We start from the raw sequence: 115,453 nt of genomic DNA on the forward strand, positions 1-115,453 counted from the left end.
GTATGCAAACATATTTAATACCTTATAAATCATACACAAAATGGAAATGCAAGCTGAGATCAATGATAAAACAGAGGTTCTAGCAGATCTTCCCATACCCCTTAAAGATCAACTTACCCAACATACAGGTGGATTCACCATAGGGAAACCAGTTGTCTGGAGAACTCAAGACTTCCTTCTCCCCAACTCCTTTCTAAACAGGGACCCCTTTCCAGCAAAATACTCATTTCCTTTGAGAGTTGAGCTCGGTGGCTTTCTAAAAACAACTACTTAAATCCATGGGGAACAGTATCCTCCTTTTATTGAGCATGCCCTGTCATGTTACATGTCAGCCTCTGTGCTAAAGGTGTATGTATGTCTTTCCCCCTTCGTAAGTCTCATCTATTATTTGTACAAACACCGTGAAGTGGGGATAATCATTCCACTTACAGATGAAGAGACTGAGGTCCAGCTGCATTATGTAACCTGCTCCGGTTTACTTTGCAGGGAAGTAAGTGGCACTAAACCTTGTTGGCAGGACAAGAACTTCGTACTACCACAGACTAAAGGCATTTCTAAGGATACTTGCTCTTACAGAGTAGTTCTGTAGCAAAATGGAATCGTATTCATTTCCAATTGTATATTTCCAGAGAGATTTTTGGTGAGGAGCTCTTCCCTGGCGCCACTGAATGTATAAACCTGAACTGTTTCTATTCTACAGAGAAATAAGGCTGAAGCTGAAGTTAGGGATGTGGTTTTCCAAGGGGGCTCTGGCCTGCCCCCAGGATGCCGCCCTGGATTGTCACTGTATGGAAAGAGCAGAGGATTTTCAGTGAGAAAGTCAGACCCAGTTTTTTAGAGCCGACGCAGTTAACGCAAACCACTGTGGGAGCTGGGAAGAGATACATCTGGGAATGGCCTCAAATGGCTATGTCACTTTGCGAACTGTCACTAGTGTCCCACTAGTGAGCTGAAAAGCAGGCTGGCTTTTTTTATACCAACTGATCGTCTCCATGACTTTCTCCATAGCTACTGTGTGCCCACGTTTGCATGGACTTTTTGTCAGACACACATTCGGCTGACTTCGGATATGGAAAATCGCTCCCTCGCGTTTGTTTGTTTGATGCATCAACTGACAGAATGTGGTCACTTTTGTAGTCTCTGAAAAAAAAAATCTCAGAAATCTGACTTTATGAAGTTAGGTTTTCCGCCACTGAGAAAATCTCTTCATGTTAAAGGTTTGTTTACAAGGAATTGCTGTTTCCACTTGCTGGAGCGGCTCTTAAACATTGAAGAAAAAAAAAAGGTTGTTTTTTTCCAACCACTAAGTGGATCTAAACATTAAGTGTTTCTGAAGTTGGTTTTCCAGCTCCTGGGCTGCTATTAACATTTGCTGGGATGAAACAGGTCTCTCCCTCCGCTTAGCCACCCGGAACGCAAGAGCGTAATATTCTGGAGAATTTTTTTTTAAATGGCTCGTTGTGCAATCTTTAGATTTTATTCACATCAGCACAGGACAGTGTTGACACAAAGTTCCATTGTTGTTGTTGGCTGCTCCCCTCCTGCTTCCATCCCACAAAGCCCGGCCCCCCGCTCCGACTGATGGAAGCTCTCCGTCTGCTCCAAGGAGAGGGCCAACCGACCTGATCAACCGACTGTCTTGGACGGAGCCAAGCGCACAAGAGCCCTTCTTCTTGCCAGGACATGTGAAGACGGAGGAGACATGGAGGGATGCTTTTCTAGGTGTGTTTGAAGGGAGAAAAAGAGAGAAAACTTCTCTGCAGCCTTAAATCGGGGAACTCAGAGAAGTGGTTGGGCCTCCCACGCTCTCCCCGTGAAGGAAGGAAGGAGGAAGTGTGCTGTGTGTGTATTTCACACTTCCTTACGATGGCCGTTAGCAGGTATTCCCGAAGAAGTCCTCACACGGGTGTTCTCCGAAACCTCCTCCTTTGGGAATTAGGAAGCACACTGGACGGGAAGGGAAGTGTGCAGAACAGGACGGCCCGAGGCTACACATCTGAGGATAGATCCCCAGTGGACAAGAATAGCTTTCATGTCACGTGGTCCCTGCACCCCACCCCCCCACGCACACACTCCTCCCCATGCATAAACGCCCTACTCTTGTCAGCCTTTCAGCCACACTCTTTCCCCAGTTCACAGCCAGCTCCTCTTGGCAAAGGTTGTGATGTTGTTCACGCCATGAGAAATATTCCCATATCATCATCAACGAAAAACAAATTTCCTCAAAATCCCATTGCCTTTGTATTTCGATCTTTAAATTCTGCATAGCTTTGGGCATTCAGGAGAGAGAGAGAGAAAGAGAGAGAGAGAGAGAGAGAGAGGATAAATGAATGAAAGACTTTATGAATACTTTTTGTAGCATGCTCTGAAACCCAGGTCAGTTCTTCCAGTAGCTAAGGCAGAATAAAGGAAGCTGTGTGTGGCTGCCATGAGCCTACCCGGGATTTTCATGACTTCTTTGTGCCCTGATCTTTTTTTTTTTCTTTTAACTGGCAACAAAGCAACATAAATAACCCATGTTGAGGGCTGATATCAGGTTGTTTTGATTGTAGGAATGTAACTTTGCCAGTGAGATACCATTCCATGCAGGCATGCTGTTTTCTGGCTCACATTTAGAATTGAAGAAATGGAGGGCCGTGGATCTCTGAGTCACTGGGTAATCCACCTTCCTCCCCAACACTCTTGCTATAGCCAGCATATTCCTTGTTCAGCCTTTGTCCCAGGAGGGATATAAATTTAGAAGAGAAACCTGTAGGTAATTAACAGTCCAGCATGTCTGTCATTCCTTTGATAAAATGTGTTGGGTGTGGTTTCTCAACATGCAGTTGATAAAATGCATTGGTGGTGTTCCATTTCATTTGACTTTCCATTAGGTTTTTTTTTTTTTTTTTTCCCAATGAGAATGTCTTAATGGCCAGCTTCTGTTTTCAATCATAGGGGACATTTCTATGGATTTATTTATTTTTTTACATTTTCCAATAAGAAACATATTCTGATCCTTCAAAGGTTACAAGGAAAGTATGGAAGGGTTAGTGATTCTCAGAAGAAAAGCTTCCCTGCTGGCTTAAATTAGCAAAATTGTATGTGCATGCGTGCGTGTGTGTCCGTGCGTGTGTGTGCGTGCGAGTGTGTACATGTCTGTGCGTGTGCGTATGTGCATGTGCGTGAGCGTGTGCTCCTGTGCGTGTGTGAGCATCTGTTTGAGGTCTTCTTTGGCTCCCTGACTCAGGGACAGAGAGCCTGCCATATTCCTTACTTCTTTAGTTACTGTACAGCCTAATTACGAAGGACTGCGGAAGGAGGCACTTGGCTTGGTTCATTTGCTTTGCACTGATTCCATACTAGTTAAGGGTGAAGAAACCTCCCGGGGCTTTGAACATTGAATTTCAACTTGCATAACAAAATAAGTTAGTGTTGCTTAGGTTTTATATATGACTGAACTGACAAAGGGTGCTAATGAAAAGAGGAGTGGAGTCATTTCCAGCTCATGGCTTTGAAAAAAGTTGAGTCATCTGGATAAATCACCCAGCTTTTTAAGCCACGGAAGCCTCAGCAAGTAAGTATGTGTAATGACCATTGAATATGGACTGTGAAGATCTGATAAGGAGAAGACTTTTCTCAGAGTCCTGCGGTGTCCTGGAAGGGAGCCCAGGCTGGCTAGCCTGCATGAACACTGGCAGTCTCGGGCAGTAGGCACACATCTCCTTCTCTACATTCTCACGTCGATGGACCGGTGTTTGAGCCTGAGATGCGGTCCCTGCCCTGAGTTGTCTTCTCCCTCCTTCTATCCAATACGGATCCAAAATCTTGCCCTGAATTAAAACATGGACTTTCCCTCCCGCTCTCAGCCACGTGTAGGTTTTTGACGATCCTTGAGCTGTCTACATCGATTCTGACTCTTGGATGTGTCTTTAGTTAGCCTCCCGGACCCCTTGGGATGTGTGGCCCATATAGTGGGTTTGGCGCTCCATTTGTGCTACTTGTACTGTGTGTTTTGGGGGGCCTGTCTGCGTACTGGTGTTATTCACCCTGTGGCCTGCCTTTCCCCAGGCTCTGTCCATGCTCTGAGAGCCCCACTCGTCCACTCGGGGACCTTTCGCTGTGCAGAACGGAACTGGCTTATACTGAAAGGCAAGTCCCACCTTCAGGAAGCCCGAGACCGGAACCAGAACTCGGACACGCTGCTCTTGAACTGGAGAAACTCCGTTACTCGGAATACAGACTCTTGTTCACGGTTGACACTACTGTCCACTGCGGCCATCACCGTGGTCCAGGTTGCAAAGAACCCCTTCCTGCACGCGACGAGCACGTGATGCTGGCGTGGCAGACACCTTTGGTTGGTGACTCAACAACCATTATTGCCACCGCCACTTCCCGTTTGCAATCGGAACCCTAAATTTTATTGGGCGTGGCAGTCCGCTAAGTCCCAGGGGAGGAGTCATCATTTTGTGAGCCAATCGTAGTAATGCTAACACTTTTTGCCCCGTGTTTATTTTCTAAGCCCTCCCTGCAGCCTTGTAGCCATAGGACATTGCTATCCTATAAGCGAAAACTCGCTGGGGAGTATTTGAAATGCGCTTTGCTGGCGCTAAGGGATTTGTGAAGAAACCTTACTTGCTGGAACCGACGTGGGAGGAGAACCCAAGTGTCAAAATATGGAAATGAATGCTAGAGCCCAACAGCCTGGTCTGAATTCTAGCCCCCTTGCTCCTGGCTAAGGTAATTCATTGCTTCATGCCTCAGTTTCCCCAGCTGTGAATAGGGAACGATTATAATGGCACCTATCTTATAGGGTTGTTAAGAGAATGAAATTAATTGTTATTAAATACTTATAATGGTGACATGCAGTAAAGGCTATGAAATAATTTGTTGAACATATGACCACAGACATCTTTCAAGGTGAATTTGATTTCACAAACACTAAACATAACATTTTTCTTCTCTGAAACTGACAATGAAAAAGGAACAGTAGGGTCCAACACTGGCTGGGTTCTGAGGAAATGACCATTAACCCACAGTGCTTTGGAGAGGGTAAATTGCATACCTTCTGACCCAGAAATATTTTTTTTTTGAGAAATACAAAGAATATTCGAGGATGAAGTCACCATCAACGATATGTATCTAGATATATAGATATATATGTTTTTATTAATTTGTTTGAGAGAGAGAGAGATAAAGAGAGAGAGCATGAGCAGGGAGGACAGGGAGAAGCAGGCTCACCGCGAGCAGGGAGCCGGACATGGGGCTTGATCCCAGGACCTTGGGACCCTGGGACCATGACCTGTGCCGAAAGCAGACACTTAACTGACGGAGCCACCCAGGTGCCCCAGTACTGATGCGTATTTTTGACAGGAAAAATGTTCAGGGCTAATGAGGAAATCAGGTAACAGAATATCTCCTATGCAATCATGACATGTATAAAAATTTGTATTACAGTGTATAAAAGTGCAATGAAAATATCAGGGGAGAGAGATACCAAGTACAGAGTAACTGGGTAACTAGATGATAAATTCTTTCTTATTGTTAATTTGAATTTTCTATGTTTTCTGCAATGGTCTTGGGCAGCTTGTGTAAGAAAAAGAGTATATATGTTATGATTCCATCTTTGTAAAGTAACTATAGTGACCCATGGCAGTAAACAACAAAGTCTGGGTATTTATGCACACAAAAGTGTGTAGAAGGATAGACACCAAATGTTAATAGTTATCTCTAGTTATCTCTAGGTTAATGGAGTTACAGGTTATTTTATTTTGTTTTCTTTTTTGAATATTCATATTTCCTGATTTTACTGTGATCATTATGTAACATTTTGATTTTTACAAAGTAAAAAAAAAAAAAAAGAGCTAAGCAGCATGTCCTTTTGGTACTATTGGTTCCACTAATTTTGTTCCTCTGTAGACGGCCAAGTTGGAAAATTCTATGTGTGCCAGATATTTGAGCTAATAAAGATTCCAAGAGAATCTTCTTCCCTCCCCCCTCCCTACACGTTAGTCTGGAGATACTTCTATTTCTGCCAAATATCTTACCCAAGTCATCCTGTATTGCTGATATTTTGTCAGATTAATAGATCCCGAGTGATGTGAATATGTTGATTTTTTATGGCAGACCTCCAGAAAAGGCTTTTTGCAGATAAAAATGGATATGATGAATTATGTTTCTTGAGATCCTGATGTTTCTATTTAAAGGTGTCTGTAGGTGCTCAGCCCTTCATGAAAGGCGCCTTAAGATTACTCTTTAAAAGCCGTGTACTATATCATTCCTTTCATATCTCGAGGATAAGGTCAGGGTTGTCCTGGGGTAGGTATTTTTTTTGCCCCTGTCTGTGGTTTGTGAATTCCTTGGCCCACCTGTGAATGTAAAGCATTCTCTTCTAATTCAAGTTCATCTGTCAGTCGAGGAAAATGCTTTTCCTTTTCAGAGGTCCTGGATTGATTGGTTGGAAATATAATTTGGTCCCTGTGTTTGTACTGGATCAGAGATCAGAAAGCAGTTTCAGACTAGACTGGCTCTGGGACTTTATTTTAGTGGTGAAGTTCAGAAGTGCAGGAAGAGACAGGAAAATCAGAGCTGTTTATACAGTCTCTTTTCTTTTTTCCTTGAGTGTTTTAAAGGGGAAGAACGGTCCTCCAAACTTCTAGAGTTGGCAGCAATACTATTGTGTGCTGTCAATTCTTATTTCTTTCTCGACGCTTGTCAGCTAGAAGGGAAGAGACAGCCAGCAAGAGCGAGCATAAGTGGAAAGGAGAGTTCTGTGGGCATCTCCTTTGCGTCAAAGGTCTACATCTTGTACATTTATTATCCAGCTCCGTGCTCTTAGTTTGCAGGGAAAAAAACGATGTAGTGAGGGAGTAGGGAATGGAGTCGCCGATGCACAGATAAGTGGCAGCTGTGGGTGCCAATGCCAAATCTGCCTTCTCTAACCCGGGGGTGTTTGAAAGTTGCCATGCAGTGGGATGAGCCTGTGGCTTGTGGGATCCGGGGGAACCATTCAGCACCTAGACCTGTTCCCATCTGAGCTGTAGGTCCAGGATGGCAATGACGGTCACGAGCAGGAGAGTGAGGATGGTGATGATGCCCCCTCCCCGGGGTCACTACATTGGTTATGGGGTTTCCTGTGGGGAAGCCTTATACACGTAGGATGGATTTCTAGTGTGCTCCCTTTCTTCTCCCCGCTACTGGCCAAAGCTGCCTGAGGGAGGAGCAGTGTTTCGGCTCCAGAGGCTTATTTCTTAAATGTGTCAATCAGCATGAAAAGAAACTCTTCTCATCTCATCCCAATGCATGTTGTGATTCGTGCCTCCCAGAGTGCAAAACCCACATAAAACTCCAAATTTATCCCTTCTTTCAGAAGCCTTTTCATGGGGGCACCTGGGTGGCTCAGTCGTTAAGCATCTGCCTTCGGCTCAGGGCGTGATCCTGGAGTTCTGGGATCGAGCCCCACGTCAGGCTCCTCCACTGGGAGCCTGCTTCTTCCTCTCCCACTCTCCCTGCCTGTGTTCCCTCTCTTGCTGGCTGTCTCTCTCTGTGTCAAATAAATAAATAAAATCTTTTTAAAAAAAGAAAGAAAGAAAAGAAAGAGAGGATCTTCTAAAAAATAAAAAAGGCTTTTCATGACTCTGGCCACTGTGAGACACATTCTGATGACAGTGGCATTAAGAACGCTTGCCAGATTCTGGAAGTTTCTGTTTGAAAAGTTTGCTGAGGAATCTCTGGGTCTGTTGATTGGCTGAGGGTTCACGTTGTAACCGGACTCTTAGGCCAGTATCCCGGGGAAAGCTACAGTTCCTGTCGCAGCCCCAGGGGCCCAGGCAGCAAATGAACTAATTCCTTTCCTAAAGTGGCTTAGTTTCCATCTTCATATATTTTTAAAAGATTTTATTTATTTATTTATTTTATTTATTTATTTTAGAAGGAGAGAGAACACATGAGTGGGAGAGGCAGAGGGAGAGAGAGAATTACAAGCCAACTTCACGCTGAGCATAGATCCTGACATGGGGCTTGATCTCACAATCCTGAGATCTGGGCCTGAGCCAAAATCAAGAGTTGGATGCTTATCTGACTGAGCCACCCAGGTGCCCCTTTGCTGTTATTTTCTTAGTTACTGTATTTCACTCTTAGAGCCTCTGATATGCTCTTTGTCTAAAAGCTCTGAGACCCTCTGAATTTTCAGTCTTTCCTGGAGGGTGGGTTTGGGGTGGGCATGGGTTCTGAGAGGAAGGAGGCACAACTGACCAAAAAATCAGATGGAAATGGTCATTTGCACTCACAGATCACTTTAAACCACCTTTACCTGCCCCTGGGTGCCTAGAGTGAGCAGAGGTGTGCAAGGAAGGAATGGAGAGAAGTAAATGCATTTCTTCTGTGGTCGCTGTTTGCCCGGCACGACACAGATGTGCCCACTGTTATTAGGCCCTCTTCTTTTTCACTGTTACGTGTAAGTTGGATATTTTATCTCTTTTTGCTGGAAATTGGTTCGGAGACAAAGTAATTTGTCTAAATTCCAACTGTATCAAAGCACAGCCCAGATTGGAATCTTTGTCTCTCAGCCCATAGCTCAGGCTAAAACCAATGAAAACAAAACAAAACAAAAAATCAGTCCTAAAAGGTATAGCTCCTTTAAGGCCTTCAAACACATTGATCCCGAAAGTCTTCACAAAACATCACTTAAAAAACAGTATATAAAACAAGCGAATTTGTAAAATTCTCACTGATTGAAAATAATTGAAGAAAAGGACAGCTTGTATTATTGGAGGTGGGCTCTTTAATTTTTATTTTTATAAGTTCTTGCAACTATCTAGGGTAACCTGAAGTAATATTTGAGTGCTACCAAGTTTTTTGGACTGTCTGTGATCACTTCATAAGAGATATTTGAAAACGAATCATTTATATGCAAATCATAGCTGCTAGGTTCTTGAGAATTGCCATATTTTCTTAGGTAGATTAAACTCCAGGAAATTACTTTAATAGTATTCACTTTTCTTTCTTTGCAGATAATAGAAAAGTTGACGTGAGCCTATCCAGTCTCATCCAATTATCACAAATTCCAAATAAGCTGGGTCTGAATTAATTAGATTTCATTGCCATGCAGAATGGGTATATTTGCACAAAGGGAGACAGAATAAGGGAGCAATCAAAATCAGATGCAATTAAGGTGGGAAATTCCGTAAGTTAAAAAATCCTTTGATTTTTCATGGATAAAATGGAAATTCTATCTTCTGACATTTGATACTTTGTTCTAATCTAAACAGGCTGTTAGTCTCTAAAAAGACGAAGGATGTATCAAGGTGATTTGAGTTTCTGCATTAAATTTCAGTGTCAGCCTAGGCTTTGAAATCAGACAGACTGAGGGGCCAGGCCAAGCTTTGCTGCTTTTTTACCCAGTTGGATCAGTTGCTTAATCTCTCGAGCACTGTTTAGTGCTCTTTAACTTGGGGTAGCACTGGAGAAATAGAGCAAATATATGCACAGTTGGTCCAGTTTCTGGAGTAAAGTAGGAAGAAAAAAGTGGCTATTGGGATTATATTATTATTTTAATGTTATCTACGTCGTATTTTATTTTATTTCATTTTATCTTTTTATTTTATTTTATTTTATTGTGGTAAGAACAGTTAACGTGAGATCTACCCACTTGTCAAAATTGCATGTGTAGGATACAGTATTATTAACTCCAGGCACCGTATTATACAGAAGATTGCTAGAACTTATGCATTTTACGTAACTAAAATTCTGTGCCCCTTAATTATCACCATCTCATTTCCCTCTCCTCCACCCCAGTGTTATCCAAATAATTTAAAAGTGAACTATGGTGAAGAGTCAGGTCAGTGGTGCAATTTTGAATAACTGATATATTGTCTTTCATTTTTTGATGAAGGAGAACCGAATTCTATTATTTTCTTCTTAAAAAGCTGAGGTAAGGGGAGATGTGAGAAGAAGGGAGCAGGTAATTTGGGTGGGTCCCTGGAGGGGCAGACACAGGCTGTGGTTATAAGGGAGTACTATCTCTCCACTCTTACTCTCACCGAAACCACTATGTGACTTGACAAAGAGAAATCCTTGAAAGAGCTTCATGCCTCAGTGAAATCCGCTCAAATACTAGAAAGAAGTTCCTTACCAACAACAAAAAGAGGCACATCTGCAGTACATTTTGGTTGCAGTAACAAAAACTGGACAAGTCCCTGGCCCATTCAATCACTGAAATTTACTTTCCCCTCGTGGAAGTTGAACATTTTCCATGGGTTCGTGTTTGGTGTGCTTGAATGGGACAGTAAGTAAGTTAAGCTTTCTGGCATGCAAAATCCTCAGCAGTGTGGGGTGCAATTTCTAGTTCCCCACAAGCACTGTAGACATTTCTTCCAATGATCATTTAATGTAGTAATACCACGTTAATAGAATATCCTTTTCTTTCATCTCCTCCTGCTCTGTTTGGAAAGAGTAATTTTGTACCAAAACAAAACAGAAAAACCACCCAACCCAATGTAATTTTCCAGGTTCAACCAAAAATCAAAATACAGTAGGAAATATACAAAACATATTTCGCTCTGGTACATTCGGAAATAATGTGAAACATTTTGTTAGTCGTACCCTACTATAGCTTTCTAACGAAATTGGGCAGAATGGCAAGGGAAGGAAATGCACAAAACATATGAAGAGAGAGCATGCAGAAGGGGACAGGCTACCTGTAGTTTATAATACTTAGTCCCGGTTGAATTTCATGCCTCTGGCTGCCCTGTCTATCACAAAGTGTTCCATTTCTGAAAGTAGAAAGCAAAGGAGGAAATATCTGAGCTATAAAATGTCAAATTGCTTTCCAAACTTGTTCCAATTTCCAACCACATCAAGAATGGTGTCTGAAAAGACAATCAGCTTTTGCACTAACAAAATACATATACAATTATTTATTTTTAAAACTTTTTTTCTTTGGGAATGCATCATCAAAGGAATGTTCAGGGTTATTCTGAGGCTATTTGCCTCCGATCCTTCAAAAACTAGTTTTGTAGCTACCGTATATTTGTCTTTTTTTTTCTTTAAATTTTTTGTAAATCAAATAAGCCACAATTCAATTTATTCAGAAAAAAATACCGAGAGCTGGGTGTATTTTATCCATTTTCTGGGAATAAGATGCTGGTGCCCTCCCAAAGAGCAACTTAAGGAGAAATAATCAAAACCTTACTTTTCCTCCCTGATATTAAATAGGAGGAGGGTAAAACCTTGATGAGCTCTGTTTCACTGACATATGTCACGAACAGGTCTTTTGAAGGAGTTGCTCATCCACATCATCAGTTCTGTGTCCTAAGACAGAGTATAAAGTCAGAGTTCTGCTTGCATCTTTCGGAAGTTGGGTTTCATAGAGAGATATTAACACATTATATTTTGTACCTCAGAAAACTCAGAAGATTTTAAAGACCTTCATGGCTAATGATTGCCAAGTCACAGATAGTTTTGATGAGTTGCATATAAATTTCAGTTATATGAAATGTTTCTAACTCTCGAATAGTTAGAAATGAGTGAGCTAGTTTCCAATATTTGGATTAATCATGTGTTCCTGATCTTCCATTTTAGCGCCTTTATTGGGTTGTTGGCCTGCACTTTCTTTGCTTTAAAATTTAGTGGTACCTTTACCCTTTCTCCTCTCCCCTCCCCTCCCCTGCCTGCCTCTTTCTTTTCCTTCCTTCCTTCCTGCCTTCCTTCCTCCCTCCTCCCCTCTCCCCTTCCCTCTCCTTTCTTCTATGCTTGACAACAAAATGACCATATGCATAATTAATTAATCTTGACCTCTTGTGAGTTATTACCACTTCACTGTATATTGCCATTGACCTCTCTCTTGTCCCTTGTACTACTGTTGTCATCATTTCAGGTAATTTACTTATTTGCCTAATGATCTTACTTAACTGACTCTGCTGGGCTATGAATCCCGCAGTTGCGTGGCTGCTCTTTTTGCTTTGTAACAATGATCTTTTAAAGAAATTGAGAAAGGATAAAACAATTTTTCAAATAATTATCTACATATTTACTATTCCCAGTACTTGATGTTCCACAAACATCCTCTCCCTTGAGCCTAAGGAAACTTCTTTATAGTATCATTGGTAGTGCAGGTCGACCCCGTGTGACAAGTTTGCCCAGGTCTCCTTTATGTGAGATGTCTTCCTTTTGCCTCCCTTTTGGAAGGTTTCTTTGCTGGATATAGAATTCCAGGAAGACCGGTTTTATTTTGTTTTTCTTTTCTTTTTTTTCCTTCGGCACTTGAAAATTGCTGTTTCGTTATATCTTCTGCATAGCTTAGCTTTGTTCCTGGTGAGGAAATGTCATCATTCTGTCACCACTACTCTCATGTTTTGTATAGATTTTCTACCAGACGGTGCCTTGTTTCATTTTTTTTCCCTTAATAATGTTTTACGAAAAGCAGACTTTAAAATATTTTAATAAAGTCTAAGTTACCCTTTCTTTTTCCTTTATTATCATGCTTTTGGTGTTGTATCTAAGAAATCTTCTGTGTTAGAAAAACCCAGTATTTCCTCCAGTGTGTCTCTTCTAGGACTCCTACAGAACATTTCACTTCTGATACCAGATGTGTGGGGGGGTATTCCTTCCACCAAGCAATTCTCTGGGGCACCAGCTAGACCAACTAGACTAAGCCCGATGTCAGACGTCTACATTTCAGATAGTAGATCCCCAGGTTATTCACAACTTGTGTCTGTCTTTGCTACAAATCAGAGGTTCCCATGACCTTCTCCCCCTTTGGATTCCATTGATTTGCTAGAGTGACTCACAGAACTCAGTGAAACCTTTACTGAAATGTTTTCCAGTTTACTAAATGATATGAAGAAGGATACAGGTGAAGGGTCAGATGAAGAGAGAGATAGGGTCAGGTCTGAGAGGGTCCTGACCACAGGAGCTTTTGTCCTCCTGAAGTTGGGGTGTATCACTTTCCCCGTGTGTGGATGTGCTCACAAACCTGGAAGCTCCCCGAAACCTATACTGTTGGGATTTTTATGGAGGCTTCTCCATGTAGGCAGGATCTATCATTAACTCATTCTTCGACTCTTCTCCCTTCTCAAGACACTGGGAGACAGGGCTGAAGATTCTAAGCTTCTAATCATGGCTTGATATTTCTGGTGATTGGTCCCCATCCAGGAACCATCCAGACTCACCTCATTAGAACAGAAGATACCCCTATCATCCAGGAAATTACACACGTTTCAGAAGTGTCAAAGACCAAATATTAGAACAAAAGGTGTTCCTAATGCTCTTATCACTTGGGAAATCCCAAGGGTTTTAGGAGCTCTGTGCCAGAAATGGGGACATAGACTAAATACATATATTTCTTATTATAAATCATAATAGGGCAATAACCCAAGATCTCAAAGATTTTTCTCTCATGTTTTCTTCTAGAAGTTCTATAGTTTTATGTTCTACATGTAGGTCCAATAAAATTTGCATTAATTTCCTTGGTGTTTTAAATCTGAGGGTGTAGGATTGCTGAGTCACGCTGATGTTTTCCTCACTACCTTGAGCTGTCTCAGTGCATAATATGAAACCTCTGCAAGTAATATCATTTTCTACCTCGAACTTATGATGTTCTTGGAAAATTTCTTCTATAGGAGTTGCTGTTAGAGCCAATACGTGTGTCTGCCTAGATGGATGTATTCTCTCACATTGTCTCATGTAGGTCAGTGGTTACAGACATCTAAGTGAGCTGGATAATAGCGTGATTTCCATCATTTCATTGCAGGAATAATCTCAGTTGCTTGGTGAAGTTAGAATCTGCATATTCAACAAAATTTAACAGGCAAGGTCCTGATAACTTTGTGGGTGGCTCGATTTCCCATAAGAATTCAGGGACCTTGCTCCATCTCATTGCTTTCAAAGATAGTAAGAGAAACCTTAAAATTGCATATTGTCAGATAATTAAAGTTTTAACATGCATCCAAAACCCTTAAAAGAAAAAAAAATTGGCGTGTCCTTATAACTTCATAATTTACATGGCTTTAAGCTGAACACAGCTGGTTTCAGAAGATGTGCCTGAACATCTTGAAAGTCAAAATAACTTAATCAAAGAGACCAAGCTGAATTTATGACTTCATTTTACCAAATGTGAAATCTGCTATCTCTTATGTAGAAATATGGAAATGCTATACAGACCTCTGTGATGGTAATATAGAGGCTGGAAGCAGCAAGGGTGAGTAAGCTTACACAGTTGCAGCCGTTAACAGACTGCATGCTTTCCCAGACTTGCTGGGACTCAAGAGACATATGCAACTCAGATGACGGAGGGAGGCAAGGAGCAGGGTGATATGTTACTAAAATAACTGCTTAGTAAGAAACACATTATTTCAATTCATGTTTTCGCTCACACATCTATTCATTTCATTCAATATTCATTGAGGACTTAGGTTCATGGTACCAGGCTTTACCTCAGAAGAGATAATCATAGGCTCTCCCTGTTCTCAAGGAGCTAACAGACGAGTTTGAAGATTGACACTATATCAAGAAACAAAAGAAAATGAAAGGAGAAGGCAAATGGAATTCAAAGGGTAGAAATACAATATGTGGCCTTTCAAGGGAGTCAGAGATGTTTTGAGGGAGGGAGTTTGAGTATAGCTTAATGGAGAAGTGAGTATTTGAGGCAGGAATCTGAATGAGCAAATAAATGAACAATTTATCCAGGGATGTTCTAAGCCATGAGAAGAGAGCGAATAAGAATATATAGGTAAGAGAGCCCAAAGAATATATGGGAAACATTGAGTTATTTTAGTTTCACCTAAGATTAAGGAGAAAAAAGACAAGGTAGTAAGGAGGGCACGTATTGCATGGTGCACTGGGTGTTATATGCAACTAATGAAGCATCGAACTTTACATCAAAAACCAGGTATGTGCTAGGGTAGCTCAATTTTTAACTTTTTAAGGGACCTCCACACTGTTTTCCAGAGTGGCTGTACCAACTTGCATTCCCACCAACAATGTAGGAGGGATCCCCTTTCTCCACATCCTCTCCAACAATTGTTGTTTCTTGCCTTGTCTATCTTTGCCATTCTAACTGGCGTAAGGTGGTATCTCAGTGTGGTTTTGATTTGAATTTCCCTGATGGCTAATGATTTTGAACATTTTTTCATGTGTCTGTTAGCCATTTGTATGTCTTCATTGGAAAAGTGTCTGTTCATATCTTCTGCCCATTTTATGATTTGTTTATTTGTTTCTCGTGTATTGACTAAGAAGTTCTTTGTAGATCTTGGATACCAGTCCTTTATCTGTGGTGTCCTTTGCAAATATATTCTCCCATTCCGTGGGCTGTCTCTTAGTTTTTTTGACTGTTTCCTTGGCTGTGCAGAAGCTCTTTATCCTGATAAAGTCCCATAAGTTCATTTTATCTTTTATTTTAAAAAAAACCAGGTATGTGCTGTATGGTGACTAACATAATATAATAAAAATATTATAATAAAAAAAAGATGAAAAAAATCCATATATTCTATTTATATATTCTGTGTTGCCTAATGAAAGATAAGTGGGCTAACTTGTTTTCAAGTATTTTCTAAATACCCAGCTTTTTAAATTTTGTTTTTAATGGTTTGAGTGGCTTCATAAATACGGATTGTCTACAAATCAAAGTTTTAGCCTTGATCAACCAACTTGCATTAAATAACATTGCATTGAGCCCAGAATATTTATTTGGCAGCTCAATTGGAATTAACTCTGTGATGGTTAATTTTATGTGTCAGCTTGACAGGGCCACAAGATGGCCAGATATTTAGTCAAGCATTATTCTGGGTGTTTCTGTGGGGATTTTTTTTTTTTTTTGGATGGGATTAGCATTTAAATTGGTGGTCTATGAGGAAAGCAGATTACCCTCTGTATGTGGGTGAGCCTTACCCAATCAGTTGAAAGCCTGAATAGAACAAAAGGCTGAATGTTCTCCATGTAAGAGGAAATTCTGTGCCTGAAGACCTTCAAACACCAGCTCTTCCTGCTTGCGGGCCATAGAGCTGGTACACTGGCTTTTCCTGGATCTATAGTGGCTGAACTAGGACATGCGCTCTGCAGATTTTGGACTTGCCAGCTTCTGTAATTGTGTGAACCAATTCCTTATAACTCCTTATAATAAGTTTCTTTATATACACATACACATAGAATATATATTTCCTATGTATATAGGAATATTTATCATTAATTGGGCTTAGGGCACTTAGAGCTTGTGTATAGAGTATGTATTGGTATGTATAAAACACAGTCTTATACAGATATAAGCGATTATATTCTACATACAATCCTACATGTAGGGTATTCTGTCTTTCTGGAAAGCTCTGACTAATACAAGCTCTGTAGGATTCCTGATTAACCTATGTAAGCAAAAAATAGAACCTCCATGAGTCTCTTGGCATGCAAAATCGTAGTTAAGCATCCTTGCTATTCCTGCCATCCAGGTAAGGACACAATGCCCTCCTCCCGCCAGCAAATGACCATTTCTTAGAATCTGACACTACAGCCTGGAAAAAGGAAATGATGGCTTTTGCAGGGCTGAGGCAAGAGCCTTGTTCCACTTGTTCATCCTGACCATTTCCATCCTGAGGCCTTATGGTTGGCTGTGAAAATCTGCACTGCACTTGCATTGGCAAAAATTGTGTTTCCCTTAATCGGATCTAGAGTCATAAATACCTGTAGGTAGCTCAGCTCTTAAAAATAGCTAAGGAGCATCCCGCAAACAGTACTTACTTCCTGTTGCACCAGACGGAGAAATCTGCAGTGCGGCAAGCCAACACGGAGAGAGCAACAGCAGACCCTGGAACCCAGCCACTTATGCCAGAGGACCTGGCAAACAAAGGAGCATAAAATGTAGTCTAGACCTGGTCAAGCCTTTAGCTCCTCCAGGAAACCAAGCTCCAAGGGAAGAATTTGGGCTTTTATTTTCCCTAGTGGGAAAATACTTAGAGATCATTCATGTGATGCTGGATGATTATGTGTAAAAATAATGTTTTTATTTTCCTTCTTCGAACTCCTAACATTGCTTTTCTCTTTAGAACACCACCACCCCCCAACCCCGCCAACTTTGTTTTTCTAAGTGCATTCATTCAATAAGCATTGAGAATCCCTGGCTATCTATACCATATAAGGCCCTCTTTCATAATCTGTGAGTTCATAATGATCTATATATTCTTGACCATTTCCTCCCTCTGGCCCTCCAAACTACATCCTTCTGGTCGCTTGACCATATCTTACTCATCTCATTTTCTTTTCTCTGGCTTGGTGATTAGTCCCTTTTTCTCTCTCTGGTCCAAAGGAGCTTGACCTAATGTGGCAACTATTTCCTTTACATAATGATGGGTTGGGAAGAAAGAGGTGGGTTAACTTTCCTAATAGTCAGCAATTGGAAGGAGTTACCTCCATCAATGTCAATTGGCTTTTCCCTCAATCTTGATATTTTTTTAAGTATATGGCAACAGGAAAGGTCTGCGCCTTTACTAACTTTTTTTTTTTCAAGTAAATAAGTTAAGAGGATTCTTAATGGATTCCTCAGATTTGTCTGTATTTGTTTTACAAATTTGGTGGGGAACACCTGCTTTTCTTGGTCATCTGTTAGAGAAAATTCTGATTCTTTTGCCTCTGACTTTGTGGCCTATCAGAAGGTAGGAAAAGGAGATAATGTGATTTATTTACACACTTGTAGCATGTCCCAGGACGGAATTAATCATATGGGGTTTTTCTATGAATAAAATGCATTTTTCATTCACTTACTGAATCCCAGAAACTGAGCAATTCAGATGATGTCAGATACAGAAAAGTATTTCCAAATTAATCAAGGGTCCACATTTTGGCCGAAACCTAGCAGTGGAGTCATTTGAGGACAGGTGTTGGCAAACTTTTTCTGTCAAGGGCCAGGTAGTAAATATTTTCTGCTTTGGTTGGCCATACAGCATCTGTCACAACGATTCTGCTGTCATGAAGCCGACATGGAGGATGCATGAACACGTAGGGGTGACAGTGTTCTAATGAAACTTTATTTGCAAAAACAGGTGGCTGGCAGGTTTTGGCCCAAGGCTGCCTATTTTAGGACAAAAAGTTTAAGCCGGTTAAATAAAAGCCACAGACAAATTTCTTAAAGGAAATAAAATAGAAAAGATGGAGAGTAGAGAAACTTGTAATGAACGCTAAAAATGCAGATTCAGAGCCCCCATCTCAGACCTACAGTTTCAGAATCACTAGAAGATCAGACCTAGAAATCAGCATCTCAAAAGATTGTTTCATGTAAACTTGAGAACTGATAGGGTCAGACCACCCTGAATCTCGTCTGATCTCGGAAGCTAAGCAGGGTCCGGCCTGGTTAGTACTTGGATGAGAGAATGGGTTCCCCTCTAGAGCCACAGATGTGTAGGTTAGCTGCCCCATGGGGTAGCAAACCTAGGAGGGAAGAGTTGTCTTGGGGGGGGGCCCTTTCATCCTTTCTGTGTTGTGTTTTCTTTTCATCTCGTAAGAGGGATTGGCTAAGAGAATGGGGTTTTGAATCCACTCAACATGGCTTCACATGCAGGAAATGCCACTCGCCAGATGGGAGACCTTTGACACGCTATTTAATTTCAGTTTCTTTGTTGGTTAAGTTGAGATCGTGCCTCTAATGGATGGCCACTGCGAGGAATAAATTAAGTCATGTATAGTGCTTAGCATCCTTTCTAGAGGTTCGTCAGCACTTACTTTAAAGTAGATGTTTTGATGCAGGCATGAGCCACTTTTGATCCTGTGGTTAGTGGACGCCTGGTCTGTTCAAGATCCAGGCGAAAATCGGCATATGCGCTGCGGAGGGAACACTCAGCCGTTCCAGCCTCTGGCCCAGACGGGACCTCGGTGCAATCAGAGCTGGCATTTCTCGTCTTTATGCTTCACTAGCAAGCCACTTGACTTGAGCTCAGGTGAAAGCAAGGCAGATTTCCTGATTGCTCCCCCACTTAGGGAAAGAAAGCAAAGATAAATGAGCAGGCTCGTGGGTCAGGCTTCTGAAGAATGGTCTGTTTGCACATGGCAGAATTCAAACTCTTTCCTTTGACAAGAATAGGGACAGAAGGTCCAGATCTTAGAGTAGTAATAATATTGGCCCCGTATTATGTGACACACCTTGCTTTAATCCTTGCACTGCTGTGAAGTGGTAAGGACCGCGGACACTGCATCATTGGTGAGGGAGATGAAGGTCAGGGAACCTCTGGATTTGCAGTCTGTGCAGTGGGTGATGTCAGAGCTGAGACTCGCACACAAACTGCCTCTCAGACCTGCTCGTGTGCCGTTGTCTTTAGCACTTTCTCTCTGTTGTAATCCCCCCTGGAAGTTTAAAAACAATAACAGCTTGCTCCCTGCAACCGCTCCCCCGACCCCCCAGAGATTCTGACTCAGTTGGTCTGGAATGGGAGTCAGGCATTCGCATTTTTAAAAAGCACCGCTCCCCACTTGACACCCTAAGAGCTTTCTATCGTGTGTCAGGGTCGAGGGCTCCTGCTTTTCAGACTAGCTTGTCATTTAAAACTGCCTGTTTTCTTCTTGCAAGTGACCCCCTTTCCTCATATGTGTCAATATTATTAACTACAATATCTATAAACATCTCAAATGCTAAATTGAGAACCAGCCAAATACGAGGATATTTTAAAACCTTGTCTTGACGTCAAGCATCGAAGATCAAATACACTAGCTCTGTGGTTGCTAGTAAGCGTTCCCAGTGTTTGTCTGGCTCCCAAAAAAAATCATTGTATTTGTTTTTTTGGCATCCAGACCCAGTCCGTTCCACAAACCACGTTTGCTTCTGATCAAAGGCAATTCCAGGTCACTGGCTGAGTGGGATGGGTCCAGCTAGCTGTGTCTAATCTGATGGTGTCATCTATTCCGAAGAAGGCACACATAAAATTAAGCCGTGTTAGGTGAGTTAAGATGACCAAACTGAATTTGGGACCTGGCCCTGGTACACTGTCTTTTTTGCTGTTCTTCTGTTTTGCTCTTAGCCCACAGACTTTAGGGGGCATGGGATATATAAAGTGACCTGAGGAATTGAGGAAAGGTGGACAGACTGGGACACAGCTGTGAAGGACTGATGGCGGTGGGTGAGACTGCCCGCAGAGAAGGGGCTGTAGAGGAAATGGCAAGGGACGTGGAACAAGATCTCACCGGCTTTGGTTTTCATTTGATATGACCCTGGGGCACATTAGTCAATCTATTCAAGCTTTTCTTTTAAAACGTCATTAATCTGGAGAAAATAATACTTGCCTCTCAGTGTTTTGAGTCTTCGTTTTGAAGACCACAAAGCAGAATCCAATGGGAATTCAATAAGAGTGGTTATTTATGTTTGTGCCTGTCAGGCTTTTAATTGTGTGAGCTGTGTGTGTGTCAAGTACTTCCTGTCAGGTGCCGGGGTGGCTCAGTCAGCGAGGCGTCTGCCTTCGGCTCAGGTCATGATCTCAGGGTCCTGGGATCGAGCCCCACAGCGGGCTCCCTGTTCAGTGGGGAGTCTGCTTCTCTCTCTCCCTCTCCCCCTGCCTTGCACATGCTCTCTCTTTCTCTCACTTGCTCACTCTCTCAAATAAATAAATAAAATCTCTAAAAAAAAAAAGTACTTACTGTCTTAGCAATTGCGTTAAAAAGAACTGATTTGATTCCATTACCATGACATCACCAATTCCGTTAATGTTGGTGTCAAGGAGGGAATAAAGGTTTTTCGTGGTAAAAAAAGCTGAGCTGATGATACATAGAGCAAATGTCTTAGTCTGTCACATCTTCTTGGATTGATTTACTTCAGAATTTGGGTGGATAATATTCTGTGTGAAAAACGAGATGACTGTATTTTTTCAGAGGCAATTCATGATTTTGTCACTTATGGAATTTTCCAAGTTCGTGGGAAAAGAATTTTTGTTGTGTTTTGATAGGAATTTTAACCCATAATTTATTTATAAGTATAACAGAAAATGTAGCTAATACGAATAGTTGCTTCACATGTAATTAAAGACTACCAAGAACATTATTGATCATCCCTGCACCCCATATTAATCGTTGGGGTTCTTTCTTTCTTTCTTTCTTTCTTTCTTTCTTTCTTTCTCTCTCTCTTTCTTTCTTTCATTCTTTAATTTATTTCAGAGAGAGAGACAGAGAGTGTGAGCGCACGAGTCGGGGGAGGGGTCGAGGGAGAGGGAGAGAGAGAATCTCAAGCAGGTTGCATGCTTAGTGTGGAGCCGACTTGGGGCTCGATCTCACCGCCCTGAGATCATGACATGAGCTGAAATCAAGAGACAAGAGTCATGGGGCACCTGGGTGGCACAGCGGTTAAGCATCTGCCTTCGGCTCAGGGCGTGATCCCGGTGTTATGGGATCGAGCCCCACATCAGGCTCCTCCACTATGAGCCTGCTTCTTCCTCTCCCACTCCCCCTGCTTGTGTTCCCTCTCTCACTGGCTGTCTCTATCTCTGTCAAATAAATAAATAAAATCTTTAAAAAAAAAAAAAGAGACAAGAGTCAGATGCTTAATGGACTGAGCCACCCACGTGCCCGGGGTTCTTTATTTTATATGAGCATATATGTGAGTGGACTAGCATACTGTAGTTCTTCATTAGGGATGAATCTTGAGCTATTGGGGTGGTTTGGGATCCTCTGAAGAGTTTGCATTTTATCCTCCTTACAGCAGTTACACCACCAATTTATTCTGAGTGGATCTGAGGCGGCTGTGGTGCTTCGTGGGTTATCGGTTGCTTTTATACAGAGTCCTGGTGCTCTAGTGTGGAGTTTCTCGACCTGGACACGACAGGCACTTTGGGCTGCATAGTTTTTGTGGCGAGGATGGGGCTGTGCTGTGCATCATGGGATAGTTGGCAGCATCCCTGGTCTCTCCCCACTAGATGCCAGTAGCATCCCTTCCCAGTTGTGACAACCCACAATGTCTCCAGACATTGCTAAATATCTCCTGGGAAGCCAAAGTGCTCCCACTGGGAGCCACTGTCTAAATGGAGCTGCATCTTCATCCCTGGAAAAAATGTCCTTATCTGCTTTGCATGATTGTTTGCCTTGGGGTTAGGTAGTTCTTCTCTTAATGCATTCACACGCAGATGTGAGAGTTCAGGGAATGTTGACTGGCTTTACATGCTTGTCAGAAACTACACTGAAAGGGAGGTTGGAGTCAAGGTTAGACTCAGGAGTGATAGAGGAAGTGTTATGCATCAGAGGGAGAAGTTTCACGGAGTGGGGCCAATGTGTGTCAATAAGAGGCGACATTTCTGGGAGGGGATCCTTTCCTGTGCTGTAAGTAGTCCTAAGACTTTGTCCACCTCATTGTGCACCTCTTCATTTCCACTGTGATTGAGCGGAGAAATAAACATTGTGGGTTGAGCTGAATTAACTAGGATGCACCTGCCAGGAAGGGCATGGATTACATCTGTCTTGCTCTTTATTTCATACCAGTGGCTGGAAGAGTCTCCTTCATGAAGTAGAGCTTGAACAAATATTTGTTTAAAAAATGAATGGACACACAAATAAATTACGGGGGATATAAGTAGGTCAGGAAATCTGGGGAAAATTCTTGTTCTGCCACCGATTTGTTGAGCGTGTCACTTCACCTTCCTGATAACCCTGATCTGAGACATGGGTGGTTGTGTTAGGTGATCTCAGAGGTTTCTTCCAGCTGTGAAATCTCGTGGCTTCTGGCAAAGTCACAGGCAGTGTTGTGTAATTGTTGCTATTGAAATATTCTGCTAACTAGAGCTATGGGTGCTTATGGGTAGAGCGCGATGGCCTCACTAGTCAGGGTCTGTTGCATCAAAGGCTGTCAGAGAACTCGGGGCCACCATCACCCAAAGAACCACATGCTACAGGTGGGGATGGAATGCGGAGCAGATAAAGGCCAGCTGCTAGAGCACATGATCTTTTCATTATTTATATTAGATATTTCTTTCTCAAAAAAGGATGAAATATTGAACGTCTAGTACGAAGAGACTATTTAACCAGATTGTGTGGAATCAGGAGAGAATATTCACATACCAACTAAAGAAAATTCCTACTCACATGCAGCTTAAACATGAGAGTTATTTCTTTGCAGGTAGTTGGGAAATAAGTAAGAAATACATTTTTCAGTGCATCTTTTAAGATAGATCTCATGGTAGAAATAGAGCAGTCCTAAAAGGTGTTATTTGGCTAACCCATGAGCTATTTGTTAACATTTTTAGAGAGTCCTACCATAACAAGAATGTCAGCATGAATAATTAATATTGGAAATTCATCTCCCAGTCTGGAAGCTGGAGAGCCTACTTCCACAGGAAGCCTAATTACCACCCACATGAAACTAGTCAGTAAAAGTGACCACAGTTTTACACCACCGAAACTTGGAAAAGTAGAATGCAAGTAGATTGGGAAAAAAAAAAAAAAAGCTGCCCATAATCCCACAGCAAATCCGGATATGAAACCAACATGTTTCAAGTTGCCTACCCATACTGATTTCGCCAAGGTTATGTAGATAATGCTAACTGTAATTTATGGCTGAGGCAGATTTCTTTGGTAATGCTAAGGGTTTTCTGTGGAAAGTTAGAAAAGGCAGAGGCTCTTGAAAGTTATCACAAAGTTTAAGAAAAGTTTGGTTGATGACAGACACAGAAGATGTGGCTACTCACATTGGCTGCTTAGAGTGCCTGAATAGGCCTTATGGCCAGGATTGGCTTCTGTGTAGTAGTGGTGCCAGCCATGTGGCCCTCTGGGAGGAGCAGAGAACCAAGTCATGTGCAATAGGGAGCTGGTGAGCAGGAAAGTTGCTGGGGTAGCAGAAAAATGGCTGCCCAGTTTTGATGGTGTTGGGAATGGGGGAGCAACAGAGGGCAAGGCTTAGCAGGGATTGGGAAATCTAGTACGAGTGTGGATATTGAGAATAAGGAGGCATCTAACCCAATGTATGGCTCTAGGGTGACCTATTAACCAAGGACACGATGGAGTTTCTGTCAAAAACAAAGCACAGAGATTGAGAAACTTTGAGATTCCAGACACTGGAAAATGGAGAAGAAAGAAGATCCTAGAATGAGGTATAGGCAAAGACCCCTTTACCAAGCTGTATCAGTATCAGGCTGGCCAGGGGACTTAAGAGACCAGGTTGTGTGGAATTGGGTCTGGTAAACACAGCAGCTGTACCAGAAATAGTCACAGAGGTGTGGAGGTTGTTTCATTCAAAATTTATATGTTCACAAGAAAATCAGCTGTGTTTCTACTGTAAGTACCATGGTAAGCTATGAGAATATAAGATTAAATTAGAAACATCCATTCTTGGGAAGTATGTTTAACCTAGAATGGGAGATATAGCCATGCTATGTAACTCTGAGAAGGGCTACTTAGCTTAACTTGAGATAATCCACAAGGCCTTCCTAGAGGAAATGGCACCGAGTCTGGAAAGAGGGTGAATAATAGTGAATAAGTGGGAAAAGTGCTGTAGTTAAAAACAACATGATAAAATGAGGCAAAACTTTGTGGACCAGTGTGTGTGTGTGTGTGTGTGTGTGTGTGTGTGTGTGGAAGGGAAGGACTGAAATTTGTTTGGTGTTTGGAATTTAAATTCAAGACACAAAGTAGCAGAGACATGAGTAGAATATAGGTAGAGGAATACTTTGAAAGCCATTGGTATATCATGTTAAGAAGTGTGGATTTATCTTATGGTGGGTGATAGGGAAGGCTTATGATCAAGGTAATCCTTTAGGTATGGCTTCCAAGGAACATGGAAGACAATTATGAGATTGAGAAGATTGGAGGCAGAGAGGTCATTTAGGTGGTGGTCATCCAACTCAAACATGGGCTAAAAGAACAGAAGAGGAGATGAAAATTAGTCAAATATTTAGGAGCTGGAATAACCAAGACTATGATTCACTGAATGTGGGTGTTGAGGGACAAGGCTGACTCGACAGTGTCTCTCTGATTTCCGGCTCAGGGAATGTTGGTTCAATTGACTAAAATAGAAATATAGGAGAAGGAGTGTAGAAAAGAGAATAGATGAGATTCTCATAAAATAGCCCAAATATGCATCAGACAATTGGGTATAAGAGTATAAAACCCAAAAGAAAGTTCAAATATAGCAAAAGAGATTTATGTGTTAGCAGGGAATAAGTAGTAGTTATTTGGGCAGAAAGTATTTGTGTGTGTGTGTTTTTTTCCAAACTTAATGACTTAAGGATTTTATTTATGTGGATCCCTAATTATCCTATGTTCCACTGAGATCTTCAAAGATTGTGTAGTGGTGATTTGGAAGGAAATGCACTTCTCAGTATTGAGGATGGCTAAGAGTAAGCTTTACAATTACTGGGCCATTGATATTATAATGGGAATCTCTATTGAAGAACACAGTAGGTGGCTAGATGGATTGGTAAGTAAGATTGTCATATTTTCTGGGCAAAATTTTAGGAAATATTGTTTTCTGATTCATTGGCTATAAATAAATACCCAAAGGTGTACAAATAAGCCACATATTTAAAAAATCTAATAAATGCCTTATATACATGAAAGTAGGACTGTCTTTATAGGTAAGTACTATAACTTTCAAGATTGTTTCCATCTTGGAGATTTGCTATTCTATGCTCTGTGACCAGCACAGCCTTTGGCACTTGGTTGGGCACAATAAATAAGTGTTTAATAGGTGCATGGACAATATTGACATCGTGGCATTTTACTTAGACTCAAATAATTGCCTTTTTTTCTGAAGAGGTGATAAGGAATATAAGTAAGGGATAGTAAAACAATGCTAATTATCCCATTAACAGAAGTCTTTTCATGTACACTTGGAGAACACAGCTGTAAACATATTTTGGAAACAGTTTTGAAGCATGAGTTCTAAACTCTTGTTATAGTTCTAGAAGGTTCCTAGTCTAATAATAGGGGATGTTAAATTCTTAGCTAAATGTATGTATTTTCACAATGAGGGTTTTTTTTTTTTTTTTTTAGCAATGAGGTTCTAATGGAATTTTTAAAGTAAAAAATAAATAGTGCTAATAGATTGAAAATAGTCTATTATAGATTGAAAATAGTCTATTATAGTCTTCATTTTAGGGTAAAGCTATGTCTTTACTTTGCTGTGATTTAAATATAAGCTCACCAAAGACAAGGATCTTCGATTGGTTTCATATGCTTAGTATCTCTTATACCTAGTATATTGCAGTGCCAGATACATTTTTGTTGAATTCAGTTGATAATTTTAGTCCTATTGAAATAGATGATACCCACAGACTCCATAAAGTAAGGATAATCTCTGATATGAGCTACCAGGGTCTCAGGACAAAGTTATAACACCCATATAATCCAGGATTTGCAAAACTGGTCATAAGCAGGGTCTTAATAACAATAGCAAAAACATCTTCTCTGACTTCTGGTTACTAGTTGGGAATCAAGTAGGATGAGCATAGCTCCCTACCTACCCTAAAACAACAACAAAAAGTGCTGGACAAACTGATTTCATGATTTTTTTCAAACTCATCAGAGAACTGAGGTTACCCAGCAATGAGCTAACCCCAGATCTAAGGAGAGATAGGCATTTGCAGAGAGAGAGGAGATTCACATGTTTGTTTACCTGGGGACAAACATAGCCAGAGACACAGGTAAGAAGAATTCAGCTAGAATTGTGCATCCACTGGGGAGGCCAGGATGGGCTGGAGAGAGTGTGGAGGTCCTGGGGCTGCCAATATAGGAATAGTTTATACCCACTGGCAGGCTCTTCTCCATGCATTTCAGTGAATGCTTACAAAAATGATTGGTGAAAATCCTAAGAAAATACCCCTACTTGTGCAGGTCTGAGGGGAGGAGAGCAGCAGCCACTGTGGGAAGGGCATGAAGGCCCTCATTTCATCTTTGCATCAAGAGCCCTACTGTGTGGGAAGCAAGGTAGGCCAGGAGTGCTCTAAACTTTAGGTCACTGGTTAAAATTCATTGCAGCTGGGAGAAGGGAACAAAAAAGAAATCCTCAGGATGCCTGGGTGGCTCAGTCGGTTGCATGTCTGCCTTCGGCTCAGGTCATGATCTTAGGGTTCTGGGATCAAGCCCTGAGTTGGGCTCCTTACTCGGTGGGGAGCCTGCTTCTCTCTCTCTCTCTGCCGCTCTTCCTGCTTGTGCTTGCACGCTCTCTCTGTCTGCCAAATAAATAAATAAAATCTTTAAAAAAATAGGAAGAAATCCTCTAATCCTGAGAGAAGAACAGAAATATACATTGGTAACAAAAGCTGGGGGTGGAGTAGGTGTACAGAAGGCCAGATCCCTAAGACCCAGGACATAGTGTCTACCTAAACGCCCGGCTTATCTAAAATAATAATTCCTATTCCCACCCCAAGCAGGCTAATAGGCATTAAATAACAAGTACAGTGGAATATTGCAGGATGAAAGGTGAAAAGAAGGCGAAAGACCCTTTCTGAGGCACAATACAGAGGGAAAGCTGTCCACGGGACAGGAATTGAAGAGAGCAAAAACCCTCTGGCAAACTGCCGTAAACACAAGGTAGTGCTAGAGGAAGCTGACTTGCGGTGCACTGAAGGTAAACACAGCAACAACAAACCCCAAACCCAGCTCAGCTCTTGCCCTAGACTGATTCAAACCCCACCCTAAAGACTCAGCAGAAGGAAACATGAGCCTCTTTCCAAGCATAAAAATCTACTTACCTCAGTCTTTGCTGCCCTACACAAAATGTGTGGCTTTCAAGAAAAAATTACAAGGCATACTAAGAAAACAAAACAAACAAACAGAATCCACATAGCACACTGCCAAGACACAACACAATGAACAGAACCAGACTCCGATGTGACACAGATGTTGGAATGAATCAATGCAATTTAATGTAACTATGAAAAGTAATGAAAAGGAGGACAAACACAGGATTGGATAGATGACTTCAGTAACGAGGTGGAAACTGCAATCAAACGGAAATACTAGAAAGATAAAACGTAACAGAGATTAAAAAGGGGGGGAGGGGCTCTGACAGTGTATTATCTTCCTAGAGCTATCATAACAAAATATCACAAACTGGGTGGCTTAAAACATCAGACATGTATTCTCTCCCAACTTTGGAGGCTAGATGTGAAAGTTAAGATGTCAGAAGGGTTGGTTCCTTCTTGGGGATTCACAGGGAGCCTGTGTTCCTTGCCTATCTCCTAGTTTCTGGTGTTTGCTGGCAATCTTTGGTGTTTTTTGGCTTGTGGAAGTACATTTCCAATTTCTTTCTCTGTTGTCACATAGTATTCTTTCTGTGTCTTCTGTGTCTTCAGATGGCATTCTCTTTGGGGGCCTGTCCCATTGCCTCTTCTTATAAGCAATCATATTGGATTAAGGGTCCAACTTACTCCAGTATGATCTCATTTTAACTAATTCCATGTGTGACAACAGTATTTCCAAATAAGGTCACATTCTGAGGTTCTGGAAAGGACATGAATTTGGGTGAAGAGAGCAGTATTCAACCTAGTACAGGCAGGTTTGCCAGTAGACGCTACAGACTCCAGGAAAAAAATTAGTGAATGTGAAGATTGGTTAATCAAAGTTTCCAAAGTTGAAACACAAAAAGAAAAGATAGATTAGATAAGGTTAGATAAATAGGTAAAAGCAGAATGGAGCATGGAAGAACCATGAAACAATATCAAATGATGAAATATACACATAATTGAAATCCCAGAAGGAGAAGGCAGAGACCTGGGGATAAGAAATAGGTGAGAAAGGGGTGCCAGGATGGCACAGTCAGTTAAGCATCTGACTCTTGGTTTCAGCTCAGGTCCTGATCTCAGGGTGATGAGATTGACCCCCGTGCTGGGCTCCATGCTCAGCATTGAGTCCCTTGAGATTCCCCCTCTCCCTCTGCCCCTCCCACTCATGCCCTCTCTCTCTCTAAAATAAATAAATAAATAAATAAATAAATAAATATTTTTAGAAAAAAGTTAAAAAAGAAGGAAAAAGTTGCTGAGAATTTTCCAAAATAAATGACAGGCAGCAAAACGTGGTTCCATGAAAGTTAGAGAACAAGCAAATTAAATTTAAACACACACACACACACACACACACACACACACACACACACACACACACCATACTCCAAGCCATGTCATATTTGAACTAAAGGAAAATCTTGAAGACATTCAAAAAAAATGAGACATTACAAAGAAATATAAGCAAGTAGATTTCTCATCAGAAACCATGAAAGGTAGAAAATAATGAACTGACATCTTTATAATCCTGACAGGCAAAAACAAACCTTTCAACCCAGAATTCTTCACCCAGATAAAATATCTTTCCCAAGTTACAGTCAACACTGTTTAATGGTAAAAGCTGAACTATACACCACAAATAATGATTTTTCCCCCTTCCCCCGCCTTTAAAAAAAAAAGTTTGGGATTTTTTTTCTTTTTTTAAGCAAGCTCTATGCCCAACCTGGGGCTTAAACTACGTTCTACTGACTGAGCTAGCCAGGTGCCTCTCACAAATAATAGATTTTACTGTATGAAATCAAGACATACAGTTTTTAAAAGTTAAAGCTACTAACAAAAATGCAAACCATTTTCTTCAACAAAGTTCACGACATCAAGATCACTGGGATTTCAAATGCCCTCAATTCCTCCTTTGTCTTGCAAGGACTTTCAAGTAGGCATCGGAAACACAAACATCTTCCAAGGTGCCGCAAAGCAACTGCTCTGTCATCCTGTTCAAGGTCAGTGTCATGGGTTACTGTTGTTCCTGAGACAAGCCCTGTGCTTGATTTTACACTCTGTTGTTGACGTCTTGAATGCTTCGTAATTTTTTTAATAGGGGCTCTCATTTTAATGTGCACTAGCCTCTGAAAATTAGTTAGCCTATCCTGCTGTTGACCATCAACAAGCAGTCCCCAGTATTCACATGCATGCAACTCCTGTTAGAATCCTCGTACAGCAACTTTGATTCACCGTAATGAAATTTGGGGAAAGGACTCCTTATTTGTGTACTACTCTGTTTCTAGGACCCATCATGACATCACCTTGTCTTTTCCCTCTCTTAGAACATCCTCAATGACTTGGCTCTTTCCTCAGCCCATTTAGTTCATTACAGCTGCCTTTTCCTTTGAACTCTGGTGTAGTTCCCTGGGGAAACAGAGAGATCATTTGAGGGATATCATTCTGTGTCTTATTCAAAATTACTCCTCTCTCTGACTTTATTAAAAGCCCTATAGGAAATGGTCTTAGTCCTAGCTGCACATTAGAATCACCTGGGAGCTTTAAAAAATTAATGCCAGGGGGGCGCCTGGGTGGCACGGCGGTTAAGCGTCTGCCTTCGGCTCAGGGCGTGATCCCGGCGTTATGGGATCGAGCCCCACATCAGGCTCCTCCGCTATGAGCCTGCTTCTTCCTCTCCCACTCCACCTGCTTGTGTTCCCTCTCTTGCTGGCTGTCTCTATCTCTGTCAAATAAATAAATAAAATCTTAAAAAAAATTAATGCCAGGAACAGAGCAACTGAATTAAAATTTCTGGAAATCGACTACTTTCACAAACCCAAGTTATTATTACTTCCAGGATTGAGAACCATTGTCCCACATGTAGCTTTTACATGCCAATCTGCTCTTCTTCTGGTAGACTGCTGCCCAATCCATTATTTGACTGTGTGCATGCACACACACACAAGAGAGAAAAAGAGAGAGAGAGAGAGAGAGAGAGAGAGAGAGATTTTGGTAAGATTTACACCCTTTGAGATATATCTAGTCATTTTGCAAATGCCTAAAATTCAGATTGGGTAATTCCTGTGCCCCACGAGCACCCTCACCATGAGGGGATTTGCACAATGTGTGAGGTTTCCTTTAGGATCACACTTTGTGACCCTCTCACAGTCATTAGGATGTTCCAGCAAAATTAAATACTAGAAACAATACCAGTCAACCAGCTGCCTTCTATTCTTCATTTCAAAAGTAATTTAGTCAACTTAGGGAACTTACTTTTTCCTCTTTAGCAAAATGGCAATAAAAGTAAAATTATTGGGGGGCACCTGTGTGGCTCAGTCATGTAAGCATCTGATGTTTGATTTTAGCTCAGGTCATGATCTCAGGGTTGTGAGATTGAGCCTTGTGTTGGACTCCGAACTGTACATAAAGCCTGCTTAAGATTCTCTCTCTCCCTCTCCCTCTGCCCCTCCTCTGCTTGTGAGTACTCTCTCTCTCTCAAAAAAAAAAAAAAAATTAATTAAAAAAAAAGAAAATTATTGGCTTGACTTCCAGAATTCTCATGAAAAATGACTAAAGTTGACTGAAGTGACTGGAGGCATTCTGGAGTGGACATGCAATCATTATCTATCTATATCTATCTATCTATCTATCTATCTATCTATCTATCTATCATCTATCTATCTATCATCTATAGATATCTTGTATATGGATATATATATATATTGTATATGTGTATATATGTAAATAAATACATAGATGGCTATATATCCTATATATCTACATATATTATTCATCTATATCTACATCTATATATACTTGTATATTTAGATAGCTATAAAACCATTTTAGAATTCATTATGGTGTCAATATAAACACTCATAAGCCAAAGTAGCAGAAATATTATAATAAAAAATTACAAAAGAGGTATCCTGGCAAAATGTTGACCAGAGTTCAAATAATATACTTGCTAATATACTGGCTAATATATATGGGAAAAGAAAGACCTATGTAAAGCAACAGAATACATTCGCAATCCATATGTTAGCAAATGAGTATTAGAAACATATTTCTCAAGCTTAGCGATTAGATCAGAAATACACTTATTGAGAATCGGCTACATTTTTGGCCATAAGAAGACAAAGAAGGAAAGATTCTGCAGGTCCTCCCCCTGCTAGATCTTCTTTTGCCAAGTTAAGGTTATACTCTACCTACAGGAATAGGAATGGCAGTAACTGTGTGTCTTTATTCTAAGGACATGGAAATCAGGAGTTAGCTCGGTTTGGTTTAGTTTAGGGGGAGTCTGTTTTTCAGCTCACCTGCCTTTACTTTTCTTGTGAAAAATATAGAAAAAATGAAATGGACTTTGAAATTGTAGCACCTGGATTTATAACCCAAATCCACTATTTACTATTTCAGAGCAACTACTTAAACTTCCTGGTCTTTAGTTTCTCCTTGAGAATAATAGCTTGCAGGGCTATAAAAAGTATTGAATTATATTAAATACAGTGCATATGAAACCTAGCACAGTACTGGGTCGCAGTCACTTCCTAATATACATTAATCTCATTATGCGTGTCTTAGTCCTTAAGCAGTGTCCCTAGTTTATTATTCAAAGGTGCTCATGTGTGGACAAAGAGAATATGAATTTCAAGTTGCAAGCATTCATCCTGGAATCTTGAAGGAGTTTGAACAGCAAAAGTCAAGCCCAGCCCCTGGGAATGGAGAATTATGGTAGAATTGAGAAAGCTCTAATGAGAAATGCGTGGCACCATAACGGAGATGGGAATGAATTTAAATTGGCACCTCTTAAAATAAGTATTTATTATAAGGACGATATTATGTCAAATTTAAATAAATCTATATTTATAGAGCTTTATAGTTTTCAAGTGTATTCATAACCATTAACTTATTGAATCCTCCTAATACTCTGAAGATAAGAATTAGTGTTCTCACTTTACAGATGGAAAAGCTGATCATTAAGGATGTTAATTCAGGTGCCCAAATCACACATTCTATAGATTTGTCAAGAAGAAACATAAAAGATGTTAAAATGGACATTTGATTATTGGGTGTCCTTTCAAAGAAACGTTGGATGTTTTTAGTATAGGAATCTGAGACTTTTATTGACTGAGCCATTTTATAATTCTCTAAGTTGTAGGAGACTGAGGAGAACACCAATGATTCTTATCTGCTGAGATGCAAATGAGTTTTGTCTGGTAGATTCACAATTGATTTTCACCCTGTGGAAAAGATGATTCAAATACTACTTTAAAAAAAAAAGATTTTTTAAATTTATTTGTGTGTGTGTGTGTGTGAGAGAGAGAGAGGTGAGGGTGAGCAGGGGGAGGAACAGAGGGAGAGGGATAAGTGGACTCCTCACTGAGCGCTGATCCCCACCCACACAGGGCTCAATCCCATGACCCTGAGATCATGACCTGAGCTGAAATCAAAATTCTGATGCTTAACCGACTGAGCCACCCAGGCACCCCTCAAGTATTACATTTTATTCCTGGTGGATATTGACCCATTTTGCATCTTATTAGCAAATTTATTTCAGCATTCTTGATTGCCTTTGTATCTGTGTTCTGATTTCTCTTTTGAACTGGTTTTAACATCTTACAGGTTTCCTCATTAATTAATTAGTTAAATGAAACAAAATTTACATATGTTTATTGTAGATTTGTATGACAGTCATAATTTTACCCTTTATCTTTTAATGGACTTGAGTTCAGGTCTTCTCCTTCCGATGTTCCAAGGACTGTTAATTATGGGAATTCAAAGGAGTTAAATCTTTCTTCTTGTCAATCATCAAAACCACAAAAAAATTGCCAAAACACATTGACAAGGCATATTGCACTAAAGGAAAGTGCTCCTTTGCTAGCAAAATGTATTTAAATACATACACAGTTTGGAAAGAGAAAAAATGATGTTTACTTATAAATGACATGATTGTATCAGTAGACAATCCATAAGAATCTGCAGATAAAGAATTTGCATTAAGCCATTTTAGCAAGATCTGTGGGTACAATAAATAGAAAATCGAATGAGAAAGACATTTATAATTTAATCAAACATATAGAATACTGAGGAATAAATCTGATGATTGATGTACAAAATACCTACACAGAAAACTGTAAAGTATTAGTGAGAGAAATAAAGAAGACTTAAATAAATATACATGTATTTAGAAGAGCCAATAGTTTACAGATTAAAATTCATCCCAAACTGATCAGTAGGTCAAGTAGAATCCCTGAAAGTGCTTTCTGGAAACCAGTGAGCTGATTCCGGAACTTAGTTGGAAATACAAAGGGCCAAAATTAGCCAAGAAGTTCTCAAGGAATAACCAAGTCGGGGGGTGTAGAATCCCGGATATTAAGACTCATTATAATGCTGTAGCATTTACGAAGTGTGGCTCTGGCATGATGTAGGCAAACAGAACAGAATAGTAAGCACAAAAATAGAACACACATGTATGGCTATCTAATTATAACGAAGGTGAGATCAATGGAGAACAGAGAGGGTAGTCTTTCAATAAATGGAGCTAAGTCAATTAGGTATCTCTAAGATGCTAAACACATCTTTCCTCTGTCTGCTGTCAACTCCTAAAAAGGTCACCCTAAAGCCTGTTGATTAAGGAAACTAGGTTTATTAGATTTATGTTTGACAAAAGTCAGAGCAAGATATTTGGGCCTTTGGGACTTGGACCCAAGTGGTTAACATTAGGTTTCTCAAGGTTGGGAGTGGATTGAGATTAGAACAATCCATGCCATGATAGTTTACATTTGGTGGACAGAGAAAGCCTTAAAATGAGCCTAGAAAAGTAAATTGATGTTTGATAAATGAACTTCTTACTCAGGTAAGAAATCTATTATCCTGACAGGAGAGATACTTTCCTAGATAAGTAAAATATTTGTCTGGAGGAATTGGTTTGCAGGAATTTCTTGAAGCAAATAGTTAAGTCATGTCCCAGGTGGTCTCAGTTCTCTCCTGTTCACTAATTATGTGGGTGCAGTCGTTGTTATACCCCCTACCTCACACCACACACAAAAATCAATTCTAGGTGACAATTTAAATAAAGCTTCTAGAAGAAGACATAGGAGAATCTTTTCATGACCTTTAAGTAGGCAAAGATTTCTTAAATCAGACACAAAAAGCTAATTAGCCATAAAAATGTACAAAGGTAGATAATTGAACTACTTTAAATTAAGAACTGTTAGTCATTCAAAGTAAACCATTGGGAGTGAAAAGGCAGAAAAGCAACAGAATGAGCAGGCAAAAGGTTTGAATAGGAACTTAACAAAGAGTATATCTAAATGCTTATTGAAGCTGAGATAATCATAGCTTATATCTCAGCAATTCCAGTTCTCTAGGTAGGTAGATACCCAGAAGATGTATATACACATATTCACCAAAAACATGTATAATAATTTCTATTAATGAAAGAGTCTATAAATAAAATGGTGGTATGTCCATACAACGGAGAGTGAATGAGTATGAACAATTTATCGTTTCTTTGCAACCATGTGGACAACTGTTGCAATCAGAACATTAGCAAAAAGATGGGGTGCCTGGGTGGCTCAGTCGTTAAGTGTCTGCCTTCGGCTCAGGGCATGATCCCAGGGTACTGGGATCGAGCCCCACATTGGGCTCCCTGTTCCGCTGGGAGCCTGCTTCTTCCTCTCCCACTCCTCCTGTTTGTGTTCCCTCTCTCGCTGCCTGTCTCTCTCTCTCTGTCAAATAAATAAATAAAATCTTTAAAAAAAGAAAAAAAGAACATTAGCAAAAAGAAACCAAATACAAAGGAGAATAGACTGTATCAATCTAATTATATTAAGTTAAAATATAGTCAAATTTAATCTGTATTGTTATAAGTTATAGCAATGTTTATCTTTGTTAGTAACTTGAAGGGGGACATTCAGAGCTTCTGCAATACTAGAAATGTTCTATTTTGTAATCTGAATGCAGATTATGCTTACAGGGTAGGTTCATTTTGTGAAAATTCAATAGAATTTGTACCTTCAACTGAATTTACAAGAAGGCTGTAAGGAAGAGTGTGAGAAAGAGAGGAAAGGAGGAAGGAAAGACTGAAGGAAGAGTTCCTTTCTAGGGATCTACAATTGAATAATTATCATTACATGAAAAGCAACATGGAAAAAGAATAGGATAAACTAATTACCTTTCACAATAACCAAAAGCAAATTAAAGAATAAGAATGTGAATCTGAGGTTTAGAGTATAGCCTGTTCACTTCTCATTCAATTCTTAGAACTCTCCACTGGAATATTTTTCTTGCTGTCAAGCTTAGTCCTTCGTACCTCATTAAAGAAGCATTTACGGCTGGATGGGTGCTATTTCTCTTTGCTTGGAGCCAAATTTAGACCTTAATTGACAGCCCAGTCCCTCTTCTCTTTATTTCCCATGTGCAATTAGAAGGAAAGAGCATCTGTTCTGAAGCTGAAGCTCAGGAATGGGATGTTTGGAGTTCCTGAAGTCATTCTTCACTCTATGAAACCTAAATCCATTCCACGCCTTCCTGACTACACATGTGCAGTAGAACATTCGCTGCAAGGTGGCTCTAACATGGGTTTCAGCTGACATCCTTTCTGCTAGTTCCAGAAATACAAATTAGCCTCTGTTGGCAGAAGATTAGGGACCGCTCTTTTAAGCAGTCTTTCATTCTGTAGTTTTATTTTCCATTCATCTTGCCAAGAGAGTATCTTTTTCCAGAAGTTTCTCTTCTGCTCTCCCTGCCCTCCTCTTCTTTCATTTTAGCTTTTTTTCCTTTTCCCTCTGAGATCCAACTATATCTTCACTGGTGCTGCTTGCTGTTTCTTATCCTCATATACTCTTACCCTGCTGATTTCTTCCGTCTCTACCTGTTTATCTCTGATGAAAAATTCTTGGCTGGCATAAAAGTGTTTATAAATTACATGCAACCCACGATATGGATAAATTACCTGCTTTGTTCAGTAAGAATTCACTCACCATTTAGATTTCCTCGAATCTTGTAAGCTTGAGTTATAGACTATCAGACCAACTGTGGTTCCTTACCAAATAATAATTGTTTATCCATTGATCCTAATGAGAGATTTATTTTCCCTTAAGTCATAGAAGTTTCAGTAAAAGATGCAACCATCTTCCAATTCCTCTACCTTTCAAATGTAGTCCCTCCGAGGTTACACTGCGTTGTATGCCTCTACTTAGGAAGCCTAACTAAAAGCAATAAGCCATTACCCAATGTCCTTGTGTCTAAAAGATGCTCTCTTTCCTTCAGTAGCAGAAGAGGGGGGCAGTTAGACTACTGACTCCCCATTCCCATTCCTTCTTGTGATTCCTCCGTAGTAGCTCTTGATTTATCTTGTTTACAACTTTCAAACTTTGGAAGTCTCTTTATTATCAAAGGCCTTGCCACTTACGCACAGGAAGCATGACTGCACAGCATTGGGGTCTGTGGTTAACCTGCACTATTTGGATATCTCCAGGGAGGGAGGAAAGGACAGCGGTCGGTTTGAGCTCCGTGGAAATCCTGCCTGGTGACCTGGAACCCAGACATTGGTTGAGACTTTTTGCGGCTTTAGCTCACGCCTCTCTAGCTTAAACTTTTTAAAAACACTTTTTTGAGGTTGGTTTTTTGTTTGTTTATTTTTTTATGAGGTTGAAATATCTAAGCCTTGCTACTAAAGGCATATTGTTGTTTGGTCCTTTCTTAATACAGTGTCTTAAACGTAATGTTATTCCTGAGTTCAAAATAAGCATCTTTATGAAGTCATAGGCAAGTTCAGTAACATCTCTCCCCAAATCTTGTTTTTATTTCCACCCTGTTGGACGACAGTAAGGTTTCTATGGGGAAATATACCACAACTAAGTAACATTTGACAACTTTTCTTTTTCATATTTTGCTTCTAGTACCACTTGAACCTAATTCAATTATAAAGTAAGAGACGGGTTAGATTTTGGTACTCCTCGCTAGAATTAGAGGTTCCAGATTTATAGTCTTTTATATTTTAAACACCGGTGATTTATCCATTTTTGTTTAATCTGGACAAGTCAGTGGCCTAGAAATTCAGGGAACTGATGAGAATTGAAATTTCATCTCTCTATTAGTCTCTCTTTGTCTGTTAAGGGTTTTCTGTTCATTTTTGGGGGAGAAACCTTCACTGAGATCATGACACTAAGTATAATAATGTCATTTGAGTTCCATGCCATGAAAATGACTTGCAGGGAAAATATGGTTGTAGTCCATTTTTCTGTGTAGATTCTGTTCTTGGAATATGAAAGAAGAAGTACTAGTAGGAAAGAAGGAGGAGAAGGAAGAGGATAAAGAGAAAACCCTAACCATACTTACTCTGCTCTAGTGAAATATTAAAATAATCATCTAGGATCTTACCCCTCCCGGAGTGGCTTTGAGAAAACACTGCTATAAATAATCATAAAGCCTTTCTTTAAACAGAAGTAAAGGATTCAAACCTTAAATAAAAACAAGTAGGTTAAGAATAATTAGTCCATTTAAGTGCATCTGCTCAGAGTAGGCTCGGTTAGAGAAGAGAGCAGAGCAAAGTTACCCAGCTATGACCTGTCTCTTGCTAATGTCCATCTTCCAAAGGCATAGAAAATGTCCACTTAACGGGAGCCTAGGAACATATACATTGTTACAACTTTGATTAAGCTGTTACTTCTAATACACTGAAGTTTTCATGAGAGTTATAGTTTTAACATTAAGTGTTATAATATTTCATGTCTAGTGCTTTGACACCACCTAAACACCGTCCTACACAGTACATCATTTGAGTCTCAAAAATGTCAAAAGCGGTAGATAAAGCAGGAACAATTATCTATATTTTACATATAGAAATGTGAAGCTTCAGATTTTCAGATGTTGTGACTTTTTCATCTCCAAGGACACATACTTACAAAATGAGGGGCTTTGTGTTAGAATTTTAGCATCTTTCCTGTATACCTTGCTCCAGTATTATTAACTTTAGAAATTTTTAAGTAAAAATTTTTAAATGACTTTTTCCAGATATTAACCTCCCCCCCCATTTACCAACCAGTTGGTAATCAAGTTCATTTTGTGGAACTAAACAGAAAAAAAACCAAAAGAAAAAAAAAGCAAAATGTTACCCTCTTTAACTGAACTGATTTAAGACATAACAAGGGAAATGGAAAAAATCGGACTATCCTGACAGATAACTTTGTTTGCCAAACTACAGGCAGTTCAGGATTTAAGCAGCTTAGTCTTAAACTCCTGGAAAATAAGAGAATAATTCCAACTGGAAATTTTTTTCTTAAAAAAATGACTTTCAAAAGTAGGACACTACAGAGCAGTGAAATGGTACAGACAACAGTTATTGAAGAGGCTATAGTTAATCCGAGTCTAGGTACACTTAGCAACATATCTACAGCCTATTTACATGTGTTGGTAAATACTGTTATTATCAAGGGTACAAAAACATATATATCCTCAACGGTTTCAAATGGTCTCTTCCAGCTGATGGCCATTAAAATCCACTGAAATCCATGGGGCTACAGTATAAACACAGATATATAAACATGCATGCATTAAATGTCTTCAACAGTGACCAAAATGTTAAATCGATTTTATGAGAAGTTGGTTTTCCAGCCACTGAGTGGCTGTAAATGTTAAGTGTTTTTACAGGTTGTTGCTTTCCCAGCTGCTGAGCTGCTTAAATGTTATCACACACACACACACACACACACACACACACACATACACACACGGCTTTTCCAGCTGTTAAGCCTCTCTGTACATTTTTTATGAAGTTTTCCCTCATTCTTTTACTTGCTAAATCTATTTATATTTTACTCACAAAAGCAAGTGCAGAATTGTCTTGGCATCATCCAACTTTTATTTTTATTGTATTTTTTTAACTGCAAATAAAAATTCCATCCCCGTTTTAACACTTTCCAGAAAGTAGGGGCTCTAGTTATAATGAATCCAAGATGAACATTACGAGTTCATCTCAGAATTTAGATACCACAAAAGCCCTCTCCTTGTGGTACACTCAGTGGAAACACTGTTCTTGCGGTGTTTCCATTGGAAATATTGTACTTGTGGTATTTTTCAATGGAAAAACTATTACTGCGGCATTACTGAGTGCTGCAGGAAGTGCTGGCTGGAGTCTTGTAACGAATGGCCAAGGGAAAGACAGATATGCTGACCATGGGAGTTAAATTAAGGTAGCAACAGATAGAAGCAAGGTGTTAAAAAGGGATGACGAGGATGATATTTTATTTCAGAGCCCCAAATTAAGGTCCTGTGGTATTACATATGAGGAAAAAGGGAAATATCAAGGGTAAGCCCCATGCCTTGTATTTCTTTGTGTTCCACGTGACCTACCACGGTTTCCAGCACTGAGTCAGTGCTTATAAAAGAGTAGCTACAAACACGAATGTGGTCGCCAGTTCTCTGGATCCTCATTGAACGATCATCTTAGCCATGATAGCACTAGCTGCTGTAACAGAGATACTTGCAAATTGCGGAGCCTGACACCGTAACAGCTTTTTTCTTACTCTTTTCACACTTCTGTGTGGGTGTCTCTGGGGGAGTGAATACAGGGACCCAAGCTCCTTCTACCTTGTGGAGCATTTGGTCTTCAATACATGGCTTTCAAAATTGCTCAGGGAGCGCTGTCTATTCCAGGCAGCTGGAAGGGGAAAAAAGAGTGAAGGACTATATGTGCAAGGTGTCTGTAGAATTGACCTGAAAGGGGCATCCAAGACTCCTACCCATATTTTATTTGTTGGAACTTCATCTCATGGTGTTATTAGCTGAATTATAGCCCCCCCCCCATTTCAGATTCATATGCTGAAGTCTTAAGCCCCAATATCTCAGTGTATTTGGAGATGCTTTCTTTAAAGAGGCAATTCAGTTAAAATGAGGTCTTTAGGGTGGGCCGTAATCCAGGATGACTCGAATCCTTATAAGAAGAGGACATTCGCACATGGACACATATAGAGTGAAGACCACACGAAGACACAGGGAGAAGACAGCCATCTGTAAGCCCAAAACAGGCCTCAGAAGAAACCAACCCTGCCGACCTCTTGATCTTGGACTTCTAGCCTCCAGAACTGTGAGAAGAGAAAATTTGTTGTTTAAACCACCTAGTTTGCAGTACTTAGTTATGTCAGCCCCAGTAAATTAATGCATGTGACCACACCTGTTTGCAAGGGATATTGGGAAATGTAGTCTTATTGTGTGCTAAGGAAGAAAAAGAGATAGGGTTAGCTGGGCACAGAGCAGTTTTTGCCACAGTACTAGAACTCGATGGGATGCTAGGGACCATCTACTCCAATTCCCTTTTCTTTTTTAAAGATCAAGATAAAGCCCACCAAGTGAACTGACTTGCTCAAGAATCCCCTGGATATTTAGTGACTCCCTTCACTAATTACTTCATTGTCATCTATTTAATTAGATCTCAAAAATTTGCAAATCACTCTTTGCCACCAATGTTCTACAACATCTACTAACACTTAATATATGCCACCCTAGACCAGCTCTGTAATTTGCTGGGGCAATATAAAATAAAAATATTAAAAAAAATTTTTGAAGATATATTTATTTGAGAGAGAGAGGGTATGTTCGAGCAGAGGCAGAGGGAGAGAGAGAATTTCAAATAGACCCCCTGCTGAGCGTGGAGTTCTACCTGGGCTCAATCCCAGGACCCTGAGATCATGACCTGAGCCAAAATCAAGAGTCAGGGCACTTAACTGACTGAGCCACCCAACCGTCCCTAAAAAAAAAATTAAAAAGGGGCGCCTGGGTGGCTCAGTTGGTTAGGCATCCAACTCTTAACGTTTCTCAGGTCATAATCTCAGGATCATGAGATCAAGCCCTGTGTTGGGATCCATGCTGGGGGTGGAATCTGCTTGGGATTCTCTCTCTCCCTCTCCTTCTGCCCCTAATACCATGCCCCTGACCCCTGCTCATGCACCCTCTCAAAAAATTTTTTTTCTTTTTTTAGTTTTAAAAAATTACTAAGAATTTAAGCAGGTGGCTGGACCAAAGCAAGCAGGATCCTTCTAATGTGACCCGTGTGACTGCACAGGTCCTGCCTAGTGCCCATGAAGCTGGCCTTGGTGCCATCCACAACGTCAAGGATACACCTCTTATCCAAATACTAGGTGTATTTGTGGTTTGAAGAGGATGTTAAAAGCAAAGAGAAATCTGAAGAGCTAGACCTCCCCACACACACCCCATGCTGGTGATGTGCGCCCTAAAACACTGGTTTGTAAAAGCGGATCTGCTGTTACCCAGCTTCTTCTGTTAGAATCTTAGTGGGGGGGGCATGTTGTTTTTATTTTTTTAGCCTGTAGAGATTCAGATGAATATTTATGAGGGTTGGGGCACAGTAAGATACATTTTCAAATGCCCCCTGTGCGATTCTGCTCCCCACCTAGGTTTGGGCACCACAGGTTACAATTTGAAATCTCACGGATCTGTTAACTTGAATCTACTTAATATCCTGGATTTGTCATCCTCCACCTCCCTTGTTCAAGGGAGGATTTTATTTGTAGAAGATATTTCTTTAGATGAGATTTGAGAATGCGAGGAAAGGCCAGGCTGGGAGAGAAAGTGTGACCGTTCTACAAAATTAGTTATTTAGGACCTACCTCTGTTCTCCTTAACTTCCTTCAGAGGTGATCGGATCCTGTGACTTTATCCAGGAATTATTGTCTTGTTGTTCTATCTGCACTTTGCTCCATCAAAACTATTCTCAGGGAACAATCTAAGAAGTGCGTTTATATTAAAACAGAAAAGGCACATACAAATTAATATAGTGACTCCTTACAAGATCTTTTCATTTCAAGAGATAAGAAGATTTAGGCCAAAGTAATGAATCTCTAATTGCCGAATTTCAGGCATTTATGAAATTGTAATATGCCATAGGGTTTTTCATTTGTTCATTCATTGATTCATTTGTATTTTCAAGGTATATTTAATAAAAGAAAAGTTATTTCATTGTTAAGTAATCCTTACATTTAAGAAAATGATATTTTTTTTTATTTTAATGATTTTTTTTATTATATTATGTTAATCAACATACAGTACATCCCCAGATTCCGATGTAAAGTTTGATGCTTCATTAGTTGCGTATAACACCCAGTGCACCATGCAATACGTGCCCTCCTTACTACCCATCACCAGTCCATCCCACTCCCCCACCCCCCTCCCCCCTGAAGTCTTCAGTTTGTTTCTCATAGTCCATAGTCTCTCATGTTTCATTCCCCCCTCTGATTACCCCCCTTTTCTTTATCCCTTTCTTCCCCTACCGATCATCCTAGTTCTTATGTTCCATAGATGAGAGAAATCATATGATAATTGTCTTTCTCTGCTTGACTTATTTCACTTAGCATTATCTCCTCCAGTGCCGTCCATGTTGCAGCAAATGTTGAGAATTCGTTCTTTCTGATAGCTGAGTAATATTCCATTGTATATATGGACCACAGCTTCTTAATCCAGTCATCTGTTGAAGGGCATCTCGGCTCCTTCCATGATTTGGCTATTGTGGACAATGCAGCTATGAACATTGGGGTGCATATGGCCCTTCTCTTTACTACGTCTGTATCTTTGGGGTAAACACCCAGTAGTGCAATGGCTGGGTCATAGGGTAGTTCAATTTTTAACTTTTTAAGGGACCTCCACACTGTTTTCCAGAGTGGCTGTACCAACTTGCATTCCCACCAACAATGTAGGAGGGATCCCCTTTCTCCACATCCTCTCCAACAATTGTTGTTTCTTGCCTTGTCTATCTTTGCCATTCTAACTGGCGTAAGGTGGTATCTCAGTGTGGTTTTGATTTGAATTTCCCTGATGGCTAATGATTTTGAACATTTTTTCATGTGTCTGTTAGCCATTTGTATGTCTTCATTGGAAAAGTGTCTGTTCATATCTTCTGCCCATTTTATGATTTGTTTATTTGTTTCTCGTGTATTGAGTTTGAGAAGTTCTTTGTAGATCTTGGATACCAGTCCTTTATCTGTGGTGTCCTTTGCAAATATATTCTCCCATTCCGTGGGCTGTCTCTTAGTTTTTTTGACTGTTTCCTTGGCTGTGCAGAAGCTCTTTATCCTGATAAAGTCCCATAAGTTCATTTTATCTTTTATTTCTCTTGCCTTTGGAGATGTGTCGTGAAAAAGGTTGCTCTGGCCGATGTCATAGAAGTTGTTGCCTATGTTCTCCTCTAGAATTTTGATGGATTCCTGTCTCACATTGAGGTCTTTCATCCATTTGGAGTTTATTTTTGTGTATGGTGTGAGAGAGTGGTCAAGTTTCATTCTTTTGCATGTAGCTGTCCAATTTTCCCAGCACCATTTATTGAAGAGACTGTCTTTTTTCCACCGGATGTTTTTTCCTGCTTTATCAAAGATTAGTTGCCCAAAGAGCCGAGGGTCCATTTCTGGGTTCTCTATTCTGTTCCATTGGTCGATGTGTCTGTTTTTGTGCCAGTACCATGCTGTCTTTGTGATCACAGCTTTGTAGTACAGCTCGAAATCCGGCATTGTGATGCCCCCAGCTTTGTTTTTCCTTTTCAACAGTTCCTTGGAGATTCGGGGCCTTTTCTGGTTCCATACAAATTTAAGGACTATTTGTTCCAGTTCTTTGAAAAATGTCCTCGGTATTTTGATCGGGATAGCATTGAAAGTGTAGATTGCTCTGGGTAGTATGGACATTTTAACTATGTTAATTCTTCCAATCCATGAGCATGGAATATTTTTCCATCTTTTTATGTCTTCCTCAATATCTTTCAAAAGTGATCTATAGTTTCTAGCATATAGGTCCTTTACGTCTCTGGTTAAGTTAATTCCAAGGTAACGCATGGTTTTTGGTGTTATTGTAAATGGGATGGATTCCCTAATTTCTCTTTCTTCAGTCTCGTTATTCGTGTATAGAAATGCAACTGATTTCTGGGCATTGATTTTGTATCCTGCCACCTTACTGAATTGTTCTATAACTTCTAATAGTTTGGGAGTGGATTCCTTTGGGTTTTCCATATAGAGTATCATGTCATCTGCAAAGAGAGACAGTTTGACTTCTTCTTTGCCGATTTGGATACCTTTGATCCCTTTTTGTCTTCTGATTGCTGTTGCAAGGACTTCTAGTACTATGTTGAATAATAGTGGCGAGAGTGGGCATCCTTGTCGTGTTCCTGATCTTAAGGGAAAGGCTTCCAGCTTTTCCCCATTGAGAATAATGCTTGCAGTAGGCTTTTCATAGATGGCTTTTATGAGATTGAGAAATGTACCCTCTATTCCTACACTCTGAAGGGTTTTAATCAGGAAAGGATGCTGTATTTTGTCAAATGCTTTTTCTGCATCAATTGAGAGGATCATATGGTTCTTGAGTCTTTTCTTGTTGATATGATGTATCACATTGATTGATTTGCGAGTGTTGAACCATGCTTGCATCCCAGGTATGAATCCCACTTGGTCATGATGGATAATCCTTTTAATGTACTGTTGGATTCTATTAGCAAGGATCTTGTTGAGGATTTTGGCATCCATATTCATTAGAGAAATCGGTCTGTAATTCTCCTTTTTGAGGGGGTCTTTGCCTGGTTTGGGGATCAAGGTAATATTAGCCTCATAGAATGAGTTTGGTAGCTTTCCTTCTGTTTCTATTTTTTGAAATAGCTTTAGGAGAATAGGTATTATTTCTTCTTTGAATGTTTGGTAGAATTCCCCAGGAAAACCGTCTGGGCCTGGAGTTTTATTATTTGGAAGGTTGTTTATCACTGACTCAATTTCTTCATAGTTAATTGGCCTATTTAAGAAATCTATTTCTTCCTGTTTCAGTCTTGGTAGTTTATAGGTTTCCAGGAAGGCCTCCATCTCTTCCAGATTGTTTAGTTTTTTGGCATATAGCTGTTGATAAAAGTTTCTAATAATCCTTGCAATTTCAATGGTGCTGGTCGTGACCTCTCCCTTTTCAGTCATAATTTTAATAATCTCAGTCCTTTCTCTTTGTTTTTGGACAAGTTTTGCCAGTGGTCTATCAATTTTATGGATTCTCTCAAAGAACCAGCTTCTAGTCCTGTTGATCTGCTCTACTGTGGTTCTGGTCTCTAATTCATTGATTTCTGCTCTAATCTTGGTCAACTCCTTCCTTGTCAGTGGGTTAGGCCTGTCCCTCTGTTGCTGTTCCAGTTTCTTGAGGTGAGAATATAGAAACTGCATTTTAGATTTTTCTATTCTTTTGAGTGAGGCTTGGATGGCTATGTATTTCCCCCTTAGGACTGCCTTTGCAGTATCCCATAGGTTTTGGACCGTTGTGTATTCATTCTCGTTGGTCTCCATAAATTGTTTAATNCCAATGTGATACATCATATCAACAAGAAAAGACTAAGAAAATCATATTTTAAGGGCAAATATACATGTTAAAAGAGTATCAAAAGAAGATATGGAAAGTCTTATAAATATATGATAGTGTGCACTAGGAAGACCCAGGGGAAGGAATAACTAATTCTGTCCAAATCCAACAAAAAATCTACATTGGGTAGGTGTGGTTTGAACTGAATCCTAGGGCAGCATGGTGTAAGGTAAAGAGTGTAGACTTTGGTACAGGACAGGAAAGTCTGCCATTTGCTTAGCAAATTTGGGGAAATGACTAGTTTAGTGGTTAAGGGTATGGACTCTAGAGTCAGATTGCTGGGTTTTGAATCCCAGCTTCGTCACCAACTGTATCACTTTGGACAATGGATGTAACATCTCTGTCCGTTATTCCTTCGATTATGAAATGAGGATTAAAAAGACATAGACCCCGCTACATGGATTTTCTGAGCGGATTGATGAGTCCATACTGGCAAAGCTCTGACAACTGTGCGTGTAGCGTTATTACTGACCTTCATGAAGCCTCCTCTTATTCTTGGTGAGATGGGGAGAGCAGTACAAGCCTCTGGGACTGAGCTGAGGACCAAGCTGAAGATTACGTGTCAAACATCCAGTCAGGGCACTTCAACCACTGCTGTGGCCTCCAGAAACACTGTTCCTTCATTGCTTCACTCATTGTTTCAAAGGATGTTAATGTGGACCAACTCTGTGTCGATTGCCTTTACCTTTTTGTAGATTAATTTAACTTTATGCAGATTAGGATTGGCGTGGTAGACTTGTAAGTGGGCATAGAGCACATATTTAGTGTTTTCAAATTTTATAATCAGTTATTTTGTTTTTCCTTTACATGACAGGGATCATATCAGACAATTCAAGTTAGGGTGTGTGAATCAGCATGCTATGATTAAAATACATATAAATATTTCCTCTCTAATTAACATCCTTTGCAGTTTTTAACTAAATGATATGCAGACCCTTACAAAATGTAATTGCTCTGAGTGAACAGGTGCAAAAAATTCAACAGTTCTCTCTACTATGACTTTCTCAGAATTATCTTTAGCAGTATTACTTATGTCCCACTTCACTTAAAATATATTTTTTAGATGGCTTAATGGGATGCATAAAATAAAACAGAATTAAAAATAAAGTTAAAAAGGAAGAGTAGATGAACAGAAAATAAAAGTGGCAAAGTGAGAAAAAGTCAGAGGTTCCATAAATCATCAAATTTATACTATACTATAAATTTGTAAGTAAGTAACTCAAAATATAATATGGCTAGATGTGGACCACAAAAATTTGTTCTGAGCATCCCAGTAAATAGACCAAAAAGGGAAAAATGATTGGGTATGAGGTTCAGAGGTCTTATTAGATAAAAACTAGCATGTCAAAAAAACAGTTTTTAAAAAAGATTTATTTTTTATTTTAGAGAGAGAACACATGTGTGCGTATGTGAGTGGGGGGAGGGGCAGAGGGAGAGACTCTTTAAGGAGAATCCCTACTGAACTGGGAGCCCTGCGTGGGGCTGGATCCCATGACCCTGAGAACATGACCTGAGCTGAAACCAAGAGTCATATGCTCAACTGACTGAACCACCCAGGTGCCCCTCAAAAAACCACTTTTAACCAGTCTTTTAATTGTCTTGCTGTTCTCCGAACTCCCTTTCTGCGTGCATCTTTTTAACTTATGTTTAGCTATCTTTATCCATTACGAAACCATAAGATCTGTGAAGACAGAGGCTTTAGTGTATTAATTTTTGTATAACATTGTACCTTAAACATGGTAGAACTTTCATAAAATGTTTGCATAATGAGTGGCGCCTGGGTGTCTCGGTGAAGTGTCTGCCTTCAGCTCAGGTCGTAATCCCAGGGTCCTGGGATCAAGTCCCGCATCAGGCTCCCTGCTCAGTGGGGAGTCTGCTTCTCTTTCTGCCTGCCACTCCCCCTGCTCGTGTACTCTCTCTCTCTCTGGCAAATAAATAAATAAAATCTTTAAAAAAAAGTTTGCATAATGAGTTAATTAAAGAAACGTTAAGATGTATGTCAAAAGAAAGAAGCTTATTTAAATGAAATCCCCACTTTCAAAGCAAACTGGCTGGGACAGCAGGAAGACTGGTAAAGCGTGTTGGGAGAGATGCAAGTTATAAGTGGACCTCCCTGTGTGTCTAGAAATAATTACTATGGTGATTTATTATCATAAATCCTTCACAGGAGGGGATAAGAATAGCAGTGTTAGGGGCGCCTGGGTGGCACAGCGGTTAAGCGTCTGCCTTCGGCTCAGGGCGTGATCCCGGCGTTATGGGATCGCCCCACATCAGGCTCTTCTGCTATGAGCCTGCTTCTTCCTCTCCCACTCCCCCCTGCTTGTGTTCCCTCTCTCGCTGGCTGTCTCTATCTCTGTCGAATAAATAAATAAAATTAAAAAAAAAAAAAGAATAGCAGTGTTAAAGATAATGGCTTGCCAAGAAAGGAGAAATTATTGAATCCAAATTCCTCATCCCAAAGATCAATCAACATGTAAGGCTCAATAGATTCAATAATCTGACTTCATTGAGCAAATGGTCTTCATTTGTTTTAAAACCAATGATTATATTTAATTATAAGTTCCCTATTAACTTAAGGGTCTTTAAGTATATTTGCAACAGTTTATAGAACTCCCTAGCATTTATTATCGTATCTAAAGTTTAGAACCACCTAGTGAAATTACTGCATTTATAATATTGCAGGCAGTATAATTTTGGTCTTTAGTTCTGGAACTCGATGTAATGGTTATCAGAGTAGGAGTCACTTGGAGCACTTCACCTAATCTCCTTTTCATTCATATATGCATCCAGCAAGCATTTACTGTGTGCTCACAGTGTGCCAGGCACTGCGGGTGACAAAGAGACATGGCATCATCAATCAGGGAGTTTGCAGTCAAGGGGAAGAAATAACCATTGCACACTGGTGAACGCATAGGTATAAGGGCCGTGGAGCAGTGTGGGGTACACCAGGACCCAGAGGATGTAAGAGGAGAAGATTGAACTTCTTGGATTGATCTAGGGAAATACAATGGATGAGGTGGCATTGGATGTGGCCTTAAAGACTACAGAAAGTTTGGATTCTTATTAAAGGGTACATGTGAACAAAAATGTGGAGGTAAGAAAATACAAAATTATTGGGAGGATGGAATTTAGGCTGAAGGATCTTAAGCTCAAATGAAGGAATTCGGACTCCACTGTGCAGACAGTTGTCAGAGGGAAGGGGGAAAGGAAGGGAAGAGGACATGAAAGTCTTGATGGAGAATAATAGCAAAATCAACGTAACATGTGAGAATGAACTAGTAGTGGTATCCAGGAAGCTCCGTGCTCCATCGGTATCTTTAAATACATTCAGCAGAACAGTGCCAACCAGAGGTTGGAGCACATTGTCCATAATAGGCAAAACACAGAGACGGAAAGTAGATCAGTGGTTCCCAGGAGTGGGGGGAGGGGGAACAGGGAGTGACTGACTGCTAATGGGTATACGGTTTCCTTTTGTGGTGATGAGAATGTTCTGGAATTAGTGCAGATGGTGACACAACTTTGTGAATATACTAAACATCCCTGAATTGTATGTTTGGAAATGGTGGATTTGATGGTATGTCAATTACATCTCCATTAAAAAAAATAATTTTAATGAGGCCATATATCCACCACTGTTTTGGAATAGTTCTAACTTAACCTTTTTCGTATGTATTTAGATATTATTTGTTCATCAGTCCTCCCTGTTTTTGCACTACTTTTCTCTTCAGGATCTCAAACTCTGTTCCACATTGTATGTTCTCTTCAGATTGACCATGCTGTGGTTCATCATGGCTTGGACAGTGGACTAGTTTCAGCCCAGCACTGAAGATCTTGTTGACTCCGCTGTGGATGGCAAGATCTCCGTTCTGGCAGGTATGACCCTGCCACCTGAAACTCTCCCTGCCTGGCTCCAAGCATCTCAGGCTTAACCTAGGATGCAGTAGGGGTAGGAATGGAAGACAGGAGGAAAAGGAAAGAAGACCATGTGCAAAAATGGACAAGGAGTGATTCCAGACTCTCTTTCTTACATAGAATCAGAGGAGCCAAAGTGAAATCACATTTTGAGTACCAATTGGCACAACTTATCATCCAGTTCCTTGGAATTTCTCCTGAAAGATTATGTATTATGTTAAAGCGCTTTGCATGGTACCTGGCGTATAGTAAACGTTTGATAAATTATAATGATTTTTTCTAGGATTTTGTGTTTGTGTTTTGTTTTTACTTCTTCCAGGAGACTCTTGATTCCAAGCCAGTTCATTAATCATTATCATTATCATCTATGAGAGTTAGGAATTAGTATCCTCATTTTACAAATAAAACTACTGAAAGACGAGCAGAGTTAAATGACTTGCCCTAGGTCACAGTTAAGAAGAAGTTACTGTGACTTGGACGGTGATTTTGTACAAACAGCAAATCTTGTTAGTGGTAGATAGAAGCTGGAAGATCACAGACAGTGTGATAGAATCTAGGAAAGCAAAATGGGGATGAGAATTTCCAGGTAGACATGGAGGTAATGAAAATGCCGGGAAAAGCAAGGTCAAGTGAGGATATCTCTGCAAAAACAAGATGGATAGGAAGAAGAGCAAAACCTAGCTTTAGGGATTTGAATTGGCAAGACTGGACCCACAAACCAGCCCAGCAAGAAGGGCAGGGCACTGTCTCCAGATGCCAATGCCTTGGAGCTTGAATGCGGGAAGCTGAGAAACTCTGGGAACCTAAGCAACAAGAAACAATGGGGTCAAGTAGGGCAAATCTCACAGCAAGAGTATTTATGAAAGCATGTTTTTTTACCTGTTGCCATTGGACATTGTCTGGTGGCTTCATCGTGAGGTGTGAAGAAGCAGAAAGGCTGTTTGGAATCAAGCTCATTGTCAGGGTGAGGACTCCTTATATATGGAGCTGTTGACTTTCACAGAAGAATAGCCTGCAGGTGATGGAGGATTACCATAATCCTGTTGCTGCTCAAACAAGCAGCCACCATTTTGTCCTTAAAATTAATCTTCCCTTGTGATAAATCCCAGTGTCACATAATCCTTTGATAATTATCATTTATTATATAATATTACGGAGTATCTTTTTATATATCTATACTATCTGCCCAACTATAGACTTTAGACTATAAACTCTTGCCAAGATAGATGTTGACGTTATTATTTTCTGAGTTTCTTATGGATACTGCTTAAAATACTGCACCCATGTATCAAACATATGATTGATGTAATGCTTGCATCAAACACGGAAATGACTCCCCAGTATGGGCCAGGCTGGAGCCTAAGTGTCAAAGTTGGATTCCCTGGGAAGCAGATTTAATGGAAATTAGGGGTCAGGACATTTATTAAGGTATACTCTTGGGATTGATACCTATGGAGGGAGGAGAAGAAGGCAGATGGGGAAGAGGGAGACATCGAGCTGCTATGGACACCCAAAAACAGCCTTTTGGATCCCATAGGGAGCTCTGGATCTAGGGTGACCTTTTGGAATTCTCTCAAGTTGGGTTGATGTGAACAGGCCCATACACTTCCTCATCGATCAGTTCCTGGATGTGGGGCACCCAGGAATGGATGTGATTTGGGATGAGGAAACTGTAGTGAGGCAATCGTTGAAGGGCTAATGGCTTATGGCCATCAGCTAACAGAACTCTCAGCAGGTGACAACCAGTGTGTCAAGGAAGGGGGATCTGGCGGGTGCAGTCCAGTGCCCACTTACACTAAGTAACTCCAAGGAGATGAGAGTTTGTGTTTTAAAGGCGGGAGTTATCCACCACCCCCACCTCCCCGTCCGGTGGCCTGGCTCCTACTTCTGAGTGTCCCCACCCCCCAACCTCTCCATGATATGGTTTTTACTTATGTGGATTTAATAAAAACTTCACCAGTTAAAAAATAATAATAAAGATGAGAGTTGTCCATATCCCCTACTTTGGATTCCCTTCCTGAGTCCAAAGACAAGGATATCGATGCCCACAGCTATATTCATTATTTCTTGGCGGAGTTCAATTACATTGAATTTGTTATGGCAGTTTGAGAATTTGCTGTCAGCAACTACAAAAGAAACAGTTTTTAAAAAGTAGAGCACTGCTTTTGCCATTGTGTTAGGACACTTCTGGAGTAAGTCCCCAAAACGCTACATAGTCTAAAGAAACACCAACTAAAATGGCATCATGCTCAATTGTGATTTTTGCTTTCTTTTCCTAAGAGAGCTTTGACGACATTTGGAATGGAAAACACAAAGGAGAGAACAAGAAAGTGTGCTAGCACTCTTTGCTGGGTTCTCCGGCGGCATCCCCTTCTTGCACAGATATAACTAGCTTGAGTGAAGGCAAACGTGATGAAACTAGGAGACTGACTTACACAGTAAAAGCTCATGCGAGGAAACACAGGTTTCCCAGGGCAGGTGCTTGGCACTTCTCCGGGAACAGGTAGAAGGGAAACAGCAGATGTTCCAGCAAAGGGAGCAAACTGCGGGGACAGAGCGTCCCTCCCTCCCCGTCTGCGGCAATCAGCAGATAGTGCACCTGCTCCCCTACAAGCTCTCTCTGCCAAGCAGAGCTGCACAGCTGTGAGACACTGCTTCTGGCTGGCTGCTCTGAGCTCTGCCGGTCTTCAGGGATGCAGCCCCTCCCAGGCAAGGCAAGTTCAACTGGGTTCCTTGGCAGCCGAAGTCTACACGGACCCTGCAGGGAGCGGTGGAGAAAAGTGAGTTTGACGTGCTTGGAAATATTTAGATCTGGGATGTAAACTGCAAGGAAAATATTTACTCTGTTTGTTTTAATACCACAGAGGTTTGGATCCAGGGAATCTTCAGAGACGTACCAAAGGCTCCTGCCAAGGCACCAATTTAACAATTTGGTCAGTGACAAAGGGCATCCTGTTTAACTAGTCTGAATTTAAATAGCATGTTTCCAATCAATGTATTAACGTGTCTGTCCCATCTGTTTACAAAGCTGTTTCCTTTAACCCGTGAATTTTGGGTTTGGTTTTCGAATTTGGACAGAAACAAAATGCTTTCCTTTGGTAGAAAGTAAGCAAGCAGGTTAAAAATAGCAGAAGGGGGATGCTGCCCCAGCCTCGGCTGTTGCTACAAACTGCCGTGAAAACGTGGCCATTCAGAGCGACTGGATCTCCCTTTCTCCTCATGCTCATGGCCCTCTGTGAAACACCTCTTACATCTAATTGTCTGAGGTTCAGGGATACTGCAGAGTGCTAAAGAACGATCTAATCATATTGCTGGTCTGTGAGTTCAAACCAGGAATTATGGTAAAAGGGAAGACTTTGTGAATGTGATTCGAAAGCTGCGTATTTTGTCTTTGTCTTTCATGGAGACCTCCTCTATCAGACGCAGAACATTCAGGACCCACACTGACTTGCTTCTAGCTTTCTGTTCATGTCGGCCTACAGCAGAGTGGGACATACTTGCTGTAAAGGCAAGTGTGAAGAAGGACATATCTGTCGTGTGCACCATAAATATATGTATACATCTGGAGGAGAAACATACAAGAAATGAGATCGGCATCAGAATGCTCCCCACAAGACTCTGTAAGAGGTGAACTGGGACATCTTTCTGCCTTTGGATAGTGTACCAGGCAGAGAAAATCTTAATCACTTTTCAACTTTCAGAAAACTAGATTTTGTGGTTTCTTACAGTTTTCTATTCTGTTGTCTAATTGCACCCCGCCCCCAGCTTTGACAATTTTTCTTTGAATTAAACCCCGTTTGCTTCACGGCCAAGCCAATTCCTCCAGTATAATCGACGTGGAGAATGAACAGCTGCTTCTCAATCATTGGCCACAGTTGTATTTCTATGCTCTTTTAACAGCTGTGCAACAGAATTCCTGTTCAGAATTTTATGACCATCAACTAAGCAGAGAGACTATTCTCGTCTCTCTGGTGATGGAGATTTTGTGCTCCACTTTCTTTTTAGAACTCTTACCCTTTCTCCATCCTTCCTGACTATTGCTCCACATATATGGGATTCCAACTACATCTGATGTCTGCTGCCGAAACTTCAAATATTTAAGATCCTCTGGTCAATTTCTCCAAGTCAAGAAAGAAAGTTATCCCACTTCTCCAAACCGCTTCACAATTAAGTGGAGAAAGTGTAATCCCCAAGTGGTTATTCTGACATAACCACTGTTTTCACTTTTCTTGTTCATTGCACATTAGTCATAGGAACCACTACAATGGGAATGATTCAAACATGCAAAAATTTATATTTACTAATGAACTAATTTGCATGAAAGCCATTAGAGAAATAAAGACTCATTTGATACATAGCAGCTTAGAACAAAGAGGGATCTGAAAGTTAATTAGACTCGTTGATTCTTTTCATTTTGGAGAAAGAAACCCAAGCAAGAGTGGTGAAGTAATTTTTTTTTTTCAGTCTGATACTAGTCTCTGGTGTAGCTTAGAGCTCAGTTCCCCATTTTAGTAGCTTTTTGCTCTGTAACTAATAGTCATTTGAAATCAGGAAGGGGAACTATGGGAAGTGACCTAGGAGAGCTCCATGTTGTCATTTTGTGGACCAGAATAATTATTCTCCCGCTCTCTAGATCCCACTGAAGTTCATCTGGTAGAGATTTATGCATTAACTATAACACTTTGTTCACTTCTAAGGTTCGAGTCTCTCTGGGAGGTATCCAGAAATAAGAGCTATTTAGGCTCTTAGACATAGTATGCATGAGCAATCTGAGAGTAGGTTTGGGTAGGGTGATGGGAGGAGACATATGAAGAATTTTTTCAATGTCCTATAATTCAAACTTAATAATGTAATGTTAGTGACTATGCATGAGTTTTCTATTGGTGCTGTAGCAAATTACCACAAACTCAGAAAATACAAATGTGTTATATTACAGGTCTGTAGGTTAGCAGTCTGAAATGGGTTTCACTGGGCTATCATCAAGATGTTGTCAGGGCTGTGATCCCTTCTAGAAGCTCTAGGGGAGAATCCATTTCATTGTTTATTTTTTTCCAGATTCTAGAGGCCACCCCCATCCCTTGGTTTGTATCCCTTCTTCCACCTTCAAAGCCAGCAACAGGGAGTCAAGTTCTAACACTGTATCACTCTGCCTCCTCCTTCTCCCATCTCTTCCAAATTTAAGGACTCCTGTGATTAAATTGGCCCCACCCATGTGATCCAGGTTCATCTCCCTGTTTAAGGCCAACTGATAAGCAACCCAAATTCCATCTGCAACCCTAATTTCCCTCTGCCGTGTATTCTAATATATTCATCAATTCCAGGGATTAGGAAGTGGGTGTCCTTGTAGGGCATCATCGGTGGTGGGACATTCTTCCAAGTGACTAGGCAGGGATCCAGGCTTCTTCCATTTTCTGGGTCTTCCCCCTATGGTGTTTAATGTTCTTCTCCATTCAGTTAACAAGTGGAGAAACAGGGAGAGGCTCTTGTGTGTGCCATTTTATGGGTCAGACCTGGAAATGGTTAACATTATTTCTACCCATATTCCTTTGGCAACACTCCATTATATGGCTACACCTAGGCTACATTTCTCAACTTATATTGTTTTCATCTGTGTGACTGAGAAAGAAAGGAAATGTATTTGATGACAAGCTAGCCAAACTCTGCCCAGTCCAGTCCTAATCACCAAGGATTCATTTCATCCTCCCACTGTGCATAGAAAACCTTTGTCCTTTCTGAAGGAAGAAGATCCAAGGTCACCAGAAGTCACTGCATCAAGCTCAAAGTCCAAATTCTGGGGTGATTTTCAGACCTCTAAATCAGGACTGAAGAAGGTTCCTTGAACTTATAAACTATTTTACTCACACACTCAATATCCAGTGGTGATATATACATACAGGAAAACCATATTTTAAAATCTTGTTTGGAAAAAAAAAAACACGGAAAGAACAAAATCAGTGAGAGATGTGTAGCTATCACCACTCCACAGCAATTTTGACACACTTCTAGACACATATTATGAAGGGCCTACACTTGGGGTAGGGAAAGTTCTTCACTTAGTCATGAATTGTGCTCTCTAGAACATCCTTTCTCTGTTGTTCTTGATGGCTCCTGCCTTAGGCCTTTGGGAGCCCCTTCTTTATCTGCTATCCCCCATGGCCTAATGAAGTAGGTATTGGGGCCTATATACTTGGCCTGGTGAAAGTCAAGAGACGCAGTACTAATCTTAAAGCTCAAAAAGTCAGTCTTTTTAGTCCAGATTCATAGTATCTTTAGTGATACTATATTATCCAAAATTAATATGTCCTTTAACCTTTTGTTTTTAGACGATTCCAATTGCTAGTAACCCCATTCGAAGTTTCTTCTGAGCTATTTCCTCGAGTCTGTTTTATTTATTTGCTTCCTCTTCCCTCCCTCCAAGCCAGTCCCAGGTTCCTCCAAGCCATGGGAAAGAATATGTTTGAAGGTCATACCCTTGATCTGATCTTCATCTTATGGTTGTGCGTATGTGTGTGTTTCCTAAGAATCTTGCTATACTTTTGTCATTCAGAGCCTTTTCCAATTTATCTCTATTACCTGGTATGCAGAAGTAGATTTTCCAGGCCTAAAAGTTGCTGATCTCTACATACTCTATCCACCTTGATTTCTCCTTCAAAACCAGCTAGTTTTTATCTGTCCCCAACTCTTTCTTGTTACAGATTGCTAAGAGTAGCCAGTAGTAGGAAGTGGACGTTGTTACTCTCATTCTTATCAATCTTCTGTGTCAGAACTGTAGGCTTAATACTTGCATGGGGTCTAGACTGCCTAATTACCGTAGTTCTACCATGTGTTTGGTAATGGAAGCAAGTGGAATACCATAGAATACCCCGAACTGGACCTCTACCTTTCCACCTTCATCTGTTGGTTTCTCTACTTTTTGCTGACTGACCAGTGAGCCAGTGATGAATTTCGGGTGTACGCCATGTTAGCGCCTCACTTCAAAAGACCAATTTCATAATTAGTTCAGGTAATATTAGGCGCTATAACAAAAAAGCCTTGTAATCTCAGAGCTTTAGCACTATGATGATTTATTTCTAGTTCATATCATGGCCCCGTAGGGGCTACCTCTGGTCAGGCGGCTTGACACGTGGTCACTCAAGGCCTCAAGCTCCTTCCACATTGTAATTCTACCTGATTATAGATTCTCAGATCCTTCTCATTTCAGGAACACTGGGGAAAAGAGAGCAAGGATCACTTGTGGGATTTTGTTAGGAACTAAACTGGAAAATGGTGAACATCACTTTGCCCATATTTTGTTGGCCAGAATTAAGTCATGTGGCCACATCTGACTGCAAAGTGTGATAGGAAATATATGCTTGTTTTGTGTTTCCAATGGGGAAAGGTAATGGGTTTTGGTGCATATATGCAGTCTCTGTTACACCAAAGAACACAAATTTGAGTCCATGAGTACGCAAAAGTCAGCTGAACTGTTAGGTAGCATTGCTTAGGGCTTTATGAACTATTATTGATAGTTATTGAACACTTAGCAGCAAAAGCACTGTTGATAGCATGACACTGATGTGCAAATGATTTAAAAATTTTGAGGTGTTTCAAGTATCATGGATAAGAAGTTAATCATTTATACAAGTAAATTATGAAATACTCACCAAATATCAGACATTGTTTTAGGTGCCAGGCAGATAGAGATCAAAGGATAAATTCTTGTCCTCAAAAAGCTCTCCATATTCTGGGCGAGACAAGCATGTACACATGTAATTAAAATACTGTTTTTTCTATAATAAGATTATAAATGTGCTATAGGGCTGCAGAAAAGGGAACTGTCATGTCCTGGTCTTATAAAAAAAGTAAACAGGGTCAGTGAGGTAAAAGTCAGCAATTATTAAGAATGTCCTGTTTGGGTTTCTTGCTTTGCTATATAAAAGTCCTATCTCATTAAAAAAGCAAGACTCCAAGCAGTGGGTTATCAAAATGTTAAACATGCCTCACTGAAGAAGTAAAAACCAAAGGTGTTCAAAAAGGTCAGTGGTTTTCCTAGTTCAGTGTTTTGGAGTAGAGATCCTGAAATCTTAAAATCTAGAATAATGTTCAAACTAAGAAAATCAGCAAAACCTTTTGGTGGTTGCCATTGTTGACATTGAAGAGGAACTGGAATGAATAAGTTAATGGTCCAAAGTTTGTTTTTGAGATGCTGCAGTATGGCACTTGGGCAACCTCCCATGATGCTAGGTCCCTGTTGGGTCTGACGAAGGCAGATATTCATTAAGCCCTTCACCACCAGCGGTTGGAACCCATCCACTTCATGCGAGTAGACAACCACAAGCATTTCATTCCGTATATCAGTACCAGAAGCTAGAAGCATGGAATGCACACACTATGCTTTGAACCTCATAATTGTTCCTTGTAATAATAAATTTTACATTTGAACCTGTGAGTTATCAAGGAAAAAGAAACACAAAGCCACTTTGGTTAAAGGATAGACTTAAAATAACAGGAATTATGGAGATGGAAAAATACCACTTTTCTTTGTTGGCCCAAGGATTTATGTTTGGGGAAAAAATGATTCAGAGGTGATGGCCTTTCTTGGATATTAACAAAGTGTAGAGCAGTTTGTGTCCCTGACAATGGATGGTGTGTAAATTCTGGGAGGAGGGAGTTGGGGGACACAGTGGCAGAAAAAAAAAAAGAGCTGAGCTCGGGCAGCTTGGTATTTATAAAAGGGAAATTCTGGATTCTTCTTGCAAGGAAAATTTATTATGAAAGTCTCTTTGGTCTTTACTAGAGAGTGAGAACAATTGTTTTGCTTTAAACTAGAATATGAATACGGCTGAAAGTGATATATCCATACAAACAGCAGTTTTTTCCCAGCCAACTTGTTAGACTCAACTCATGCTTATCAGATTCTGAGCCTTATACAAATGAGCTCCAGATGGGAGAAACAGTCAAATATTTAAACATTAGAGATCCCATGACAAAAGAACAAAGAAAAAAATTCCTTTTCCTCCTAAATTTCCAAAGAGGAGAAATTAAAAGGAAAAAGTTGACAGTTGGAATTTCAATACATATTTACAATTTCATATGTAAAAAAATTAGTTTACATTGAAAGACAGATTACAGATGACCACAATAGTTGCATCAAACAGGAGAAGGATTTCGTCTCTTCTCTTAAAGTTGCATGCAAATTTATGAGAAAATAATTAACTAATTATATATATTAGATATACTGGTCACTGTTATAGCTAATTTGTAAATGAACAAATATAAATAATAAATATACAAATGAAAAATGGTCAGCTATGCTAATAAAAAATCACTTAATTGAGATCATATTGCACATATTAAATTATAATAAACATCAAAATAAAATTGTTAAAGCTAGAAAGAACATTATGGGACTGATTTTCCTTCATTGCTGATGATGTAAATTCGTAAAAATGTTTTGGAATGCAGCTTGAAATTTTTTGTGCTTGTTGATTGGATGAACTGGGTTTAGAGGTGTGAAATTATGAAATAATTGTATTTTTCTTCCACGACAGCCTGTTAATATTCTGTACTGAACCTTCCTTCCTTGCCCCTGGACAGGAACTTCTTGTAAACTCATTCTCAGGTGTTCAAAAGTCCAAGTTGAGCTTGAGAAACAAAACACAACACAAATCCTTCATTATGTAATCCCTTTTTTTTTTTTTTGAGAAAGAGAGAGAGCACATGTGTGTGGTGGGGGGAAGGGCAGAGGGAGAGAGAGAATCTTTTTATAATATAGTTTTTAAAAGATTTTATTTTAGAGAGAGAGTACAGAAGGAAGAGAGAGGGAGAAGCAGACTCCCTGCTGAGCAGAGAGCCCAGAGCGGGGCTCTCGATCCCAGGACTCTGAGATCATGGCCTGAGCTGAAGGCCGATGCTTAACCGACTGAGCCACACAGGTGCCCCTATAATTTTTTAAAATATTTAATTAATTAATTAATTAATTTATTTATTTGAGAGAGAGAGGGAAAAGGAACATGAGTGGGGGAGGGGCAGAAGGAAAGGGAGAGAGAATCTCAGGCAGACTCCCCCATCCCTCTCCCCACCCCAGTGAGTGCAGAGCCCAAGGTGGGGCTCGATCCTATGACCCTTAGATCATGATCTGTGCTGAAATGGAGAGTCAGATGCTTAACCAACTGAGCCACCCAGTTCCCCTATGTAATCCTATTTGACGTGAGGCTTGAAAACCTTGAGTAGGGAAGGTGGATGGATACTCCATTATTTCCACCTTATTCTTCCATTCTTTTTTTCTTACTCTGTAGTTTCTTGGTGACTGGAGTCAGAGAGTAGAAATTGGGGTTTAAAAGTTATTTAACAATTGGTGAAACTGTAATCTGGGGCCAGTTCAGTACGGTGGAGGTCTTTCTGCCTTGTGGTATCTTATGAGTTCTTCGAATAACCCAATGAAAACTAACCTTGATACTGTTCACTGACTTGAGCAAGGCCTCAGCTGGTTGGCTATGTGTGACACCTCTTATATTTAGAATTTTCAGATGACACCCCTTGCATTAAGAATTTTCAGATGGGAGCCAGCCTCTTTGTTTTTTTTAAATTCCTCACATCTCAAATTCTTCAAATTTCCTCACTTGGCCTGCAGTTGGGTAAGAAAACGTAGAGGACAGGGGGCATCTGGGTGGCTCCATTGGTAAGCATCTCACTCTTGATTTAGGCTCAGGTCATGATCTCAGGGTGTAAGATTGAGCCCTGTGTTGGGCTCCACGCCCAGCATGGATTCTCTCTCCCCCTCCCTCTGCCCCGCTCCCCCACCACTGCTGCTCACACGCACGCATGCACACTCTCTCTCTCTAAACAAAAAGAAAGAAAACATAGAGGAGGGAAGGGGAAATGTCAGACTTACTGACAGCTGTTCTAAAACATTATCAATCTGCCTAATGCATTCTTAACTTGTGTTATATAGTAGAAGGTAGGTGGGTGATAGGTTAGGAAGAGCTGACCTGCTTTTGGCAACCCCCTCTGAAAGGGCGTGTATAAACGATCATCTCTACAGAGGGTCATTGTTCTCTACAAGGTAGGAATATTGGTCACCCATCTTTTCAGTTTTGATATCCCAGCCAGAATTAAAACAATGGAAGAAGTCCCACTTAGACTTTATACATATGAAATTTTTTTTTCAAGATTTTCCAAGCATTTCAAAGTACAACAGAAATAAACCCCAAATTATGTGAAAGCTATATGCATTAGGATAGCCATTATAGTGTTAATTATAAAACTATAAAATTCCAAAATGGTAATTTGGATGTGTTCCAATGTCCCATGACAGGAAAATGGCTAAGGAAATTAAAGTATATCTATATTAAGAGAAATCATGCTATGAAAATAATGGTAACAGACTGTGCTCTCATGGGAAAGGAGAATTTGAGTTCATCATGAAGTAGAAAATGCAGGACACAAAATCATATTCACACTACGTTTACAACTATGTAAGTTACTTATTAAAGGGCTGGGCTAGGAAATCAAACGACTAGTTTTCTAATCACACCTCTGTGACTTGTACTTTGATAACCTTGAAGAGGTTATTCAAAACCTTCAACTCTTCTCCCTACAAAGAGGAAAGCACTTGCTGTTGTCATGAGAACTACATGAGCTAATGCGAACCAAGTGTTCCAGGCACTTAGTAATTACTCAAAAGGCTCTATTAAAATCCTGGAAAGGACACACAGAAATGAGAACAGGAGTGAGGTTAAGATGATAAGATCTCTTTTACTTTATTTATAATCTTCCTTTAGTGACGTTATATTACTTCCAGGATTAAAAACAGACTCAAAGAAACTGAGCAGTAGGGGCCAATATATTGGTGATGCCAGCCCACAGACTCTAAGGCAAATCTTGAATAAGAACTTGTACCAAATTGAGGCTTCCTCACACTTTGTGGACAAATCTCCCCAGACTGTCATAACCAGTTTGAGAAAGATTTTGCTCATTCTAGTCAATTGGCATTCTCGAGCAATCTTTGATGGTCTGAGTATCATTGCCTTAGACTTCAGCTATATGCTGCAGTGGTTCACCTTGCTTTCTTCCCAGTCCATTTATGGCAAAGTGATAAAACCCAAATAAAATATTTTGGAAACAAACCAAGGCTAGTAACCAGTTTGTGGTCATTTGATAAAAGAGGGAGAATTACAATTTCCTGAAGTAGGGTTTAATTCAAACAAGAGAATATATCTTGGCAAACATTTCAATGACTTTTATTACAGTTTGTTATGTGCCCTTATTATCTGGGCTGTAATCTGCGTATATCTTGGGTATGAAAGTAAACTACTTCTGAAAGTTTGCAAATAAACTCTCTCCCTATATTTTACCATGCTTTTATTTACTGCTATTTGCCCTAATAAAAACATTACATGCATTATTTCAAACTAAGAAGAGAGCCAACAATAAATAGCATTTGAAAAAAGTTGGAAACATTGAAAATTTTAAAGGCCTTAGCTGAGTGGATTTTGGTCTAGACCTTGACCCAGGAGCATATAATTGATTAACTGAAGCTGGGCTCTTCAAGACTAAGTGAAACTAACTTTCACATATTGACTTTTTACGTAGGTTTGTGCTGCTGCTTCTAGTAAGAAACCAGTCAACTTGCCCAATCAATAATAAAGAAATTGATATTCTTCTATTTGATGGGAAGTTTGAACGATAACTACACATCTTGCTTCATAGTTATACAAGGATATATTATTAAAAATAAACCCTAAATAAAAACATGTCAAACAGAATATTTAAGAAATCTCTTCCATCAATCTTTATTATTTATTTATTTATGTATTTTAAGATTTTATTTATTTGACAGAGATAGAGACAGCCAACGAGAGAGGGAACACAGGCAGGGGGAGTGGGAGACGAAGAAGCAGGCTCCCAGCGGAGGAGCCTGATGTGGGGCTCGATCCCAGGACTCTGGGATCATGCCCTGAGCCAAAGGCAGACGCTTAACAACTAAGCCACCCAGGTGCCCAAGTCTTTTATTATTTAAAGAGAAGATGAAAAGATGGTGAGTTTTGGCTGGAAACTTATGGTCAACTAGTTTTTAAATGAACATAGAATTGACATAGTAGCTTATTGATACTTCAGAGTTTTAGAGATTTGAGTCTGATGGTATTTCAATCAACTTTTGCTAGAAAACAAAACAAGAACTCAGTGGCCCATATCTGTAAGCATTTATGTCTCACTTCTGTGTCTTTGTGGCAGCTAGGTGGGGTGGGAGGACTCTGCTGCTCTTGGCTGAATCAGCTGGACTAGAGCTCCAGCCACAGATTCAGGTCAAGTTTGTTCCATGTGTTCTCATCTTCTGGGACCAGTAGAATGGATGGGGAATGCCCTCATGAAGGGAGATGGAAGGTCTCAAAGAGGATGAGAAAGAATAAAGGAAGCCTTTCCATCCTAGGCTTGGGGTTTGCACCGTTATTATTATAAGTTACATGCTGACCGGTGGAGAAATATACTCCCCCCATAGAGACTGGGGAAGAGTAGAGTGACTGTTTCTGACCAACAGGCTAACGCAAGCCAGTACATACTGTACTTCACATTCCTATAACGATGTCACAGATCCATTAGCCTAATCACTAAATTCTCTCCCGTTTTCCTCAATATCACTCCTGTCTCTTCACTGCTCTCCATTTCCTTGCTGAAACAGGTCTTCTTTATAATAATGGCCTCCTTCCCTGTGACCCACAACCTAACTTTGTTTTCTCTAATACTGTCCTTGTCCACTTTTTAACTTAAATTGGGGCATATTGCTCCTCCCCTCATAATTCAGTGACTCCCTATCATGACAGGTGGGCAAATTTTCTTAAGATGGAATCAATGACCCTGTCAGTCAAATTTTCTCCTTTTTCTCCTCACCCAATTCCCCAACCAATTTCCACATTACATCTTAGATATTCACAATCCTCCCACGATCCCTTACACCACTGTGCCCCCGCGTCTGCCCTACCATTTATCTGTAGTGGACTCTTATACTGGCCCATGGGTCAGAATCCTCTTATTTTTCAACTCTAGCTCTTGTCTGAAGCTGTATCAGGAAAGGACAATTTATAAAGCAATAACACACAACAGTGGCTTATAACCGCAAAGGTTATATTTCTTGCTCACAATCTACAAAGGTTTATTTCTTGCTCACAATCTATGTCCACTGCTGGTTGGCTTTGGATCTCTTCATTGCAAGGCCCAGACTGATGGAGGAGCTCTCTGAGATGTTGCGCCATTAGGAAAATAAAAATGGTGAAGCATGTACTAGCTCTTAAAACCAATGCCTGGAATTGATCCATGCCTCTACCGCTCCTAGTTCACTGGCTAAAGCAGGACACATGTCCATGTTAGAGTTCAATCGGGTGGAGAAGTAACACTCTTCCTCAGAGAGGAGCACCTCAGCGTGAGCCAAATATTTTGAAGAATAAGAAAATATACCACAGAAGCTGTCCTTTTATCTTCCTCCTAGACTTCCAGACCCTTCCACTAGGTAACAACAACAATTACCCTGTTATTTATTTAAAGAAGTATATGTGTGTACAATATATATATCTTTATTGATCACCTGGCTTACTGGGTACTTTTTCTACTTTTTATATACCTTTCGGCAACAGTGTTACTAAACTTTCAGCCATAATATAATAAAGATCCTTCTTCTTCTAGTTTCTAATAATATCCACCTTATTTGCCTGCTAGCCATCACCTGAAGCTTTATGAATGACCACAAGTACTCTATTGGCAGTTTCTTCAAGGTGCTTAGGCTATCACTAACACTTTTCTCAAAGCCCACTGTCTCATTCCAAAGCCACTGCCAAATTTTGGGTTTGTATTTGGCAATGTCCCACTCTTAATATTAATATATGTGTCAGTTATGCATTGCTGTGTAACAAATTACTATAAAACTTAGCAACCTAAAACAACAAACATGTATTATCTCAGTTTCTGGATAATCTAGCTAAGAATATTTCCAACTAGGATGTTGAAATTGCCACCTGGTTTCTTCTTTCTGCTTTTATTTAGTAAGATGCAAGAAGAGAGAGAAAAACTAAAGGGAAGGCTATTAGATTTTTAAAAAAAATATCGTTTTGAAGATTCTCAGGGTCTAGCAGAGGGTTTAAGACACAGGAACAAGAGACTTGCATAGAAATAACTAACTAAATAAATCAATGAAAATTTAACCAGAATAGTTAGGGCCACTGAAACTATTCTGTGTGATACTACAATGATAGGTATGTTGGCCAAAACTAATAAAATGTGCACATCTAGAGTAGACCCTAACACAAAGTATGGACTTTGGGTAATGACTATGTCAGTGCAGGTTCATGGATTATAACAAATGCCCCATTCAGGTGGGGATGGTTCAGTGCAGGAGACTGTGATTTTGTGGGGACAGGGAGTATGGGGGTGCTCTTCATGCTTTCCTCTCAGTTTTGCTGAGAGTCTAAAACTGCTGTAAAAATAAAGCCTATTATTTTGAAAAAGAAAGCTACTTTGGGATTTTTTTTTTATTGGGGGTCAGTACATGGGCATTTAGGTACTGAACATTTGCTTTTGACTATTATCACTGTGGCCTTCGTTCCTGACAATATTTAGGTGACTCTTGGAAGAGTCTACCGGAGACAAGTTTAATAGTCAGAAGGACAGAAATAAGAGGATAGAGGTGATGATATCCTCTGAAGGCCATGAAAAATGTTTTCATTCCAGATCCTGTGACCCTAGATTGAGTCTTGGGATTTAGCCTCCATGTATGCATGTATCAGTTCCTGGGAGCCCTTTTTATTAATTTATAATAGCATAGTACCACTTAGTATCTTCCATGGGTTGGATTCATTTGGCCCTCTCGTGTTTCAGAAAAGATTATTTGAATCAGAGATGTTCCTGTGACAACTTGGTCAGTCAATACCCTTGAAGAGAAATATGAACCAACCATTCAGGAAATTTGACCACCTTTTTATTCCTTCCTGCCCTGTGAATTTCTGCTGGTGATTGCCAGATTTCTAACTTGTCCCAGCTGACGTGCTGGAGAGCAGGATGTCAAGGGGACAAAATGGTGACTTGGAGAAGTGAAACGCTAGCATGCAACAGGTATCAATAAAGAGAAGTCTAATATTTTATTTTACTTTAGGAATGTATGCAAGTAAGGGAATTTACTCCTTTAGCTACATTTGAGATGGTTTAAATTCCCTGGAAGGTCAAAGAACAGCCTATAAATTTGACTTAATGGAAGTGAATGGAAAACAGATCATTAGATAACAGAGAAGGAGGGGGCTTGGTAACATCGGGGGTGACTTCACTAAAACCTGTAGTTGTCTACCTTTCTGCATTGACCCAGGCAGTTGGAGCTAAACTGTAAACTGGACTGGAGATTTTGCTGATTCCCTGGTTGTGAAGGAAAACCTCTGGCTTCATCCCCACTTGATACCCTGTTAGCTATGGCAATGACATCAATTGTAGGTGTGGGTGAAGGAGGGTAAAAGACAGTGTTTGAGATAGGGAATTCTAGTACGTATTTGGATGAGCACTTCTTGTTGCTTGCTTATTGCCAACATGTAAGCTTATAAGAGAGAATCAAGGAGGAGCATTCTTTTTTCTTGTAAAACAAATGTCTTTAATTCTGTAAATGAAATGGGAAATTATTAACTGCTTGAACATCTGTTCTTGACAAGGTAACAGAGTCTAGATATGATTGAAAAATAGCCATACAAAAATTCTAGTCCATCTTATTGACAGATAGCCTAACTTTGATGTAAAAAAAGAGAAAAGGAAAAGAAAAAAAAGAAAGAAAACCAGAGACACCGCAAAGCCATTGTGATCGTTCATTCTGGTGGACCATCTCCTAGCATGACCTCAGTTACAAGGTCATGAAATGTGCTAGAGTTCATGGAGAAAAACTTGTGTCTTTGAAATTTAAGAGCATTTTTATTCCCTCTGGTAGATTTTCTGAAATTCTGTGAGTAGAGCTTACCTAGTTTGCTTTTTCATTACTTGGAAATCCTGAATAGTTTTTCTTGGAAGTGACCAGATGGAAAAAATTAAAAACGTTTTAGGAGAGCTATTAATTCTGGGTGGATTTTTTTTTGTAGAATCCTTCTATTTTTATTTAGACTTAGATCAAGAACATTTATGAGATTAACATTAGTTTATCCAACATGATAAACATTATTTTTATTCGAATTTTAAGCTGTAGCTATATGTGTTGGTGAGCCTGGCTTTGTTTTTTTAATGATTACCTTTCTATCTCTTTAACTTTCGGAAGACAACAAATTGAAAATTTTCCCTTATACTTCACTTCAGTGGCATAAACTTAAGGAAGCAGTAATATAGTCTCCAGGACTTTTTTAGAAAGGACATTTGGTCCCATTCTTATTACACTTAATGGATGTTCCTTGGTAAAGAACAAGTATCAGAGGTGTAATGGGGACCTCACAAAGAAAGACGAAGTTCTATTATTGGATTTCTGGAGAGAGAAAACAAAATGTGCTACAGGAGAATAATGAGTAAACCCAAAGAAATTCCTTTTCTTCTCAATATTTTATAATCACATGGCATAATCTCATCTACAATTAGATGAAGATTAGATGTTGAAATCCTCAAAATTTCCACAAATGGGAAAACATTTTATAAGATTTTCATGATGCCAGCATAAGATGGAAGAGCATTCAAGCTTAGTAACTATTGAGAAACAATTACCCTCCAAGAGGAATACAAAGAACTTAGCAAGGTAAATTTTAATCTATCAGAAAGTAGCTGTGGAATAGTGGAAAGAGCCATGGTCGTGCACTTCTAACTCTAGACTTAGCCTTTTACCTTTTACCTGGCAGATCCTTAGCTTCCCCATTTGTATGATGAAGAAGATGCCTACCTGGTGGGGGGGTGGGGGCGACAATTTACTGAGATAAATTATTAGAAAGCGCCTAGAACATAGTAGATGCTTCCTAAAAGTCCATTATGGAAAACATTAATTATGGAAAAATTGATTATCACTGAATGAGAAGGAAGGACACCTGTCCTCCTGGCACATTTTTTAGCATAGCAAAGACAACCCAGCACTTTGGCGTGCCTAGGCTCTTTTCTCTTGTTGATACGAATTCTTACTTTTTTACTTTTCTTAGGATAGTGTATTTTGGCATTGCATAATTTTTTTTTTCACAGTATGGCTTGGTACAAGCATATTTACTGATTAGCTCATTACAACTCTAAGAGTAGGTGAATTCTGTCCAATATCTTTGATACACTCAAGTGTGTCCCAACATGTTTTCTTTTTCTTTTTAAGTTGCTAAATGCAAATTGTGACCTGTTCTCCTCTGGTTAGCATGCCCCTGCAGGAAAGGGCTTCACTAATGTCATCTGTTTCAATATCAGGTTGACGTGCTGTTGTCCTTACACAGAGATGATGGCACATCCCAAGTAGCTCATGATGTGTGACTTTGATTGTTTTTCCAGGAGTCAAAATGTGTTTTCGGTGAACAATTCACATACGCTCAACTTGATGTTCCCTGTGGCTGCACTTTGAGACCAAAGACACATTTTTGAGGGAGATGTTACAGGGCACATGTGGGGTAAGGGTCAAGTCGACATGTCTTTGAACAGAGTTCATGCTAAAAAGTAATTATTAGATTTTTTGTCTACGATATGAACGGTTTGCAAAATTTATTCTAGTTACTTTTCAGTTGGCTTAAAATCAGTAAGCAGGATACAAATTATACAGGAAAGCTCCCATAGAAATAATTAACAATAATAATTGTGAATATGATCTCTCTGTTTTTGAAAAATTCCAACACAAAGGTTCACTTTCAGATTCCATCATGTTTCAATCATGAAAATGTTTTTATTATCCTTTAATGATAAACCTAATTTTATCCCAAACCTTGGAAGGATCTGGTTTGGTACCCTGTTTTGAAATCTGAATGAAAAAGAACCCAATCATTATAAAATGCTTTTCACATATTGTAAGATGTGGTATTATCTGTACTTCACTTAGAAGGCAAACAAGGAACAGAGTTATCATTTTTAACAATAGCACACAGATAAAAAAATAAGTAACGATGCCAAAAAGTAGGCAATTATTTGTCTACTATTTTTGTTTATGTCATTTTCTTCTAGCAGTTTTTTTGTTTGTTTGTTTTTTAGATGAAAACAGAGAAGACTTGATAGCAGGTCTCATAGTTTTGGAACCCTGAATTGCTCCAATTTCCAATCCTTTAGAGCAATAAAATTTCTTATCTTGTCTTTACAGTTGAAGTTTTTTAAAGATATTTTATTTATTTACTTGACAGAGAGAGAGGGAGAGAGAAAGAACACAAGCAGGAGGAGCAGCAGGCAGAGGGAGAGGGAGAAAAAGACTTCCCACTGATCAGGGAGGCTGACTCGGGACTCGATCCCAGGACCCCAGGATTATGACCTGAGCTGAAGGCTCAGATGCTTAGCTGACTGAGCCACCCAACCTCCCCTTGTCTTTACAGTTGAATTCTTACTCCAGTACTGCTCTCATGATTGTTGTGGCTGATTATGGAGACTTCATACAATTTCTATTAGTATAGAGTCAATCAAATAAGTGCAATGTCCTCATTATTATTAAGTAAATTCAAATGTGACATAACCTTTGGAGTACCAAAAGTGTAGGTAGAATCAGGAGAACTAATTGTTTAACAGAAGCAGCCCAGCCAGAGGACTCTTTTCAAAGTATCATACAAAGGATATTTGGCCCATGTTGAGCACGTTCAACATCCCCAGATCCTTAGGGTCAAGTAGGCCGTTTTCAATTTTTTCATGCTAATTTATAGAGACTGGCATGTTCTGGGCTTTTTTTTATTATGATTATCCAAATTTTAATTTTGGAAAAGCAAATCAAATTGGATGAGTTCCTGGAGCTATTCTTGATGGAGCCTCAACGTTCAGATGTCCTGGATGTGGTGAGGTTAAGAGTGACCTTCGGAGTTGGAGATGAGCTCTTCTGGTCTAATTTTACACATGGGTAATAATACCTGGAAGCAATGAAGTTACAAAGGATACAAATGATCTGTTCCAAGGTTTGAAGACCATCTGGTACTTTTTAGTTTTTCTTCCCTCATATTTCTCTGCTAATGTATTTTCTTTCAATGCACAAACACCTTAGGATGTAGACTGATGACAGTGTGAAAGCTGTTTGGAACTGTAAATACTGATTTTCCTCACAGCTTTCCCCCCTCTACATTTATGTGACAATGCCTGAGAGGAAACAATTAAAAATAATGTCTATTTTATTGTAACTAAGTTTACAACTTTTCAGCATAGTGACTACAGCAACACTTGGAGAGACATCTAAAAGATCATAACATGCCCTTAAATATCAATTTGAAAGTGAGTTTGTTTGTAGCCTTTCAGTTTTGCCAAAGAAGGGAACTTTCCTGAAATGTTTGTGGATTTTTCTCAGACTTGGAGTATAATGTCCTAGATACTGAGATCCTCTGGAAATTATTGGGGCGGCTTGCAATTTTCTCATTCTCTCTCATCTGGAAAGGAAATAAACAAGCATATCTTTTATGATGTAGCGATGGGGACACTGCAGTGTACCAATCGATGTGTTAAAGAAGGGAGGTGGCAAGAATGTCCTTCTTTTTTTCAGCTGCCCATGTCTGATATGTGATCCCAGATAAACTCAATTACAGACCTAAGATTTGTTAAAAGTTCGTTGGTATGCCTGACTGATTTATTATTCTAACTCAAGTTTTCTCAACTTTGGCTCTATTGATATTTTGGGTCGGATTATTCTTTACTGAAGGGGCAGATGTCCTGTGTATGGTGAGATGTTTAATAGCACCCTTGGCCTTTACCCACTAGACGTCAGGAGCCCCCTGCCCCACAAATATAACAACAAATGTCTCTAGACATTGCCAAGTGGCCTTCGGGGAATAACTGCCCTTGGTTGAGAACCATTGCTGTAAGTCTTGGAAAAAAAAAAAAAAAAACACAAAACTAAAACCAAGCTAAACAGAAAGACATGAATACCTCCAAGGCTTAAGATATTATCTAGGGTATGATATCTATCTATCTATCTATAGACTATATTATATAATATATACTGTATTATTTCAGTCTTATATCTAAATATTTAGTATAGATGAATATATATTGTATCTTTCATATGCGATTCTCTAAGCTCTTTGATCTCCTCAAAGAAACTGAGGTTTAGCTTAAAAATATGTTTCTTCCCTGTCTTATAATCTTGCAATATGCAGGACATGTGTCTATTTTGAAAACTGATTTTAATGTGTGGGCTGCCTGTTCATTATTGACAGAAATCATTTTTGCCTTCTCCACATCACCCAGGGGATCTCAGATCTTAGTTGGGAAACAGTGTGTGGCTGGGCTAACTTCGCCTCTGCTCAGAATCACCACTTTTTAATGTAGTTGCTGGCCGTAAAACCATATGTGCAGCTGTCTTCAAGAGCTAGCCAGCAAGTACCTCACTTGTTTCCCATCTTCTTCTCCCAACACCTTACCTTTTTCTCTCCCTTTCCTACTATAGGCATATTGATCTTGATGAGAAAGCTTACTCGGATAAGTAGTCAAGTGATATATTGAAAACAAAGCCATGTATGTGGCAAGGAAGGTATTCAAGGTAAGAAGATGGGGTTTCATGTTTATGATGTGTTAGAAAAAGTCTTCCTTAAAAAATCTGGCTCTGGAGGCCAACCATTATTCACTTTGGGTGAATGTATCATGCAAAAAATCTGATTTTAGGAAATTTCCCAATGACCTATGTTGTCCTGGGTCTGTTACTCAGAACGTAAACCAAGTTTCAGTCTAAAAAGGAATGTTGACTTAATGCAGCAGCTTTCTCTGGGCCAAGTTCCCTTCTTCGTAATTTCCCAAGTGTTATATTTAACCTACATTTGAAAGAGAAAATATGTGAACATGGAATTTGGCCCAGAGATTAATTATTTGGGTTTTCTGAATTCAGGAGAATTCTTGCTGAAGCAGTTGTCCCTGAATTTTATCTTTTTAGTGAATTCTCCACATATTGAAATTCCTTTTAGACTGCGTGATCGAAGAGTTTGACAACCTGAAAATAACCATTGAGTAAAGTCACTCTACTTTTCCTCAATGTTCCTGATCCCATGTTCTTATAAAGCAAAGTTTTATGACTGAGATATAGGTCACTCCAATATTTAGGGTTCTCTCAAACAATTAAAGAGGAGTTAGCGTGATTCTTCACAAACTCTTCGGGAAAACAAAAGATGAAGAAGCACTTTCTAACTCATTTAATGAGGCCAAAATTACCTTGATATCACAACTAGACAGAGAGTACAAGCGAAAAAAACAAAAACAAAAACAAAAGTAAAAAGCAAACTATAGACAATAGCTCATGTGAACTTAGACCCCAAATTCCTAAAAAAGAATCCAGCAAAGTATGGAAAGAATTATGCACCATAGCCAAGTGGGGTTTATTCCAGTTCTACTATGCTAGTTAAATATTTTAAAGTCAGTGCATTAACCCTATAGATCAAACTGGGGAGAATTGGATTTTTAATATGGTGAATCTCCCTGTTGACATAGTTGTCTCTCCATTTATTTAGATTTCCTTTTCTTTTATCAGTATTTTATAATTTTTAGCATACATTTACCATTTTCAGTAGTTTGTAAATCATAGGTCCTATATATATTTTGTTAGATTTATACATAATTACTTCCTTTTATGAGGATGTTCTCCTCTATTTCTTGTTTTGTTTTTTTGGTGTTTTTTTTTTAAAGAGTTTTTATTTATTTGACAGAGATAGAGACAGCCAGCGAGAGAGGGAACACAAGCAGGGGGAGTGGGAGAGGAAGAAGCAGGCTCACAGCAGAGGAGCCTGATGTGGGGCTCATTCCCAGAATCCTGGGATCACGCCCTGGGCCGAAGGCAGACGCTTAACGACTGAGACACCCAGGCGCCCCTCTATTTCTTGTTTTGGGAGAGTATGTATATTCTCTTTTTACATATAGTACACATATATAATAAATGATTGTTAAATTTTGTCATATATTTGATCTCTTTCAATAAGCTAAAGAAGAAAAATTACCTGATCATATCAATTGGTAGATTATAAGAGAATGTGTGTGTGTATATATATATATATATATTCCAGAAACAAGAAATAGAGGGGGAATCGCTTCAATTTCCTAGAGAGTATGTATAAAAATCAAAGAGCTAGCATCATACTTAATGGTGAAAAGCTGAATGAGTTTTCCTAAGCTCAGGAACAAGGCAAGAATGTTTGCTCCAACCATTCTTATTCAATAGAATGCTGGAAGTTCTATCTGGTGCAATAAGTCAAGGAAAATAAAAGAGACATTATAGACTGGAGAGGAAAAATTAAAACTGTTCCTATTTCCAAATTTTGAGATTGTATGCATAGAAAATGCCAAAGGACCTGCAAAACAAACAGACAAATAAAAAACAACTCCCAAACTAATAATGAGTTTAGCAAGATCACAGGATACAAAATCACACAAAGAACAACTGTCTTTCTATATATATATAGCATATATTTATATATAATATATTACATATATTGTATATAATGTATATATAATATATATTACATATATAATATATATTTTATATTATATATATGTAATATATATATTACAATGAATATATGAAAACCAAAATTAAAATACAAGGCTATTTACAATCACTCAAAAAAAAAGAATTTTGAAAAATCTAGCAATATATGTACAGGACCTGAATACTATAAATCACTGAAAATGTTAAATGCATGCTAAAAATTATAAAACACTGATAAAAATCAAAGAACATCTAAATACATGGTGCAACAACCATGTCAAGGAAAGAAGGACGCAACATAGTAAAAATACCAATTCTCCCCAATTTGATTTATAGGGTTAATGCAATTCATATCAAAACTCCAGTAATATTTTCTGCAGATATGGAGAAGCTCATTCTACAATTTATATGGCAAAGCACAGGCCTAAGAATAGCTTTGAATAAGTTTGAGAAGAATAAACTGGGAAGGATCATTCTGCCCAAAGTTAAGACTTACCGGATGTTTACAATAATAAGAGAATGTGCTATTGAGGGAGGGAGGGAGGCATAGACATAGAGGTCACTGGAACAGAAGAGAGAACCCGGAGCTAGACAAATATGTCAACTGACTTTTGAAAAATTTGCAAAAGTGGTTCAATCAAAGGCCAGTCTTTTCAACAGATGGTGCTAAAACAAACATCAAAAGGCAAATAAATGCATGTTAATCTAAATCTAATCCTTGATAGAAAAATGATTTCAAAGTTCATGGATTTTAATGTAAAATGATAAAAATTGGAGAATAAAACATAGAAAAAAATTTAGAACCTAGGGCTAAATGAAGAGTTTTGAGACATGACACCAAAGCATGATCCATAAAAGAAAATAATTTTATTGGATTTCATCAAAATTAAAATTTTTTTGCTCTGTGAAAGACCATGTTAAGAGGATAAACATTTAATCTAAAGACTAGGAGAAAATATTTTCAGGTAGCAATATCCAATATAGGGGCACGTGGGTAGCTTAGTCGGTTAAGCATCTGACTCCTGGTTTCAGCTCAGGTCATGATCTCAGGGTGGTGAGATCGAGCCTGGCACCTGGCTCTGTGCTGCTGAGCATGGAGCCTGCTTGAGATTCTCTCTCTTCCTCTCCCTCTCCGCCTTCCCCATGCTCTCTCCCTCTTTCTTTCTCTCTCTCTCCAAAAAAAAAAAAAAAAAAAAATTTTAAACCCCAATATCCAACATAGGACTTGTATTTAGAATATATTAAAAAAATTCTTAAACCCCAACATTAAAAATAAATACAATTCACTTAGAAAATGTACAAATGAAATGAAGAGAAATTTTATCAAAAAGGAAATAAAGCTAGCAAATAAGGACATGAAGGGATGTTTGTCATTATTGCTATTAGCAAAGTGCAAATTAAATCTCAATGAAATATGACTACACATCCATAAAAACAACTTAAAAAAAGCCAATGATCATATAGTTAATGGCCAAAGTTGGAATAAGTAGAGCCACAAAATATGTAACATAATGTTGAATTATAGCCCAGAGCATAAAATAAATGTACATGAATCCATACTAATATAAATCAATGATGGAGAAAAATAAATGGAGAAAAGACAAAATTTTCCTTACAAAATAATTCCAAATATCACATGTAGATACTCTCCCCTCCAGGAGGTGAATCTTACAGACTGATTTCTAAAGAATAGAGTATGAGAGGAAAAAATACTAATGTGCATTTCCTTGGCCAGATGATCAAGATTAACATTATGGTGATGTCATGTGGAATTCACAGACCCAATGATATTACTTGGTGATAAGGGTACGTTTTTATTTCTGTGATATTCTTTCTAAACCCCATAGCCCAGGTCCAGTTATGATAAGAAACATCAGGTGAAGCTAAACTCTAGAACATTCTACAAAATACTTGACCAATACTTCTCAAAACTCTCAAGGTCATAAAAAACGAAGAAAAGCTGAGAAACTGTCATAGACCAGAGGAGAGTAAGGGGATATGACAACCAAATGCAGTGTTATCCTGGATGAGATCCTAGAACAGAACAAGGACATTAATAGCAAAAACAAATAGCGGCTGAAACCTGAATACAGTTGGAGTTTAGTTAATAGTAATGTTCCAATGTTGATTCCTTCATTTTGACAAATGTACCAGAGTAATGTAAGATGATAACTTTATGGGCACTGAAACTGTGAGGTTTATGAGAACTCTCTGTACTATCTTTGCAACTTTTCTGTAAATCTAAAATTATTCCAAAATCAAAAGTCTATTTAACCAAGATTATCTTATGATTTAAAAAAATATATAATGTTTCCAAGAATAAACAAAATAATGTTTAAGAGCAAAATTTAAAATTTCATTGAAAGATAATAAAGAAGATATAAATGAATGGAAAAGTATAACAGGTTCATTCATTAGAAGAAACAATAATGTAGAGATGTCACTTCTTCCTAAATTGCAAGGGGTCAGCAGAAATGTTCTCAGATTGCCAACTTGTTGACCTTTGAATAATAAAAAAGAAAGCTAGGGCATTTAATTTAAATGTACATGATTAATTGTAAAATACTTTTAATAAAAGACGTAATGATTTAATGTACCAGGCACCAAAATTATTAATTAAATGTGACCATTTCAGTTATTTATTAATTTCCTGAACAAAAATGCACCAATGCTTTATGTACCAAATGATTTGTAGAAACACTCTTCAAGAATGAACAAAGTTAGGAGCGTTTGGCTGGCTCATCAGAAGAATGTGTGGCTCTTGATCTCGGGGTCGTGAGTATGAGCCCCAAGTTGGGTGTAGAGATTACTTAAAAATAAAAAAAAAATCTTAAAAAAAAAAGGATGCACAAAGTTGTATATCAACTTGACCCTCTACTCTGATAGCGACCCTCAATATTATTTTGAAGGTAAATGTGGGGAGACCAATAAAGATACACCTATGTTTCAAAGCAAATAGATGACCAGAATAAGCTGGTCCTTCTTCAGCTCTTTACATCTCCTTTGATACTATGTAGACAGGAACCCCCCTCCATGTTTATCATGGAGCCAATCAAGCAATAATGAAAGCAAACCAAAGAGAGTTGTTGGAGCGATTGAAAAAGGCAATCACAAGAAAGCGTGAAGTTCTCATTCTTGAAATAATAGCACTTTTAAATAACTCCCCATGTTCCAGATTGGGGTTGGGGGTGTGGATACTATTCCTCCAACCTTTTCATTGGCCCCAAGAAGCCATGATTAGTGTGCCTCTTACAGATTAGGAAATAGTCTTGAAGAGGTTATTTGATATATTGAAACCCATAGAGCTAGTAACTGGTGGAGTCAGGATTAGAATCCAAGTCCATACCATCTGCTTTATCCTCCTGAACTGACACTGATGTAAGAAGCTTCCCTGTTGGACAAGATGCAAGGGCTAATTATTTCAAATATTTTGACACCCAGTGAGGCTGTTTGTTTAAGGGAGGGTGAAAATGGGACCTTTCTCGTTTTCTCTTGGTACTAAATCCTTAAGTCATACAAACTCTAAATATAAATGCTTTGGAATTCAGTGGAACTGTTTCCTTATTTAAAAAAAAGTGGGGGGGATTGAATTTCAAGCCAAGTGATTTCTGGAAAGAGTCACGCATGTGAGGCAGCACTAGTACTCTGGAGGTCCCGCCATATTGGGACAGGTCCTAATTGGCGGAAAGAAAGGGAAAGATTCATAATGAATATAATAACAGGGAGAAATGGAACAAAAAAAGACTCCTTTCTCTTCTCCTTCTAATCAAGGGCTCTGATAAAAGACACGCAGACACATAGCAAGAGCATTCCAAGGTTGAATCACATTTATTTCCAAACCTGCTGTCATTTAAAATGTAGGTTCAGAAAAATAAGCAACCAACAATCATACAAAACCCTCTCATCTTGGGCCAAATTCTGAGCTGAACGAACACAGGATATTTTCTAGAAGCTTATTAAATGTTTGGCAAACATTAAACAATCCTTTATTTGTTATAAAATTATTCTTAAGCTCCTACAGCTTCAGTGATACTAATAGGTTTAAGTAAAGAGACAAATGTGGGGGAAAATGTTAATGACCACTATTCAAACGGACTAATGTGAAACACAAGGGTGGGACCACTTTAATCACTCATTTATATTATTACAGGTGCCCACTTTGATGACTTGTTGTACTAGTGCCTTTGATCTCCACTGTAGAAAATGCTCTGCTCCATTTCAAAAGAGATTGCCTTGTGCCCCATTTGTTGGCCTTTGGATCAAACCAGCAACAGACCTCACAGATAGTATTCCACCATTGGCCATTCACAAAGAGGTAAATTGTAAGTCTTTTGCCTCACTTCCAAATATTTCTCTCAACAGAGAATAGTTTTTTAAAAAAATCAATTTGTTAATATTGCCATCTGCTTGGGTTACTACTAAGGTTTAGAGTTTGAGCCTTATCATAAAGTATTTTGCCAAAACCCTTTTATTTTCAACTATTTAAAAAAAAGTGAAGCCTGGGTAGACATTGTAAAACGTATTTTAAAGTGTTGGCCTTATGCCTTTGCTGCTGATGATAATAACACTCCTATCTGCAATTTAAAACCTGATTTTAGATAAGGATGCCCCGCTACTGAGCCATGATTAGCTCAGCAGAAGGAGGCCTTTGAATTTTCCGTAGGCTTATTCCTGCTGGCATACATTTTTACTCTTGGGCCAGTAATACATGCATTTTTGAGGTAGAGGGAAGGCATTTTGCCATCATGGGGAACAGAATGAATATAACTGGCCCTATTTGCACTATGCTTTAATTATCTAAGGCTGAAATAAGGAAGGGGCAGTGATAGGGTAGGATAATCTGGGATTTATAGCCAAGGTCCTGGGACCAAAACCCAAATTTGCCATTTAGTAGTTGGTTAACCTTGGGTAAGTCAGTTCATACCTCTTAGACTCCGTTTCCTTGTCTCTTATCTGAGACTAATAGCATTGGCTTACTCCAATGAACAGTTGATTTGATACTTACAAGAATAGCTTATAAATGGTAAAACCTACATTGATGTTGATTAAAATAATGACCGAGCCACAAGACTCAAGTTGTAGGGAATTTGGGAGAGTAATATAAGGAGTTAATAGATAATAAAATATGGAAAAATGAAATACCTATTTATATTGGTCTTCTATCACTGCATAACAAATGGCCACAATTCTTATCCATCTATTATCTCACAGGTTCTATGTTTCAGGAGTCTTGGCATGGCTTACTTAGCTGGGTTCTCTGGAAAGCTACCATCAAGGTGTCAGCCAGGGCTGAGTTCTCATCTGGAGCCTTGACTAGGGATGGGTCCGCTCTCAAACTCACTTGTGTTGTTGGCAGAACTCATCTCTTCGTGCTTGGAGGACCAAGGTCCTTTGCAGCTCACTGGCTATTTGCCAGAGGCTGCTCTTAGCTCCAAGAGATCTCCGTGGTTCTTGCTATGTGTCCTTTTACAGAACTACTCCTCCCAAACCAGCAAGTGGGAAAGTCTTTAGCAAAAGTCTGCCAGCAGGGCAGTTTTATATAATGCAGTCATGGCAGTGACCTCATCCCCTTCGTCATAATTGACATAAGAATGACAGCCATGTTCTGCATTTTCTATGGTTAGAAGTAAGTCACAGTTCCTGCCCGTACTCAAGGGAAGCAGATTTTATACCTAAAAGCAAGGATTATGAGGCTGCCTTAGACTCTGTCCACCAAACTCTTCATTTTTACATCTCTAAGTGTTAACTATACACATCTGAGCTTTTTTCAGTTCACAGAATACAGACTTTAGGCACTGTTCTCCCCTCCCCCTTTTTCTAGAAGATCTTACCATAGAAACTAACCCATAATACAAAAATAGAATATGTCACATCCCCGCAAAGTGCCAAATATGCAGAGTATTCTATTCATAAACCCAAACTGGGTGTCTGACCTTACTATTCTCCTTACAACAAAATAAAGTTTTCATTTCAGTGAGAGTGGGTAGGCACCGTGAAAGTGGCCACTCGGCCCAGTTGTCTTGTGGCCCCCTTCGACAGTCAAGATCCATCCTCCATGCTGCTCTGCACCCTGGGAAGATGGCCTGTATAAATTCTATCAAGTCTTTTGAACTCCAGTTGTGTTCAGCCAATGGAAGACCACAGTAAGAGTGAAGAGAAGAGTGTGCTCACTTTATCTATCCCTGAGTGCCCTCTCTACAGGATCAGTCTAGGCTGCCTGTGTCCCTCTCTCCCTCCACACCCTGGCATCATCCTCTTCTTCTGGCTGTCCCTCTGCATGGTGCTCCTGCCAGTATTCCATAACTTTTCTCATCCTTCATCCGTTTAGGCATAGATAATAACAGTTTGGATGTTACTAGCCCTGGGGCACTATCATGTGTGTGTGTGTGTGTGTGTGTGTGTGTGTGTGTGTGTGTGTGCATGTGTGTGTGTGTGTGTGTGTTTTCTCTGAACCTTCCCTACAACTTTGCTAATAAATCCTTCTCAAATTACCATAAATTGAGTGTGACATTTTTTCTCACTGGGACTCTGGCAGATATATCCCCCAAAGCATTTAAGTTTTATGAACACAGGGGTTTGTGTATAAGGGGTAATCAAAAAATTATTGTGGAAAGAATGAGAAAAAAAGGCCTCTTTGCCAGTGAATGCAGTCATTTTCCCATTTGATAATTCAGTGTTTCTTGAGGGGCTTCTTCTGCCTTCTAGAGTTCCCCCAGTAAGGAGAGTCAAGACAATGATCCGTATTTGCTGAAAAATCTGCCCAGAGGCCTGACATGATAAATATTGGCTGTTCCAGAAGAGATAGGACATTGACTCCCTGCATTCTCTCTCACCCTTTCTGAGGCGACAGGTATATATAATTGGGAAAATGCAAGCCATGTATCTTTGTAACAGAATCTCCGTGCCGATTGCTATGTTTCATGATGTCATAATCCACATCTCTCTTTGGTGGAAAAAGCAACAATGCAGCAACAGAGTTTGTAATATTAAATGAGAATATTATAACATGGTAGAAGAAAGTAAAATAAGTATGCATATCAGATAAAGCTAACGTTTTTAAAAAGCAAGCCCTCTACAAGGAAAATCTAAGTACAAGTATGTGAGATTGTGGGATAAACACTCTAGGAAGTATGAAGTGTTTGATTTTTAAAGATAATTAAAAGGAACTTTGGCTGGATATCCAATAGTGCATTGTGGATGAAAATTGGGAAATGCCGTGGGATTGAATCAATAATTCTGAAGGGTTGTTATGGCTAGATCATGGGACTGTTTCATCATTTCTGGTGTCAATATTTGCTTAGTGGTGTCTGATCAATGAGATATCACTGAGAGTTCTCAAAAATTTGTTTTAATCACGCAGATAGGAATTATCATAGCTTGAAATAGGAAATGAGCCGTTGCCAGACTTCTGGGTTTTGTCTACATTCTTTTCTCATATTAGTTTTGACATTACAGACACAAGATATCCTGGATGGACCAAAGACTTTAGAGTTGGAAACCCATTTCTAGACATAGAGTCATGTTGTTTGTTTGTTTGCCAGCTCATGGGCCCCATAGAGTTTCTTTTTCTTAGTCTACTTCCTGTACGACTAGGAAAGTAGGGCACAGCATGTCAAGACTAAAAATCTGCTACTCTATTGACAAAGCAAATCTGAGCTTTAAAGGAGTAAGGAACCTGGCTCGGGTGCTCTTCATAGACATCCTTTGTTTTAAGCTGTACTCTATATACTTGGCCTTATATAATTTCCCGTAAAGTTTCCCATAGGGAATCCATGTGTCTACTTACTTCTACTGTAACTCAGTTCGTTACCCAGAAGAGAAAATGTACACATCCTAGTCTATGTATGAACATCTTCAGAGGACAATGACAAACGTTTCAATCTGACTTTTGAACTCTTGGTTGGAAGACACTGCTGGCAATTGTGGCAGAGGTACTGGGACCAGGATCTAGAGACTTGTCTTTCAGTCCCAGCTCTGCCACCAACTGACAGTGGAAAACTGTGTCACCATCATAGTAACTGTGATGGTTACTATGTGTGCTTCAAATTCTCTAACGTGTACTTGTATTTTAACTTGCTCAAAATACACTTATGTCTAATAGCTCATTTTCATAAAACTGAATGAACCCATTCCATTCAGAATATTTATTGAACATTTGCTCTATTCAGGGAGTTAGGTGTGTAATAAAAGCAGAACAAAGTAACATAGTTATTGAACTTTTTTTTTTTAAGGGACCTATGATCTATTAAAGAGAGAGGCCATGTTCGCAAAAAACCTGATGCTTAGCAGTGAGTGAAAAGGGAGGTGGGGACCAAAATCCAAAGCCATAAAAAGTCATTGCGATCAAGGAACCGTGTAAGGAATACAATACTCACTAATGTGTAATTATTTACTCTGTGCCAGAACCTGGGCGCACTTCTTCTCATAAGTCAAAGCAATGTTATTAGATAGATGCTATTATTTGATTCATTCTGCGTATTAGAAAGGGGTGTCTAAGACATTAAGTGATTTGCCCCAGGCCACATAAGTAGGTAGGGTTGGAATCAGGATGCTAATTCAGGCTGCTGGGTGATGGAAGACCAACTCCTTTATAGATAGAATCAGGATGCTTAATGGATTCCAATGAAAGTAAAATATTTTCTATAAGTGCCATCACAGAAGTCTTTCTGTATTCTATTTTTTTCAGAGCTTTATAATTTTCTCAGAGTTTCTTTGATTCCAAGGTCATCTGTATGAGAATAAGTTGGGTGAACTTGTTAAAAATATAGATTCTTAGGTTCTGTCACAGATCGATTCAATCACAATTCTGAGATTGGACAAGGAAGTACAGTTTTTAAATTCATCATTTTAGTTTATCCTGATATTCACCAAAGTTGACAATGAATTCAAAAAAGAAAGATTAGACTTCAACAGGTGAATACGTTGAACAAAAATTCAAGATGGAGAGAATATGGACAAAGGCGTGGTATCCAAAGATAAGCCATTCTGGGGGTTTGAAAGCAAACATATAGTAGGCGTGTAGGGTGTATGGGTGTATATAAGGAAATGGCAAGATGCAAATACAGGTCTTGATAAAATACAGGTTGGGGATACAAGGTACAGCTCAGGGAATATACTCAGTGATACTCTAATAGAGTTGTATGGTGACAGATGGTAGCCGTGCTTGTGGCGAGTGCCGCATAAGGTATAGAGTTGTTGAATAACTATGTTGTACACCTGAAACAAATGTAATATTGTGTTTCAACTATACTTCAATTAGAAAAAAAAAGTACAGGTCCATCTGCATTGAGCCTTGAGAAAAGGTCTTACGACACTGGACTTGACTGGACATTCACGTGGACCTATTTGGGTTTTTTGGATTGGAAAATAGCCTGTTGAAGTAGAATTTTAGACAGGTTAGTCTAGTAGTCATTCGGATGGCTGGCATGTGGATAGATTGAGAAGAGGACAGCACCAAGGAATACCTTCACGAATGGAGAAGAGGTTGAGGGGGAAGAAATGCACTCAATTCTCAAGAGGCACTGGACAGCCTCAAATTAATCCTAGATATAATCTCTTCTTAAGCAGAGGTGAGAGAAAGACACACATAAATATCTCAAAATATGTCCCGTGGCCACAACTATCAACCTGCATTTCCAGCACTTGCACTTAAAATTAAGATCAAATAATGTCCTGTTACGGTGACCATAAAGGTGGAAATGGATGTTCTCGCTCTTAATCATCACAATAATCAATCAAGTAGCATCTGAAAACATCTAGGGAGCAAAGCACACATCTGATCATGACTATTTTTCCCCCAGGATGCACTCTTGACTTCAACGGTTCTCAGCACATTCTCCCTGATGGAGATGAACTCCACCCAAATCAGCTCCTACTTGAGACCAACCACGAAAGAGTCAAAAGAACAGTCCCATCGTTCTGAATCACGAGTCCTCCTCGAGAATACCTCCTCATCAAGAACTATCCTAAAATTTATTTTCAAGGCCAACCTGGAAACAGAACAAGAAAGGCAAGTAAGTAGAAAGAGCTAAAGGGCGCCTGTCTATCCACAGAAGAGCGATGGCTATCCACTTTGATGGCAGCGTCAGAAATGCCAAGTTCAGATGGATCCAGCTTTTGGGGAGGATGCAGGGAGGTCTTTTTCCCCAGAACCAGCTTCCCTTTCTTAGTTTCCCCCTTTCACTAACTGTGCCTCTGGGCATGCAAAAGTGTCCTTCCGTGCAATGGGGAGTTAGCTTATTTGTGCATGGGGGTAAGGCAGCCTTTGATAAATATAAAACCCCATCATTATCTCATTTTGGTATATTCTGAGATTTTCCTAAACAGATGTCATGGAAAATTCATTGAGAAAGAACATAACTTGTTACAAAAGTAACCCACAGATTTTATCTTTCTCTTTTGCCTTAAAAGTTCAAAGCTGGGGGAAAACGACCTAATTGAGATAGGCCTTACATGAGAAAGAACTGAAGGGTAATTCATGTGGCATTGACTATGTAGTATTAAGTGAATTGTGTTGGATGGAAATTTAAATGCCCTAAATGCCTTGTGATCACGCTTGGCACTTAAAAATGTTCCATTTTCTTAAAGCCTTCAACCATTCTCATTTTCAATGTTGCTGTTCGTCATATATTAAGAGAATACCACAATGAACAGGAAGGTAACTTGGAGTTTATTTTTTTCAAATAATGGACTAGTTTTCCCAAGAACAATCGGCGGACCTTCCTAATGTCCCTGATAACAAAAGGATGTATTTGCAAATAGGAGACGAGGTTCAGAGCTATGCCAAAGGGCAAAGAGATGGTACTTGACCATTCGAGAACCAGATCCTTGATTTTGATCATCAGTCAAGTGCTATTTGGACTTGTCACTAAAATGCGGAAGTATTTCTAAATGTCCTGGCTGGAGTACAGTTCAGGGTAAAACTACAACCATAATTAGGGAGTTCTTTCTAGCCATTTGAGACGTGTCTTTGAGATGTGCTTTCTGACAGAATCCAAGCCTGGATGATCTTGCAAGATATCTGAGAATCAGCCAACGTATTTTTATTTGAAATTATCTAAAGAAATACCCTCATGACTCTGCTTTTTAGAATGCTCAAACAAACAAAGAAGCACACAAACAAAAACTGATACTATCGAAGCATGGTGAGGCTGTGGGACGGTAGCAACATACTGTATTGCCAGTGGGAATGCAAAATGATACAGTCACTTTGGGGAATAGGTTGGCAGTTTCTTATAAAGTTAAACACACACTTACTGTATGACCCAGCCATTTTGCTCCTTATTTAATGAAAACTTTGGTTTCCATAAAAACCTACACATGAATGGGGATAGCAGCTTTATTCGTAATCACCAAAACCTGGATGGAATCCAGTGGTTTCTCATTTAGTGACTGGATAAGCAAATGGGGTGGTACATTCAAGCAATTAAGTTGATTTACTCCACGATAGGGATGAGTCTCAAATCTGGTTTCCTGTGTGAAGGAAGCCAGACCCAAAAGGCACGTACTGTGTGATTGGATTAATATGCCATTTTGGAAAAGGTGAAATTATAAGGAAGAAGAGATCAGTGGTTGCCTGGGGTTGTGAGTGGGGAGGAAGTGACTACAAAGGGACACTGTGAGAGAATTTGGGGGAGAGCTGAAACTACTGTGCATCAAATCCCATAGAATTTATGCCACAGAGAGTGAATTTTACAGAAAGTGTAACTTGAAAATAAAATTACATAGGGGCACCTGGATGGCTCAGTCTGTTATGCATCTGCCTTCAGCTCAGGTTGTGATCCCAGGGTCCTGGGATCGAGCCCCACATTGGGCCCCCTGCTCAAAGGGGAGTCTGCTTCTCCCTCTCCCTCTGCCCCTCCCCGCCCCTGCTCCTGTGTACTTGCTTTCTCTATCTCAAATAATTTTTTAAAAAATTATATATACATAATTCCACTACAGACTAATTCTATAGTATTTCTTTTCCAAACTGGAGTAGAAATCCAGTCAAATAGGGTCTGCTAACATGTCCCCCAAAGAGACATTAGTACTGGGAACTGCAGAAGAACTCTGCACTTGCTTCTTCATTAAATGTATGAGTCTGAGACAAAGTACCTGTTTGAGATTTTTCTGTGTGCTTATATGGGACTCTGTTTCTTATACCTATTTTCTGTGGCTCCTGCCTTAAGTACCTCCAATTGCTTTATCTTTTCAACTCAGTGATGATCATTGAATCCCCAGATTGCCAGAGACAAAGGGTAATACTTCCCTTATTGAATTCAGCAAATATTTATTCAGTGTCTACCATGTCCCTAACACTCTTGGAGGCCTTGGTGACTCATCGGCTTAAATGTGTAGAATTAATCCTCCACTCAGCAACTTTGATTTGGTGTCGGTAGAGGCAAAGATATTCGCCTTCAACTTATTAATTTGCCAGTTACTGCAAACTTCCAAATTCAGCTGAATTTCAACTAGTAATTAAAGTGGATGTCGAAAGCATCAAAACAATATCAATTCAGTGGTCTCAGTCATTTCCAGTATCGTTTGAAAGAGCTTGTTGTGTCCTCTGCAAGTTGAGGTTCTGGAAACTAATTGGTATTTGCACAATGAATAGTGTCTGCATGTTGACTGGCTCCATAAGCACCTTTTGTTTTATTTTATGTTGTACGAGATATCTTAAGATACTTCCCACGTAGGTCACCCTTCAAAGAAGTAAACAAGCCAATGGACAGAGGGATACAGACAGCCTAAAGCTTGTTATCTAGTCTCTCATCCTTCCCAGGCAGCTCATCCTAAGTAATGTCACCACCAAAACAATATCATTGGCCACAAGCTCCATTTTGTTCTCAATCTAAGCCATGTCAATGGGTCTGTTCACATGTGGAACCACTATTTCTTTGTGTTGACACTGATAAACTGGTCTAACACCTTTCCTGCAAGAATTGCAAGGCCCTTTAAGTCTAGGAGAAAGCATAGCTTTGCTGGATTTCCTGGCTTGGGGGAATTTTGACCAGATTTTGCTTTTTTGATCTTAATTTTTCTAAATAGTGATTTAGAACAACACAGATGAGAACCATGAACATCTTGCTATTTTACTTTGCTGTAAAGAATCCACAAAAAGATGAAAGCTTCACAATAAAATGCCAATTACTTAGGTTTCGTGTGGATTTCTTAGTCAATTACCAGTTTCTCTCATCCTAAGGGAGACCACTTGAGGACCTCTAAACTGTTGGATTCTTTAATTTTGTGACTTTAAAAAAACGTAGCAAAGAGAGGTCTCATGCGTTACAAATGAAAAATGTTTATAAAATTAACTCAAGGTTTTTCAGACATCAAACAGTTTGGGGTTTCCGCATCTCTGACCTCATAAATATTCTCACATGCTAAGTGTACATGCATCTGAAACATACAGGTTTAAAGAAATATCCACTATTCAACGAAAAAAGAAGGGGCTCGGCAAAGTGGGATGACTAGGAATTGATGAGACCATGGACCACCAGCTTTGAAGTGTGTGTTCTGAAGTCTGGCAGATATGTGTTTGAATGTTGGCTTTATCAGGGCAGATACTATAATTTAACCACCCAAAATATGTAGTTTTCTTTCTTACTTCTATAGAAATAAAACCTCTGTATATATGCCAATTGTTTTTTCTAGGCTCACACCCATCTAGAAAAGGACTACCTTTCCAAGATTTCCTTGCAGTGCATGGGTCCCAGTGGACATATTTAATGTGGCCCCCAGAAGGAGGGGCCCTATTCTTTTTCTCTTCTCTTTTCCCTCCTTCTGGAGCCGGAACAATTATCTTGGACCAAGGTATAGAGAATGGTAGTGTAGCAAGATTGAACGATCTTGAGCTGATGATGATTCAAGTGACTATTTTTCATCTTCTGTTCCTCAAGGCCAAACCTAGTCTAATTCACTATTTTGAAACTACTAATATCTGAACCGGTGGCTGTGGGATTCAATGAGATTAATGTATGTCAATCATCTAGTACAATGGCATGTCCATAGAAGGTAAAATAAATGTTAATTACCTTCTCTTTTCCATGACAACTAAACTTCTAAAGCCCTTTCATTCATGAAAGCATCTCAGTGAGTCTGATCTTCAAAGTTAATGGCAAAGAAACATTTTTGACTCGAAGATGAGATACCTCTAGAAGGACAAAAAAAGGATTTCTGTTTCCTAAATCATTCTTTCGTAATTAATTTATACAACATGCGTTGGGTACTGACTATGCCGCCTGCACTGTTCAGGATTGTCAGTGTAAGATTTAGATTTTGCCTGTGGTGCGCTCAAATGCTATCAGAAAAGAGACAGAGAAGCAGTGATTAAGATTTGGTGTGTTGAGTACTACAGTTTGAAATATTCACGTCAATACTATGGGAATAGAGAAAGTCACTTGGTCTGCCTAAGGAAGTTGGAAGAGAGTGAAGCAAAGGAAAAGTTTTTAAATAGAGACAGCAGCATGTCAGGGCAAGAAATGCATAGTGTATTTAGTGGGTAATGGAATAGTTGTACAAGGCACAAAGTGTCATGAGATACAGCTGAATAGTAGGTTAGCATCAGAATGTGACAAAGGATTGGGTGGGGATATAACTATATGTGATCTATTTTGAGTTACTTTTGCATCTGATGTGAAGGAAGGCTTGGGATTTTCACACGTGTGCTCTCTCTCTCTCTCATCATTTTCATTTTTACATAGCTGGTTGTTCCAGCATAATTCATGGGAAAGAGCATTTTTTTCCCCCTCCAATTAATTACCTGGGCTTTTTTGCAGAAAATCAATCAACTGGATCTATTTCTGGACTCTCTATTCTGTTAATCTATTTGTCCTTATGCCAGCAACACATTATCTGAATCATTGTAGCTTTATAGTAAGACATAAAATCAGGTAATTTAAATATATGAACTGACTTTTTTTCTCTTCTTTCCTCTTTTTTTTTTTTGTTTATTATTCTAGGTTCTTTTCACGCTCATATAAATTTTACAATCAGTTTTTCAGTTTCTCAGAAAAATCTACTGGGGTTTATATTGGGATAGCATTGAAGTCTATGAATCAACTGAGTGGAAAATTAACATTTTAATAATCGTGAATCTTCCTATACATGAACAGAAAATAATTCTCTATTCACAATTGATAAATAAAATGACTTGAGCCTGGAGATTTCTTTATGGGAATATTTTTAGTTAGGAACTCAACTTTTAACAGATACATGGATAGTAGAGGTTTATTAATTTTATTACATTTTTCAAAGAGGCGACTTTTGGATTTGTCTGTTTTCTTTCTTTTTTTCTATTTCATTGATCTTTATCCTTACTCATTATTTCTTTTCTTCTCTTTACCTTGTGTTGTATTTGTTTTTGTTTTTCTAGATTCTTAAGCTGGAAGCTAGATGGCTGATCTTAGATATTTTAACGTTTACACATTGGTTTTAAGTATTAAGTGCGTAAACATGGATTTTAAGCATTTAAAGGTATCCATTTCTAAGAACTTCTTTAACTGCGTCTGTTGATTTTTGATATATTGAGTTTTCTTTATGATCAGTTCAAGATATTTTCTAATTTTCCTTCTTATTTTTTTATTGGATCCATGGGCTACTTAAAAGACTGTTGATTAATTACAAATATTTTGGTTTTTCTAGATCTCTACATATTTTATTGTTATTTCTCTCAGTTTGGTTTAATTGTGGTCACAGAACAGGAAAGGTATGATTTCAAACCTTTGAAAGTTATTAAAACTGATTTTATGACCCTGCATATATTATTTGGTTCATGTGGGTCCAGTATATAATTTATCTGGTAAATACTTCACGTGCACTTGAAAATATTGTGCAGTTGTTAGATGCAAAGGGAAATCATAAGGGATAATCATGGAATATCTTGAATAGCTCATGCCAATAAATCTGATAACGTAGGTGACATGGATAAATTCCTTGAAAGACACAGACCACTGACACTAATATAAGATGGAATAGGAAAAAATCTGCATGTATGCAGTTCTTTATATATTCTGCATTTACACAGTGCTTTCCTTCAAATAAATGAATTATAAATGTTTTCCCCAGAACTGTGGCCTGCCTTTTCATTTTCTTCCTGGTGTTGTCTGAAGAGAACATTTTTACTTTCGGTAAAGTCCAATTTTTCAATTATTTTTTTCTCTCACAGAGAGTGTTTTTGCATCCTATGTTGTCTACTCTAAGGTAGAGAAGATGATCTCCTATGCCTCCTTCTAGAGCTGTTTTGGATTTAGTTGTTATATTCATGTCTGTATTTTACCTTGAATGAATTCTTGCAGACAGTGTGATGAGTCCTAGTTTTCTTGGAGGGATGAGGGATGCGGATGCCCTTGGGGAAAGGTGCTCTGTCAATGGGCGTCTCACCCCATGTGGTTTCCTTCTTTCAAAGATCTAATACCTCTGACTTTCTGCTCTTTTCCATCACTCTGTGGTGTCTTCAAATTACTTTTATATTTTGCTCAATTTGTAATTGTCATCTGCAGGAATATTAGTCTATTCCATTACTGGGCTCAGGACTCCCTGAATCTCTTTTGAAAACCACATGTTAGACAATGCTTTTAAAAATGAAAGGATCCAATCTCTCTCTCACAGCAATTCTGGAAATTTTTCAAGCTACTCATTTTAAATATGTCTTTTATTTCCTATTCTATTTTCTCCTTTTGTAATTCCTAGCAGACATTTTTAAACTTTTTTATTAAATCCCTATTTTCTCTCCTATGTTATATTCTCATTTCCCTTTCTCTTTGTGCTACATTCAGGATAATTTCTTCCTTCCTTTCTTTTTTTTTTTTTTTTTGAGATTTTTATTTACTTATTTGACACAGAAAGAGAGACAGCCAGCGAGAGAGGGAACACAGGCAGGGGGAGTGGGAGAGGAAGAAGCAGGCTCCCAGTGGAGGAGCCTGATGTGGGGCTCAATCCCAGGACTCTGGGATCACGCCCTGAGCCTAAGGCAGATGCTTAATGACTGAGCCACCCAGGCGCCCCACATTCAAGATAATTTCTTTGTCTACCTTCCAGATGGCTAATTCTCCTTTCAACAATAACAGTTTAATTTTGTCCAGTGATATTTTTTCTTTCTTCGATTACATATTTTAATTATGGTTTTCCTCTCCCTCCCTAATGCCACCTGTTTTTTCTCATATTTTCATTCTTTGTTTTATATCCTTAATTATTTGACACATATGTATTTTATTGTCTTTGCACATTATTCTGTCTTCTCAGGTCTTCAATAATCCTCCTGTCTGCTGACCCTACCTGATGAATTGTCCGAGTAGTGTAGCATTCATGATTGTAAGGGCATCTTCAAAAGAGGTTGATTTTTTCTCTCAGTGAAATTATGTGCTTTTAGTTTGCTCTGTTATTTGTTTTCAGGGTTTCAAGTGCTAGCGACCTACTTTTACATTGATTTATCATCTCGGGTATACAAGTACCATGTAGGTAACAGACACTTTGGTCCATGTCAGTATGTGGTGTTAGCCTGAGATACTTGATTTCCCACAGAAGATTTTGTTGTCTCCTGTCATTAAGAGGAACACAGGCAGAGATGTACATCCTTATTGCCATGTACACAGGCCAGTGAATGGACTTACCTAGCCTACCGTTTATAGCAGGGTCAAAGCTAGACCAGTCTCCATCTGTTGTAAGGATCTCAGTTCTAAATCTCAGTCTAACTCAAGCTCCATGCAGCCTCTCTGTTCCTGCGTATGAATGAAGATATCAGTCCCTAGTCTCTATGGTCTAGCTCTGTTCTGGTGGCTCCTGAGGATCCTAGGTCAGCCATTTATAAGCTTATGTCTCTGGTTAAGTTGTCTCTTTATTTCTGGAACTGGGGGATTTTCCTTTCTTTCCTTAGGGTGGTCACCTATACAACGAATTAAACATTTCTGTTGTAGTAAGAAGAGAGTTCCTAATCCCCATTATAATTTAAGTTTCTTTTGGCTTTTGTTACTTTTTTTATTCTTGAAGGCATATAGAGGGTGTGTTTTATTTATACGTTTATCCTTTGTAGTGCTTAGCACATTGCTATAAAAAGCCATTAGTGCTTAATACAAATAGGCAGAATGAATTTAAAAATGAATGAAAGGAAGAGAGTTCAAATAATAAAAGTTAAAAGGGAGAAGACTTTAATATTTTAAATAGATGAGTTCTCTCTCCCCATCTCAAGTGGCTAGAGGAGTCAGTCAGGGGCCAGGAGATGATGGAAGGCATTACCTTCCTCACTCATGTATCAGCAAGCACAATGTACTGCTGCATTTCAAAAAGAAAAAAAGTACCATGCTGGTTGCTGTCCACAGAAATTCTGCCAACATCCTGGTGGTGGCCGGTTTATAATTTTATGGGTTTACAGAGGATCAAACACTGTATTATTATGTTTGGCTACTAACTCAGGTCAGCAGTTCAAAAGGAGAAGAAAGGGGAGTGGAGTGGAGTGGAGTGGAGTGGGTAGGAGGGGAAGGAGGGAGCATGTGTAAGCTGGTGTATTTAAGATAATAGATTTAACTTACTGAGTGTGAAGCAGTCTTTACCAAATCTCAGTGAATTTCCTTTCCGCAGAAGATAATTAGTATATATTCAGAGCTCTATTTTATAAGAATTGAAGATTTGGCAATTATGTACTATTTTAATTTTGACTGAGGGAGAAATTAATAGGACATTTGCTCCATGTGTATCCTTTTACAGATTTGAAATGGAAGATTTTCGTATCAATGAAGACAAAAACAGATTCTCAAACAAATCCCAAATCCCTCTCCCTTCAAAATATATGTATTGACCTAAATGTAATTCATAGGAATATTGATATTAAATATTACAAGTATAATTTTAGGCATTTAAAATGACATTCAATAATTATGGGATGATCACAATACCCAAAACTATTTTAAGACCTTAAGCAATGTATATATTTTCTCAAAAAATGAACTTTCGATTATTAATGTAAGAAACTCTGCACCTTGACCATAACATCTTCTAGTGGGGCCAAGAAGAAATCAGGTTTGACTTCTTTGCCGCAGTTTCTTTGCCTTGGATCCAGAAGGTGCTAGAATAGGGGTGTGCAGAACAGTTAGGATCACGATTTTGTTTAACGTACAACAAACTAATTATTCCTGGATCTGTTGCCTCTCTCTCCTGTTCCTTTCTCACAATAACTGTTTAGTCATGTCAGCCTTATAATTAGCTGGCTCCAAAAGAAATGGAAGAGGACTGTGCACAGACATTAGAAAACACAGACACAACACAACTGTTTATTATTCTTACTTAAGATAAAAGTGCATAGGGGCGCCTGTGTGGCTCAGTCAGTTAAGTGTCTGACCCTTGGCTTTGGCTGAAGTCATGATCTTAGGGTCATGAGATCAAGCCCCATGTGGGACTCTGCACTTAGCTCAGAGTCTGCTTGGGATTCTCTCTCCCTCTGCCCCTCTCCACCCCCGCTCACACTCACTTGCTCTCTCACTCTCTCTCAAAAATAAATAAATAAATAAATAAATAAATAAATAAATAAATAAATCATAAATAAATAAAATAAAAGTGCATAGAAATCAATATGTTTCATTTGTCAATTTATCCATTACGTTATGCATTCTGTTATTCTCTCATAATACTCAACAAGTATTTAGGGGATACTCATTTTGTGTTTCCAGGCACTGAGAACGCAACAGTGAAGATGTGAAAGCAACACCTTTGCTTCCAAGGAGCACACATCCTGGGATGGAGGTACCGTGGAGAAGAAAGCAAATCATGTAAGTGCTACGGCAAATAGAGAGGAGAGAAATAGGGAGTGACTGGCTGGTACTGGAAGAGCTATTTACGGCAAGGGAGTCAGAGATGGCCTTTCCAAAGACAACAGCAATCAGATACCTGAAGACTAAAAAGGAACCTGCTTTGTGGAGGTTGAGAAGAGGCATTACCAACAATAGGACAAGGCTCCCCACTAACATTTTCTGTGTTCCGGGACAGCAGTACAAATGGCAGTTGTACAAATGGCAGTCCATATGTCCCCATCTAAACACTTAACAATTATAAACTGAGCTAGCCAACTGTTCATTTAATATTTTCTATCCTCCCACCCTGACAAGTAATCCTTCCTAACAACCTCAAGGGGCCCTGCTTTGAATTTAGAATTCTTGGACCCCTTTGGCGTTCTTCACTGGCAACCCCATCCAGGGGCCCATTTCCCCTTCTCTTCACACCCCTGGATGCCTCCCACAATGGGAGGAGCACCCCCCTTCTCATGTGTGGATCCCCCTCTCCCCAGTCCACACATCCCTGCGCTGGGCAAGCTACCCTTTGGCACTCTCTTGGGCTAGCTAGAGAGTGCCCCTCAATCTGACTTTACTAAAAGTCTCCCAGTCCTTTTGTTGGGAAGGAGTCCAACGATTCTGAACAGAAAGCTCTTGAGCTGTGACTGAGATTGAGATATTTCAGAAAAATCAATAAGGCCAATAAGCCTAGAATGGAGTGATAAGCGAGAAGGATAGTTATGGTAGATGAGATAGGAACATAGGAGTCACAACACACAGGGACTTTCGGGCGTGCTGGGTAGTTAATTTTTCCACAAGGTAGTAGAAAGTGATTAATTTGAGCATCATTTGCTATCCTTCACATATATCTTACATTGGCATGTTTATCTGTTACAAAAAATGTTCCAAAATGCCGGTCTTGCTTGCAGATTTCAAGGAACAGTTTTCAGTCTGAGGTCTGGTATTATTCCTCCCCTAACCCCTCTCCATAAAAAAATACTCCTACCAGACCACTCCTACATGGCAAAAGTAAAACCATCCCCATTTCCTGCGAAAGAATATTGGAGCTCACTTGGTTAGGGACTCGCAGACTGTTGGGGTCCTGCGTCTTCCACATGTGGGCCAAGCAACTTTGGGTGAGTTAACATCTCTACCCTTGGTTTCATCTGATAAATCATCTAACAAATAGTGATAATAATAGTATTTACCACATCATGTTATTCAAGGAACTTCAATGAGGTAATGCATGTAACACTTAATGCATTTCACAGAATGCCTGACACATAATATATGGTCCGTAAACGTTTGTTGTAATTAGCACTGCTATGACTATCACGACAACAATGACAACTATTTCGCAATAGTTGTCCGCTATGCGACATAGTGGACAGCTATGTCCACTATGATTATTGTTTAGGCTTACAGTAAGCAGTTGAGAGAACTTAAATTCAGCTTTCCTGATTCAAAGACTAGTGCTCTGGTAGCCTTAAACTATGGTCATTTCAGGAGGAAAACAAAAGGCAAACAAAACTCCACCAGCATCATTATTTGCAGACAACCGCCATCGTCCAGCATCAGAATATGAAAGGAGGTAAAGCGAGGGCATTGACATCTCGTAATTTTGTAAAGGCGAAGTTATTTCCTTTCCTGTACAGTCACACTCACTGGGGAGCTGGCCTGGAATCAGCAGCTGGAGGGAACTCTGGAGCGTTCACACAACTGGAGTGTGGCAGTTTTGAAAATATAAAACAATGAACTACAGAAACTAAGTGCAATTTGGCTTTTGGCTTTAGGGCCGGAGGTTCAAAATCCCTCTCTGTCTCTTTCTCCCTCTCTCCTTCCCTCTTTTCTCTCTCTCTGTCTCTTACAGACAGACACACACACGTTAGACATGCGCACACGGGTTTCCCTATGTTGGCCTCTTGTTGCTTGGACCCAGGTTGGTGCCCTCCAGCTGGTGTAGACAATCTACTCAGAATCAATAGTCAGACTTGCAATTTCAACAGGATCTTAAATAGCCTGCTCTAGTAAAGTTTGTATTACGTCCGTGACAAGTTCAGTGGGTTAGGAAACCATGATCAGGTTTTGCAGAATAAATTGTTTCGTTCTCAAACGTTGTACCTGGACACCGTACCGCTTCTAGGAAAACTTCTGGCCCTTGTGTGTGGTGGGAACTTGGAGCTCAGGCAGACTGGAATCAAATCCTGGCTTTCTATGAGTTGTTTCTACAAGGTTCAGACTCTCTGAACATTAGTTTCCTTTTCTGTAGGGAAGACTATCATCGATCGCTACTTTTGTTATTGTTAATATTTGTTGTTATAATAATTACTTGAAATTAGAGATGAGAGACTCCAGGGAATCTAGAATAATTCACATCTGCTACTCAAGGGGAAAATTTGACAAAAATCTTCAAGAGCTAGTTTTTTTGTTTGTTTGTTTGTTTTTTCTTTTAGATTTATTTTTATTTATGTGACAGACAGACAGCCAGCGAGAGAGGGAACACAGCAGGGGAGTGGGAGAGGAAAAAGCAGGCTCCCAGCAGAGGAGCCCGATGTGGGACTCGATCCCGGATCATGCAGATGCTTAACGACTGCGCCACCCAGGTGCCCCTCAAGTGCTAGTTTTTAATGTAGGTTCCCCAGAAAGAAAAGCCCGAGGCCAGGTCTGTGTGCTGGTAGATTATTTGGGGAAGAAGTCTCAAACAGGAGGGTTGGAGGACTGGAGAGAGTACAACAAGGATGGCAGGAAAGCCAGTTAATGGGAGCTGTCAAGCTGGTCTCCCCTGAGCTGAGAGTTTGGTTGCCTGTGCCCACGGGGTTTCTTGGAAGAACTGGGTTTACTGTGATTTCGAATTCTCCATTCGAAAGAAGGAAGAAGGAGAGCACTTTTATTTACTAGCTTCCCTCCTCTTAGGTTCAAGTGTTGACCCACGGGACAGTAATTCCTTAGAGCTTCCAGGATGCACAGGTCTGAGTGCCCGGAAGGTTCTTGTAATCATTCCACTGTGTGGGTGTCAGAGAGGCCCCAGGGCAGAAAGTGAGAGATACTCATTGCAGCTGAAGCCAGAGGCTGTGGGGATTACACTGCTGGCAGCTAGCCGCTGGTTGCCGAAGCAGAGTCTTAGCAAAAGATGGGCCAAGAGAATATGAGGTCCAGCCCAAGGGGAATCTTCTATAAGCTTGTTCCCTAACCATGGGTTACTAATAGCAGCGGGTTCGTAGCTATCCTTTAGTAGAACTCAAAGCAATACAAACGTGGTTATAAATTCGGATAATTGTTAGTTTATTGGGGGGATAGGAAATGGAGGCAAATCAAATGCCTTCTTTTCCCTCTTCTATCTCATGCAGACTTTTTAAAGCTTGGCACTACTTCCATTTGGGGCAAGATAGGAATTCGTTTTTGGAAGAGGGACTGCTCTGTGCACTAAATGAATATCTCTAACTTCTATCCACCAGATCCCAGTAGCCATCCCCCAACCACCGTCCCCCCCTCCTCCCCACATCGTGACAACAGAAAATGTCTTCAGACATTACCAAGTATCTCCAGGGGATGGGCAGTGGCCCCCCATTGAGAACCTCTGATCTAATAGAGTTGAGATGTCTTTCCTGCTCCCCTTTCTACCCCCACGACCCCCCATCACTGACCCCCATGAGTGTCTCATGGCCCATGCCTACAAACAGCACATACCTATGACCTACACACACCCCCATCCTAGTGACCTGTACCGACCAAGATTTTTCTCTGCAGCTCTGTTTACTAGAAGTGCTATTAAAAGCAACTTGATAGGGCCAACGCAACTGGATGTAATTAAGAGCAGTTAAATAAAAGAATCTTCTGAAAAAAGGATAAAGGGAGTACTCAGATAGTTTGCTACGATGAGGTATGTTCAAAAATATTTTTTATGTGTTTTTCTTCATGTTAAAATGCTCCTCATTTAAAAAAAAAACAAAACAGTTCAAAGAGTACTTCAGAATGTTTCCTTTGGTAAACATTGGTGATCAGCAAATTAATGAAGATAATATAAGTCTGTCCAGGAACTTTTTTTTTCTTTCAAATGTTACATCTTTTTTTAAAATAAACTTTTAATTTTAGAATACTTTTAGATTTACAGAAAAAGTATGAATATAGTACAGATGGTTTCCTGTATACCACACAGCCAGTCATTCCTATTATTAACATCTTCCATTAACATGGTGCATTTGTCACAATTAATGAAACAATTCTTTTCCTTTTTTATTAACTAAAGTCTATACTTTATTCAGATGTCTTTACTTTCTCCTAATGTCCTTTTTCTGGGCCGGGAGCCCATCGGGACACCACATTAAATTTAGTTATCAGTTTCCTCGGCAATTCTTGAGGGGAACAGTTGAGAGCACCCTTTCTAATCCTAAATCGACAAGCACTGGGTAACCCTTCAGGGCCGGGCACCAAGGTGGCTATCGATGAGAAACGTTTCATTTTCATTGTATCCCAATAATAATAGTAATAATAACGAATCGTTTCATGTTATCATGTATCCTGGGCAAGTGCATTCCATGCATTATCTACTTAACCTTCATGACAACCCTGAGGAGTAGAGACTGGTTACCCTATTTTACAGAAGAAAACATTGAGACCCAATGCATGTAAGTAACTTTCTCATTGTCCCATTACTAGTAAGTGGGACTTACTAGTAAGCAACACCTGGAATCTATCAAGTCTCTTATGAGGTCTGATGCTAGTGCCTTTTTCTTCTTGTTGTTTCTTTTTTTTTTTAAAGATTTTATTTATTTATGAAAGGGAGAGAGGGAGGAGGAGGAGCAGAGGGAGAGGGACAAGCAAACCCCATGTTGAGCGCTGAGCCTGGCTCGATCTCACAACCCAGAGATCATGACCAGAGCCCAAACCAAGAGTCGGATACTTAACTGACAGGGCCTCCCAGGCACCCCTTTTCTTCTTGTTCCTAACACCAGCTTCCTTGATGAAGCCCATGGCTCTCCATTCCATCATAGCTTGTAAGTCACTTAGAAATAGAGATCCATTTTATTCATGTCTCTACCCATAAAGCACTTAGTTCAATGCCTTATGCATTAAAGGCATTTGCTAAAGGATTATTGAATTGATTTTTTTTAATCAAAAAAAATAACCTTAGTTATTCTAGCCTCTAAGCTTGAACTGAGCAGTTCTGAAAATGAGCTGAAAGAATGCTCCTGGGAGGATAAAAGCTAAAAATACCTTCTCATTGAAGTGATGATCAGAAATACCAGTGAGCTCTGGGAAGAGAAATTCTTCAGGTCCTCTGGCTATATACAGCCTGGGGCTGAGGTCTAATTGCAGGAAACAGTGCCCTGTCAGGGGCGCTTCCCTTGCCCGTGCTGGAAAATGACAAGGTGTGGTGGAATGTTCTGGGATCGAGGAGACCAGGGGTCCAGGGCTGAGCCTGCTAGGCACTAACTCTGTGACCTCCAGAAAGCTTCTTCATCTCTCCATCTCTTCATCTCTTGTTGCCTCACCTGTAAAATGCTGGTGAAGGATCTTCAGCAAACTCTAAGGATTCCTCCAGCTGTAACATTCTATGATTTTTAGGTGCAATTATGTGAGTCCTGGAAGCAGTGCTCATCCACACAGCCTTTTTGGAAAAAGGGGAAGGAAAAAGGAAAAGAAAAACACTTCCATAAAAGTATTTATAGCACAGCCAGTGACTATGAATCACAGCATAATAATTAATTCTCTTTTATAAAGTTGCCTTGTTCCCTAACTTAGTTGCAGTAACTCCCAAGCCCTGCTCAACAGCAGCTCCATTGACAGATACGGCGTTTTCCTTGTCTCTTTGCACTGCCTAAGTTCAAAGCATCCAGACTAATCTCTGAGTTTCTGCCAGTTCTAAATTTTGGTAACTGCATCATGCTAATCTCCTGTGACTGACTGACAGACCCCGTTGCCGAAGGTTGTAAGATAAATGTGATCTATTTTGACTTTAATAAAGCTTTGGATTAATTTCCTCACATCAGTTTTGTCCATCAGGTTTATTATTAAGTGCTTTACAATTTAATTATGATTGGCCTAGAAAAATTAGCCATGGGCTGGTTTGAAATTGCCATGTGCTGATCCCGTGGTTACTGTAGATAACAAACACCCTGTTCGGCAAATGTATTTGACCCACCATTTCTTCGATCTGATTCTTCCTGGCACAACTTCTGGATGATTTGTCTTCTTACTAACACCTTCTAGAACAATGTTTTCTCACCGAACACTTTTCTCTAGTCTCAAATTCCACTCTAGGATTCTTCACATGGAGTTTAGGAAGCTACCTGAAAGTATTCAAGCCAAAGGGCTTGATATCATCTTGATTCTATCTTGCAAAGTTTGTTTTTATTTACTAGACATCTACTTCCAATTTGGAGTTGAGAACCCATTATTCGGTTTCCTCCCCCTGAATTAGGGAATTGAGGGATCAGTAGGAAGCTACCAATACCTGACTTTATGTTGACAAATTCTCCCGCATGGCCAAAGTGAGGAAAATGGTATGTCTAAGTGATATGAATGCGTGAGTATTCACTCTTCCCATTGAGTCTCAGTGTTTGACTCTTGATGGGAACTGTGTAGTAAAAGATAGGGTGGCCACAGTTTAGATTTCCTCTTTGACCTTGAGCAAAGAGTTTTACCTACATGGTATTGATTCCCTCATGTCTAGAGTAAAAAACTAGGGCTGGCTGACTTCTGAGGCTTTTTAAAACTTGCTCAATGGAAAGATTCAGGGAACAATCTGGATCAATCCATTTTATTGTTGTCCAGGCTGGTTCATGTTTTGAAACAATAGATAATTATGGGTCAGTCACTGTGAAATTTCCTCTTTTTTTTTTTTTTTAATCTTAATTTTGAAGGATAAGCCTTTGGCGTATCCCTTCAGGGTAATACAGTATAAAAGGTATGACCACCAGGGTGGTGAATTTACCCGAGAGAAATGGCATCATGCTCTCATCACCTGCGAGAGTAGCAGAAATGTACATGGTGCACGAAAAACCTAAACATTTTGGAATCAGAATATAACCAGTCTGCCATAAATGTTCCTGAGAAAGATAATAACAAGCCAGGCAAGAAATGTAATTCTTGGCAGAAATAACCACTTTTCTGAAAGCCGGGTCCTCAGCATCCACTTGACCCCAAATTGAACAGATTTAAAAACACTCAGGGATCTCAGCTTTGTCTGTTGTTTCATTGCCTGTAGCCAACCCTTCGTCCTCAATATGCCCTTTTTAGAGTTGTGTCTTTCAGTCATATTTTCAGTTTGTAAGCAGATAGACATACTCACTACAGAAAATGTTTGAGGCACTCTTTCTTGATTTAATGAGATTCTATTATGTGAGAGAAAATATCTTTTTTTTACTTTACATCTCATTAAGTACAGCTTATGCATTATAAAGAAACTTTGCGACTCCACATTAGACAGCAATATAGGGGTGCTTGGATGACTCAGTCAGTTAAGTCGCTCGCCGGCTCTTGATTTTGGCTCAGGTCATGATCTCAGGGTCCTAGGATCGAACCCAGGTGGGGCTTTCATGCTCAGTAGGGAGCCTGCTTGAGGATTCTCTCTCTCCCTCTCCCTCGCCACTCCCCACCCCTGCTCCTGCTCTCTTGCTCTCTCTCTCTCAAGAATAAATAAAAATAAATCTTTTTATAAAAAAGGCACAGTTTAAAACTGGGGATCTCCTGCATTATCTGCAACTTTGGTTGTACCTCAGGAGGGTAAACTCTCCTCCGTGGCAAATCTGATTCCATCATGGAGCTCTAAGTCTAAGATCTTAGGATACTGGGGAGAAGGGGTGAGGGATGCCCAAATGTTACGTGTGGAATTACGAAGGAGTTGGAATTACAAAGCAACTCCACTGTCCAGTGCAGCAGCCCAGGCCTCCTGTGCCCATTCACATTCTTTTATGATGGAAAAGAGCTGGCAGTTCTCAGTGTAGTGCAAGCCACGTTGCTTTCAGAGCTAAGTATCTTGTTCTTTCCAAGGCTGCTAAACATCAATGAACAGTCACGTTGATTTCTCACCATGTGACTTCTCTCTCATGATATCCTTACCTGCTGAGATAAGAAATCTGTCAGGGACAAGCTCTGTGTTCAACATAGCCATTTTTGATGTCTACTCACTACAAAAATGAACCTCAAATAAGACTTGTGGAATAAAGGGCACCTGGGTGGCTCAGTTGGTTGGGCGTCTGTCTTCTATTCATGTCAGGATCCCAGGGTCCTGGGATTGAGCCCCACATCAGACTCTCTGCCCAGCAGAGAGTCTCCTCCTCCCTCTCCTTCCTTCCTCATTCTCTCTCTTGCCATCTCTGTCTCTCTTTCAAATAAATTCTGAGAAAAAAAGGCTTGTGGAATAAGATAAACATGAATTTGGGATTGGTTTCACTTAATGTGCTAGCCAATTCTGATGTTCAGTCTTGTGCAGTTGCCCTGATCAAGAGGAGGTGTCATTATTGACTTCGGATGTGTTTTGTTTCCAGTTGTATTTTCTATAATGTATGTATTGTCTTCCTGGAGCTAGAGAAAATAAGAACAATCGCACAGAAAGGAGAAATAGGGATAGTGTTCCTTGTCTCAAAAAAACAAAACAAAAACTCTACGAATTTTAAAACTCAACCAAGTCAAACCAAACAACCTCTCCCTTTGCAAGACAGACACACATGATTAGAAGCAGAATGAGAATTATTCTCACATTGTGTGCCACCATTGATACAAAAATAGAGTTTTCATCATTTATATCCTGTGATTCTTTAAAATCATGTTTTTATAACAATAGCTCTGTTTATAATTCTATTAACATTGCATCGCTTTAAATGGTTCTTACTTTCCATGGATTGCCCTTTATCAAGTCAGGGCTTCATGATGTGGCATTTTCCATAAGAAAACAACTGCAAGTGTGGCTAAAACCTGTACATTTATAAATGAGATTGCAGGACTTGCATGTGGAAACATGAACATAATCATTTTTTTAATCAGCAGATGACTGCCCACCCAACTGAGTAATAGAATCATGGTATGAAGAAAATGGTTAAGGGTTCTCTGATCCATCCCCTTATTCTGAGCAAGATTATATGCATCTAAACTCTCTTAAAGAGATTAAAACCTTCTTTATATTAAAGATTCTATGGAAGAAAAAACACTGAGTGCTATGTTCTAGGAGAAAGAACATAGCATTTACCTATTTGGCCTTACCTATTTTTGAATTCTAATTTCTCCACTAATAGGCTGTATAGCCTTGGACAATTATATGACTTTTTAAAGCTGAAGTATCTGCCCCCAATACTCTCATCCCAGAATCCTCATTAACTGAAGTCAACAATAATTTCTACGTTTTTGTGAAGATAGAAAAGGAGAGCATGTATGGTGATGGACCCGGTGAAGATTGGAACTTCGATCTCAGGTAACCATCACGTGTGGCATTTATACAGGCTCTGCCTTGATGGGGGATACCTGTTGATCTGAGAGATTCCCTAGAAAGGTGCCTGAGATTCATACAGGTATCAGTCTGTTGTTCTTGATGAAGAGAAACAATTGAATTTTTATTAAACTGGGACCTGAGCTGTATGGGGACATGACCTTTTTATAACCACAGGGGTAATGAAATCCTGTGGGTTGGGTAGGGCTATATGGAAAATTTGTGTGACAAAAATATAGGGGTATCCTGGTAACTAAAGGGAGGACTGAGGATTTAGCTCCTCTCTGAGATTCCCAGATAGTGAAACCAGCTGGTTGGACCAAGATGGATGGCCTTGATTAATGCATCATGTCAAGGAAGGGTGAAGTGGTTCTGGATCTGTGCCACTGAAAGCTGAGGCATGTTCAAGAGAAGGGTGTTCATGACTGAGTATTTCTCCAGTGTTGTCTCCCATGTACTGAGAACCAACTGATCCCAGTTCATGGTCTAAGAGAGCCAGTCTTTATGGATTTTCCACAAACTATGTAAAATTCCATTTCGAATTTTCCCAAACCCATTCCCTCTTCATAAAGCAGACTATTACTTATAAATATTACTGTCTGTCAGCTCCCGACCATTTGCAGTCAGCTTCTAGCTTGCTTAGAGTGGGCTGAGAAATTGAGAGGTTTCTCAATTCTGGTGTGGGAAATGGAAAGAATTCAATTCTTGGTGGTCAAAAAAAAAAAAAAGAAAGAAAGAAAGAAAGAAAGAAAAGAAAAAAGAAAAAGAAAAACACCAAAAACTGGGGAACAATTCTTTTCATATCACTGAGAAAAACACTGGCCTGGTCCTTTGGCCTTTGGTTTCATAAATAAGCTTGTTAAGGATCCCAGCACCAGAGACCCTATTCCCTTGGCATCATGTTATATTTTACTTTATTCTCACCATTTTAAAATGGAAGGAGTGGGTGTTTAGGGAAAAGTATAGCTGGATACTCCCAGGTCCCCTCTGGCCCAGTCCACCCTCTCGTGCTCTCCTAGTTGCACACGTTCCAGTTTTCATGTGTTTCTCAAACAGGAAGACCCCACCGGGCAGAAGCCCTCCCTTGATTCTTCACTGCTGTGCTCCATCTTTCTCCAGCATGCTGGCATCTTGGTGACATGCTGGCCTACTACCAGATAAAGACTATGTGTTGATGTAGAAGGATGAGAGTCTCTTATCTTGCATGGTTAGCTTGGGGACGGTATTCGGTGGTCTCCATATAATTCTTATCTTACCAGACACGGATAGCACTTTACACTTCTCACTACGCTTCCATCTACATTATCTAAGTTGCTTCTTGGACAGCCTTTTATACACTTGGTGGTATTACGCCCTTAGTATAGATTCATTATTCGTTCTCCAAATAGAGTTGAGCTATGCTATGCTAGGTATTGAGGATACAGTTTTAAAGAATCCAGATTCTTTGCCTTAAAGGAGATGAGCTAGTGAAGAATGAAGGTAATTGTATTATAGGGAAATAACTGCATAGAAGAGAGATAATGTTTTCAGACTGTGGTAGAGACCCTGTTGATATAAACCACTTGGCCTTTACTATATCAGTGCATGCTGGTCTATCCTCCACCTGCCAGCACCTTCATCTCTTTAGTTAAGGGGGCTTCTTTGGTCACTCAAGCTATTCATCCCTTGACCAATGACTGGTAGGCATTAATATACAAATATTCCAGGTCCGTTGCTCTAGGGTAACTCTAGGTACATGCTTCCTACTGTTTTCTATACTTTCCCAGTTGAATCAAGCTCCATAACCCACAGTGATAACTGTCTTGATAACACTCTATTAGTTCCCCCTTATCTCACTTTGGCACCTTCTGTATTCCTGGGATCACATTCCAAATAAACTACTTGAAGTCTAACCCCTGTCTCAGAGTCAGCTTCTGGAAGAACCCAAATAAGAGAAAATGATCAATAAAGCATCTTTTAAAGATAAAACATCCATATATTTCTCTTTAAAATATATTTTTTCATTCTTTTTTTTTAAAGATTTTATTTATTTATGTGACAGAGAGACAGCCAGCGAGAGAGGGAACACAGCAGGGGAGTGGGAGAGGAAGAAGCAGGCTCCGATGTGGGACTCGATCCCGGAACACCAGGATCACGCCCTGAGCTGAAGGCAGACGCTTAACAACTGAGCTACCCAGGCGCCCCTATTTTTTCATTCTTTAATCCATTCACTTATTTCACAAAATTTGAGTACCCCTTGCATACTTGGCAAGAGTTCCTGAATATCTGGGAGGAGGAAAATAGACATAATTCCTGACTTCAAGGGGGTCAGAGTATAGTGGCAATATACCAATAAAAATAAACATATAGGAAGAATCTTTGATAACTTCAATAAGTAAAACAAAGGAAAGCACAGCTTTCGGAGTCATTTTGAGAAGAATAAACTCTTCATTTTACAAATGTGGACACTAATGTAAAGAGAACAGAAGAGGGTCCCAACACACCCGGCCAGTATGGGGTAGAGCAAGGACAGCAATGCAGGTCTCTCTAGTCTAACCCAGTACACTTCTTACTTTACCACATTGTCTCTTACTGGAAAGACAGGAAGTTCTTAAACTACTTAAATGTTGCGACTATTAATTATGTCCAGGAAGGTGTGTGATCACGTAGTAACAACCAACTTGTTGTTTCAAATGGAGTTTAAATTTACTACAGGAATAAGTAGGTGAGGAAATGATTCTTCCAATTTTTCTTAACCCCCTTCATGGGCCAAACTCAGCATTCTTAACACCAGTCTCTTAAAAGAAAAAAGAAAGAAAGAAAGAAAAGTGCTATTTATGTAGTTGTAATGGATTGGGAAGGAACAAGTGGTTCCAAATGCTCTTCCACCCTTGATCTCAGAACAATCTCGTCTTATAGTTCAGGCTTTCTCCCTTAGGCTGGAGATGATATGCAGTGGAAGGAATGTTCAGCAATTTATCTGGGACTATGGCTTGGCAGGTCTTGGTCCCCCATCTTCAGTAGTTATTCACAAGGCAGAAGCCAAAAGGTTGATGTGGGTCCTCAGTTGTCATCTGTATAAGCAGGATGTACCCTAAGGTGATCCAAAGCCAAGTCCAGGGCTTTGTAGTGTTACTGTACTCAAAAACAGAGCCTGCTCATATACTGTTCCGGCTTCCTTCATGCTTGTTGCTGCAGTGTTGGGTGATTTCCGATGATTTATTTACCCATACCTCAAATTAATGGAAGTAAGTTCTGATTCTTACTAGTCCAATTGAGGCATTCTGGGGATTGCTTCTTGGTATAAAGACTTTTGCTTTGTTACTAAGGTACCTGTAGTCTGTAGAAAGGGACCATGTGCTCTCCTTTCATGTTCACCTAAATTAGAAAAAAATTAATGAGTGCTTTGTACACCTCCATACCAACAAATATGTATGTTCCCTGGATTTCTAGCATCCTTTACATTTATCCCCTCCCCTAGGCCTCTAGCAATTATGAACTATAATTACAAAGCTCCATTATAACTTGATATATAGAGCAATTAATATTCACAATCTGTAATGTCCCAAATGAATATTTATTTCAGTACTTCAGCTGCAACATCTAAAAATGAAGGTAAATAATTTGACAAGGACCTCGAAAGGCTGGAATATTTTCTTTCATTTGGGAAGTAAGTGACTTCTTAAAATATCTCAGGCTCTTTTTTCATAGAACTTATATGAATACCCCTATTTATTTTTCATGAGATTGGAAAGGGAAAAGATTTGGATTACAAAATTCTTGGCTATTTTTAGAAAATATTTAACAATCAAAAGATATAGATAAATATAGATAGAGATTTTATTTTTTGAATGCTGTTATGTTGTCAGTGTGATCCCTAGTTAGTAATGTACTCACACTAAAATGGTGGTGGTGATGATGATGGTGATGATGGTGGCCATCTAAGGAAAATAATCTTGTACGAGTTCTAGTCAGAGTTCTTGGCTACAACAGAAATGAACAAACCAATTCTGGCTAACTGAAGGAGAAAAACGATAGTTCATTGGATCTGTAATAGCTTTTGGATTCAAGCTAGAGAACCAGGCTCAGGCAGAAGTCAAGGTCCCTCCAAGATGTCCCCAGTGGACTTCAGGACACCATCGTTCACCAGCGACCCCAGGTGCTTCATCCCCGGACACTGGCTGCTGCTCTGCTGCATGGCTCTGCACCTGGACATGGGCTGCTATGCCTTTGGAACCCCCACATTACATGGCAAATTTTCCAACTTTCTACCTGTTCTTCCTTTTGCTTTCCACTTAAGGGCCAAATGCAGGTCATGGCATCAGATTGGCTGAGCTAAGTAATATTTCCAGAGTTTAGCTTCCAAGAGACAAAGACAGGATATATGTGATGCTCCTTTTGCTTCATTGTAAAAAGTGGAATTCCCTCCCCTACCTATCATTTTGAGGTGACCATCGTCCTGGTTGCTGGAATAGCCATGATTTAAGCCTGTCATTCGGATGTAATGATTGATAGTGCTCCCCCCATTCTAAAGTGTATCCAGATTTGGATGATGTTATGGGTGGAATGTGCTCCACCACCCCCATGTGTTGAAGCCCTAACCAGCAATGTGATGGAATTGGTAGGAAGGGCCTTTGGGAGGTGATTAGGTCATAAGGGTGGAACTCTCATGAATGACATTAGTGCTGTTATTATTATTATTATTTTTTAAAGACCTCAGAGGGTTCTTTTGTTCTCTTCCCCTAGTGAGAAGACAGCCCTTTATAAACCAGGAAGTGGGGTTCTCACCAGACGCTAAATGTGCCGGTGCCTCGATCTTGGACTTCCCAGCCTCCAGAACTGTGAGAAAGTTGTTTAAGCCACCCAGGCTATGGTATGTAGGGGACAGAAGCCCAAATGGACTAAGTCAGATGATAAATGACATGCTTACTCTACTTGTTCTAGGATATCCCCCTGGATTAAAAGGGTGATTAGATACTAGGAAATCAGATTTTTATATTCCATGTCTTTCACTAAGACACGAAGTGCAACCAATGCTTCCATCCCCTTTTCTCATGAAGAAGTGAGGATGGAGACGTACTTTTCAGTATCCCTACCTTTTGAGATACTTTCAAGTTCAATCCGTTTGTGGAGAACAAAACATCAGTGTAATAAGTGGAAAGATTGGCTATCTCCACAGTCCAGCGATGCACCTCATTCATATGCACTTTTGTCACCGATGGGCCACAAAGTAGAGAACATATGGACCCCTAGCCTTCCATGCAAAACTTTACAAAATGAACTCACACATGTGTCTACTGGTAAGTAGCATTATTGATTTGTGTGCTCAAAGCAAGATGTAGTCAGGTATAAAAAACTTCTAGAAATAGTAGCTAGAGTGATTTATGGTTTATACTGATGTGAGCCTAGTAGGATCAAAGGATAAAAGAAGTTTCTTTCCCTCCAATCAATACTTGGGATGATGACCAAGATAAACCACTCACCAGTATAGCTTTAAGTGCCATCTCCTTCCCTTTTCCCTAGTTTTTAGCCTTTTTCTCTGGGGCATTCACTGACTTTTATTCCTCACTTGTCCCCCCCTATCTAGAGGACAAATTCTATAATGGTCCAGGCAACTGATGTTGGGTATTTTTTGTGGTAGGAGACCATGACTCGATCATGTTTGTTTCTCTAGTTGCACTTGACACAGTACTTTGTTTGCAGTAGGCTCTGAAAAATCACTAATCACACTAGAAATTAAAATTTCACAACATGCAGTGCCATGCACATAAAAAGACTCCAAATGTGTGTTGAATAATTGAACTTAATTCTGAGAAAATAGAGCCATTTGGAATTTATAGACATTTCTGGATGTAGGGTCCTCAGAAGCTTATTAAGCTAAGTCCCACCAAGAAATTGATTGAGGAACCTTGAAGGATTTATTTGTATTTCATGCTGCTCATATAATGCAGTAAGTAGGGGGGAGAATGATCTTCCTCCCAAAGAACCTTATTAGCTCCCTGGAAGTTCCTATTCTGAGTTTATCTTGATGACATTATATCTTATGCATTTTGATTGTCCAAGACTAGAAACTATGGTCATTATGACTTTTCCCGGTGTTTTAGCTCCCTGAGATGAATTTGTTCCTCATCATGGAGAAGTAATAGACTGAAAATAGATGCCTCCACAGAGATCATAATAGATGAGCTCTTTCAAAGGGGAAATTGCTTTTGCTTGAAGAAATGTTCTCACCATTTTACTGTTTTTGATTGTTCTTTCTCACCTTACTTCACATAGGAAGACATTTTCTTTAATTACCGTAATCAAGTATGCAGCTTATAGGAAGTGACTCAAAGGAAAAAGGTGTCGACTCCTTCGGGCTGATAACATAGAAGCTGGTGACCACACAGGAAGACCTTCAACATGGAAACACAATGTTAGTTTTGTGACAGGATCCCATGGCCATGTTCCCTTATATTTATATGACTTCATGAAGTTGCTTTCAAGGTAAGGTTTCAATATGCATTACATGTATGGAATTCACTTATATGTCATTATAGTGTGTTGTTTAATCTTGATGAAATGCATACTTTTCCTCACTTCGAGTCTGAAATGAAGAGGTGGGTATATGTTCACTCACTGAACAAATATATACCAAGTGTCTACTATATGCAAACAAAACTGTTGTACTGAACAAAACTGTGTTCTTTTTCAGTGCTGGGATATTAGGGTAATTGGGAGAGGATGGGGCACTGACAGGAAAATAAAACCAGATAAACAAACAAAGGTAAAATATAAAAATGTTATAATGTAAAAATACAGTATCACACCATTATAAATGCATTGAAAAACCTGAAAAAGGGAGAGAAATAAGACACTGTCAGGAAGGTCAGAGATTTTAATTTTAAATGGGCAGTCAGGAAAGTTGTTCTGAAGAGTTCCTCTGTGATCAGAGAGCAGATGTAGATTTAGTCAGAGAGAGGCCACGTGGATAAGTGAGGGTAGAATTTTCCAGGTAGAGAAGTCCTTGAACTTGCTGTCCTGAGGAATATCCTCTCCCGAAGGAAGGCAAGGGGCTCAGACAGTGAGGGTGAGTGGTGGAAGATAAAGTAAGAAAGGTAGCAGAGACCGGACTACGTGGTTCTGTTGGCTTTGATAAGACCTCTGGATTTTATTCCAAGTGTTTATAGTGTGTAGATAAGCATGAGATCTCGGAGACACCGGCTTCCATGTTGTAGCAACTGTCTCTTCTATCTCCTTTCCTCGGCTCCTTTCCCTTTCCTTTTCAAATGTATCATCCTTGAGTTTTATTTTACATCTGGTTTTTACCTACAAAGGAAAAAGACCCTTTTCCTGTTTTGATAACATGTTTATTGATGATATGACAGTGACTGCACAAAAGAATATTTCTGTTTGATTTTTATAATTAACATTCTGCGATTCTGCTCAGGTTAATTAATCAGTCACAAAGTGGGAGAACTGGGACCCTAGGTTAGGACTGTTTGACCAAAGAAGTTCGTGCCTATCCTACTCTGTCACACTGCCAACTAGATGGTCCATAGCTCAAGGATGAAGTGGGTCCTTTTACCTGGAAATCAGGGGATGGACTTCACCCTAAATTCCAAGCTCTATCAAAGACTCCTGTCATAATGCCAAAGTCAGTATCTTCAAGCTGTTTCTCGCCCTTGCTGTGGGAGCCTTGCTTTCTGTGTTTGTTGACTGCCAGCAGGGAAGATCTAAAGTATGTGGCTAGAGTTGGACCTTCAAGGTGACGGTGAAGATAACATCCATCCAAGAAAGTGAGCTTCGTCTATTGCCTCTCAGTTCCCATGGTTCTCACTCAGAAGTAAGGGTGGTGTGGCCAAGAATGGAATCGAGAACTGTGCCTCAAGTAAGGCAAAAATAAATAAACCAAACTATGGAATGTCAAGTTCTTTAGACCACATCTGAGGTTTGAGATTAAATGATTCATCCATGTGTCCTCTAGGTCTGCTAGTCCCCTTTTCATTTACATATTACGAGAGGAAAACAGTATGTTGATATAAATGAAGGAATTGCACGTTCAGGCTAAGATGTAAAAATATTAAGTCTCACTGTCTTTGTGTCTTGGATTTTGGTCTCAAAATATTCTGTTGACAGCTAAGGGCTTTTAATGAAGAGACATATCTGCAAGAAATGTTTCTTCAGTTGCACCTCTTAGAGTTGTAATTGTTTGTTTTATGTAAATGTTTTCCTGAATGTGACTAATTAGTATTGATTTGTTCATCTGAAGCAGTTTCTTAAGCACACTCTACTTGTGAAACCAAAAGATAGACCGCAAAAGTGTGTGGCGTTCAGAATCATATAAAGCAAGGTTTAAACCTTCACTCCCTCGCTTACTAGCGGTGTGTTGAGCCAAGCCTCACTTTTGCAATCTGTAGGTGGGTACAAAAACTCTTGTAATTATACGGTAAGGTATATATCATTCTGTGAGGTAATGTATATGAAAGTATATTGTACATTGGACAGCCCACAGATAATAATAGTAACCGTCACTGGGATGCCCTCCGCACGTGACATGTACTGTTATTCTACAGAGACTGTGATTATCCAAGTTGGTGACTAAAAGAGAAACTAAATTATTGCTATACCCTTTTATTATATTTTTAAAAATATTTTCCGTTCTGGGGCGCCTGAGGGGCACAGCGGTTAAGCGTCTGCCTTGGCTCAGGGCATGATCCCAGAGTTATGGGATCGAGCCCCACATCAGGCTCCTCCGCTATGAGCCTGCTTCTTCCTCTCCCGCTCCCCCTGCTTGTGTTCCCTCTCTCATTGGCTGTCTCTATCTCTGTCGAATAAATAAATAAAATCTTTAAAAAAATAAAAATAAAAATATTTTCCGTTCTGATAACACTTATGATTATGTTCTCGTTCTTAACATCAGCTGAATTAAATAATTCGGGAGCCTTGCCAGGTACAAAAGTCTTGATATGACAAGGCCAAACCTACATGTAGAAAAGTTATTTTCTTCCGGATTTAAAATTAATCACCACTTCTTCCCACTCTTAATGCAACTAAATATTGATCATCTCTGAATGGACAGCACATGCGTATGAATAGCTGACTAGATAATCAGAGCTTTAGAAAATCTAATTTAGCAGAATACTGGGTATATTGTTAGCACTGAATTACTTAAAGATTAGTCTGTATCACTGTTAGCCATTATTTGACAGTGGGCCAAAGTAATCTATAAGGTTTTATAATTATATTTAATTATATATGATTATATATATAATTTATAATTTCATTGTGTGTAATATACTGCATATACCAGTAATTGCTTTGTAGACAGGGATGGATTTGGGGAGAGGGGATATGATTCTTGAAAGACACAGAAAAATTGAAAGTTGTCTGTTGCTTGTCCTCTGTGTGTTCTCTACCCCTCATTGTACACCGGCTGCGGTAAAGCACTGTATTCTAGACTGTGTGTGTAGAGGTAAGGCTGGGGATTGGAGGGGAGATGTGCAAGATGTTTGCTGTTTCATGGACAGTTGTCGGGACATCTGGGTGGCTCAGTTGGTTAAGTGTCTGCCTTCAGCTCAGGTCGTGATCCCGGAGCCCTGGGATTGAGCCCTGCTCAGCGGGGAGCCTGCTTCTCCCTCTTCCTCTGCTGCTCCCCTTGCTTGTGCTCTCTCACTTGCTCGTGCTTTCTCCCAAATAAATAAACAAAATCTTAGAAAAAATAATGGACAGTTTTCAGTTAACATGAAGGGCCCTGAATCATAGCACAGAGACAGATAACATTGAAGGGATCTTCTATGTCTTCTAGTTAAATGTTTCAAATTTGGGATGTACTGTTCTCTTTTTTTTCCCTAATGATTTATTTTTAAGTACTAAAGTGTCTATGTAGTCGAACAAGAACTAACTTAAGTTTTTCAAGATTTATCTTCAGCTAGCTCTCATTGAGTCCTATAATCAGCCAACAAGTATTTATGGGTTGCTGACTGTATCGATGGTGAATGAGACAGTAGCCTACATTGCAGACACAGTTGTGAGCAAATTTGACACCTATGCTTCCTCCGGCCTTTTTTTTCTACATCATATTCATCGTGAGTCACTGAGAACATCCACACAGGGGGAGACGTTCTCAAGTGTTGTGTAAACAACACGTGACCCTAAAGATGAAAAAAATAGTTTCCTTCCATCTCAAGAGAAGAGTTCACGTTTTCCTCCCTATCCTATTTGTGAAGAGGAAATGGGAGCTTGAGTAAATCTGAAGTCTTTTTATTTCCTTCCAAATATGGATAATAAGTGAGAAAAACAAAGAACAAAAGCCACAGTAATAGCAACAAACAAGGTAGGAGTCTTCTGCTCAATCCAATACAATAGCCTGTGGATGGGCAAAATGGTGATTGTTGGTTCCATCTGTTCTCTCTCTAGTAATAGAAGAAACACAAAGAAAAAGAAGTGGTCATTGTCTGGCTTCCTTTTAACAATTGTGAGCGTACATTGAAAGGGAATTGGAGAAGAGAATAATTGTCTCCTTATTTGACTCATGTAAACTTTTTTAATTTTCATAAAGACACAACAGAAGGCATTCCCCCATTAAATGTGAGATTGTTACTAAATTATCTAGATAATCTCTTCTACTCTGTTTTGCTGTTGGTGAATGTTTGACTTACTGTCCCAAATTATTGTGGATGGCCATGTTCCAAAGATAAATAAAAATAACATCGGGTTTATGCATGCTTTTTAATAGCTATATTCTGAAAAGATCACTTCTTTCCAAAACAAGTTTTGCAGTTATGCTTTCTATTTTTAATTTGTACTTAACACTCGATTTCAGTTCTCACCATTCATGTGCTCTGTGTTTACTTACCTCACTCTGACAAGTCTGTTTCCCTTTCTGTTTTATGGAAACTTTCACCATCTGTTTCTGATGCTATAATAGCCTTCCATGAGGTTCAGGTTTACAGCAATACTGACAAATTGGGAGGGCTGGGGCAAAAAGGAAAGGAAAAGAAACAAAAGTGAACTGTGCCAGTTGAAATTTAAGTTAATTAATGGAAAACTTTTAGGGCAGCGAAGCATTTTTATTATATACTGTAAAATGAAGCTCACATTTCCTAAAAGTGTATTTATTGCTTTATCTACTATTAATATTCTTAAGTCCTTGTCTATTTGCGGAGTGCTTGGTCTTTGAGAGTTTTACATTGTCAGGACACACATAAGTGAGGTCAGCTTGGAGAAAGACACATTAAGACCCTTTTTACATTGAAAAGAAACAAATTCATGTGAAACATTGCACCAAGAAAATATATGAATGGGTAGTAAACATGTGAAAAGATTCTCAATGTCATTAGTCACTGGGGAAATGCAAATTTAAGCCACAGTGAGATAGTATTTCACACCTACAGGATGGTGATAAAAACAAAAACAAAAACAAACAGACAATAATAAATGTAGAGAATCAGAAACTCTCATACATTGCTGTTGGAAATGTAAACTGGCTCAACGTTTTGGAAAACAGTGTGACCGTTTCTTAAGAAGTTCAACATAAATTTCTCATATAATCCAGAAATTCCACTCCTAGGTTTCGATCCAATAGGAATGAAAACTTATGGCCACACACAAAACATGTACACGTGTGTTCATAGCAACATGATTCCTGACAGGCAAAAGCTGGAAACAATTCAAATGTTCATTAACTAGTGGAAGACTGAATAGAATATGATGTTTCCATACAGCAAAATACTGTTTGGCAATAATAAGATAAAGGATTGACACAGGCTACAGTGTGCATGAACCCTGGAAACATAATGCTGAGTGAAATAAGCCAGGCACCAAAGACCACATGAAGAATGATTCCACGTATATAAAATATCCAGAAAATACAAATTTAGAGAGACCCCTCCCCAAAGAAAAGAGTGATTACTTGGGGCTGGGGCAGAAACAGGGATTAACTGTAAAGGGGCAGGGGGATCTTACTGGGGTGATAGAAATGTTCGAAATCAGGATTATAGTGACAGATCCTCAGTTGGGTACATTCACTAAAAATCATCAAATTACACACTTAAAATGGGGCTGAGGACTGCAGTGGGTTTTCTGTGCAGGTGTTCTAATATGGTTTCCATATGGAAGGGAGGTTGCCCTCACATCTAGGCAAGAGACTGGCTGAGAGTCCGTTCTGGGTCTCTGTGCCACCTGCTCCCACTATGAAACCTTTATGACCAATAAAAACAGGAAGTAGGCCATTCCTGGAGCTCAGGTTTTATGCTTTCCTGCCCCAGAGGACAGCATAAAATCCACGTTAACCTTAGATTTTATATACTTCAGGTGTTCAACACAGGGTACGGTGTGATGCAGGGAACTTGAAAGGGGGGCATTTGACCTCAGCATCCTGAAATCAGGTGTGGGCAGAAGGAAAAAAGACACCTGGTAATTAAGGCAAACCCAAGTCCAGATGAATAATAAATACAGCAGAGACCTGGGGGAAGTGTCACCAGTGAAGGCCAGCAGCGGGTTTCAATGTGTAACCTGTCATACTTAATGGAAACTGTGTATGTTAACGAACATTCAGATGCAATTTGAAAAATTAAAATCGTTCTTCCTTTTCACTCTGCATTTCTTACAGCAGCAACTTTGGAATCTATGATACATCAGTCTTAAAGCAGCAACACTTCATTTTCTTTAATATATACATGTAGGTGTGAGTCCTGCAAGGTATTCTGCTAGATGGAGGTATGCAAAAGAGTTTTAAATGTCATTGTTCTTAACGATTTGCAGTTTTGTGGAAGATAACGAGCCAAACCAATACAAAGACAAGTATCTGTAATAAAACGGGAGAGCAGATAACTAACAGCCAGGGGAGTGGTGAGTGGATGTTCCTAATTGTCTGTGCCTTAGCGGTTCC

General features: G+C 39.5%; 1 long non-coding RNA gene across 1 annotated transcript; it reads left to right on the forward strand.

Moving 5' to 3' along the window:
* Positions 1–52,555: 52,555 nt before the first annotated feature.
* On the forward strand, positions 52,556–107,443 carry LOC109490392. Its single transcript, XR_002143717.2, has 5 exons — positions 52,556–52,699; positions 71,422–71,514; positions 83,244–83,456; positions 93,081–93,179; positions 107,329–107,443. It is a non-coding gene; the product is annotated as an uncharacterized LOC109490392 (long non-coding RNA).
* The last annotated feature ends 8,010 nt before the right edge of the window (positions 107,444–115,453 follow it).

The sequence above is a fragment of the Ailuropoda melanoleuca genome, chromosome 13, assembly GCF_002007445.2.
Source record: "Ailuropoda melanoleuca isolate Jingjing chromosome 13, ASM200744v2, whole genome shotgun sequence".
In the NCBI taxonomy this organism is placed as follows: domain Eukaryota; kingdom Metazoa; phylum Chordata; class Mammalia; order Carnivora; family Ursidae; genus Ailuropoda; species Ailuropoda melanoleuca.